This window comes from Cricetulus griseus, chromosome 6 (assembly GCF_003668045.3).
Source record: "Cricetulus griseus strain 17A/GY chromosome 6, alternate assembly CriGri-PICRH-1.0, whole genome shotgun sequence".
Taxonomy (NCBI): domain Eukaryota; kingdom Metazoa; phylum Chordata; class Mammalia; order Rodentia; family Cricetidae; genus Cricetulus; species Cricetulus griseus.
In genome coordinates this window covers 13639508-13783227 of record NC_048599.1, presented here as the reverse complement: position 1 = coordinate 13783227, position 143720 = coordinate 13639508, and the positions used below count along the sequence as shown (strand labels likewise).

At 49.3% G+C, this 143720-nt stretch overlaps 1 protein-coding gene and 1 non-coding gene across 4 annotated transcripts; one reads left to right on the top strand and one right to left on the bottom strand.

The window, feature by feature from the left end:
- Positions 1–38339: 38339 nt before the first annotated feature.
- Positions 38340–139317, top strand: Eya2 (EYA transcriptional coactivator and phosphatase 2). 3 transcript variants are annotated; one of them, XM_035446924.1, is made up of 15 exons: positions 38340–38448; positions 47224–47269; positions 50417–50559; positions 52416–52532; positions 80140–80207; positions 82513–82690; positions 94080–94222; positions 99792–99875; positions 124638–124727; positions 130528–130586; positions 132963–133123; positions 135154–135268; positions 136024–136145; positions 137393–137493; positions 139237–139317. In XM_035446924.1, the coding sequence occupies exons 1-15, from the start codon at positions 38340–38342 to the stop codon at positions 139315–139317; spliced, it is 1617 nt and encodes a 538-aa protein (XP_035302815.1). The 3 variants fall into 3 exon arrangements, with proteins under 3 accessions (XP_035302815.1, XP_035302816.1, XP_035302817.1); XM_035446925.1 differs by lacking the exons at positions 38340–38448; positions 47224–47269 and adding exons at positions 51826–51836; positions 78384–78398 and having other exon boundaries at positions 50457–50563; positions 52416–52538; XM_035446926.1 differs by lacking the exons at positions 38340–38448; positions 47224–47269 and adding an exon at positions 78384–78398 and having other exon boundaries at positions 50457–50559; positions 52416–52538.
- LOC113836504 lies at positions 40946–41071 on the bottom strand. Its single transcript, XR_003486809.1, has one exon. It is a non-coding gene; the product is annotated as a small nucleolar RNA SNORA40 (small nucleolar RNA).
- Positions 139318–143720: the final 4403 nt, after the last annotated feature.

Genomic DNA, 143720 nt, shown 5'->3' with positions numbered 1-143720 from the left:
AACCAGGCAAAGTCCAGTGAGCCCCGCCCTGGGTCAGGCTCTGTGCTGGATTCTGGCAATGTGGATGTCAGTATGGCCTGGTGCAGCCTGCTCTCAGGACCTCCTATTGCAGGCCAGAAGATGGTTGTAAACTGAGTCAGCAAAGCCAGACAATACTGCCTGGATGAGCAGGCAGCTTCAGTGGTGTCAGGGGCATAAGTAGGAGTTAAAGCACTTTGTATAGCAGGTAAGAACAACAACAACAACAAAATTCAAAGTAGTTGGAACAAATATAGAGACTTAATGAGCTCACAGAATTGAAAAGTCTGTCTCTTCAAACGACTCTCACTTCCCTTCATCCTCCCTTCCCTATACCTCTGGGATCTATTTTTCTCTGTCACCTTCCTTTAGAGCAGGCTTTCCCTTTCCTTCTGGTCTAGGTATCCACCATCCAGAGGGTGGGGCCACATTAGCAGAACGGGGATCCTCTGTCCCGATAGCTTCTCCAGAGGTCCCAGGATGGACACTTGCTGGTCCAGTTGGCTCATGCACCCACACAGAGCCAGAAAAATGGCCACAGACTACTCAAGGCTCGGACTGAGCTTGGGAAATGAGCTAGTCCCTTTCCGAAGCAGTACCATGGGCCTAGGGTGACCAGCTCCACTATGGGGACCTGAGATGTGCCCCAGGGGACAGAGGAGGCACTTCAGGTGCTCCCAGCAGTAGCCACAGGGCCAGCAAAGAAGGGCACTGAGCCTGAGGGGAGCTGAAAGGGAACTGAAAACTGGAGCCCTGGGAGAGAGCCTTGGGCCAAAGGGACTTCCTGAGCAGAGGCCTGGAGGCATGTGACAGGCTTAGGATAGAGACAGGTGGCATCAGTGGAGTCCCAGGGCTAAGAGGGGCATGGCAGGTGGCCGACACTGCAGTCCAGGGCTTGGTCAGACACACAACAAGAGCTGGGTGGGAAGTGGGTAGGAGGGAAAATGCTGCTAAGTGGGCTTAAACTTATGAATTCAATGACACGTTTACCCTGTAAATACACACCAGCAACTCACTCTTCAGGGAGTCCAGGAAACAGAATGGGGGCTCAGTCCAGGTGGGAGAGCAGGCTTCCTTGGGTGAGAGAACTCTTCCCTCTCGTGGCTGTGCTCAGCCTGCTGCCAGGCAAATCGAGTTCCAGAAATCAGTTCCGGGCCCTGTTGGGTGGTTTAGCAGGCAGCCTATAGGCAGCCATTTTGTCCCATCTGTCAGCAGAGGCTGTCACCAGCAGAGCAGCTCAGACTCGATTTGAGAGCGCACTGTCCTGGATGCCAGCTGTGTGACTGGCTTCACTTCTCTCTCCTCCGTATCCTCTGCTGGAAAGCTTTGTGGGGCTGGAGAGAGGGCTCAGTGGGTTAAGTGCTACTGCACAAGCGTGAGGACCTGAGTTTGGATCCCCGTGCACACGTAAAAGCTGAAGTGAGACGGTGCACACCTGTGATCACAGTGCTTGGGACAGGGACAGGAAGACTCTGGGGTTCACTAGCCAGCCAGCCCAGCTGAATTGATGAGCTCCAGGTCCAGGAAGAAATCCTGTCTCCAAAAATAAGATGAAGGAAGATACCAGCTGCTGACCTCTGGCCTCCACGTACACACACACACACACACACGCACGCACGCACGCACGCACGCACACATACGCATACACACTGGCTTTGTAATGACACATCCCTCCCTGAGCTGTGATGAGGATGAAACAGAACAGTGTTCAAGCAGATGATGTCATCACCGACTGTTGTTACAGTCATCATTGGTACAATGGTTGTCTTCAAGGTTTGTTCATTCAGTGTTCAGCATACTGTCTCAGGAAGTGGGGACCATGACAGCATACTCTTTCATGAGATAGGAAGCCTCTTGGTGGCGATGTGCTCTTGGGTTGATGCCATCACCTCTCCTCAGTGTTTACCCATCTTTGTGCGCAGGCGGCTGCTTATGGGCCTGTCCCATGAATCAGCATCTAGTCTTAAGTGCTTGGAAGAATTCCAACACGGCTTACCAGGCTTGCACAGCAAATGCCTTTACCTGCTGAGCCATCTTTCCAACCTCTCATTGTTCAGATTTTAATCCAGCGTTTTGGGACATGCTTCCTGTAGGCAATTTAGACATGAGCTAACAAAGGAGAATTTGGAAATCACCACCAGAAAATCAACTCATTTGTTCATTCGCTCTTCTGAAAATGTCTCTCATGATTTACTGTCAGGCAGGTCTTTGTGCCCCGTCTGAGGGGCCAGTCTAGACCCACCCACCCTCTTAACACACACACAGTCCCTTACCTTGGGAAGCTCAGGGTTCCCACTCTCAAGCCATCTAACTCAGGGACAGTGGTCCCATCCCCAACCATGAAAGGCATATGACTTAGGTCCCCTCAGTGAGCATATCAACACCCTGGTGATAGTGGTTGGATCAGGGATGGGCACGTGACTCGAGCCCAGCCAATCAGAACATTTCTTGGATTTTTAGCCTTTACTGTTAAGGAAACCATGCTGTCTTCCTACTAGGAGACCTGTTGAAGGTTCTGAGAGACAGTTTTTCCAACAGCTTGTTTGAGAGGCTCTCAGGAAATTAAAAACAGAGTAATGGGGGGCAGAGAAAGAGAGAGAGTAGGGGAGAGACAGGGTAGTGGGTTCGATGTTTTTGTTTGTTTTTTAAATCCCTTGACCAAGCTGTGCCTGAAGCCAACATCTTAGGGTTCCTAGCTCTGTGGATCAGTAAGTCCTCCTTTTAATTTGAACCACCTTGTGCTAACTTTCCTGTTATTTGCATGGGAAAGGGTCCCGACTAAGCCAGGCATCTTCCAGGCAAGGGGTGGGTGGGGATGATTTACTGGAACTCTTTACCACAGATGCAAATTGGTTCACAGTAGAATCTTGCTCTGAAAAGCTGGGGTCGCGTACTCAGACATCACAGCCAGGCTCAGATCATTGTGAGAGTTTTGGAGATGGTGCCAGGCAAGCTTCAGTCCCCTCTCCTTCTGCTACCCTGTGCCCTGGGCTGCCACACCCATCATGGAGCATTGGCAAGCCTCAGCTTCCCCTGCAATAAGCAAGGTCCATTATTAAGGCATAGACTTTAGAGGAATATAAATGTAAGACAGCATATGCTAAGCTGGGGTGGGGGTGGGGCTGGGCTATAGAAAGAACTTGACAAAGCAGACATTATCAGCACTGCCTGCTCCTGTTGCCTTGTGTTGTGTGACGCCTCTGGAGACGCAGGAGTCACACAGGCCCTCCTGGCTGTCTCAGGAAGCTTTGCAGAGGGGGAAGGACTGGGTTTAGCCCTCCAAACACTTCCCTGGACTTAAAACCATAATGAACAAAGGGGCTTCCTACACGGGATGTCCAGCCATGCCAGTCAATACCAGTAGTAGTCAGTGTTTATTGGGTACTTACTGTGTGTCGGGTTTGATGGGATGTACTGCTTATGTCAGCTTGTGCCATGGCCCTAGGAAAGAAGAGAGGAGGGGGATGGAGGGAGGGAGACATCGAAGAGGGAGGAAGGAAGAACAGATTATGTGGACAGCACTTGGTCCAAGTCTGTGTGCTTCCTACCCCACAGACTAAACTCTTTGTTCCGTGAGGGTGGGCAGGGCCAAGCAAAGGACTCAGGAAATGCTGTGGCTCTGGGATGGCTTCTCAAGGACAGTAGGAGAGCTGGGGGCAGCTGGTGGCATGGGGGCGGGGGCCAGCTGTCTCCTGCTGACCAAGCCTGAGCTCCCCTCTCCCAGGCCTCTCTAAGTGAGACCTCAACAGCTGCCACAGTAGAATGTGCCTGTTGGCTCTAGGCGCCCTGCCGAACGGGGCCAGTGACCCTGGGGTGAAAGGTTCACCTGTGGCCCGAGGCCTCCTGTCTCACCATCTGTCTCACCCCCTGCAGCTGCCACTTTGGCCTCTCCCCTTCAGCACCGATGGAGAAGCAGCTACATACATAATAAATGGTGAGAAATAGACAGAATGCCCTCTCCTCCAAAGGCCTGGGCAGGCTGGATGTCACTGCGGACTGGCTGAGAAAGCTGGGGTTACCCGAATAGTGACAGGCAGTGAGGTCCCATGGACCCCAGGGGCATCTTTGGTGAGTGGCCACGCTGTCATGTGTAAAGCAGGTTCCTGTCTCCTCCCCACAAGGAGCTAGAGACACTAATAAGATAACTGTCACCCTGTGACCCACCTGGAGTCAAGCCAGCTGATGGAAGAGTCACCCTCCCCCCAGGCCCTGGTAAGAGATGCAGCAGCATCCCTGAGGCCTGCTGGCCAGAGGCTAGCTAAATTGATGAGAGACCTTGTCCCCAAAAATGAGATGGAGAGAGACAGAGGAAAACACTAGGCATGGAACTCTAACCTCTACATGCATTTGTACACATGTCATACACATGACCATATACACACACATGTATACACACACACAAACAATACACATACACACATACACAAACACACATAGACACACACACATACACATACACACACATACACACACACAGACACACATGCACACACACACACATACACACACAGATACACAAGCACATACACACACACATACACACACACACACTCATACAGACACATACACACATACACACACATGCGCACACACACACATATACACACATACACACACACACACACACACACACACACACACACACACACGCAGGCTCCCTTGCCTTTCTGCCATGTGGCTGGGGCAAGTGGCTTCCCCTTACCGTACCTCAATTCTTTACCTGTCACATGGAGGTTCTCCAGCCCCTCCCCGTACAGTTTGTCCTGGGCATAAAAGCCTTGGGGTTTGGCAGGTGGTGACCCCATGATAAATATTTGCTCTCAGAGTGACCAAAATGTTATCCATTAGGAAAGGTCTGTCACCAGGTTTTTGGAGGGAGTGGCCTACTAATATTCGGGGACAATATTTGTGTAGTATTAGCACAACCCCCAAGGATAGCATCTCCAAAGGTCTCTAACAGCCAGCTCTGTGGCATTGGAGGTTCAACCTGCCCCTCCCAGGGAGCGGGGGTCAAGCAGGAGAGGGTCACACACCAGCTACGGTTTGAGACTTGCTGGCTTATCACCCAACCTGGCTCACTAGCCGTATGGCTTATGACAAAGCAAACCACGTGACTCCTCCAAGCCAGTTCCTCCCTTTACAGAGGCCCAGATAGACCCAACTCAGAGGGAATTCTGGGAGCCCATCTACAGAGATTGGCTAGTCTCAGCCCAGGACTCACTTTCCTGTCAGGGGAAACATTTGACGGCATAAATCTGGAAGGGAGTCCTGCTTCAAGCGTCCACACCAGTGCTTCTCAACCTTCCTAACTCTGTAACCCTTTATTACAGTTCCTCAAGCTGTGGTGACCTCCAACCATAAAATTATTTCATTGTTATTTCATAACTAGAATTTGCTACTGTTCCGAATCATAATATAAATATCTGATATGCAGCCCCCATGAAAGAGTGGTTTGACCCCCTCTCCCCCAACAGGCTTGTGCCTCACAGGTTGAGAAACACTGACACAAAGAGTGATTTCCCCAAGGGTCAGTAATTGTCATAAAAGTCATGAAGTAGAAGATGATTTCTGGTCAATGAACACTCATTTTTTTTTTTAATAATTAAACCAGCCTGCTCTCTCCCAGTGTCACCTTCTCCTGGCATGGAGAGAATGCCCACGCTTCATAGTGGTGTTGTCAGATTTAATGAGAAAATATGTCAAAGTGCCCACCGGTATTGCTTTTGGGAAGATGGTGGCCGTGAGGGCTCCAGGGAGGCTGCAGCTGGAGTTTGGGCAAGAGGTCTCATCTGGAAGATGGGTTCCTCAGACCTCAACACATATCACTTCCAGCTCAAACTCACGCTTCTGAAGGAAGCTGGCTGAGGCACCTGCCTGGGTAGAGCATTGGGGCAGCAACAAAGGAGTCTAGAGTGTACTTGATCCCCGTTTCCCTCCTCCTTCCTTCCCAAAGCAGGAAGAATTTTGAGGGAAATTTAACATGCTGGTGGCCATATTTGTGCCTGGTTCATCAGAGGGCTCCTGGGTAAAACACCCTCGGGGCTGGAAGCCCTTCATACACTTGCGTCCTTCTTCCTGGGGCTCCACGAGTATGGCCCCTGTGTGTATTCTTGCATGCAGAAACCAGTGATCAATGCGGGAGTCTATTTATTGTTGTCTAGTTTGGGTTGATTGGTTTGTTTGTTTTTCAGACAAGATCTCTCCCTGAATACAGAGCTCACCAACCAGCAAGACTAGCTGGCCAGGGAGTTCCAGTGATCCCCCTTGCCACCACACCCAGCTTCTTTGGGGGAAGGGGTCAAGACAGGGTTTTTCTAAGTAGCTTTGTAGACCAGGCTGGCCTCGAACTCACAGAGATCCACCTGCCTCTGCCCCCTGAGTGCTGGGATTAAAGGTGTGTGCCACCACCTGCTGGCCATGCCCAGCTCTTTATTTGGGTGTGTGGGATTAGAACTCAGGTCCTCACATGTGTACAGTAACACTTTACCCACTGGGCCATCTCCCCAGCAAACTCCTTCTGTGCTTTCTTGAGAAAAATCATTTTCCTTCCTGACACGGGGAGTTGGGTGCATTCAGCAACAGCTTCGTCCCTTCCCCTCCACTTTGCTCTGGTGTCAGGATGGCTGTGGCAGGGAAGCAGCTTTGTGTGAATTTCCCTCTGAGAGAGGGAGGACATTGCAGTCCCTGGATCCAAACAGGAAGACTCCTAGCCCAGTGCTCTTGTGAGTCAGTCTGTATGTGATGTGGACAGTCTCTCCAGACCCAAGGACAAGGGGTGGGGACAAGATGTCAGAGGTTCCAACTGGAAGTGGTCATCTGATGCTGTGGCCGTTGGTAAGGGCTGCACTGGTGCTGACACAGCTATAGCTTGGCCTCCTGCTCTGTGGTGCAGAGGGTAACCTGGGCTATGTGCACCTGGGGTCAGCAGGGGCCATGCTCTCAACCTGCCCAGCCTCGTGCTCTTCTCATTTAGCGCCTTCATCTCTAATCTTGAGGAAAGACAAGATCAGCTTCTTCAAACTCTCCAGAACACTCTGTAAGCTCTTTGCCATGTCTCTCCTCCCAGGAGGACCTTCAGTATTCTCAAACTGATTGCTGGGCTATGTCTCAAGTGTTGCTCAACCTCCAGCCTACTGAATCTTAAAAGGTCCAGCTAGAAGGAAGGGATGTGGAGGCAAAGATATTTCTTGGTCACCTTGCCCCACAGTAAATAGCAGGAAGGTCCCCTGTCCCTGGTGGTCTCACCTCTGGACCTCAGCCTACTCATCTGTCACATGGAGTCCTACTGTAACTACACCCCAGCAGTGGGGGGGGGGGTGCCTTCAGCTAGACACAGGGCTGTGAGCAGTCCTCGGTCACTCTTAAGAGCTCTTTGGTTGACCAAGTGTAGTCGGGTGGCTGGGTACTGGGGACAAGCTGATGGCATCGTGCAAGATTCCTGTTTTTAACCAACCCTAAGACATCTCAAGGAACCAAGCAGCCTCATGGAAAGGAACTGTTTGCCTAATGCCCCACTGCGAACCACAGGGCACCACCTAGTTTTGAGACTAAGGCCTTGCAGAGCACTGGCCCCTGAGAAACCAGACAGTCCTCTGTGTCTTCTGTGTTCTGAGAATACCCTAGAGACTGAGTCCTTTAGACTTTGTTGGTGATTTGAGATGTGGTCTGCCCTTCACCTCTGGGCATGCTGCAGTGAGAGGCTAGGTCTTTGCCCTATCTGTCTCAGCATGTGCTCTTGGCACGATCTGCCAGCCTTGAAGACCTTCCTCTGCTCTTCGCTGGAGAGGTGAGGGTCCCAAAACAATCTAGCTAGGCCATCAGCTATTGATGGTGGGATTGGGGTGGTCCTGAAATGTAGAAAACACTGAGCTGGATCACTGGAGCCTTCTGGAAGGCTTGGTCTGTGGGGTCCCATGGGCTTGGGACAAGCATACCCTCAGACTTCAGACAGATAAGCACCCTTGGAAGAGGGAGAGAGATAGGTGTATGTGCGCTCGCGGGCGTGCAGGTACATGTGCACATATGTGCCTGTGTGTGAGAAGACTAACAGTCAAGGGTCAACACTGAGTGCTGTCTTCATTTACTCCCCACGTTATTTTTAATATTTATCGTGTGTGTGTGTGTGTGTGTGCGCGCGCGCACGTGCGCACGCACACATGTGTGCACTCACATTTTTGTGCACACAGATTTGAGAAAGCATCAGATCCCTTGAAACTAGAATTATACCTGGACCTTGGTGGGCCAGCAAACCCCAGGGATCCTCTTATCTGACCCTCCTACCCAGCACTGGAGTTAAAGGTGCCACACACAGCTTTTACAAGGATGCTATGGATCGAACTTAGGCCCCCATGCTTTCAGGGCAACAGGCACTTTGCCAACTGGACCATCTCCCCTGCCCCATCATGGAGGGTGCTGAGTTAGCGGCAGCCTCACCTGGATCTCTTTACCATCTTGCAGCCGAGGCTGTTCTCACCAGTGCCTGCTAGTTCATATGTGAACTTCCTCCTCTTCTGGCCCCGCTCAGCCCCTGCAGGCCCGGCAGAACCACTGCCAAGCCTGATCTCCTGGCTCCGGAGGTCAAAACCCTGGGAGGTCCAGCCTGAGGAGCCTGCATGTAGAGCTTTGTGTTTTATTACTATTTATTGTTCTTGTTATTTTAACATTTATGGAGTGCGTCTTAGCTGTGAACTCGCTTCTCCGGCGTCACTGTGGTCAGGCTCTCCAGGGTGCGGGGCAGAGCATTAGTTTGCCTCTTGTCTTAGTGTCTCCCCTGTCCACTATATTAAAAACACTGTTCTGCTTGGGCTGCCTTTGTTCTCAGAGCTTTGTGCATGTGGCCCCAGGTCCACCCTAAGCCCCTTGACACCATTCTTTGAACACAGGGGTGTCTGTGGAGGCCATAGGCTAGCAAACTTGCTCTGTGAGTGGCCAGGGAGCAGCAAGTTCAGGCTCTGAAGGCCAGATAGTCTTCCAGTGGCTATTCATCTCCAGTCGTCTCGTGTCTGTGTCAAAGCAGGCACAGACAATACAGAAACAAATAAACCTTTATTTTTGAATATAGCATCCAGAACCAATCCGAGGGCCATGGTGTGCAGACCCTGAGTTGGATGGCAGGTTTTGTTCAAATTGGAGCCCCTCTTTAACCCTTCAGTGGATCTCACCTCATGCCCTTCTAACCTGCTTCTTCTTCAAGTGGATCCCCTAGAGCAAGGTTTTGAAAGCCTAAACCCAAAGGTCAAATTTCCTTGTCTGTAATATAAATAAAGTTTTATTGTCACAGGGCCATGGTCACTGGCTCCTGTAACTTTGCATTTTTCCCCTTTCTACAACAAAGAGACAGACTTCTCAGCCCCCAGAAGCCTAAAATATTTATTCTTCAGCTTTTAAAGTGTCTGCTGATCCTTTTCCCTGCCTTAGATGATGTTTAAGTAGTGGGCTTTTTGTTACATGCCTGAGACTAAAACTGGCCCATTTTAGAATTATCTTATCTAGCCATTCCAGTTCTGTGGGGAGCAGGTGTGCACTGCTATGTGTAGAGGTCAGAGGTCAACCTCCAACGTCATTCCTTGGGACCTGGCCACCTTGTTTGTAGTTTCACAAAGAAGGTCTCTCACTGGCCCGGGGCACCAGCTAAATACCTCCTGTTTCACCATAGAGGCTCTGGGGTTACAGATGCCACCACATCTGGCTTCACATGTTCTGGAGATCTGAGTTCAGGTCAGATTGTGAGGCAAGGGCTTTGCCTACTGAGTCATCTCCCAGGCCTGGAAGTCCAATGTTTAGAACTGTGATGGTGTGAGATTCGGTGGGACCAAGCGCATTCTCATGGTGAGACTCAGTTAGACAGAAAATCCAGCTCAAACCAGTTTAGCCAGAGGAGAGGAGATGTGAGTTGAAGGAACTGGGAGTCTGAGGCTGGAATAAAGTTCAGGCACAGCGGGGCCAGGGCTCAGGTGAGACAGTGAGGATCCTGGTTCTTTCTGGCTGTCGGCCCCATTTTGTTCTTATTGCTGTGTTGATTTGATCCTCAGCCTGTACACAAGCCAGATGGTGGGGATATCCCAGCCCCAAATGCTCTTAGGCACACAGTAGGTACTCAGTTGATTTGATCCTCAGCCTGTACACCAGCCAGATGGTGGGGGCATCCTAGCCCCACATACTTTTAGGTACACAGTAGGTGCTCAGTAACTGTTCATTGAATAAATAGACTGCAAAGCTTGGCTTAAAAGCTTGACAGTTTTCTAGGTGTTGGCCCCTATTCCGGAAGTTGGGACTGTTTACACATCGTGATATGTATGGAGAATGGAGGCTGTGGTGACCGTTCCTGGTCATGCCTCTGGCTTACTGTGGGGTTTGGGCAATTGATCTCAACCTTTATCTGCCTGAGCTGTGCACCTTTAGCCATCCTGTGATGAGCACAAAATATACAAGGATGGTGCAACAGGAAGCTGAGCAGTTGGAGCAAGGTGAATTGTGGGATTGTGGGGCCAGGGTGCATTCCAGGAGGTTGGCTCTGGAGTTTTGAAGGGCCACAGGACAATTGTTTAGAGATCTGTGTTACATGCAGTCTGTATCACAGCTACTCACTGCACACATGTGCCCATGAGCCCTGGGTCAGAACAGTCATTAGCCATGCCTAGCTGCAAAAGAGCCCGGGAAGTAGTGTGCACCCATGTCCAAAAGGAAGAAAGCTGGATCTTGTGAGCATGCTGGCCTCCTCAGAACCTCTGAAATTTGATGTATCAGTCAGGGCAAAGCAGTACCAACAGAGCCCTTAGTGCACCAAACACCCACTAATCGTGGCCTCTGCTACTACACACATGTTTCTTTCCTGTTCTGCAGTGTCAAAATCCTCATAGCACCTGTGTGCCCTTTGTCTCTGCAGATGTCTGCATCATTGCCAGTTTTCTTTAACCACTCCTAATCCCCTACCAACTGGCAGGCCTGTTGATTGTCCAAACTTTTTAGAATTACACATAAAAATTGATCAATACCAAGTGCACTAGGCTGAACTATGTCCCCCAAAATATCAGATTCTTAATACTGAAATTTATAAGTATTAATTGGGCATGGTGGTACACACCTATAATCCCAGCACTCAGGAAGTGGTGGCAGAAAGATCAGGAGTTTAAGGCCAGCTTGGGATACAAAGTGAGGGTGTCTCCAAAAATAAAAATGAATTGTTGAAAGGGTTAAACAATAGTTTGATGGCAGAGCGTTTGCCTAGCATGTCCAAGGCTCTGGGTTTGACCCCCCAGAATGGACCAAAAAATAAAAAATAAAAAAGATAAACATTATTTTAGGTGTCAATGATTTTGTAGATGGGGTTGCATTAAAGATCTGGAGAGGAGAAGATGGTCCTAGATTATCCAGGTTGTCCCCAAATGCAATAATTGGTGTTCCTTAAAAAGGTGGGCTTCATACATTCCCATACCACCTAAGAAAGCGGTGTGAAAACAGAAGGTTGAAGACATTAGCTTTGAAGACCATACGGATACAGCCACCAGCCACGTGGCACTGGGAGCCACCAGAAGCTGGAAGAAGTGAGAGACAAGAGTCTCCCCAGGGTCCTCAAGAAAACACAGCTCTGGAGACACTGGGACTTAAAGGAGCAAGTGGTTCTGGCTGTGAACTCCTGGCCTTCTGAAGTTTGAGAGAATAAATTTATGTTTATCTTCAGCAGCTAAGTATGTGGCACTTCAAGACAGAAGCTATAGGAAACTGTGATGCCTCCAGGATTCCTGGGGTTCTCTGAGTGACGAAATGTGTAAGAAACTTGAGTTGTAGATTGTCCCAAACTGAATTCCCTGCCATCCTGCCGCCTTCTTCCTGATGGGTGTATGCTTGTTTCCCTCCTCACCCATCACCTCTTATAAACCATTGATCACTAAGGCTTATCAGAATGCTCTGAAGTGGTCGCCCTGTACTCTTTTTATTTTAAGAACTATGTGTATTTAAAAAAAAAAAAAAAAAAAAAAAAAAAACCATACACACATGCTTCCCAAGTGAAAGTCAGGTGACAACCTCTGGTGCTGTAACTCACCTTGTTTGAAATAAAGTCTCTTTGTTGTTTGCTACTTTGAGTGAACTTTGAACTCAGGTCCCCTTAGAGCTTCCAAGGACCCTGGTGTCTCCACCTCCATCTCACCATGTGGTTTCTAGGATTGCAGATGCACATTGCTGCGCCCAATTTTATGTGAGTTCTAGGGATGCAAACTCGGGTCCTCATGCTTGCACAGCAAGTGGGTTACACACTGAGCCATCTCCTGAGTTCCAACTCTGTCGCTTTCTTCTCCCCAGCATTTCTTTAGTGGTAGTGCACACACTTTCTTTCTTCTTTTATTTCTTCCTTCCTTCCTTCTTTCCTTCCTTCCTTCCTTTCTTCCTTCCTTCCTTCCTTCCCTATGCTGCAGAATGATGGTCAGGTCTCAGCCTGTCACCCCAAGATAGAGCCAGTGTGACCCCTCCTCTTCCTTATAAGGGATTGAGTCCTCACATTGAAGTCACACCCTAAGACTCTGAAACTATTGGCAGAAATGAATTCCACTACATTTCTTTCTTTCAGTCTCTTAGTCTGCCTGCGCCTGTCTTCCTGTCTAGTAGTGGGTCACCATCTTAGCTGATGCTAGCAAGACACAGTCCCTCTTTAGAGCTTCAACCCAGGCATCCGAAACTTCTTCCTGTCTCTGCTACTTACACACACACACCTGTGTACATACAAACAAGGGTAAGCCTCTCCTTCCACCTGCTCCCACTCTGGCATGTGAAAGTGACACAGAGAAGGAAGCTTTGCTTACACACACACACACACACACATCCATCCATCCATCCATCCATCCATCTGTTCTTTGCAGCTCCCAATCCCTGAGTCCGATGCCAGCAGCAGGCACTCAGAGGAATGCCAGAGCCATCGGCCCTGGTATTCACCAGCTCAGTCTGAAATCTTGGGGTGGTGCCTGGAAAAGGCTACAGGAAAACGACTTTTATGCTGCTCGTGGGGTGGTGGAAGGTAAATGCTGGGGATTGAACTACCACCTGTGCAAGCGAGACAAGCACTTTCCCACTGAGCCCAGAAGATGACTTTGAAAAGGATCACGCTGGCCATGCAGAAGAGATTAGACCTGCTGGCCATATGTTATAATTCTGAGGCAAGGAACATGCCTTGGAAGAGGAGATACTGAGGCTGATTTCAGAGCTGAGACTTCTTGGCATGCTTGCCGAGCATCAGATGCCTTGCAGAGTGTTTCACCTATATGAATTGTATTCTTCCCAATGACCTCATTGAATGGACATTGTGTGGCTTCCATGGTGTATGAGGGAACCAAGGCACTAAGAAGTTGTGTGACTTGGTTGATATGGTTGGGCTCCCGGAGTCCCCCTGTATGGACAGTTTAGATTGCCTCTCCCTGGCCATAGCTGGCTCTGACAGGTGTTTCCAAACCAAACTCTGTGTCCTATGTCTCTGTCATTAGGTGATGAGAACCCACACTAACCTCCATTCTGTCTCCTCTGATCTGTGTCTCTGTGTCCCCAGGGCAGGGCTCAGGCCTGGTGCAGAGCAGTGCACACAGTGGTCAAGGGTTGAAAAGAAACAAGCTGAGTGGCTGTAGTGTGTGTGTGGGGGGGGGGTCCTACACTTGCCTTGACTGCAGCAAGGCAGGGCCTGACCTCATGAGCTGTGACTGGATACGGGGGCACAAGGGAAAACATAAATACAAAATGTGACTTTTGATTTTAGGGCTCCACAGAAAACAAACAGGGTAATTGCTGCACTTAGAGGCTTTCTATTTTCGTGGGATGTTTTAAAAGCTTTGTGTAGGGGTGCACATATGTGGAGGTCAGAGGACAACCTCAGGTGTCAGTCCTCATCTGCCACTTTGTTTGAGACAGGGTCTTGTGATCTTCTGAGAGGTAGCCTTTGGCTATGCCGGATAAACAGTGGGAACAGTGCTCTAGACTGAAGAGGCCCAGTGGCTACAGGGTATTGATGTCAGGGTAAGCAGCAAGGGGTGGGGAAATGGGGTTGTGAAGCCAAAGGTCTGACTTTCAGGCCTGGCTCTCAGAGTTCTGAAGTGAGAGTTTCAGCCTGTAAGCCACGGAATCAATTCGAAGATTCGATGGGCTACAGCCAGCATGCTCGAAGGGAGGGGCTTGCAGGGAGAATAGAACAGAGAGCCCAGAGTGTACTGCTTGAGGTCAGTGTGGTTTCTCCAGCCTTTCTTCCCAGTTTGGTAAAGAGCTCCACTGTGTTGTGTTGTAAAATGGGTTTCTTACTGTGCACTGGGGGGGTCAAAGAAATTGAAAGCCATGGCTTTAGGTCCCTGTGAAGTTTGGAATTTAGCCCAAGGGCAGTGGGGAGCCATTAAAGAGGTTTTAGTGGGGGCATGACAAGGCCAGAATGGTGTTTTAAAGCCTCGCTAAGGGAGCTGGCAGAGGGAGTCTGGGGGAGGCAGGCCAGGAGGCTGTTGGAGTCAGTCGCCAGGGAGTGACAGCCAGCCAGCCCTGAGCAGTAGCTGGCATATGGCGAGGGCAGGGCTTGCAGATGACTGTAAATGGCTGCATGTCCTGCCAGGGGCAAAGAGCTAGAATAGTGGAAGGTTTGTCTCCCTCCCCGGGGACCCCTAGACTCCTCCCCATTCACCTCCTTTCTGGGGAGAACTCTCATAAACACAGCAGACAAAAGATGCATTTTATTTCCTTTTTGTGAATGGTGTGTGTGCACATACGTGTGTGCATATATGTGTGGGCATGGTGTGCCATTCCGAAATCAGAAGACAGCCTAGGGTGTCACTCTCCACCTTCCACTTGCCTGAGACCGGGCCTCCTTGCTATCACTGTGCTTCACGAGACAGCCTAGCTGGCCCACAGGCTTCCACGGCTTCTCCTGCCTCTGCCTCCCACCTTGCCAGAGGAAAGTTAGGATTACAGACATGTGGTGCCTGGCTTCCAGATTCTCCACATTCAAACTCAAGTCTTCGTGCTTACATTGCAATCTGCTGGGCCACCTGCCCATTAAAAGGCTCTTGACCTTGCCCCCTCAGCCTGGCAACCTGCAGAACACTCATTTGTAGTATCTGCTCATTTAACATAGCCCTATGGAGAGGTGCTATTGCTCTCCCCATTTCAAAGATGGGGAAACCAAGGCTTGGAAAAGGAGAGGTTATTTGTCTAGAGCCACAGCTGCCATCGAGTTGTGTGATGGCTCACGCCTATAATCTGAGAACTCAGAAGGTTGAGGTAGATTTGCTGTAAGTTCAGAGCCAGCCTAGTCTACACAGTTCTAGGCCAGCTTGGGCTATAGAATAAGACTGTCTTGAAAGGGGGTTGGAGGTGGGGTGGCAATGGCTCAGAGCATGAAATGTTTGCTCCACAAGCTAAGGATCTGAGTTTGGATGCCCAGCACCCAGTTAAAAAGCTGGCTGTGGTAATGTATGTCCTTACCCTCGGTGCTGGGAGCAGAGGGGAGGGCAGATGGTATACATAAACCCTGGAGGCTGACTGGCCAGGAGTGTGGCTGAAACATAAACTCCAGGGTCAGTAAGGTCAGACCTTTCCTCAAATAAATAAATAAATAAATAAAGTGGACAGGCAGTTGGGGAGGACCCCATGCTTACCTCTTGTGTCACATGTACCCGCCCCCCCCCCATCCACATACAACTAGATGCAGCATAGTGGGATCTCCAGCCAGGTAGTGAGTCCCAGGCCTGATCCTGCAGCACATGTGACAGCATGCTGGCTGGGATCAGGGTCATCTGGTGAGTGCTCAGCGAGCCTGGAGCATCAGAGGACAGCAGCAATAGTCCCCAGTCCCCAGCCTGCTCCAACAAGTGAGTGGCTATGCTGGATTCAAACCAACTTCTAGCAGAGCATTGTGAGGTTCAAGTCCATCCCTGCCCTCGTTCCCTGACATCCTCTCGACTCCTATTCTGAGGAACTGGGTGTCAGCACTCAGGCCCCAGTCTGCCTGCACTTACAGCCTCTCACCAAGAGTGAGCTGTTGGCCTCACTGTGCAAGACCCATGGTGAATAGGCACTCTAAGGCAGAATTCACACCCATAGCCCTTTGCCTCCCCATGACACAAAGTTTGGTATCTTTTTGTCCTCTAAGGTTTGTAGTCTTCTGTTTGTAATCTTTCTCTGTTTCTGGCAAGCAATTGTGGATCCATGTTAGAGCTCCTGGCCTGGGGAGCCCTCAGGTGCACGGTTTACTCTCAGCCTCTAAAAATGACAGGAAGCCCCAGGCCAAAGGTGCCACTCTGGGGCCCGAGCCTGTGCTTCCTAGCTCCTGAGTCCAACCGGTCCCATTGTAGAGGGCTGTTTTCCTTGGCTCAGGAGAGAGACAGGTGATCCCACCTGGCTGATTCAGGCCCAGGCCTGTCCGGTCGCCCAGACGCTCTGAGGCTTGGCCTTCTGACTCCCCTGGGCTTGGCACTGCTTGGCTTGCCTTGGCTCCCGTCTGCCAGCCTGAGCTCTGTAATGACGAGTGGCCCTTTTCAGAATGTTTGTCCAGTCAAGGTTGACAACATTCCCAAACCACCGTCTGTTGATTTTCATGGGAAGTCCTGGCTCTACTGCCTCGAGGATCGCTCTCTGGCTTTGTCTTCTTTGTGGGGTAGAGTCCGTGAGGAGGGTGGGGAAGCAGGCTGTGTTTACAGAACCCCAAGTCGGAAGGCTGGCAGTCATGCAGGCAGGAACAAGGTGAGCAACAGCACTGATTCCATGGGGTGGCCCTGGAGAGTCCTTGGAAAACATGTGTGGGAAGGGAGTGCTCTGAACTCCAGGGTGTATTTGTTTCTATGACACTAGGGATGGAACCCAGGACCTTTGTGTATGCTAGGCAAGCACTCTATCAGTGAGCCACACCCTCAGCCAACAGGCGGGATGGGAACAAGTACACACCTACAGCCTTTTAAACTTCATTCATTCATTCGTTCATTCATTCGTTCATTCATTTGTTCATCTAGTCATTCACGGGGCAAGAATTCATGCAATGCATGTTCTATGCCAGGCACTGATCCAAGCCCTGAGGACACAGCAGAAACCATCTAGTTTCACTCTCTACCCTCATGGAGTGTGTACTAAAGTCTCAAACAATGCCATCCAAAAAGGGTGTGGTGTGGGTTGCACATGCACACTCGAGCTCACTCGCACACACATGCAGTTTGAATGTCCCAGTAGCCAGTAGGAACAAACTGAGAAACCTGTCATTTAATACAATGTGTCAAAGTGTCATCCATTGGGATAGAGTCAACACTGTGAGGTCATCGCTCACTGTGTTGCTGGTTTGGGCTCTGGTTCTCGCTGAACTGGGGTGTTTGGGCACCTGTCAATCTGGACTAGCACACCGAGGCTCTGTGGCTCATGTTGACTGTACAGGATCTGGAAGGAGAGGTGAGTGCCACACAAGGGGACACTCAGCTGTCCACCACAGCAGTGATTTGTGGCCTGGGAGACATGGCAGGGTGCCATGCAAACCGCTCTAGTGAAACTGAATGGTGATGGCAGTGGGGGTGATGGGGAAGGGCTGCCTGGAAGCGGTGACAAGGGAACAGTGCCTAGCAGTCGGGGAGGGGGGGGGATGAGGTTCAAGGACAGAAGGGATGAACAGTTACACATGGATTCATGCAGCAGGAGCTCCTGCTTTCAGTGACACTGGGTAGAACCCTGATGCCAGCAGAAGGAATGTGGTGAGGCTGGCTCCTTTGAAGCCATAGCAAAGCTCTTGTGGCTCAGCCGGTAGCCACTGCCCTCCCCATTGCAAAACAACAGAGCTCCAGTCTGCTTGCTTGGCCACTTTCTCAGCCTAATAGAGGACTAAGCCCTTTGTCAATGATTAGCTAAGTAAGGCCATAGTTTTAGCCAATGAGACATGGGGATGTCTTCTGGAGGTAGGAAAGCCCCTCTTGGAGGAAGTGAAGACACCTAAAGGGAGACTTTTTCCATTTCCTTCCTGTCAAGTGGGGTGTATGCAGTCCTAAGACACCAGGAGGCTAAGAGATACACAAAGTTCTCAGCTAGGATCTTGACACTTGACCCTCCTGGGCCACTATACACATCTTCCCTGTGTGTGGTAAGCCCAAGGATAGCAAACATTTACCTGGTGTCTCCTTGGTGTGAGCTCTTCCTGACAGCTCTTCTCAGGGATGCAGGCCTCTCTTAGACACTTTGCTCAGCTGAGGCAGTGTTCATCACTAAGCTTCATGGCTGCCAGGGCCTTGGCCCCTGAAAGAAAGGATACCCCTCCTGAGGCCACTTGAGAATATTATCAGTCACCTCTGGGTCTTAGGGGCTACCTTCACTCTGGGTCTTGGTTAGCTTTCTCACTGCTCTCTTTCTGTCTCTGTATCTGTCTCGTGTGTTTGTTTGTGTGTGTATGTGTGTGTCTGTGTGTGCGTGTGTGTGCGTGTGTGAGCGTGTGTGAGTGTGTGTGTGTCTGTGTGTGTCTGTGTGTCTGTGTGTGTGTGTGTATGTGTGTCTGTGTGTGAGCGCACATACATATCCATGTTCATGTGGACACATGTGTGTTTGCATGTTCATATGGCAGGCAGATATGTGTTTGCATGTTCATATGGCAGGCAGATATGTGTTTGCATGTTCATGTGGCAGGCAGATATGTGTTTGCATGTTCATATGGCAGGCAGATATGTGTTTGCATGTTCATGTGGCAGGCAGATATGTGTTTGCATGTTCATGTGGCAGGCAGATATGTTGCTTGTCTTCCCAGCTGCTCTGCACTTTATTTTTTGAGCCGAGGTCTCTCACTGAACCTGGAGCTCACTGCCTTGGCTGTGCTAGTGGGGCGTGAGCCCCATGGTCCTCCTGTCTGCCTCTCTGGTGCTGGGTTTGCAGGTGCACACTGCTGGATTTTCCATGGGTTCTAGGAACCCAAACCCAGGACTTCAGGCTTGCACAGCAAGCCCTTTACAAGCTGAGTTTCCTCCCTGGTTCTCTGTCCTTTAATTTTTAAAATTTAAATGCTTAACTTTAAAATCTAACGTTCAAACCAATGTTTGAAGCTTTTATCCACCCCAATACTCAGCATTCTTCTGAAAGAGCATTTCTGCACCTTGGCACTTTTGCCACTCTGGGCAGGTGACTCTGTGCTTCAGGGCTGTCCCTCATCTCGTGGAGCATCTAGCAGCACCATTGACCTAACCTCCAGATACTGCCATGTGTCCCCCGAAGTACAATCCCTTCCCCAGTAAGTGCCACCAGCCACCTGCCGAGATGGTCATCCTGTTCAGGTGTTCTGTTCGGTGTGTGGCTCACCTCTCCTAACCCATGTTTTCTACACCATGGGTCAAGGCTTGGTGCGTAATGAACTCCTTTTCCACCCTAAAAGCTGGCTCCCTGACCTCTGCTTTGCATCTCCTTAGCCAGGAGAAGCTGTCAGACTGAGTATGGGGAGGACATTTGTAATCCTGGAACTCGGGAGGCTGAGGCAGGAGCATCACAAACTCAAAGCCAGCCTGGTCTACTCAGGAGCAACCAGTAAATCCCGTGGTCTGCAGTGGAGTCCATGGGGACCTTAGCTCTTGAGAACTGTGACTCCATCTGTCTTCCCTTCCTCTGGATTCTTGCGAATTAGGAGCTGTGAGCACACAGTGGGGCTCTGTGTTAGCTAGTGATGACTTAATGACTTGTTAGTATCTCCTTGTTAGTAAACTCTTTGTTTCTGCTTCTCTCCGGTCCTCCTGGTTTCTGGTTTTCGCTCTTTCACACTGCTTGTTTTGGAGTGTGTGTACATATTATGTGAGGGTGTGCACATGTGTGCATGCGTGAGCGTGAATGTGCTCATCCATGGAGGCTAGAGCTCATTGTCCTTCCTCAGGACTCTTGCCGTATTTTTTTTTTTTCGAGACAGGGTTTCTCTGTGGCTTTGGAGGCTGTCCTGGAACAAGCACTTGTAGACCAGGCTGGCCTTGAACTGTCTGCCTCTGCCTCCCAAGTGCTGGGATTAAAGGTGTGCGCCACCACCGCCTGGCTCTGTTGCCGTATTTTTGAAGCATGGCCTCTCACTGGAACCTGGGGCTTGCTGGTTAGTCGAGACTGGCCGGCCAGCCAGTGAGGCCCAGAAATCTGCCATCTCCCCAGAGCTGAGACTACAAGTACATACACCACCAAGCCTGGCTTCCGTGGTTCTGGGAATTTAACAGTGACCCACACACTTGCATGGAAGCACTTTCTGACTGAACCATCTCCCCACCCCATCCCCACCCAGAATTTCCCAAACCACAGGAATTCACCAGCCTAGATTTGTGCCTGAGCTAAAGTGACTTAGCAAAGTTGGGAGTCCATTTGCCTAAGCCCCTGGCCTGGTTCACACCATAGTTTATTTTCTGGGGCTTGACCTTTTTCTACCAGGTTTTGCCTGGATGCTAAACATGGCCCAGGGGACATCCCCAAGGCTGATTTCAGCTTCCATTAGCAGGAAGAAGCACTTCTCTATTAGAACACTAGAATGAAGTATGAACAAGTGTGGGGTGCAGGATACATAGGCCAGTCCAGCCCCCAAGACTCAGGCCCACACTTTAAGGTGGCTGACCCTGCAGTGGCCATGCCACCCATATCTCTGAGGCCACTTTGACAGGATGTGTCTCCTCTTAGCCCATCCTGTTCTACACTGAGGCCTGATCCTAGAGACATACCAACTTAACGGCTTTGACCCAGCTCTGCCTGTCAGCGCCTGCGGGACCTGAGGGAACTTTCTTCTGTGGCTGGGTCCTCAGTGCTGTCCCTCCAGAGGGTGGAAATGAGGCTGTGGCCCTGTGCCACACGCTATCCCCAGAACTTTGCCAACAGTCAACCATGACATCCTCACCAAAGCCCTCAGAAAAGGCTACCACTGGCTGTCTGTGTCACTTGACAGCTGAGAAAAACGAGGCATCCAGGACAAGCAGTGTAGATCTGGGGAGGAAAACAGACACCCAGGGAGCTTGCCACGGCTGGCTCTGCCTGGGCTGCTCAGGAGAGTGCATCAATGGGAGGTTCATGTCAGCCATCGATCACAAGTAAACATTAGGGGTTGGGAGTGACTCATTAAAATGCTCGCCATGCAAGCAAAGGAAGCGACTTCCATCCCCAGAAACCACATTAGAATCAAGCATGGTGACATGCTTGATCCCAGTGCTGGGGTGGTGACCCGAGAATCCCTGAGGCTCACTGGCCAAGGTTAATTTTATTAAGTCTCGGAGTTTCACAGTGCAATCAAATACCCCACAACATCTCTCCTCCCATTAAAATACATAGATTTAAATTTTCCTGAACCCTCAAGAAATAATTGATGCGGACCACAAACTTTCGGGAGTGAAGTCATTAGAGCCCCGGTTGGTGGCTGTGGGATGCTGCCATTAAATCTGCAGATCCCTGCTGGTGTCACCAGACAAGCTCTCCTGAAGAGAGACAGTGGAAGGGCCGACACCACTTTGGAAGCATCTCTCTCCCCTCCATTCATCTAAGCCTGCTCACAGTTCAAAGCTAGCTCACAGGAAATATGGTGGAAAGAAAAAACAAAAGAGGCTAGCAGCAGACAGATCCTGAACATGGGAATACTGCCCGGCGCAGGTGGTCTGGTGTCTTTCATGTGTCAGCTGTTCATACAAGAAAAGACGGTGTGGCCAGTCTCCCCTGTGAGGGTAAGGACAGCACAAGGACTGCACGGGCTTTGTGCAGGCAGGCCATGCCTCTCCCGAGTCAGCACTTGGAGAAGGTTGAATATGGACTGTGTTCAACACGGTATGAGAGGGTCAGCGGGAATAGCTTAGAGCAGTGGTTCTCAACATGTGGGCTGCGACCCCTTTGGGGGGGGTGGAGCAACCTTTTAACAGGTCACTTATTAGGTATCCTGCATATCAGATATTTACATTATGGTTCATAACAGTAGAAAATTACAATGGGGGTGAGATTCACCACAGCATGACGAACTATGTTAAAGGGTCGCAGTATTAGGAAGGTTGAGAACCACTGGCTTAGGGGGTAAGGGCACACGCTGCCAAGCCTGGCTACATGAGTTCAATTCCCAGGGCCTACATGGTGGAAGGAGAGATCCGAGTCCTGCAGGTTGCCCTCTGATGTCCATACACTCACCATGTCAGACAAGCACCTCTCTCACACACATGCGCACAAAACACATCAATAAAATGTCATTTTAAAAGCTACAAGAAACAATTGTAGATTTGGGTGTGGTCATAAAAACGGTCTGTATTTGTAATGACAACCAGAAGTTTCAGGTGTGATCTTTAGAAAACACTTCAGCGGAGAGGGAATGAACCAGAAAGCTCCTAAAAGATCCATGGCCTGAATCATGTGGAACAATTGAGGAGGATCCCCTGTGTTGACTGCCCCCCACACACACACAGGTACACACATTGTGTGGGGACCCACAGCTCCTCTCTGTTTGAAAAGTTCAGGAATGAATCTCCCAGCCCTCATCCTGAAACCACACTTTCAGAGCAAGGAAGGGGGTGAAGAAAGACAAATACAAACACACAAACATGAAACATCACCACGAATGCCCATAAAAGGGACCAGTCTCCGAACAAGCATAAAAATATCTCAAGACCAGAAATCACAGCATGATCCCTTCCGATTTAAGCTGAGGGTGTGATTAGAGCGCTCAGTCATAGAGAAGGTGACTCTGGAGGCATGAGGGGAGCAGACCTAAGCCTGGTGATGACTACTCCAGGCCCTCAGACAAAACCCCACAGGCTCTGGTGATCGAGCACAGCCTGCCTGAGCCTTGGAACCCAGGCTGAGTGTCACAGCCGTGTGAGGCTCCCAGGACCGTATTGTGCTTCCCTGAAAGATACTACAGACCGGTGTAAAAAGGCGCTTTCATCATCCTTCAGGGACAGGGACCTGGCTTGGAGGTAGCTGGAATACTAACTACATGGCAATAAAAAGAACCAGTTAGCTCTTTGTGTTGTGACCTAGAACGAGTACTGAGGTATTTCTAAGTTTTTTGTTTGTTTGTTTTATTTGGGTTTGGTTTGGTTTTCGAGACAGGGTTTCTCTGTGTAGTCCTGGCTGTCCTGTAACTCACTCTGTAGACCATGCAGGCCTCGAACTCAAGAGATTCACCAGCCTCTGCCTCCTGAGTGCTGGGAGTAATGGTGTGCGCCACCACCTTTCAACTGACAGCAAAGTATTTAATAAACAAGATGAAAACGCAGTCTCGGGAAAATGTAAGCTTAAATAACATGGATAAAATTCATTCCTATCAGGTGCATATCTGTAATCCCAGCACTTAGACAGCTGAGGCAGGAGGATCACCAGTGTGAGGCTAGCCTGGCTTTTTGTCTAAGAAAACCTAAATAACAACATCTTTATGGGCCACATGGGTGCTTTGTGTGTTTGTGAAAGAGAAAATGCTTGCTGGGGTTAATCATGTCAACTGTGGGACCATATGAAAATGGGAAAAAAAATTTAAAGTTTTCTGAGATATTATTGAGTTAATCCAAATTTTATCTTAGGAAAAAAAAAAAAAGAGGCATAAGGGCTGGGGATGTGACTCGGCTGGTAGAATGCTTGCCTAGCATGCATAAAGCCCTGTGTTCCATCCCCAGCACTGAGTAAACCAGGCAGGGTGGTGCAAACCTCTTCTCCTAGCACTCGAGAGGTGAAGGTGAGCTGGGAAGGCATGGGGTGGGAAAACAATTCCTGACTAATCCGGTAGAGGCCCGGGGCTCTGTGTCTGCACCTATTGTGTGTCCACACTCCAGATGTGTAGAGTCACCACTGCAAGATCCCGGCAGAGCTGGGATAGCAGACTCCACCCTGGATTGTCACTGCAAGATTAGGGGCCTTGTAGGTGGGATCTGCCACCACATCCCCTGTGCCTGGAGCAGTCCCTGGCTCCCTCTCCCTGCCGCAGCTCTGGGCATGCCTGCTTCGTCCCCTTTCCCTTGCTCAGAACCACGCCAGGAAGACCAGGCAGAGGTCTTAATGGAAGTGGCATCTCAAGTCATTCAGACCACCGAGGCCTCTTGGGGTGGTGGGGACTACTGTGTACTATTCCTCTATACTGTGTGCTTCTGCACATGTCCTACAGATAGATGCCAGCCGGGGTTCTCAAATGAGATGCCCAGAGGGGCTGGGCAGGTGATGTTAATCAAGGCAGTGTCTGGAGAGGTGATAAAAGCTGTGACCAGCGCAGTTTGGCACGTGTAACAAGCACACAATAAATACTGGTTGGATGAGTGCCTTTATTCACAGAGTTCATTCATTTATCACGCCACAAATATTTATGAAAACCACTACTAAAATCCCCACAGGAGATTTGAGGACTAGCAGGGGGACCTTTTAAAAAGACAAAAATCCCTGCTATTAGAAGGCTTAAAGTGTAGTGGGGGAGGCGGATGGAAACAAAATGCACACACACACACACACACACACACACACACACACACACAGTGAGTGGTGTTTAAAAGGTGGGGAATGGAGACCCACTCAGGACTGGAGCAAACATACGAGAGCTGAGGCCTCTGAACGTGAACTACAGGGAATGGTGCTGCACACAGAGGGAACAGCACATGCGAAAGCCTTCTTAGGAGAGAGAGAGCAGGACAAGGCCTGTCAAGGAGAGGCCCCATAAGGCTGTTTCGAAGGTTCACTCCAAGGCAAGAACAGGAAGCAACCTGAGGTCACGCAAGGACAGCAAGGGGGGCTTAGATCTGAGCTGTCACAGAGAAGGCACTGGAGGGACGCCAGAGTAGCCCCAGGGAGATGGGTGTGGAGGCCACAGCAGCATTCCGGGGCAGAGGAGGTGGTGGCCAGGAACTAAGTGGTGGCCATGGAAGTGAACTTTGCAGGACCTGGTGAAGGATCAGACTTGAGAGCTTGGGGACAGGAGAGAAGACAGCTTCCTATGTGAGCACCTGTCCCCATCACAGGGAGATGGGGCCCAGGCTGTTAGAGATCAGCAGGCACTTTTGCACTTGAAATCAAATGGGCTTGAGGCAGCCAGAGAGGCTGAGTTGGGACCACAGCTGTCTACCCAGGAGCCGGAGACTGCTGTCAACAGGCTTGGATTTCAAGCCCTCCATGGATGGGGAGTGTTGGCCCTCTCCAAAACCTGCCTGGAGTCTGTCCTCTCTCCTTCTCCCAGGGAGTGCCCCTGCGCTGGGAAAGGTGGGTGGACCCACCGCCTGGGACCCTCCATCTGCTTCTGATCTTTGGCAGCCTTTGAAGTCTCCCTGCCCCCAGCCTCCAGCTGTCAGCTCTGCTCCTGGGCAGCCCTGGCTCCCCCAAAGCGCCTCAGCCTCTGGGGACCTGGGTGGTGACAAGGGTAATAAATGGAGCACCGGCAGACAGCAGCAGCCCCTCCCTCAGGAGGCCGAGAGGCAGGGCCATTGAAGGCCTTTTTCCTGCTGATGCCAGAGTTAGTTCTGAAGGTGGGGGCAGCAGAGTTCCCAATCTTGCACACAGGGGAATGATTTTTGTTTGGGGGTGGAATTTTGCGAATGCCTTCTGCTGGTGTGCTCCCTTTCAAACCTGTCTGTGTACGGGTTGTCCTCCCACCCCTGCAAAGAGAGAAGCTGCTGCCCTGGGGCAGGCCTTTGGGGGAGCAGCCTGGAAGGGAAGACACCCCCCCATGCCCAATTTCGGGGGCTCAGCTCTGTCCCTGGAACTGTAGAAGAACCAGTGGTTTCTGGCAATGACTGTCTGGAGCCCCATTGCCGCCACCTCAGTGAACCCCATGGTGTGTTTAAGGCCTTGACCATGGGACATAGACTGTCCCGAGCTACCCTTAGGAGCTCACTCTCTGGCACGTGCTTTCTCTGACTAAATCCTCAGGGTAATCTGACAGCCTAGAAGATTCTATTAGTTCTCCATCCACATAGCTGAAGCCCGAGAGGTTTTGATTGCTTGTCCCAGATCATACAGCCAATAAGAGGGGGTAGCTGAGGGGTCAGCCCCTGTAGCAGGTGACAAGTCTGGGACTCTGGGTTAGGGAATAGATTTTGTAATAAGCTGGGACCTGGGTTCTTGTTCTCTCTCTCTCTCTCTCTCTCTCTCTCTCTCTCTCTCTCTCTCCCCCCGTGTGGGGTGTGTGTGTGTGTGTGTGTGTGTGTGTGTGTGTGTGTGTGTGTATACATGAATGGGTGTCCGTGTGTTATATGTGCACATGTGTGCAGGTGTGTGCACCTGTGTCATGCACACACAGAGGTCAGAGAAACATGCTAGGTGGCCTGCTCTATCACTCCCCCTCTACCCTTTTCCTTTGAAACAGGGTCTCTCCTTGAGAGAAGTAGGCTGAAAGCCAGTTCCAGCAGCCATGGCCTCTCACAGCACTAGGGTTACAAGCTCACAGGACCACACCTGGCTTTTGACATGGGAGTTGGGATTTGAACTGAGGCCCCCATGCTTGCACTGCAAGCTCTGTTACTCTCTGAGGCATCCTCCAAGCCCCAAAGCTCACCCGTTCGCCTTGCACACTGTGATTCATAGTTCACACCCTGAACCCAGACTGAGAGTGAACCTGGATCTCTCGCTAGGAGGCTAGGTCACTGTGAACCTTGGTCTCCTCATCTCTGCTTGCTTCATAGGATGGCACAAGGTGACACTAGCCAAGATTCCTTAGCCCCGGAGTGAATACTCTTTGTTTTTTGTTTGTTTGTTTGTTTTTCTTTTGTTGTTGTTGTTGCTGATTTTTCAAGACACGGTTTCTTGTGTAGCTTTGGAGCCTATCCTGGCACTCGTTCTGTAGACCAGACTGGTCTCGAACTCACAGAGATCCACCTGTCTCTGCCTCCCGAGTGCTGGGATTAAAGGTGTGCGCCACCACCGCCCTGTGTGAACACTCTTTAAATGGAAGATTTAATAATTTCTATTATCTCTAAAATGAGAACATAGGCAGGCTAAGCTCTTCGAATGCCTCAAGACACCAAAGAGGTCCGCCTTCCTTCTCCTCTGCCCCGGTATGTCACTAACAAAACCACAGCTCACAAAACACAGACTCGCAGTACCGAACCATCACAGAACAGGAAATGCTTAGCCAGCAGGAATGACTCACGAGTTGCCAGTGCCCAGGCTTGGCTCAGACCTGAACCTGGGTTTATCACTTATTAGGAAACATGGGGCAGGTACTTTCATCCCCCCGGGGTCACTGGGAGCACAGGAGGAAAGAGATCCAGGCAATTGCCTGGTATGTGATGGTGCTCGCCGTGTAAGAACTGCAGACTCCCAGTTCGAGTGGAAGGTCAACCTGCCTGTCTGCATGGGAGCCTGGACCTGGAGGGGGCAGCTGGAAAGGTCAGTTGTCAATCAGTAGACTCCAGTCTCATCACCACGCGAAGGCCAACATCCCTACTGCTGAGGCCGGTTATGCTTGCTTGTCTGTCTCCAAACCGCGACATGTAATTGAAACAATTCAAGCTCAGAGTTGCTGGAGTTTGGGGGCCTTGCATTGCCTGGCAGGGAATCAGGCTCAGTCAGCTGTGCTTGTTCATTTTTAAATTTTTCTCTTCTCTTTCTCTTTTAAAGTGTGTGTGTGTGTGTGTGTGTGTGTGTGTGTGTGTGTGTGTGTGTGTGTGTGTGTGTGTGTGTGTTCTGTCGAGGAGCTTGGGTAGAAGTCAGGACAACCTTGGGAGTTGGTCCTTAACCTCCCACTTTGTTTGAAACAGGCCTTGTGTTCACTGGTTCATATCCCAGGCCAGCTGACTGGGAAGCCTCTCCTGTCTCTACCCCATGTCACGATGTAGGAGCCCTGGGATTAGCGATGTGTCCACCTTTACATGGGCCCTGGGGGTCTGAACTCAGGTCCTCATGCTTCTGTAGCAGGTACTTTCACCACTGCGCCATGTCAGCAGCCCCTGTCTTTATTGCTTTTCATCCTGTGTTTGAAGTTCAGGTCGTGAGTTGTCTAGCAGAGAGTCAGCCAGCTGTCTTTATCCCTATTTTGAGCCAGGTCTCAGGAAATGAACCTGGAAAGGACACATTTTAAATTATTACACCTTGATTGATAGATTCTTTTGCAGACTATATATGTTCCCCTAAGTCCGTTGCTGTGGTTTTTATTTTAAAGTCTGTCTGGAATTACTCCAGCTTTCCTAGTGTTTATATCATGTGGATTTTCCCAATTTTCTTTTTTTTTTTTTTTTGCTTGGGATTTGCTATTCCAATGGCTTCTTTTGCAGTGTCTTCAAGTTACCTAGCTTTATCTTTAAAAGTAGTCTCATACAAAGCATGTCAGCTTTAAAAGTCTGATTTGATAAGCTTTGTTGTTACTGTTATTTTAATTGGGAGCATATGCCAAAGGACACGTGTGGAGGACAGAGGACAACTTTGTAAGGTTCTTGCCACCCCTTTACATGCATCCAGAGGATTGAACTCAGGTCATCAGGCTTGTACTGTCAAGCAGCAAGCACCTTTACCCACTGAGCCATCCCACCTGCCCAAACTTTGTCCTGTTCCTGGAAGGTTTATCCCACTTATATTTATACTATTATAAAAGGATGTAAATGGACAGTGAATGGTTGCATTCCTTTAAATTCTTTAAGTGACTACTGTAAAGATCATAATATGGACCCCTGGTGGTTCTTGATGTCAATAATTAGCACATGTACTTTTTCTAGACAAGCCAGACTGAGTGTGTTGGTCCCTCATTAGTTAATCATTTGCCCTTTTGTGTTGCTGGGTATCCTTGCTGAACTGTCACGCTTCCACAACATGACATTTTGTACTGTAGGTCTGCTAATGGCAAAAAAAAAAAAAAGCACAACTCTTGCTCCGTTTTTATTTGGTTTTCATTTGTGTGTGAGCTATGTGAGTATGTCTACGTATGGATGCATCCCCTGGTCTGTGCACATGGAAGACAGACGGTCAACCTTGGTTGTCTTCGTCCATAGTGCTCCCCTTTAATCTTTAAGACAAGATCGCTTCTTGAACCTGGAGCTTTCTGTTTGGACTATTCGGGCTGCCCATCAAGCCCCGGGGATCTGCCTTGTCCCTGCACCCCTCACACTATAGTTACGGACAGTCTTCTTACTCCTGGTTCTTACACGGTGCTGGAGACTGAGCTCGGTCCCTTGTAACATGAATAAATAAAAGACCTGAGACTGATATTGGGGTTCAAGCTCCAAGCTGAATATCAGAAAAGCAAAGCAGCTGGCCACTAGCTTCTTACCTCTACCTCAGGCTCAATGGGCTGGTCCTGTCTCCACAAGCTCTCACCAATCCTCAGACTGTAACCTCTCCTCAGCGTGGCTGGAGAATGAATGCCTCTCTGAGACTTGCTTTTGTCTTATACACTTCCCTAATGTTGGGGTTAAAGGTGTGAGCTATAATTCTCTTTTAAATTGATTCAATCTTGTGTAGATCTGGGTACCCTTGGACTCACAGAGATCGGTCTATCTGAGTCCTAGGACTAAAGGTGTGAACCTTCCACCTCCTGGCTTCAGGCTGCTGGGATTAAAGGTGTGTGCCTGGCTTCTGGGGCTTGTGGCCAACTTTGCTTTCTGAATCCTCAGGCAAGCTTTAATAAATCATAAATAATATATCAATATAGTCCCTCATTCTTGCACAGTGCTGGAGACTGACCTCACTCCCTCATGCTTGCACAGTGCTGGAGACTGACCTCACTCCCTCATGCTTGCACAGTGCTGGAGACTGACCTCACTCCCTCATGCTTGCACAGTGCTGGAGACTGGCCTCACTCCCTCATGCTTACACAGTGCTGGAGACTGACCTCACTCCCTCACGCATGCACAGTGAACACTCTACCCACTGAGAAAGCTCCCCAGACCCTTAACTTCATTTTTAAAGAGTTTTCTTTTTCTTCACTGGCATGGAATTCTATATTGAGATGTAAATTCAGTCATCAGTCTTTATTCTATTTAGAGAATCTGTTTCAATTATTATTATCATTCTTTCTTTAAATATAATCTATCTTTTATCCCTCCTGTTCTAAGTCAGGGATGAGCAGCTCAAATGTTCCAAGACCAGGGATTACCTGCTCTGTGGAGACCTTGCATGTTTTTACAGAACTTCTTAATGCTGTCACCCATGCCCTCAATGCATCTGTGACAGCCTTATGTCAGTTTGCCTTAAAACATTGTGTTTTATTTCTTCCTTCTTCCAACGCTCCTGTGCCCCCCTTTACATGTATGCTCTTTTACCATGAGTAGTTTTTGTTCTGTGCTTTTTCAAAACCTGTGTCCCAATTTTCTTGAGCCACACCTACGGATTGGCCCTCCAGTTCACTAATCTTTTCTTTCACCGTGGTTTACTCTGTGATTTCTCTGAGGTTTGCACTGTATTCTCAATTTTGCTTGTTTCATTTTGCAGGTCTGCAGTTTCCACTTGATTTTTTTTTTTTTACATTCTTGTGCTTTAGTGCATTTTCTACCTTTGATCTACTCTCTATACCTTTTTTCACAGTTACTGGGAAGCCCATTCTGTAACCCTGATCTCTGATTCTCGGGTGATTTGTATGGCCTTCAGTCTTGGACTCTGATCTTTTGGTGATGGCTCCTTACATGTCTGGTAGTTTGGGGGTTTGTTTTGTTTTTGTTGTTGTTTTGCTTTTATTGTGTTTGAAAGCAATGTGGAAACTCCAGGACATTACATCTTTCTTAGAGGAAACTGTTGCTTTTCTTTCGTCAGGCCCAGATGGCAGAGGAATCCTTCCTCCAATGTGAGATTAAGATGTAACACGGGGCAATATCTATTTGTCTTGCCCTTACTCCAAGTCATGGATCAGTGAAACCCTGGAATATGCTTTATTTGTGCATGGTGGGAGCGGTGTGTGTCTATGTTGGCACACACATCCATGTGTACATGTTGAGTCCACAGAAGGACTAATGCCCTGCTCTATCACTGTCCACTGGCTCCCCTTGTAACAGGTCTCTCACTAAACCTGGAGCTAGGTTGGCATCCAGCAAACCCTAGCAGTCCTGCTTCTGCCCCCCCCCAACTCCCCCAGCGCTGGGGTCACAGGTGCACAGGTGGCCACATCCAGGTTTTCACATGGGTGCTGAAGATTTGAACTGTCTTCATGGCTTATTTGGCAAACGCTCTTATCTACTAAGCTACTTTCCCAACCCCACAAGCCTAAGGTACTAATTAAGACCCCCCATCTTTGAGGGACAACCCTCTCTTCTGCTTCTTACTGAAGAACCCCTTTCCGCTTGGGTTCTCTGCTGTGCCCCCGCCCCCAGCTTTCAGCAGTTTCCACAAAAGCAACACCTTCCACAATGTCAAGCCGCACTGAGCCCTCACATTTCTACAATGTCCCCTTGTGTCTGAGCTGCCCTAGTGACTTTGTCTCAACAGCCCAGTGAGATGGGAAAACACTGTGATGTTGCTCTTGCTCATGACTTGGTAGATGTCTTGAGAGCAAAGAAGGTAGAAGCTAGACTTAACTCTGACCATCCTCAATCTTGGAGACCCTGGGCCCTCAAGTATTGCCTTCTTTGTCTTTGAGTGCCTTAAAACACTCTTCCTACCTAGGCTATGGTGATACACACCTTTAATCCCAGCACTCAGGAGGCAGAGACAGGAAGATCTTTGTGAGTTGTCAGCTAGCCTGGTCTACAGCATGAGTTCCAGGACAGCCTCCAAAGCCACAGAGAAACCCTGTCTCAAAAAAAAAAATTCTTCCTAGTGTCTGGTTTTTTATTGTGATTTAGAAAGTGACCTAAATTTCAAGCTACGCTATCACCAACACCCACCCAGTTGACCGCATGAATGTCTGTGTGTGCCTGGTTAGAAGAGGGTGTTGCATTGTCCTCTGGAACTGGAGATACAGATGCAGGTAAAATATCCATACACAGAGAATAAAATTTTAAATATACCTTTTCCTTTCCAGAAATGAAGGAAATACACAAATGGAAAGAAATTCCAAGCATGTGGAACCAGGGATGCAGCCACGATGGGCACTTGCCTAGCATGCACAAGGCCCTAGGTTCCCATCATGGGGGTGGGGGAAGAAGCTGATGTTTTGAGCTAGGAGTGGCACCCCATTCCCATAATCCAAGCCCTCTGAGGGCAGAGGCAGGAAGATCAGGTGTCAGCTTCCGCTATGCAGGGTTTTCCAAGCCAGCCTGGGCTATATGAGACCCTGCCCCCAAAGAAAGGGGTCGGAGAGAAAAGAGAAAGGAATTTACAACATCTGAATAGACTAATATAAGTTTCCCAGACATATTAACAAGAAAAAACCCTAAGCAACAGCAACAAAGAAAAGCTATAATGATAAAGATGGACAAGAATAAAGGAAATGAATACGCATTTCTCCCCAACATGCCATCAGCGCGAGAGATGGGAATGAAAACGAATGTGAAATACTGTTTCCTACCTTTCAGTATGCGGCTTAGGGCTCTGGGTACTTCCGAGTGTGCAAATCAGTCCCTTGCTGCTTAGAGTCAATGCCTCATTTCAGAGGTTTCAGGCCACACTGCCTGGCCCCATGGCTGTGAGGGTGAGGTGAGACAGACCACTGGGAGTGCATCACAGATCAGGTGCCTTATCTCGGTGACTGGATCCCCCAGCTGGGGACCAAGCCTTCCACACACCAGCCTTTGTGGAGAACCCTTGTATGGAAACCACAACACAAATGTAACATGGAGCTGTGAAACTGGAAGCCTGTGCGTGACTGGTGGGAGTCTTCAAAAGCAGGGGAATTACCAGGGACCGCTGTTAATGTTTGATCAACTTTAACTTTAAAAGTCACATGGAAATCTTGCTCCATGTGGGATGTGTGCATGCATTTTGAGGATACGTGGATACAGGGCTGAGAGATGACTCAGTCATTAAGCTCTTGCCTCACAAACTTGAGGACCTGAATCCAAGCCCCAGAACCCACCCTGGCATTGCACAGTTGTGATCCCAGCACTAGGAATGCGGGGCTCACTGGCCAGTCAGCCTAGGCTATAAGTCATAGTCCCAGGCTCATAAGATCCTGTCTCAAATCAAAGGTGGAAGGTGCCTAAGGAATGACATTCAAGATTTCTACTGATGTTCTCTCTCTCTCTCTCTCTCTCTCTCTCTCTCTCTCTCTCTCTCTCTCTCTCTCTCTCTCTCTCTCTCTCTCACACACACACACACACACACACACACAGGACATGTATATGTAAATTACAGATAGATGATAGACGATAGATAGATAGATAGATAGATAGATAGATAGATAGATAGATAGATGTTGCTTACATGGATAGTCAGATGTTCATTGCAGCATTGTTTGGAATGGGTGAGAGATGGTAGTCATCTGAATGCCCCCACCAGGGCAATGCACTTACAGCTACAAGCTTGGCTTCTACCCAGCAATGCATGTGTTTAAAAGTTACAGTGCAGATTGAAGATAAAAGCCTAACAATTGGGCCTGGAGAGATGGCTCAGTTTTTAAGAGAACCTAACTGCTCCTCCAAAAGTCCTGAGTTCAATTCCCAGTAACCACATAGTGGCTCACAACCATCTGTAATGAAATCAGATTCCTTGTGGTGTGCATGAAGACAAAGCACTCATAAACATAAAATATGTGAATAATTGAGTCTTTCATAAAAATACTAACAAGCCTGTAAATTAGAGCAGGTGCCACCCTAAGATGGCACAGTGATGTCTACAATGACGACCATATTTACATATCTCATACATTAGAGATTAGAGTCATTGTCCAGAGTCTGGTGGGGAATGAAGGGAAGAAGGAAAGGGTTTGGTCCAATCGAAAGATGCTGGTTACTAAGTATGGATTTCTTCCTTTTATTTTTTAAATTGACACAGGATTTTGTCTATCCCAGGCTAGCCTTGAACTGACTATTTGTGTGTGCGTGTTGCTTCTAGGGCACTAGCCTTAGTTTTTGAGACAGTCTTTCTCACTGGGACCTGAGGCTCACTGATCAGCCTGAAGTGTTTGGCCAGAGATCCTCCTGGTTTTTTCTTCCCAACCTGAGATTACAGGCATGTGCCACCATGCTCATGTTTTTACGTGGTGCTGGGATTTGAACTCAGGTCCTCATGCAGGAGGCACTTTACCTTCCCAGCTTTTTTTGTCACTCTCCCTCACTCTTCCTTCTTCCCTCCAGCAGGTGTTAACGGGGTAACAGAATGACAAGATACTGTGTTGGGTCCTATGGGGAAAACAAAATTGATTTCCAAGCCTTTGACAGCTTAGTTGGGAAAGCACATAAAATCCACCAGATTTCAATGACTTTCCTTCTGTCCCATAGCAGAGGCTCCAGGACACACACCCAACAGAGTGTCGTAGTAAGGACATTCAGATATGAGGAGGCTCTTAGGAGTGCCAGCAGAACTGTGTAAAATCCCTAAGTCATGTGACAGAGGTTGGGGGTGTCTCTCTGCTCTGTTCTGAAAATACATATGCCTGGGCTCTCCAGAGCAAATGACTGTGGGGACCCGAGAGAAGAGTAAATACGAAAAAGAGGGGACAAGAGTCAAACATGGTACAATCTTTGGCAAATGCCAGCCCTGTGCCTTGACTGGTCTGGGCCTTGGCTGTTTGGCTCCAGCTGTAGTTGCCAAGCAAAATCATGGTGTTATCCTCTCATTTCCAAGAGAAGGCATGAGCCTAGGTTGTCATGCAGTGTTGTCTTGTTAAACTCTTCCAGCTACTTCTAAGTACCAGGGAGAACGTTATTCATGCTGCTTATAAACTGGGTTTGACAGTTTCACTAGCAGCCTCAGCCTCTGAATGCCACACTGAGACAAGCAGGTGACATTTGGGGACCAAGGTCTTTGCATCTTCTTTCTTTTAAAGTTGTTATCTCCTGACACCCTGGAAAAAGAAAGAAGTGATGGAGGTTTAGTGTAAATTTCTTTCACCTACAATCAGGTGACAGATTTGAAGTCTGCTGCTGCAGAGGGCACAATCCACCCTTCAGGGCTAAAGGAAGGAGACATTCAAACCTCCACCCTGCAGTGCCTGTGGCAATTTGGGAACAAGGAGATGGACACTTAAGATGCCTGTGTGGGGGGGAACAAGAGGACCAATAATTTTCTGTTCATGTAAAGTCCCAAGAGCCCATTTAATTTGTGTGGGAGTCTCTCACCAGTTTAAAAACTTTATATAAAGCACTTTCAGGCTGAGGGGTGTGGTTCTGCAGGTAGAGTGTCTGCTCTAAGGGCATGAGGACCTGAGTTCGAATCCCTAGCACCCACATCAAAAGCTGCATATCATGGCCCACAGCTGTAACCCCAGTGTCTGGGAGAGGAGACCGGGGTACCTGGGGGCTTGTCATCCAGACAGACTAACCAAACAGCCATCTGTAGCCTCGGTGAGAGATGCTGTCTGGAAAAATTAAGGTAGACAAGTGGCTGAGGGAAGACATCCAGCATCAGTCTATGTTCCCAGCTGCACCTGTTCAGGTGAATGTGCCCTCACACACATGCATGCATACACCACACACTGTGAAAACTCGCCTCAGGCATACAGGAGTATAGGAAACCATAGAACAATGGTGTAGCCACAACCTTGCTTGAAGACTACTTCACAGTTGATAAGCTTTCGCCATGGAATATTTCTTTAACTGGGCAAAGACGTGTTATATTTGTTTCTACTGTGGAATATTGCTTTAACTGCGTAAAGGTGGGCTACATTTGTTTATCGATGTAAGGATGTGTGGGTTTAATTCTGTAAAGGCGTGTTGCATTTGTTTCACCTTGCCTGCCTAAGGCACCTGATTGGTCTAATAAAGAGCTGAACAGCCAATAGCTAGGTAGGAGAAAGGATAGGTGGGGCTGGTGGGCAGGGAGAATAAATGGGAAGAGGAAAAGGGAGAAGGAAAAAGAGAATGAGGGAGAAAGAGGAAGGTACACTCAGGGCAAGAAGCCTGGCACCAGCCAGCAGACGTGAGAAGCAGTGAAAGTAAGGTATACAGAAGGAAAGAAAAGTTAGAAGCCCCGAGGCAAAATGTAGACAAAGAGAAACAGCTTAATTGAAGTTAAAAGAGCTCACCAGAAACAAGCCTAAGCTAGGCTGAGCATTCATAACTAATAATAAGTCTCTGTGTCATGATTTAGGAGCAGGTTGTTGCCCCCCCCCAAAAAAAAGCCTGCTACAAGCTTTTTTCTCCCAGATATTAAATAGCTTCAGCTTTAGGGATCCACCCACAGCCTCTCTTAGAGGACTATACCCCGAGGCTGTAGTGGAACAGTAACCGTGGATATGACGGTAGGTTGAAGCCTGTTGGAATTTTACTCATGGCCACTGACAGTTGGGTTTTACGTTGTACTCACTTGTTGGGGAGTGGTGTCCTTCTTTGGATTTTTCCCAACCCTTTGAAAATATGACAGCCTGGGCTGGGGGCATGACTCAGTGGTAGAACACTTGTTGAACATTGCAAGGCCCTGGGTCCAATCTCTAACACTACAAAGAAAGAAATGTGAAAAATTGGGAGCTATTCTTAGCTCACAGGTTGGAGGAGGAGACAGGCTGGAGTTGACCTGGGGCCGGGGGCATTGCTCCAGCTGAAACCTAGATCTGGCTGAACTTCCAGGGTCCCCTTCCCGGCTTCTAGCCTCTCTCCTTCCCAGCTTGCCTCAAGAGATCACATTTTATCATTCCCATCCACAATTCTGGTTTTCGTGTATCTGTCTGTTTTGTTGTGTTTTAGTTATTAAAAACAATTATGTGCATTTGTATGGACCAGTGTCAAAAGAAGCCAGAGAGTCGGATCCCTAGAACTGACTGTTGGCCACAGCCTCCTGATGTGGGTGTAAGCACCAGGCCTGGGGCCTCAACAAGGGCAGTACATGCTCCCAACCCCTGAGCCTCCTCTCCCGCCCTTGCTACTGGGTGCTAAGCACCAGGCCTGGGGCCTCAACAAGGGAAATACATGCTCCCAACTCCTGAGCCTCCTCTGCAGCCCATGCTGCTCTCCTTTGACCTCATACATCTTAAGTGTACAATCCTGACTTGTGGGTCTAGGGCTTCATAGACTCTTTGTCCTCCCATGGCACCCTTCTGCCTCTTTGCTGGACTCTGGCCATCTGTCGCTATGCTGCATGGGCTTCCACCCAGTCCTTGTTATGGCTGCCTAAGAGACATTATCTGAGCATGCTGTCTGCCAAAGCCCAGTCTTGTGGGACGCATGGGCACTTGGGCGGCTGCCTCAAGCTCGTCCGTTCTATACCTTGCCTCTTAACCTGCACCATGGTCTTAACACAGATGCATTTTAATGGTCTCCATCTCTTTGATTCAAGTCTGCAAGTATCAGAACTAGAGAGAGTTGAATCCATGATGTTTCTGTGTTGGACCTGGTCCTGCCATGGTGTGTCCCATCAGTGTCGTGGTAACTGGCCATGCCCTGATGGCCTCAGCTTAAGAAATGTTCAGTAGGTGTTGCCTGTTACTGTTTGACGTGGCACTCAGTAATGAGTATTGTGAGTTAAGTCTAGGCCATTGAGCACGGCTACCCCGCATGCTGTGAACATTAGCTGGCAGCCCTGTTTCCCAGTCATAACATACAGGCACTTAGGAGCAACTACAGTTACAGCGCCAGCATGAGATGTGTCAATGAAAAATGAAACCCCATGACACCTTGTGTTCCCCCACGCACACACTCCCACCCCCAACCCTGTGACATGTCAAAATCTGGAGCAGTTCCAGCCTCAGAGCTTGCTTTCTTGGAAGGGGCAGCTGCTCTGGGCTGTGGGGCATACCACCTAGAGACACTCGGGTCCCAGGGATGGAACCCAAGGCCTCACATGTGTAAGGCAAGCACCTGCTCTCTAGACCTCTCTTTACTTTTCATTTTGCAGCACGGTCTCACAAAGTAGCCCAGGCTGGCCTTGAATGTGCTCTGTAGCCCAGGCTGGTATTGAACTTAGGATTCTTTTACTTCAGCATCTCGAGTAGCTAGGATTACAGAGGTATGGCACCAGGCCCCATCCTAGAGGCACTTGTGAAATTCTGTGACTGTCTTCTATGCCATTTTCCACCTGTACAAACAGCATACTGCCCACTTTGCTACCACAGCCAACTCTAAGTGCCCTTGCCCAGCTCCTCTAGTCTATGGGAGTTGAAATACCAATCCTTCCCCCTACCCTGTCACCCCTTCCTCTCCTGGGATGTCTCCCCAGTTCAAAGGCAATCCAGAAGAGAGACCAAAACACAATACCTCTAATGGGAAATTCCAAGCACAGGAGGGGTGTTTAGATGGAGTGGGCGTGCTCTCTAGGGGCAAGGACTTCATTTCCATTTTGACTAAAAGTTTGTGAATTTGTATTATATGGAATCTATTAGAAGGTTAGGAATAGGTAATCAGCTTTTAATATTTACATTCTTAGGGGGAAAAGATGATTCATTAGCAAACATGAATAATAATGAATAAATTAATTTCCCTTTGTCTCCACTCAGGTACAAGGCGATGTTAGAAGTGGTGATCTCACCCAGCCTCGCAGCAAGCAGTGACTGCAAGGAATCCCTGACGTGGAGTGAAGACAACGCCGCTGTGGGGGCTCTGAGTGACAGAGAAGGTAGGCCTCTGCAAAAACTTGACTGGACGAGTTAAGAGGGCCTTGTTCATTTGTGACAGGTAGAGGTTCCCATGGTACCATTCCCAGAACCTGACATTCCCACTGATGGTTCTAGAACAGAAGTTGGGTGCACATGGATCACAGTCTTGTCCATCATTCAAGGGACAGGTGTACTCGGTCTTGCCCTAGCTGCCCTTCTTGGTCTCTGGTTCCGAGAAACCCTGACATTTGCTATGAAGGACAGTCGCCCTGGGTGCATTCCTAACCCTACCAAAGGTATGACCTGTTGGGTCTTCATCTCTGTCCCTCAGCTCCCTCCTGCCATCACCTCTTCCCAGCAGGAGTCAGGTTCACAGGCTTCTGTGCCCAAGACGAGGCCTTGTCTGCTGTTGCTTTCAGGTTGGGTTGAAGTCAAGGAAGCAGAAGACAGTTAAAGCTGTTAGGAAATTATTGGCAAATGATGCTGCCAGACTAGTTTTCTCTAGAACAATCCAAGCTATTGTTTGCTCTGCTGGGATTGTCAGCCTTCCTGGTAGAGCCTGAGGTGAGCTGAAGGCATTAAGCTATCACACTGAAGCATTAGGCTTAACCCTTTCCCCAGCAGTGTGCCCAGGGATTCGCTGCCAGTGGTGTCTTCGGGTCCCCCTTGTTCTCTTTCATGGTCCCTGTGTGATGCCAGATCATCGGACAGGAATGTGACAGGACTGTCACAAGTAACCAAAAGGTCATGTGTCCAATGCAAAGCAACATCACAAGGAACTTTTTGAGAGAAAATCCAGGTTTCCCTGAGTAATTATTCTGTCACCAAGACGATGAATGGCATTGCCCTTGCATGCTGGTTATGACATTAGGCAACCCTGTTCAAAATCTTCACTGCAAGGGTGTGGGCTCTGAGACCAGGACTGGATGGTGGGAGGGAGGCACACCTGGCATCTACAAGCATCTGTGAAAATGACCCTCTGAAGGGTCAAAGACCTTCATAGTTTTCTCTCTGGGTAGATGCCCAGGCCAATTTCCTACTGTGTTTCCAAGTCAGCATGGCAAGGGTCTGGGCTGTGGGTGTGGGGCATCCAGGTCTGACTCCCAGCCCAGCCACTCCCCAGCCATGCAATCTTTCTAAGTCTTAGTTTCCAGCCCTGTTGAATGGGCTGTGCTAATGGACCACTCTGTAGAGTGCCGTACAAGGGATTAAATGAGGTTATGGTGTGTGGCAGGCCTGTCCCACCCCGGGGGCATGGTAAATGATTAAGTAGACCATTGTCACCCTCTGAGTCAAATAACCACAGGGATCAGAGGCAGGGTGGGAGTCTGGCCCTGGGCCAGTCCTTTGTTTGGCCTTAATGGTAAGTTGTACATAGTTGATGGCTTTGTGAAACATAGGGAGAGTGTACATCAAATCTACTTTCCCCTGACTCCTTCAGCTGCAAGAGGAACCTGGCAGCAGCAGAGAGGCAGTTGTCCCTTAGATAAGTCCCTGTCCCTCCCCTTCATCTTCAGTGTTCCTTAGAACTGACTCTGTGGCAGGCCCTTCCTCATCTCTGGTTCCAAGAAATGCTGACATTACCACAGAACAGGGTCATTTTGGGGTGCATTCCCAGCCAGGTCCTGTGAATCTGGCTTCCTCCTCTCCTCCTTCTCTTTCACTACCACAGCAAACATTTGGTGGTAATTTTGAACTGCGGGCTGAGGGTGTGGCTCAGTGGTAGAGCACCTACCTCAAGGTAAAGGGCTGGGAACATAGCTTGGCAGTATAGCATTTGCCTAGAGTCTACCAGTGACAACTCTGCATTCCTATATATGCATTTAAATCCCCTTCCTATTTAGTATACAGCTCAGTGCCTGGCTTATAGAAGACCTTAAAAAATACGGATGGATGAATAGGTGAGCAGGTGGGTGGGTGAGTATATGGGTGGACAGAGAGGCGGATAGAGAGATAGGTGGGTGGTGGGTAGATGAGTTCTTGGGTGGTTGGGTTGATATATGGGTGAGTGGTTGCATAGATGGGTAGGTGGTTGTGTGTTTTGAAGCATGGATGCAGATCTTGAGGGATGAGCTAATTTCAAGTCAATATTAGCTTTGAACCACAAATACAATTTTCTTAGCTTCCCCTGCCCAGGTTTGTTGCCTCCCTAAGGCTCAGGTCATGGCAACCTCCTCTTGGATTCTATTCTAGTTTCATCTCTGTTGCTCTGGTAAAAACACTCTGACCAAAGCGACTGAGGGGAGGAAAGAGCTTAATTGGCTTATACTTCTGGGTCTCAGTCCGCCATTGAGGAAAGTCAGGGCAATATCTCAGAGCAGAAACCACAGACGAATGCTGCTGTCTGGCTTCCTCCTAGACTCACGCTCAGCTAGCTTTACTATATTATATTCATTTATCACGTGAAAATTACATGGTGATTCGTATGTCTTGGTTTTCTCATTGCCTATTCTTTAAACTTATAAACCAACCAATCTCACCATCAACACCATGCTCCCTTCGAGCTATCTTGTGTGTTGTAGTCCTTCTTGTGTGTATCAAAACTCATTCTGAACTATGAGCTCTGGTTGTAAACGAAGACAGGCCCTTGCAGGCCTCGTCTCTGCTTTTGTGCACTAGTTGAACAAACCACACATGCATGCTACCAGCTAGCCTTCTTATACATTCCAGGACCACCTGCCTTGGGATGGTGACACCCACAGTGTGTTGGGCCCTCCTGTTATGATAAATCTTTCCACCAAAAGCCGCCGAGCCCCACTGCCACATGCGCGCTTTATGCCAGCCGCCCGCCCGAGTTAGGCCCAAATGAATACACAGAAACTTGTATTAGGTACAATGCTGCTTGGCCAATGACTAGGATTCTCATCTGTTAGCTCAGTCTTAACTATCATAAACCTATATATTTTATAAGACTTATCTTATCGGATGCCTTATTGGTGTCCCTCCTTGCCAGTGGCTCATATCCTGCCGCTGGTGGAGGAAGGGAAAAGGGGGACCCTTCCTGTTTCTCTTTTGCTTAAATATGAGTCTCCTTGCTATGTCATTTCCTGCCTGGATCACCACTTCTCTACTACATTTCCCAGAATCCTCTTTGACTCCCAGTCCCGTCTAACTTGCTGTCTCATTGGCCAAACGGTATTTTATTTAACAATCAATAAGATAAACATACACAGTACATTCCCCATCACCCTCCTGTATCAATTAATAATCAAGACAATCTCCCATAGACATTCCCATAGGCCCATCTAGGCAATTCCTTGGTATCAGTTGAGGTTTTCTCTCAGTTGACTCTAGGCTATGTCAAATTGAAATTTAAAGCTAACTAGGACACTCTTGACACTTGTCAATTTGACCCACAAACATATCACTTTTAAACTATAACCTTTCAATACCTTGTCCCCAAGACCTTATGTTAATGTTATATTGTAAAAGATCATACAACTTTTTTTCTTTAGTGGTATTTTATTATTCACCTTTAAGTTATTCTGAAGGTTGGTAGTAAACTTATTGTTAACAATATAAATATTTTTTGTAAGTGTTGAAATTCTCTTAAAATCCTGGGAAGACAGCAGTCATTCCAGATCGGACTTAGAGAAATCAATCCGCCAAATATCTCCATCTTCCTTATTTTCACTTCATCTTCCTTACTCAGACCTCCTGACTTGTCTGCTTATTTGCTGTCATAAACAGACAAGGTCACACAGCTTTAAAAGCACCAGTCTTTAAATTTTTCAACACTTTAAAAGTCCAAAGCCCCTTTTAAAATCCAAAGTCTCTTACAAGACTTTGCATACTTTCTTATTCCAAAAGGGAAGAGCTGGGGCCTATGGACAATCAGATCCAAGCAGAACTAAATCCAGCAATGTGAATCCAAATTCTGTAGCGCTGTGTCTGACATTTGGAGCTCAACTCTGAAGAGCTTGGGCAGCCCCGCTTCTCAGGCTCGGTCATTTGCAGCACACATGGCTTGTCTCGCAGTCTGAGGTCAGCTCCACACCAAGCTTGTCTGTCTCAAGTGCTCATGTAGGCAATGAGCACTCCCAGCATCTCCAGTGTGGAGGCTCCAGTGGAGCTGAGGCTGCACGCTCACCTATGGCCTCTCTTCAGAAACTGCAGTCCTACCACACAGTGCCAGGCCTCAGCTGCACTCCGTGACTCCTTTAGTCATGTAGCATTCATGCCTTTAAAACCAGTGCCACATGGGGACTCTTATACATTTTCAAGTTCAGGGGCCACTGGAACATTAGCTTCTAGGTGACACCATGAGGAAATACTTTCCATTGTCCCAGTGAAACACAGAGAGAACTTTATTTACCTCAGTGAGCTGGTCTCTCATTAATCGTGGATGGTTCTTCAACCTCAACTGAGCAGCAACCATGGGTTGTTAATTCAAAATATCACACAAATGGCACAGATGAAGACCTTACTTCCCTCTGAACCCTCAGAGTCTGCTCTCCACCATTCATACTTCTCATTGCATTCTTAGCATCCAGACTCCCACAGAACATTCCATTAACCTCCGAACACGGAACCATTTTCCCCAGCTTAAATCCCAAAGTCCTCCACAGACTTCCAAAAGAATACTCCAAAGGCATAAAATCCCACAGCAACATCTTGGTATTGTTTTCTGTCTCTGCTGCTTTTCTGTTACTGTGATAAAAGCCCTCTAACCCAAAGCAACTTGTCGGGGGAGGGAGGTAGGCAGAGAGTTTGTTTGGCTTATACTTACTTCCTGGTGACAGTCCATCATAGAGGGAAATCGGGGCAAGAACTTGAAGCAGAAGGCATGGCGAAACATTGCTTGGTGACTCACGCTCTGGCTCGCTCCTAGGCTCATGCTTGGCTGACCTTGTTAATACAGCCAGGGATCATTTGCTTAGGGATGGTGTCACTCACGGCGGGCTCCTTCCTTCATTCCTACTCAAGGGATGGTTGGATCTGAGTTATATCCTGCTTTCTGGGAGGAGGAGGTAAAAGTTACCGATACCAAGAAGCCAAGGGGAAGATTCCCTTTTTAAAGCACAGGTGCTTCCTGAAAAGTTTCAGCCATAACCCAGTTTCAGAGGAGGTGAGCCCACCCGGGAGCAGGTGCCCGGCTCTCTGACTTCCTGCCTACTCCTATCTCTGACTGAGTTTTCCAGTGTTACTCTGGCCAGCTCCAACCTGAAGCTAGAGGGCTGGGTGCTGACCCAAGGAACACAACCTTCTTTCTGCTCCTTTTCTGGGCATCCTGGCTGCTTCCCGGAGGCCGCTGTGGGTACCGAGGATGCTCCATAACCCACTCTAGGAACAAGGACGCCAACTGCTGGGGATTCCACCATAGTTCACACACTCCCTCTGCAGCCCGTGTCTGCCCTGTGTTCTGGCTGCCTCTTGCTATGCCGACTGCTACTAATTTTCCTTTAGGGAAAAAAAGAGAAAAAGAAAAACATCAACCTGCTTTCTTTTTTTTTTTCAAGACAGGGTTTCTCTGTGACTCTGGAGGTGAAAATAAATTCCCTGTAAGAGAACAACTCAAACCAGCTTTAGAAAAGTTTGACTTCTATCGCTTCGTTATACTCTTAACATGCATTAAGATTAACTTGTGATGGTTTCACAGAGAAGCACGTATTTATGACCCCCTAAATCATACTCTGAGACGTGTTTCTCAACCACCTCTGCTCTCTCAGAACACTACTTCCAGGGGCAAAAGAGGTATCTGTTTGTCAATGTGCCCCATGCACTCACAGACCAAGAAACACAAATAAGACAAATTTTTTTTCTTTTAAAAAAGAAAAAAAATGGCAGAAGTGATGGAACAGGCACCCCAGTTGGGAAGGGCACCCAAAGCTTCGCTGAGGCCACACCATCTCTTGTTAGAGTGTCACAGCATTGCCTGCGTCTACGGCTGCCACTCTGGGGTTAGTCTCACCCACAGTGACCCTTTTTATCAAACCACTTCCTGAACATTGGCTACAACAAAATGCAGAGTGACCATTGATCTGAATTCCTTCCAAAGACTAGCAGTCACAGAGCAGGAGGAGCACAGTTTGGGGGGACTGGGAGCTCTGTTCTGTCCCTGGGGAGGACCTGGCTTCCTTCCTGCTACATCCAGAGTTTCTGGCCTACATGGAGTCCCACCCCAGTCCCACCATCCCTAGACACAGGCTGACTATCAAGGAAGAATATCCCGTTCTATCCAGGAGAAACAAGGGAAGGGGTAGGGGAACCTGCCCCACCTTCTCCATCCCTGGTGTGTCCCATGATGGCAAACTTTAAATGTGGTACAGGAGGCAAGAGGTTAAAAACTATTTTTCAAAAGAATAGTCTGCAAGAGAAAAAGCACTCGGCACTCCCAAGTGCCCCCCCCCATCTATTCCCCTGGCTGGGTGGTGACTGCAGATGTGAGGAGCCCTGGAGGAGGGAGGCCTGGCTGTGCGGAAAGGGGAAAGACAGGTGTCTAAAGGGTTCGGGGAGCTGATGAGGAAGCCATAATACTGAGCAAAGCCACCATGCCAATCACTCCTTGGCAACCAGAAGGAAAGACGCTCACTTCGAATGCCTGAAACAGCAAGTGAACTGGAGTCCATAGGGATGTTGTTTCCGTGGGTTCCATTTTCGTGAGTACTTGCATATTTATTAATGAAAGCATTAAAAGTGTTTAACTCAATGGTTTCTGAATTTGCTCTGCACACTTGAGCTTTTACCAACAGTGAGACTGGCTGCTTCAGACACAAGTGGTACTTGGTCCCAGGAACCAAAGACCAAGAAAGGGGGCCATGTGGGGCCTGCCTGGAGCAAAGACCTCAGGAACAAGGGAAGTATCAGGAGGCACCAAGGAGGTGCCAGAACTTTCCTTGACATTGAGTTTGGTTTTTAAGTGTGGTGTGTAAAGAATATACTTTGTGCTATCACACCATGCATGTGCGTGAACACACACACACACACACACACACACACACACGCTGATCCCTGGTCCTTTTTACCATGATCAATAATGCTGACACTGTGTGTGTAGTCAAGCAGACAGTTCTGTGTCTAAGCTCAGCTGTGACTCTAAGCAGTAAAAGGAGACACAGCAGTTTGTCTAGGGACTTGACTAGAGAGATCAGGCTCATGTGACCCTTGGGTTCACATTCAGTTCAGACACATTCAGTTTTACGGAGCTTCTGGACAGAGGATGGGAGGAGGGTGGCCTTGTCTGTGTTGTGGTCCTATTACCCCATGGTAAGGATTAAATGAGATCCTATGTCTAAGTCAGTGGGTCTGGCTCACAGTTGCTCCTGAGGGAGTGTTTGCTGCAATTATGCTGATGGCTGTCTCTTGGCTAAGACAGACTTGGTTGAGACAGACTGTAGGGCTGGGCCACCAGGGTTCGAATCATAGGCCCTGAGTGAGTTATTCAGACCCTCCAGGCCCCGGCTCTTCACCTGGGCATTAAAATCATTAATGCAGAGAAAGTTATTCGAGGGAAGCTTGGCACATGGGGAATGCTGGGTAACAGATGGGTGTTATCAGCATATGGGATGTGTGTGGGAGAAGTTTCTGAGGCTGGAGGTAGAGGAGGCTGCCAAGTCTCAGAGTGAGGTGAGGGAGTTGGAGAGAGGCTCAGAGTCAGGGGACTTGAAGGGTAACTTGGTGAATGGGAGCATCCTGTCTCCATCCGGAATTCACCCGGGCTGCTTGAAGACATGGAGTGGTTTTATTTGAAATGACGAGGCACAAAAATACTCCCCAGGGAACCACCCAGATCAATTACACCCTAGAAAACAGCTCCCAGCTAAGTCTGTGACCTTAGCAGGTGTCTAGGAATGCAATATGAAACATTTATGTCAGGGCCTCAGGGGAGAGCTAAGAAGTGCCTTCCTTGGATGTTCTGGAGCTAGCCTGACCTGAACCCCACCAACTAGAGTTAGAGAGGGACAGGAAGGTGAAGCCATCAGGTGATGTCCAGGCTGGGGAGAAGGCTCCGTCTAAGAAGCAATTGCCACAGAAGGATAAAGACCTGAATTTCACCCCCAGAACCTATGTAACAATCCTGGGCACGGTGGTCTGCATGTGTAATCCTAGCACTGGAGAGGTGGAATCAGGAGGGTCCCTTGGGACCTGCTCGTGAGGCAGCCTACTGAAGTGGGCTTGTCCCTTGGCCAATGGGAGACCCTGACTCAAAACCCAAAGTGAAGCGTTCCAGAGGAATGACACCTGAGGTTGTCCTCTGGTCTCTGCAGGTGTCCAGACTTGCACCTGCCCCAGAAGAGGAAGGAGAGGAGCAAGTAGGGGAAGAATGGAGTGGGGAGGGAAGGAAAGGGAGGAGGAAGAGGAGGAGGAGGAAGAGAAGGGAGAAGAGGAGGGGAGGGGAGGAAGGGGAAGGAGATGGAGGAGGAGGGAAGGGAGAAGGGGAGAATGAAGATGGGGACAAGTCATATGGTTAGAACCAGTCTGTGTCTTCATCCTGCAGCTCTTGGTTGCCTCCTGTGGCCATGTGACCTCTCGGGCACAAACCTTCCATCTCTGGCCTGTTTCCCCTTCTGGGCTGCATGTGGGGCGTGGGTTCTGCGTGGTGTTCCTAGATGTGTCCCATGTGTGTTCTCTGTGCCTGCTCTCCTGCTGTCCCTGAAAAGCAGGTGCACCAGAGAGGGGCTGTGAGCCCACTGCCAGGAGAGTGCCCTGCCTCCCAGAAACTTCTGCGGTAGAGAGAAAGTCCCCAGCAGCAGCAACTTTCGAAGTTGCTCCCTATACAAGTCCCTCTGAAGCCACAGTTTGCGCTGAACATGCCTCAGTAGTAGCTAAACCTTCATGTGTTTCTTTATCTGCAGGCGTCACTAAATCGGCCTCTCTGAGTGTGCCTCAGCTCTTTGTGAAGTGAGTACTCTGGCCACGCCCCCTTTATCTTACTCCCTTTTCTCTTCTTCAGAGGTTGGTGGCTGGGGTGGGGGTGGGGGTGCTCTGGAGCTGTTTCCCTATTTCCCCAAATAGGGATGCCAGCATGGACACAGCTAGATGGCCTTGCACAGATAATCTGACTGCCTGAATCTTGGTTTCCCATCTAGGAAAGTGGACAGCCAGTGGCCTGCCCCACAAAGTAGATGAATGGAGTGCTTAGAGTGGTTCTGGGTGTCACCTGCTGTTTCCTTCTTTCTGGAGTTTACTCTTTTCCCATTCTTTCCTTTCCCTGTTTAAACTCCTCCCCCTCCCTCCTTTCTCCTCCCCTGCCTCTCTCTGTCTCCCTCCCTCCCTCCTTTCTCTTCTCTCTCTCTGCCCCTCCCCCTCCCTCCTTTCTCCTCCCCTGCCTCTCTCTGCCCCCCTCCCCTACCTCCTTTCTCCTCCCCTGCCTCTCTGCCTCCCCCTCCTCCTTTCTCCTCCCCTGCCTCCTCTCCCCCCCCTCCTTTCTCCTCTCCCTGCCTCTCTCCCCTCCCCTCCCTCCTTTCTCCTCCCCTCCCTCCTGTCTCCCTCCCCTCCCTCCTTTCTCCTCCCCTGCCTCTCTCTGCCCCCCTCCCCCTCCCTCCTTTCTCCTCCCCTGCCTCTCTCTGTCTCCCTCCCCTCCCTCCTTTCTCCTCCCCTGCCTCTGTCCCCCTCCCCTCCCTCTTCCTGCTGCCCCCATCTCCCTGCCTCCTTGTTCCTTTCTTCTGCTCTGACATTCACCCAGGACTCCTCATTCCCAAAGCCATATGAGCCCTAGGATGAGAGAGGAGGGGACACAGCCCTGCCTCAGAAGCCCAGGCTAGTGAGGAGACAGAGCCTGGGCTCCTCTCCTGGTGGCATGAGTGTCCCACCATAAGATCAGCCAGGGTCCAGAAGCCCAGAAGCATTGGGTACCAGAACCTTCCCTAGGCAAGCTCCAGTCCAGCCCTGGGAGCTGAGCACAGAGACCAGGTTAGACCTGGCCATAAACCCCCCTCTGCGTGCCACAGAGCTCTGATGAGGGCACTGGCTCAGGCTGCTTCTCCATCAGAAGAGGTGTGGCACTGGCAGCCACTGAGCCCAGTAAAACCTCCTGGACTGTTTCCTCAGGTTGGAGAGTGCCACTGTCCTTTCTGGGGCGGGGGGGGGGGTTAGATAACAGTGTGTGTGTGTTCATGTGAGTGGGGTGTGTATCTGTGTGTTCTTGTGAATGGGGGGGGGTACGTGTGCAATATGTGAGGTGTGTGTGATGTGGGAGGGCGGGGCGGGGTGTGTATATGTGTATGTTACACTGTGTTATGTGTGTATTATGTGTTATGTGTGTGTATGTTCAGTGGGTATACATGTGTGAGTGCAGGTGCATTCATGCAGAGGCCAGACGTCCACAGTGGGTGTTTCCCTCAGTCCCTCTCCACTTTAGTTTTTGAGTCAGAGTCTCTCACTGAGCCTGGAGCACATAGATTCAGCTGGGGCAGTGAGCTCCTACCCCTGCCTCCCCCGTGGTAGGATCACAACTGTGTTTCATGCTCTGCCTCCCCCATGGTAGAATTGCAGATGTGTTTCTCGGAGCCTGGCTTTGTCCATGGTCCTGGGGATCAGGACTCAGAGCCCCATTGTTTACCCCTGAACCATTGCCCCAGCCCCCATTTCTCTGGGTTTTTTACTTGAGCCCCGGTTCAATCCAAGTCTCTTCAGCGGGCTGTGGCGGGACACTGGAGTGGACAGGCTTGGCTTCCCACCTTGAACTTCTATAGAGAAGGCAAGATGTGACCCAAGAACACTGTCAAATAGGGGCCTCAGTTCAGCAGGAAGTCCCGCCTTACAGACCCACTGACTATACCACAGGCTTCCACAGTGGCTGGTGAAGCCCTTTCTAGATCCCAGCCTGGTGTCCCCAGGCGTAAGTCCCCCAAAGGATTCCCTTATGGGAAGTAGAGCCTTCTGCAAAGCAAGGTCACATCTGTTTGTGACCCTGCACCCTTTTATAGTCAACTCACACCTGCCCTGAGGCTTCAGACCCAGAGAACCCAGAGGGTTTCGTGTCTGCCTAAAAGATACATTCAAAGTGGACAGATTTTAACTGAAGTGATACGAGGAGTCCCAGCCATGTTCCTAGAGGCCCAAGCTGAGAGAGTAAACACGTGGGGTCACGTTCAGCCAGACGTGGATCTAGAGAATTAAGTAGAGTGAAGGCATTCTGTGTGTGGCCTCTGGGTCCATGCCAGTCCATGAGCTTTGCGGGTTAATGAGTGTCCCAGAGCCAGTCTCCTCAAGGTGAAAACTAAGAACCTCCAGTGTCGTCAGAACTGGAGGCTTCGCTGGACCGCTTGAAAATGACCTGGACTGGTGTCTGGGCATGCAATGGGAAGGGAAATGCCAGCTGTTTGTCACCAACTGAAATGGCATGGTAGACAAAGGGTCATTCTCTGGTGATGGTCATACAAAGTCCAGGTGACAGTGGGACCCTGGCCTGGTCTCTTATGTCAGTAACTCCAGTGTTGGGGAGATGGCGTCAGGAAGATCCCTGGAGCTCATTGGCCAGCCAGGCCACCAAACCAGTGAGCTCTGAGGTTAGGAGGGACACTGCCTCAAACACTAAGGTGAGGAATGACAATGGGAGATCCCAGGTGTCAGCCTGCAGCCTTCATGTGTACGCAGACATATGTGCACACCTGCACACACGCAAAAGAGATGGGTGGTTAAGCTGACCATAGTAATGAATCACCCTGGAGGTCCTACAACAAGGCTTCCTGTTTCCCACACAAAGTCTGATGTGGATCTTGTAGAACTCTCTAAAAGGCTCGACTATGCTGGCTAACCGTGGAACCCAGCATCTCTGGGTTGCAGCTTTGCTACCACAAATGACTTCTCCATTGCTATACAAAGAGAGGAGAAGGATGGAGCCCTGACCCATGGTGGAATCTGACTGAACAGAAGATAGGAAACACGCCTTGGTTCCCAGGGAAAGAAAACTTGAGATGTGATGTGCACAAATGTTTCCTTTGCTTGAGAAAGCATAACGCCCAAGGAAAAAATAATGGTGGTCCCAGGATCCTGGGGAAGATGCTGGGCTGGACTGGGAGACTTAACCATCTCTCCTTCCACCAGGCCTCACCCGTGTGTCTCTCCTGGTCAGTGCTCCGCAGCCATGGCAGCCTATGGCCAAACACAGTACAGCGCAGGCATCCAGCAGGCGCCACCCTATACAGCGTACCCACCTCCAGCACAAGCTTATGGGATCCCCCCTTACAGTGAGTACCAAGCACGCCCTTGCACCCCCTGGAAGCTCCAACAATGTGGTCCCTTCATGCCTCAGTGCAGGATCATAAATGTAGCTGGACTCGTTTGGGCTTGGAGGTAAAGGGGGGGAGAGCATGGCTGAAGCATGGCTTGGATTGCTTCCAGACTATGTCAGCAAGCCTCTTTCAGTTGCAAGAATCATAACCCTAACCCATTCTGGTTTGGGGAAAATTAGAAGTTAGTTGATTCATGTACTATCACATCTGGGAATGCAGTTGTCGTCATGTATGTCTGGAGCCAGCCACGTGCTCCAGTGACATCGTGAGGGTCTGATGAGATGTCTCAGGCTTGATACACATGTCTGACAACCTGAGTTTTATCCCTGGAAGCCACTTAAGGATAGATGGGGGAAACTCCCAACTCTACAAGCCATAGGTGGGGGAAACCCCAACTCTACAAGCCATAGATGGGGAGCCCCAACTCTACAAGCCATAGATGGGGAGCCCCAACTCTACAAGCCATAGGTGGGGGAAACCCCAACTCTACAAGCCATAGATGGGGAACCCCAACTCTACAAGCCATAGGTGGGAGAAACCCCAACTCTACAAGCCATAGGTGGGAGAAACCCCAACTCTACAAGCTGTCATCTGACCTCCACACGTGCACACATTCACACATCATCTACAGTGAGCTCATGGGAAGTTTGATCCATCTTTGGATGCTTTCTTCTGAGTGGTCTTCATGCCCACAGAGGGTGTCTCCATGTGGAGACACAGACAGTGCCTGCCAACTTTGATCTTTGGATGTCAATATTCCTGGCAGAAAGAGATTGCTCTTCTCAGCACTCTCCAAAGGAGTTCATGTTGGTCCTCATTGGCCAAACTGGGTCATGTTACAATGTTTCACACCAGGGAAAGAGACCATGGTCACAGGTTAAGTATAGAGAGGGACAGTTCTCTTGAAGTCAGGTAAGGTGGGAGAAACTGAAAAGGGTGCTTTGGCGGCTTTGACCATCAACACCTCTGAACGGAGAAGTGTTATGTCACTGGCTTCAGGCAGGGACCTGAGTGTTCAAATGAGATCAGGAATCAGCTGGTTCCTTGTGTGTGGGCTTCAGTGTCTACAGATTCTTCCACCACAGTGGCAGGTGTGCACTAAGCACTTCTAAGCTGCAAGTACCCCAAGAGAGCCTTTCCTGCCTAGGATACCTCCCTGAAGTCCCAGGGTTCCCTCTGACTAGGCTCCACCCTATCCCTGACCCAGACTCCAGAGCAGAGGGGATGGAGTGGTCTAGATGGCTACTGTGAGCCACATGTCCCTGCATAACTGGGGCCAGGCCCATCCCCAGAAACTAATCCAATGTAAAGAAGGGGAAATGCTCAGAGAAGGGGCAGATGGCTTCAGAGCCCCCACTTCCATGCACACAAATGTGTGTGAGAGCTGGGCATGGCAATACACACTGGTAATCCCAGCAGTCAGGGGTGGGACTGGAGCTCAGCGGTATAGGGCTCCCCCAGCATACATAGCATCCTAGGTTCCACCCCAGCACTGAATATACAGAGTGTGGCATTTGGGAAGGGAAGGCAGGAGGGTCAGAAGTTCAAAATCATTCCTGCTGTGTAGTGAATTTAAGGCAAGCCCAGGGTGCATGAGACCTAGTCTCAAAAATACACACATGCTTGCATTTGCATGTACACACACACACACACACACACACACACACACACACCAAGCTTGTACTGACTTTAGCACTAAAGTGAATTCTGATTTAGAAACTGATGAGAACACTGTCTTAACTTGGTGGCTCTTCTGTGGATGACGGGGAAGGGTTCTAGCCATGTGTTCGATGCTTCTGTCTCCTTCCAAGGTATCAAGACAGAAGACAGTTTGAACCATTCCCCCAGCCAGGGTGGCTTCCTGAGCTACGGACCAAGCTTCAGCACCGCGCCTGCTGGACAGAGCCCATACGCCTACCCAGTGCACAGTGAGTGTGGTGTCTGGCCCTTCCTGCCACTGTCTGGGGGCACCCCAGGGTGGTTGTCCATCCATCCATTCACCCACTCAGCAGACTTCCAAAGTGCCTACTGTGTGCCAGGCTCCATCTTAAGTGAAGGGCAAAATGTGAATTCTGCCCTGGGGGCAATCCCATGGCCCAGGGCAGAGATGGGATACACAGGCCAGCAGATAATTGGGTAGTCCTGCCAAAACAGCTGAGCAAAATGAAGCATCATGGTATTGACATAGAGTTGACAAGCATCTGAGAGACCAGTGGATAGAGGGAACCAACTGTGACACTGGACAAAGACAAGGGTGAGGTGGCTCTAGCTAGACACACACCAGAAAGAACATCTCCAACAGAGAGAATGGGCAAAATATGTAGATGTGTTTAAGGAACAGAACATAATGGTGACACTGGGACAGACTGAGAAGGTCCCTGAGAAGGGAGCCTCAGGGAGGGAGTAGGAACCTGCGGTCCATGCAACCGTGTTGACTTGTATTCTAAGTGTGATGGATCAAATAAGTCCATTGCTAAGACACAGAGAAAGGCGATCCAGGGAATAAAAGGCATGCAGAAAAGTAGGCTCTAGTTCCAGGTGCCCAGTAGGTGTTCCTGCAGCCCCCACATGACTGAAGGAGTGGATCTGCTGGGCTCACTTCCCCCACTCTGGCCCTTGGCTCCTTCTCTGCTTGGTGTCCCAGGCGGCTCTTGGTCCTGATGCACAGAGCAGGAGTATAGTTGCAATGACTCCAGGAACATTCATCCTGGTGCTTTTCCCCCTATAAACCATAGGGTCTGAAAAATAGCACCAGGAAAAACAGGATGGTGACTGGGCAGGCACAAGGGTGAGTGTGCTTTTATTTAAAACAGCTACTGGGAAGTGTGGCCACTCTATTGTCTGTGTTTTGCTTGTTTCATTAAGGGCTGTACAAATGTCTTTAGGATATGTGTACAAAATGGGTGCAGTCACAGCCGGGCAAATGATCCTACTTTGTCCCTTGTTCCTCCTTGTCCCAGCACCCAGTTGGTGTCATGTGGGGGTGGCATACAGCCATCACCACTCTCTGAAGTACTGCAGTAGTAAGTGTGCCCATTTCGCAGAAGAAGCTGAGGGGTCAAGGGAATGGCCAGTTTGACTAGTGTCAGGGCAAGAACTTCAGATATTATCTCAAATTCAGTGGGAAAAAATTTGTCTCCTTGGTGGGGTGGGGTGTCCCCTATCATCCTGCCAGTGACCTCTGAGTTCCCCTGGAGGGTGGCAGCTGTTGTGCCCATCCCTGAAAGCCAATGAGGAGGGGACCATTGTTGGTAATAAAGGTTCACCAAGGACATGAACTTGAGCTTGCATTTGGACCAATCCTTAGCTCTGCAGATAGAAACCACACTTGCTGACTGGGGCCTCTGCACTGAAGAGGCTGAACAGGGGACACCGTGCATTCTCAGTCCAGCTGTCTCTCCATTCATTCACACATTTATGTTCCCTTACTGAATCCGTCACTGAATGCTAGCTTTGTGCCTGGCACGGGGTGAGGAGGCAGCAATGGACAAGGATGGTTCTCTTAGGAGAGAGCTGGACAGCAACCTGTTCACAGGAAACCAGTTACAGGTTGTGGTCAAGAGTGTGAAGAAGCTCAGGGGGTCATGACGGACATGACCAGAAGAATAAGAATCCATATGCCTATCCTCTGGGTGGACATAGTTGCCCAATGACAAAGGCATTATTGTCCTTCCTAGGCGGAGAACCCAGGGCACTGTAAGACAAACAAGTAAGGTCATGTGACCCAGACAATGACCTGGAAACTCAGCCTTCTCCAGCCCAGGCACACAGCTGGCAGCATCCTGCCCCTCTGCACTTATGGCTTCATTTAGGAAGTGACTTTCAGCAGGAGAAAACAGACTCAGCCTTGGACCCCACCCCACCTCAATGCCGAGGAGCCCTTCACACATCAAACACACCCCCTGCTCATTTCCTGCCTACCTTGGGAGTGGCCTGTGCTATTTTCTCATGGTTTTCATGGCCGACATGTGTGGAGACTGTGACTGGACCTCCTGCTAGCTCTGAGTCTGACACTGATGGTTGTCAGGAGAGCCAGACCTCCCCTTTTCAAACACAAACTTGGTGCGCTCACATCGCAGGCCTGTGTGCCGACTGTCAACATTTCTGCCCTGAGTTGTTCCAGAGAAGGCATAAATTCTTAAATGGTTTGTATAGTTCAGAAGCTTATGGGAGTTAATTCTGTGGAGAAAGAGAAAGAGAAAGTGGGGGAGACTAGAACTGCTGAGTGGAGCCTGAGGATATCAGTGGACTGACTGGCTAGCAGCATTCTGTGATGAGAAGCCAGAGTTCCTTTCAAAAATATGCAGAGGACAGAAATAGGACCATCCCAGCACTCTCCAGATTAGCAAACTGAGGCATTACAGGAGTGTGGTATCCAGAGTCTCCCCTCTTACACACTGGCTTCTGTAGCTCTGGTTTACACTCTGAGCAGTGAAAGAAGGTTCTTCCCCCACATCCTGGCCTGCATTTGCTGTGCTTTTCCTGATGGCCACCGTTCTCACAGGGCTGAAACCAAATGTAGCATTGTTCATTACAGATGTGTTTGTTCATTTTAACTCATGTATTTCTTGCTGAAACATAATCCACACACCATAAACTTTTTGCTCTTTGGGAATGTTTAGGTCAGTACATTTACATAACTGTGCAACCTCTGCCAATGATCCCCCAGGATTTACAGCAACCTAAAAAGACACCCTGTGCCTCTGGGGCTCAGTGTTAGAGCCCTTGACTGTCACACAGAGATCCCAGGTTCAGTTCTTGGTATTGGAGGGATAAAAGGGAAGACACCGCTCCTCTTAGTGATAAGGAATGAAAGCTGCATTAGAAGTCACTCCTCTTCACATTGATTTTGAGAGCAGGTTAAAGTTCAAACATCTATAAACATTTTCTTCCACCCGGGCCCTGCACCCACTAGTGTCCAAACCTCAGACCTCTTGCTGAGTGCCTGAGAACCCACACAGAACTTCTTATACAGACATAAGCTCCATCTACACTCTGTTGGCTCCTGTTACCATGACAACAGTCATAAGGACAAGCATACTCCAGGTGACCAAGTTCCTTTACCCTGGAGTCTCTCTCTATTGCAGGCTTCTTTTGTGTTCATGTGCCATCTCAAGGCTCCCTTCTTGACTCTGGTGCCCTGTGTTCACTGAGCTTCCTTGGCCTATAGGTTCCTAGTTTTGTTTCTGCTAGAGCTCCTTCAAAGAATTCCTTCTGGGCTGGGCTCAGCTGATACAGTGATTGCCTCACGAACTTGAGGAACTGAGTTTGATCCCCCCCAGAAAACGCATTAAATACAGCACTGAGGAGGCAGAGACAAGCGGATAGCTCTGGGGCTCCCTGGCCATCCAGTCTAGCTGACCTGGTGCTCCAGGTCTCTTTCCAGGAGAGACCCTGACTCAAAGGAGGTATGAGGTATGACTGTGACTGTGGAGTGCTTGCCTAGGATGCACAAAGCCCTGGGCTCCATCCTCAGCTCAGCATAAACTGGGCATGGTGGCTGTCATGGTGGCCTGATGCTCAGTGCCTGAAAAACTGGCCATTTCAAATTCTGTCAGCCAGAAGGACAAATGCTCCCTGTGCATCAGCCATGGAGTGGAAGTCCCACGGGGAAGTGCCACTTGGAATTTTTTCCATCATGAATGCTGCCAGCCTTGCAGGTGTGGATGCTGTTGTATGGACTCTTCTTCTTCCTCATCTGGCCACTCTCAGTGTTCTGAGGAACCTTATTCTTGCCAGGCGTTGAGCTTCTTGCTGTTGTCATGACGCATACTTGACACTGTCCCACCAACCAAGATGTTTTCGCCTCTGTGTTTGTGTGTGTGTGTGTGCGTGTGTGTGTGTACTTGTGTGTGTGTACTTGTGTGTGTGTGTACTTGTGTGAGTACTTGTGTGTGTACTTGTATTGTGTACTTGTGTGTGTGCTTGTGTGTGTGCTTGTGTGTGTGTGTACTTGTGTGTGTGTGTATTGTGTGTGTGTGTACTTGTGTGTGTACTTGTGTGTGTACTTGTGTGTGTACTTGTGTGTGTGCTTGTGTGTGTGTACTTGTGTAAGTATGTGCACTTGTGGAGGTGGGGGCGTGTGCACATGTGGACACCAGAGGTCAACCTTGAGTCTCTTCCTCTCTTGCTCTCCACCTTATTTTTTGAGACAGAGTCTCTCACTGTATGTGTATCTTGCCACTTTGCATAGTCTGGCTGGCCAGTGAGTCCTAGGCAGGCCCCTGCCTCCACCTCCAGTGCTGCAGCTACAGGCATACTCCCAGCTTTTTGGGGGGATCCAACTCAGGCCTTTGTACTTGTACAGAAACTTGTTTGACTGACTGGGCCCTGTCTCCAGCCCGGCAGCCATGTCTGAGTGCAGGCTGCCTTTGTTTTGTTCAGGATTGGCAGTGGGCTTTAGTGCTGTCTTGGGAAGTAGACAGGTGGGCATCAGGGTGGTCTCCTTGTCCCATTACGTAATCTGGGTCCAAAGAATTTTCTTGAGAACCACAAGACCTTGGAGCAGAAACAGAAGCAGCAAATCACTAGCTGGGGGTACCTGGGATGCTGGCAGATGGAAAAGTCCATCCTGGTGAACCTTAATGGCAGGTGGCCATGGCAAGGGCTGGGGTCCAATGCCCCCCATCCTGGCCAAGGGAATGAGGCTCTGTTTCACCTTGGTGGTGGCAGCGGTACCTGCCCTGGCCCAGCCAGTTCTGAGCAGGCAAAGTCAGCCGGATCTCCCTTGGTCAAGCAGTCAGAAGCCAGGCTTGGCAGCCCAGCCCTGCTGGCCCGAGGTTGGGTTTCCGGGTGTGAGTCAGCAACTCTGCTGACCACAAAGCTCTGAGGTCCCAACACATGCCACTCTGGCCTCAGCCCCACCTCCCCCTAGTGGCCACCTTCACAGGTTAGCCAGCCCTCCATTGTCCGGTGTCTGGCTAGATCAAGGGTCTGGGGCCTCTCTGATATGTACAGAATGAGATTGGCCACAAACCCCAAAGCCACCAGGAATGATGGGGGGGGTGAAAGGTTTGCCTGGGGAACAGGAACAGGCTCAGTTAACAACCCATGATACAGTACTGTCCCACTACAGTGCTTACTACCCACCAGGCGCCTGAGCATTTGGAATGTGGCCAGGGTGATGGAAAAAGTGGCTTTCACTCCTGTTGAACTTTGATTAATCATGGTTTCAGCATGGTTACTCAATTGGGCAGACCCAGCTCTGAGAGAGGTGGGTTTCTGTCTATGGTACCAAGAGTTGAACCCAGGGCCTCGAGCATCTAACACGGGCTCTGCCACTGGGTTCTACCTGCAACCCTTTATTTAAAACAAAATTTTATTTAGAGACAAGATCTCATTTAAGGGCCTTAAATTCATGATTCTCCTGCCTCAGTCTCCAAACAACTAGAATTACAATTCTGTGGCTCCAGCCCCAGCTGCTCCCTCCTCCTCCTCCTCCTCCTTCTCCTCCTCCTTTTCTTCTGTGTGCTTGTCTTTGTGTGTATGATCCGTGCATGTGTTCATGTGTGTGAGAATGAGTACACGCATGTCATAACATGCATGTGGAAGTCCACAAACAGCCTCTAACTTCAGCCCTAGCTGTCACCTTGCTGGATACATGATGTCTTGTTGATCAGTGTACACTGGGTCTAGCCTGTGAGTTTATCAAGATTGTCTGACCTCTGCCTCCTATTCCCATGGTTCCCAGACCTGAGCTCAGGTCCTTGTGCGTTGAGCTCTTTCCCCACTCAGCCTACCCCAGCACAAGCTCACCCACGTTCTAAGGGAGTATAAAAGCCAGCTGCCAACCCAGCTAATGCCTGAGGTGGGGTGGTGAGCAGGTCATGGTACTTACTATGAACTGAGCTATGTCCTTCTACACGTGTGTCATAGGGCTTACCCTATGGGGAGGTATCTGGAAACAGGCTTTGTGGGGAGGGGCACTACAGTAGGAGGAGATCACTGAGTTGGAGCTTTAGGGAAGGGGACAGGCATCCTTTTGAGAAGAGATCTGTTCTCTCACCTACCGCAATGTTCTCCATGGGATATCTGGGTGACCATGTATGGGGATGGGGACTGTCTGTAGACAGCAAAGCATCCTCACCAGGTCCCTGGGTCCCTCATCTTGACCCTCCCAACCTCCAGTCTACAGAGAGAAGCCACTCCACCTATGGTTTCTCATTGTGACAGCCTGACTCACAAAGGTGGCGAGTTTCTAAGCCAGGCCACAGCAAGAAGAAGACCAGAGTGCCAGGGACAGTTTCTGTTGCTCTGTGGGGGACACCATATCTCTCTTCTGCCTTCTTTTAGAGGGGTTCTTGAGACAAAGTGGCAGGACTGAGGCCTGAGGTGCCACTGCAGATATGCTTGTGATGTAGAGAGCAGGTGGACACAGAGGCCCATTGTCCCCATATCACCACGTCCCCATGGGTAGTGATGGAATCGCTCCCAGTGCTGGTCACAGAAAAGCACAGGTCACAGGTACCAGTGGAGAGCCACCTGGAATCCTGAACTAGACATTGGTGGCCCTTATCCCCGTCATATCCAATGCTCCCTTTTTGTAACAAACATTTTAGAAATCCTTTGTAATCTTGAAACAAAATTCACATGCCATTTTACCATTTTACCTCTGGTGTCCTTCCATCCTGTGAAGGCAGAGGTCCTCCTCTGGTGTACTTCCATGGTAGTTGTCCACCTTGGATTTTGTTTTGTTTTGTTTTTGTTGTTGTTTGTTTGTTTTGTTTGTTTTGAGACAGGGTCTCTTATTGGCCTGAGGTTTTCTGATTTAGGTAGACTAGCTGGCCAGCAAGCCCAAGTGCACCATCCATTCTCACTCCCCAGGGCTGGAATTACTAGAGTGTGCCCCCTCCCCCCACACACATCTAGCTTTTTGTGGGTTCTGTGGATTGAACTCAAGTCCTCTTGCTTGTGTGGAAAGCACTTTACCAACTAAGTCATCTGTTCAGCCCCTGCTTATGCATATTTTTTTTGTTTCTTTGGTTTTTCGAGAAGACAGGGTTTCTCTGTGTAGCTTTGGAGCCTATCCTGGCACTCCCTCTGTAGACCAGGCTGGCCTCGAACTCACAGAGATCCACCTGCCTCTACCTCCCGAGTGCTGGGATTAAAGGCATGCGCCACCAACTCCCGGTGCTTATGCATATTTTAAGTCAATTTTTTTTATTTGAAATCCAATGTATTACAAGTCTACCCTTAACCATGGCCCTTCCTCCTTTAAGACGATTTAAAAAGCCACCATGCAGATGTCACTGCAGTGAAATACCAGCTTTCTGCTAAAACACCAGTTAGAAGCAGGGAGGCAGTGGTACCAGGGATCACGGCATCAATGTTAGTGCTTACCACAATCAAGCCTACAGAAGAGGGGAGGGAACCTTCCTCAGCCACTGGACTGTGCTACACCCAGAAGTCACAGCCAGGCCTTCCAAGAGTGGTGAGCCTCCTGATATGGTGGGCTTCCTTTCCTTCCTTTAAATAAGGAAAGCTGAGGGGCTCACATTTTTCAAATTCAAAATCGATAGAAAAGAAAGTTAAACCCTGTCTTGTACTTTTATCAAAATCTGTCATAAAATGGAAAGCAGACTACAGATTTTTGCCTAAATACAACACAAGGCTAGACTGGCTACGAAGGGCAGAGCTGGCCCTCCCCAGCTGCTCCTGTTGCTGACACCAACTACTGTCCACTGAGGAGATTCGGAAGGAGCACTAGGTCTGCAGATGGGACAAGCGCCCACAGGAAAGCAGAGTGGCACCTGTGCAGAGAGAGGGCTCCAACCCAGATCCCTCTGCCCTCTGGCCTCTCTGAGGAGGTGAATAAACGAATACTTATCATAGAAACTGTATTGTACATGTGCCAAAGCAAGATGTTTAGTCAAAATTTTTAAGTCAAATAAAATGCTCTTAGTATAATGTTTTTTAAATGAAGCAATTTGGAAGATGTACTTTTTTTGAACCTGTGGATAGCACCTTAGATACTATGAAACAGTCCCATGCACCATGCAGAGACAAAAGCAGAACAACAGCCCAAGCTCCCAGGCAACACAGCTGTCACCAACAGTGTGACTTTCATGGGGCTGTGATCAACCTGACAGAAACAATTAGGGAAGGGGAAATGTGTTTTTGACTCAGGGTTTCAGTTCATCAGGTGGGGGAACCTGGGTTCGTGGTAAGGGGTGTGTGCGGTGGAGGCTGTTCACATCATGGAAGACCATGGAGCAGAAAGCCAGGCCAGAACCAGGCTCTGGGGATGACCTGTCTCTTCCTCCAGCTAGACCCCACTCCTAAAGGTTGTGAAGCTTCCCAAAATAGCATTGCCAATCAAAGTGCCTTTTAAGCACTCCCACAGGGTCCTATACTGCCCCCGTGTCACTCATTTCCACAGTGGCAACAGCAGACATGAGGAGAGATGGGTGTGTTGCAGGGAAAACCATCCATCAATCATTCAACAAACGTCCCCAAGGGCAGGCTCCATTCCAGGCAGCAGATGGGGTGCATGCCATGGAGCTCTGAGATGGTAGCCAAGGCTGAATGGATTGCATGTACCAGGAAGTGGACATTGACTGTTCACCAGTCACTCCGTGCCACAGAACCTTGCTTGCTCATGGTTAGAAGTCTGGAAGTCTCAGGTGCCACATATTTAATGGTTTCAAAGGCTCTGCCAGGTTTTGGTCAACCACCTCTGCACCAGGCAGTTACATGGGCTTTCCTCTGTATAAGCTTGGAGAAAGCGCTCTTTCAGTCACAGATTATGGACTGATAACACTTGTGACTTCAGCTGACTCCAATCCCTCCCTAGAGGACCCCTTGCCAAATACAGTCACCCTAGAGGTCAGAGCCTTAACATACAAATGGGGGGGGGGGTACAGGGTTCAGAGTGCAACAGTAGGGAAGCCAGCAACTGGCTGGAGCCTTTCCAGTTGTGATGTATACTCCCTGGAGCACAACACAGAGAGGAAGAGGGCTGTCCAAGAGGGGACAGTTGTGCTGGGTCCAACAAATCACAGAGGAGTCCAGAGGCTGAGAGACCAGGGGACAGGACCCAGGGAGCCAGAGGATAGGTGAGGACAGGCCTGGCAGAACCTGGTGGGTAGCTGATTTGGGATTCAGGAAGCCATCAGAGTTGTAAGACAGAGGAGGTGACCTAGTTTGCATTTCAGAGACCAGGTGACCACTATGGGGTGAGGGGACAGTACGTTTTGCACGTGTGCACGTGTGTGTGTGTGTGTGTGTGTGTGTGTGTGTGTGTGTGTGTGTGTGTGTGTGTGTGTGTGTGTGTGTGTGTGATAACTGCAATACTAAAAGAGGCCAGAAGAGGGCATTGGATTCCCTGGAGCTGGAGTTACAGGTAGTTGTGAATTGCCTGGTATGGATGCTGGCAATCCAACTCCCTGGAAAAGTAGGCAGTGCTCTCAGTTACTGAGCCATCTCCCCAGCCTATTTGTTAGCATTTTTATTTCAGATGTTTCAAAAAAAATAAGTCTCTTAGCTGCACTAAGGTCTGTACACAGAGTCTGTTGAAAGGTGACGGGAGAGTCCCTTTCCTGACCACAGTAATTCTGGGAGTGAGGGATGGGAAGGACCCATGGGAGCCACAGGTTCTACTATGATGAGTCAATCCAGAAGAAGCAGAGAGCTCAGGGCCTGGCAGATAGTCTTCTGCTCAGGAACCCAGCAGGATCCCGAGACACACAGGCAGTCAGACAGCATGGTATGAACTTCCACTCCCCTCAGAACCTGTCCCTGGTCAGGACTGAGGCCAGGCCACAGAATGCACAATGATCCCTTAGAACAAATCCATTTTAACTGTTGCTAAGAGCTCAGACTGTGAAGGGGAACTAGAGCCAGCTGCCCCCAGGCAGAGCTTCTCACTCTAAGCTGAGAGCCCCACAGGGAGTCCCCAGCTCTCAAAGCACCATGCCCCGTGCAGGTGGCCTGATTCTGCCCACCCAGAGCACCCTGCTCTTCATACTTGTAGAGTTACTCAGATATTTAAGTCGTGTGTTATCAGTATGAACCTTTCTAGAACTGTCTCTGTGCATTCGTGTGTGTGTGTGTGTGTGTGTGTGTGTGTGTGTGTAAAATTCCACTTGTATTTATTTATTTATTTATTTATTTATTTATTTATTGGTTTTTTTCGAGACAGGGTTTCTCTGTGGCTTTGGAGGCTGTCCTGGAACTAGCTCTTGTAGACCAGGCTGGTCTGGAACTCACAGAGATCCACCTGCCTCAGCCTCCCGAGTGCTGGGATTAAAAAGGCGTGCACCACCAACGCCCGGCTCCACTTGTTTTTAAACATGCTATCTTGCCAGTTGTCTCCTTTCTATCTCTGCCCTTGGATATCATGTGCTGGAGATCACCTGCGACCTGTTCCCAAGCGCCATCTTGGTCTCTGGCCTGGTTTCTGGGTACTAAGCAAAGAAAGCTAGACCTCATATGGCACCCCAGTCCTGTTGCTCACTGGCACACACCTCCAGGCCGATCCCACCTCCCAGGGTGGATGGTCTCCTCTGGGGAACTGGTCCACTGCAGCCTCTGCTGTGGACTGGGTGCAGGTTGTGCTGGATGGGGCTGAGGTCAGTCCTGGGATGAAGGCAGCGCTGAAGCTGCTGTTGCCACTGTTGGCATACGCCTATTTCCCCTGCCTCCCCTTCACCCACGGATTCCCACTGATGTGACAATTTCTACCATATCAACTATTTTTTTAACCTCTTCTGAAGCCCACAACCTGTTTTTATCTGCTCCAGAAATTTCTACTCTGTTGAAATTTGGGTTGGTGTAGCATCCTTCTGTCCCTGTTGCTAGTCCAGTAACCTCCAGGCATGTGTCTGGGTGCATTCATGTGTATGTAAGCGTGTGTGTGTGTGTGTGTGTGTGTGTGTGTGTGTGTGTGTGTGTGTGTGTGTCCCTTTGTGACAGCCAGAATTCCCTCTCAGCCACATCTCTGCTGCTACCATGAGCTGCTGGGTCTCACTGTTTAAGAAGGCTGCAAAGCTCTGACAGCCACAGCTAGAGCCACCACTGGTGATCCTGCCCATCTGAGTCCACACAGCTTCTTGGTATTTAACATTTCCAGGCTGCTCTCCTGGCCTCATGACACACCAGGGACAAGGATGAGGAAACCCCAGAGGGGAGCCCCACCTCGGCGCCAGGGGAGGGGCCTGTCCTCCAGCCTCAGGTGCTTGGAATTTGCTTCACTGGGGTTCCAGCTGCTCACTCTCAGTGTCAGGTGACCTGCCAGGGTTGCTAAGTCCTCAGACACAGTGCTGCATGTTGGAACAGATGGGCAAGGGGTCTAGGCAGGTTCTAAACGAGGATCCAGATTCTGGTACCTGCCCAGCATAGAACAGATCAAGAGAACACACCTTCCTCCTGGAAAGTGCTGGAATGCCAGTGTGTAAAATGTGTGTGTGTGTGTGTGTGTGTGTGTGTGTGTGTGTGTGTGTGTGTGTGTGCGCGCGCGCGCACACGAGCGCATGTGCGCACGTGCTGTAATCTTCCCGGGCCTCTACTCCTCCGGCAAGGACAGTAGTCCCTACCTCGTTGAACTGTTACAAACAGGGAAGAAGTTTGAAGCTATGAAATTCCGGCAGTGTTGCATGCACCCAGTGTCTCTCCATGAGCACCAGCCAGGGGTTTGAGGAGTTCTGTGGCTCCATTTTCTTTGTATGAGCTTCTATGGGGGTGACTGAGGACTCGGGTGCTGGGAGTTAGTATGATGCTCTGGGTCAGGGAACAGAAGATCAAGAAACAGGTGCCGAGGCTTCCTGAACATGCTAGGGCCCGAGTACTATACTTCTGGAATTGCTGAGTCTCCCAGAGCAGAGCAAACCCTTTCTATAAAAGTCCCACCAGGAAACATCTCAGGCTCTGAAAGTCACTGGGGCAGCTCAGTTCTACCTGGACCACACAGAAACAAGGCCTGGCTGTGTGCCAAATAAACTTTATCTATACAAACAAGTACCAGACCCAAGTGTGCCAGCTCCCAGTGCCTACACTACATCAGCCAAGACTGGAAAGCAGCCGTGGCTGCCACTAATGCTACCCCCGGCACCGAGTCATAGCAAATGACCCAGAGGCAGGAGTGCATTCCTGGCCTCTCACTTGTGTAGTGTATAGGGACAAGAGGTTGACCAGTCTGGCAGTGAAGTTAGGGTGACAGTAACCAGCAGGCCAGAGCATTCAAGGGCTAGAATGGGACCCTTTCTCCCCTCTGACAGTGTTCAAAGCAGGGGACATTCTCTTGGTAGATGTCTGCTAGTTATACAAAAGAACAGAGCCCTCTGCCAATCCCCAATGGACATAAGTCCACGTATGTTGTGTATGAGCCACTGAGACTCAAAGGATGTTTGTTACTGTAGCTCACCATCCCCTGTCCTAACTGATTCCTGGGGGTGTTTGTTACCACAGCTCACTATCACCTGTTCTAAGGAGATGCTTGGCACTGCAGTTCACTATCATTGCCTGACTGAATCATTTGCATGGAATGTGAAAGTGACAAGAGAGCATCACTAGTTCCTATGGTGAGGAAGCCAGGTCCTGTCCTGTCTTTCCTGATCTTTCTGGCTCAGTCAGAAAGTGAGACTGCAAAGCCCTGCTGGAAGCTAGTATGTCTTCAACATAGCTGAAGTAGTTGCAGTAGTTAAACTCCTGAAAATATTTATTTTTCACAAAACAGAGAGAAACCAGAGGTATGGGATTTTTAGCAGGCAGCAGTATTTAGCTAGGGCTGAAAACATTTGTTTTCCTTGTATTTCTTCTTTTTCTGTGTTTATTATTGAAGACAAATGGTACTAATTCTGCAGGGATGAGGTTAATTTTCTCCTTTGTCTGTGAGTAAACACCATGATGATGTCATAGCTTTATAATAAGCTTTATACAAGTGTGAGTCCATTTGAAAGTGACACAAAGAAATGTGAGGTAAGATGAAATGGTATAGGTTTGCAAACATGGTGACACTGTGAGGGTCCTAGGAACATGTGAAGTTGGGACTCGGGAATCTAAGTTAGTGTCTTAGATTCTAACTTAGACACATGCATGAAGGTAGGGGCTAGGAGAGAGCCATCCTCAATAGAGGGTAACCCAGCTCTCCAGGGACCAAGTTTTGCAGTTCAGAACCTGGGTCATCGGTGTACCCATGGCCCTGTCCCCATGAGAATTGGGTGAAACAATGAGGAATGGTGTCCATCCATAGGCCACTGTATTACTGTAGGGAAGGGGTATGTCTGTGGCTAAAAGAACTTGAATTCACCACCTCTTTTCTCCTGGCATCTACAGGGGAGGTGTCTGCGTCCGTCCCTGTCTGTCCCTGCTCTCTGGTAGCTTCCAGTGTCTTTGATCTGGAAGACATTACATGCCAGTCATCTCTGCCTTTGTCACCCCAAGCACCCTTCCTGAGGGTCCCCACCCAAGTTTTCCTGTTCTTCCAGCACACCTAATCCCCATGGCCTCATTTAACTTCACAACATCTGTGAAGGCCACTTCCAAAAGAGATCGCATTCGTGGGTACCCGGATTAGGTTGTGAAACTGTCTCACAGGACACAGTCAACCCCCAACATCCTCCTCTGGTGTGTTCTTGCTGAGTGGCGACAGGCTAAGAGCCCTGGGCTGTGCCCCTGAGACACCCAGTCTTTGCAGAAATTGAAACCACCCAGGCGAGAGGGGCTTCAGAGGCTGCCGAGGCCAGCAGCAGCTGGCTGCCATTCGTCTCGGTCTCAGGCGGCAGTAGCCCTGCTGTCCAGACCTGGCAAGTTCAGGCTGAGAGGCCATGGTAGCCAGCGAAGGTCAGGGCGCCCTCCTTACAGGATAAATAGCATGGGTCCCAGCCAACCCCTCCCAAGGCCACACAGTATCTCTTTCAAAGATCTCAAAACATCCAAGCAGACCATAGCGAATTGACTTTATTGTTTTAAAACCAGCCCCTTCTAGCCGCCACCACTCCTGCCACCACTCCTCCCCTGGGGAAAAATTCATAATAAACTTCCCTGCAGTGTGCACCTCTGTCCTGCTCTCTAATCTCAGCCCCAAGGCCACTGTAACTCATGGTATGCCCTGATGCTAGGCATTTACTTAACATTTATCTGTCACCGCTTTGATCACACCACCACCCATCGGTGGCCAGTTTAGTGGCAGGTACTGAACAAACACAGCCAACCCTGACTGGGGACACAGATTAGTCAGAAGACAATCTCATCCCAAGAAATGTTATGTACCTCCTTTGAGACAGGGATTCTAACTGGCCTGGCACTCACAGATTAGTCTAGGTCGGTTGTTCAGTGAGTCGCAGAGATCTGTCTGGTTTATAATCCCTCCCTAAACATTGGGATTGTAAGCAGGAGCCGCCATATCTGGTCTTCTTTTTCTTTCCTCCCCCCCCTCTTGCTCTCTCTCTCCCTGCCTCCCTGCCTCCCTGCCTCCCTCTTTCTTTCTATGTAGGTCTGGGATATTGAACTCAGGTCCTATTACATAGCATTCACTTACTAACTGAGCCATCTCCTCAGGCCAAGAGGTGCTTTTTGTTTGTTTGTTTTTTGTTTTTCGAGACAGGGTTTCTCTGTGTAGCTTTGGAGCCTATCCTGGCACTCGCTCTGGAGACCAGGCTGGCCTCGAATCACAGAGATCCACCTGCCTCCGCCTCGAGAGTGCTGGGATTAAAGGCGTGCACCACCAACGCCCGGTTGTTTTGGTTTTTGAGACAGGTTTTCTCTGTGTAGCTCTAGCTGTCGTGGGACTCACTCCATAGACCAGGCTGGCCTTAAGCTCAGAGATCTGCCTGTCTCTGCCTCCCGAGTGCTCGGATTAAAGTTGTGCACCACCACTGCTAGCCCGAGAGATGCTGGGATAACTTTCCCAGTAGGATCACACTATAGGAAGGTTATTTGGTTAACACAGACAGGAGCGTGATTTTGCCTGTGGTCCTCTCTGTAGCACAACTTGGCTCAAACCTGAATCAACAGTTATGTAGTGATTCCCTTCTAGTGGATTCTACAGTTTTGCATCCAGGATCTCATGACACCCAGGCAAGCAACTTTGGGGTTCAATACGGAGCCTCTGAGCCCACCTAGCTTCCCTTGTGCTCTGCTCTTGGAGAAGCAGACTCCATTTTCAGGGCCTGTTTCCACACTGTGAGATGGAGGTGACAGGTGGCCTACCTTGCCAGCACCACACTGAGGATCCAAAGAGACAGGGCTCAAACCCAGACCAAGCTCAGCTCAAAGCAGTGCCATTTCCCTGTGTGCTTCACCTCAGGTGAGCACTGGCTGTGGGCTACAGGACTCTGAGCCTAGTCTTGGGTCCCCTCTCTGTACATAACAGGTCAGCAGGGCAAGTCTGGCTTGCATAGACTTACTGTGTTCTCCTGCTGGCAGTGTGTCTGGCACCTTTGCCTTTTTAAAGGCCCTTTGTAACCCCAAGGAACCCACCCAGATAATCCAGGAGAACCACCCAATTGAAGGTCAACTGATAACAACCCCCATGCCATCTTGAACCTCAGTTCCCCAAATGACCCATGCAGTCCCAGACTCCAGCAACAAGGACTGGTTGCAGGGGAGTGGAGGTGGGGGCTACTCTCTGATGGCCACAGTTGTCACCCAGCAAGTACTGAGCCACAGCAGCCACTACAGCTAGTGACAACACAGATCAGCACTGCCCTGCCCTCTGGTGCTCACTCATGTCTAACCGGCAGAGACCCACGGTGACCTTCTTTTGATTTGCTTGGTACATGTACATGTACATGTTCATATGGGCGAGAACACATGTGGGCATGCATGTGTGCATGGGCATGAACATGTGTGGGCATGCATGTGTGCACACCAAAGAGCAATGGCAGGTGTCTTCTTCAGTCACTCTCTCCATCAGTTTGGCTAGGCTGGCTGGCCGATGAGCTCCACAGAGCCTCTGGTCTCTGCCTCAAATATGCTGTGATGACAGGCATGTAACCTCTTGCTTGGCTTTCCCTCTGGTTCTGGGAATTTAAACTCGGGTCCTCATGTGTAAGCACGTCTTCATTCACTGAGTCCTCTCTGCAGTCTACTTTTAAAAAATATATTTATTTATTTATTTAGTAAAAATAGTGTTTCAGATGCCAGTAGTCACAGAAAAGCAGAGATGGGGCAGGGCTGAGGGGCTAGTGGGATCAGAGACGGCCTTGCTGGGAAGGTAATTTGAGCAAAGGGCAAAGGGCAGCAGGTGAGTCTTATGGGAAGGTGCAGGGAAAGGCATTCCAGACAGGGAAGTGCTCCCGCTAAGGTGACATGCACTTGAGGGCTGAGGAATAGCAGAGCCAGCATGACCAGGACTGAGGAGGACGAGATGAGCAGTGCGGCTGGGGCATGGACCAGGAGGACCCTATCTGTGTCCCCAAGAAGGCAGCAGGGCAGAGGACAGTACTTTTGCATGTCACTGCAGCAAGTGTTGTCATGTAACCAGGCTTGAGACAACCCCAGATGATTTCTGTGCGGTTCTGGAGGCTGGAAGTTTGCAGCAAGTAATAGGCGGGTCCCACCTGGAAAACCAGATGGCTGCTCCCTACCCCACTCCCACTCTCCCACCCCACCCCACCCTGCTGCTGTGTTGGGTTCCCATCAGGGCCCCTGTGTCTTTCTCTGCCTCTCTGGGGAACACTAGCCTGGGTTTACAGGCCCATACTTGCCTGACAGCATCTCCCTCTTCTTATCCCAGTCACACTGCTAAGACCCTTTTCATGCAAGGGCATATTTTTCAGGCCCTGTGTTCAGGAGGACACACTTCAGTGCTACACAGGTTCCAGCAGGACTCTAGGAGATAAGCCTGGGCCTGGGAGAGCAAGTGGGGGTTGTAAGGTGTTTCTACAGGCCATGAAGGAGAACCACTCCAGCCCCAGAAGAGCAGGAGTGAGTTCTGAAGCAACCCAGCCCTGAACCAGGCCAGAGGACGTTTGTCCTGCAGCCTAAGGCAGAAGAGTCATCAAGGATTAAGAGGGGCCTTCTGTGTTCCCCGCTATGTGGGAACCACAACTTACAGGTGGATAAATGGGCTTTTCTGCCTGTAGCAAGGCTCCTGGAACAAAGGCAGAAAAGACAAGGGGAGTGTGCGTGTCTGTGTATGTGTGAGTACCCGTGCCTACACGCATGTGTACTGTACTCTCTGTGGCAAAACAGCATAGAGTTGAGTGCCCCCGCCATTTGGAAGCACAGGGTCCCATGGTGTGACCTGAACCCACATCAGTGAGTGGACTCTGGGGCACCCTCATCTCACTGCCCATTGAATTTCTCTTCCCTCCCCGCCTTTCACTAAGCTTGGGGCTATTCTCCACCCCCTGAAGGTGTAACCTAGGCAGCACTGTCTCCTACCAGCCTCTTAAAAGTGAGAATGGAGCCTTCTAGAAATGAGACACACAGCAAAGCAGTAACGGAGGCTGGGGGTGTGCGTCACTGGCAGAAGGTGGATGAGGCCTTGGTGCCTAGCAAAGGAGGAAGGAAGGGAGAGAAAGAGGGGAAGAGAGTACTGTGTTCTCGGGGCCCAAGTTTATTATTTCTTAACGCTGTTTCAGCGTTTTATGTGAGGGGTGTTTGGCCTGCGTGTATGGTCTGTGCACTGCAAGCATACCTAGTGCCCTTGGAGGTCAGAAGAAGGCATTTGATCCCCTGGAGCTGGACTTCATGATAATTCTGGCCCACCATGTAGGACCTGGGAAACGAACCCAGGTCCTCTGGAAGAACAGTCAGTGCTCTTAACCATTGAGCCATCTCTCCGGCCCTCAAGTTTAAAGAACTATGTAGCACCCATACACTACATCTCAATCCAGATAGAGCCAAGAGGACCAAGGAGAAGTCAGGGCACATGTGATTTGTTGTTGCTTTGGGGTTTGGGGACAAGGTCTCATGTCTAGGCTGCCCTCAAAGTCACTGTGCAGCTGAGAATGACCTTGAACTTTGGATCCCCTATCTTCACACCCCGGGTGTACCACCACTCCCAGTTGGTGTGGCGGTGGGGACTGAACCCAGGACATTGATTGTGACTGCTAGGTAAGCACTCTGTCAACTGAGCCACCTTCCCTGACCACACTGACCTGCTTGCCTGGTCCTCCCCCATGGAAACTGTGTCAGCTCGTGCATGGAAATCACACTGCTGAGGTGGCATTATAACAGTGTAACCCTAACATGTCTCAAGATTTGCTAATAGGCACCTCGAGCAACCCCTCCACCCTTGGCTTAATGTTCACACCCTGTGTAGATACTAAACACAGAATATATGCAGGCTATATGGGTGGGCATTGTCTGGAAAGGACCTCAAAGCTATGAAGTAAGCATGGACTCTGCTCCAAGGTCACAAAGGCTTAAAAACACCCCACCCCTCCCTGTGACAGCAGGAGGGGAGGAGCATCGCCCCATTTAGAGACTTAGCGATCATCTCACCTATGAGGACAGGAGATGGTGACAAGAGAAGCAGAAATAAATCCCGCTGAGATGAAAGTCAAGGCCTGCAGCTGCTCCTGCCATCATCCTCTCATGGCAATGCAAGGTTTTAGGGCGACCTTACAGCTTGGAGGACCCCAGGGCTTGAGGCTTTGATCTGAAAGCAAGGACAGAATGGTAGGCTGTTGTCCTCACCTAAGTGATCTCCACCTCTTCCTGGGGGACACTGGGGAGCCCTCAGAATGTGTGGGTCATTGGGATGTCTCTGCTCCTGCCTAGAAACTCAGAGCAGGCAGCTTTGTGGGGGCTGAGTGGGCATGTGTAGGGGACCCAGCTGCATACAGTGTTTTATGAGACTCTGATGGCAACAGGCACAGCCTGTGTGATCTCAGAGGCGTCCCCAGGTCACCTGTGAGGTCATCCTGCCAAGCCTTGACCTTCTTTGAAAAGAACCAAGTTGGAGAAGTTTGTCTTTACTGCCAGGAGGTGTTAGCCCAGAGACTGTAACATGACTTAAGAGACAGCCACCTTTTCACAAACCAGATGTTGGCCTCTGTTTGCCCTGTGGTATCACCCTGGCTCCTGTCAGACTGCCCCCTGTTGATTGAGCAAAGGCAGCCAGAGGGTTATGAAAGTACATTCTGCAGACCTGAACTGTCATGTCATCCTCCGGCTCAGAGCTAGTGTCCCCAAACACCCAAAAACTAACACAGGCAGTCCCCTGCTGTGGATGAATCTCCTGAAGTCTACTGTGGTGTCGTGAAGGAGGAGAATATCAGACAGGAATTCCCTCTGCAGCCCAGGCTGGCCTGGACCTAGTGGACGTACATTGACCAGAAATTAAGTCAAAATCAATCATGCAGCGATCCGAGGTGTTCCTGTCAGCATTTGCTCACGTTTCATGGTGTGACTTCACTGTAGCCTGGATCCAAATATAAACTGTGCACATCATCCCGCCACAAAACACCAGCAAGCACTACCTGACACACTGTGATCCACAGACTGTCCGATATTATAGAATTGTGGCCGTTTCCTGCTGGTGTGGGTCAGAGTGCTAACAAGAGACAATATCCTTTCTTGTTCCAACCAGCATCCCTCAGCATCAGACAAACACCTCATCTCATGAATTCGCAAACTCACTTTGCTCATGGTTCACAGTAAACTTGCCAGGATAGTGGAGATGGGCTTTAAAATAAGCTTTATCATTTGCTCGTACACTGATCTGAAGGACTATTTTCTGTAAACTTGTGGTTTTATGTAAATCTCTTGGTTGAAAAGGGCTCTCCGTCCAGTGGAGGGCTAAAGTGTGCTCTCAGTAACTCTCGGCTGAAGCCCATCACCCAGGCCCTGTCCAGGGGTCGGGGGCAGCCTTGCCACTCTGCCACCTGCACCTTCCCAGCTGGCACTGTCTTTGTGTCATTTCTTACCAGGACATGTGGCAGGACACAGGGTGGCCTTCTACTCAGCAGCCTCCCGGCTCCTGGGCCCTCCCTTCCTTCCCACGTTATGCCAGCCTGAATGACAGCCCCAGTGGCAGGTCACCTCTGAGGATTGTTTCTCAGCCAGTTAAATATGCCTCACATGACCAGTGAATGAGGCCATTGAGACATTTAGCAATGGATCTGATGGAAACCAATTCCTACCTCCCTCGGTATCTTAGTTGCTGTGAAGAGACACCGTGACCACAGCAACTCTTATAAAGGAAAGCACTTAATTGGGGCTGGCTTACAGTTCTGAGGTTTAGTCCATTCTCGTTGTGGCAGAAAGCATAGTGGTACCCAGACAGACATGGTGCTAGAGAAGGAGCTGGGAGTTCTACATCTGGATCCGCAGGCAGTGAGAAGAGAGAGACACTGGCCTGGCTTGGGCTTCTGAAACTCAAAGCCCACCCCCAGTGACACACTTCCTCCAACAAGGCCACACCTCCTAATCCCTCTCAAATAGAGCCCCTCCCTGATGATCAAACATTCAAATATGTGAGCCTATGGGGGCCATTCTTGTTCAGCTACCACACTCAGCCCCTGCACTGCATGAGGGCTGGAATGCTCATGTCTCCCTTCCCACACATCCCTGTTGGTCTCAGAGTCCAGAACTCAGCCTGGGTCATCCCAAGCTCTGTACTCACTTGTACTCTGCTGTTTGACCCAGTCACTATGTAGCTCAGGCTAGCCTCCAACTCACCATGATCCTTTTTCCCCTTAGCCTGCCAAGTGCATAAAATAATGAAAGTCCTAAGATCACTAAGATCACTTAGTTTGCTGATGGCTTATTCTAGATGGCTCTGTCCTTGAATCCCGGTTTCCTAGAATCCTTGTCAGACACCAAACAAATGACATACACTTAGCTTTATTTTTACAGAAGAGAAACGGGGGCTTAGAAAGAACACCCACTTGTCTACAGACATCAGGGAAAATCACAATTACATGTGGGGTCTCTCCTGTCTTCTACCCTCTTCCAAAAGTGTGTGTGTTTGGGGCCAGGGAGAATGAAGGAAGCCCAGATGAAGGCTTGGGGTGGGAGTGGGACCAGGCCGCCAGACCTTGGCTTTCAAAGCTTTGCCTTCTGGGAATAGACAAGAAGTAGATTTAAAAGGGATTTTTTTTAATCTGAAAAACTAGATGTAAGCCCCAGTTTTTGTGCCATCCAGTCACCTAGATCCTTAAGTTTAACTATGGCACCTAGTCTACACAGTCAGAACTAACGGTCTTTTCCTAGTCAACTTAGGATTTACAGCAGGATTATTTATTTGGTTTCTTTGCTTCCTGCTGTATCCCAGGCTTCAAGCGAAGTTGAACAGAGCAGTTTACAATGTGCTAGGGAGAAGCACACTTCCAAGGCTGTGCTTAGGAGACTGGGTACTTACATTTGGAATACACTGGCTATTGAGAACAAAATTTCAGGCTCAGAAAAGACATGATAGAGGCCATTATGATATGGGAGAATCAACATCTTAAACACTGTAGACATACACACGCACTCCTGCCTGCTGTTTGTAAAAGCTCTCTGTCAAGGTCTTTTGCAAAGACCCACTGTTTTTTAAATGTAGTATAATTCCCCTCCCCAATAGAAGTGTCCTGAGACAGATATGCGAACCTCCTAAAGATGTCTGTGCATGTGGAAAATGCACAAGCATCTTCAGCAAACTTAAAAGTGTAAACTTGTGAGCACACACACACAAAAGTGGAAAATAGCCTAGGAAAGTCGATGGCTTTCAGGACTGTAGTTGGTGTCTGGAACCCGGGTGGGTGGGGTTTCTGGGGCTCCTCCTACTACCAACTTTACACCATTCCTACATTCCCTCCCACCCAGATAGCTGTCACTCGGGCTAGAAGGGTTCCAGTCTTTGCAGTTTTAAATATTCTTTTTAAATGTATTCAATCATTTATTTGTGCACATGGACCGCCACACGTGTGGAGGTCAGAGGACAGTTTGTAGGAGTCAATTTTCTCTTTCCACCATGTGGGTCTGGGGGTCAAACTCAGGCTCTCGAACTTGACAGCAATCACCTTTACACACCAAGCCATCTTGTTGGCCATCAGCTTTTATGTTTTAATCCTCCCCCTGCCCCAGTGAGACCTAGGTTCCTGAGTATCCCATGGACCTGGCCAGCCAACCCCTCTGCTTTGGAAAAAGGGATTAAGCAGCATGGATGAGGGGTTCTACCCAGAGTTATTCCACAAGGCCATCTTCACAAAACCCAACACAGATGTCCCATCTGTAGGTGACAGCTAGATCACTTTAGATTCTCCAGAGAACTACAGCAAGAGGTGGCCTGTGCTGCATGGCTAAGTAGCTGGCAGATGGCTCAGACTGACCTGGGGTGAGCCCTGACTAGCCTCTTCCCAACCTGCCCTGCAGAGCTGTGGCAGGGCCATACAGGTCACCTGTGTGTGATGGCCAGCCCAGAGAGGCCATCTGTGTCCTCCACGAAGGCCCCAGTGTTGTTCATCGTTATTTATCTCACACTACTAATGTCACCCATTGAAGGACCCTGAAGGACTGGGCTTAAGAGGAAGCTGGGCTCAGGCCTGGAAAGAGAGAGTTTCCATAGCAACCATCACCATCTCATTTTAAAAAAGAAATCCAGAGAGCAACAGGCCCTGGAAGGGACACTCAGAGTCACCAGAAGCCAGAGAAACATGAATAATGACACTCTTATCAGAATAGCCCAAAATAGGCAGCAGTTCTGTGCTGAATGCTGGGAGTGGGGGCAGGTGCAAGCACCCTTACACCAGGCATCTTTACGCCAGGCACCCTTACACCAGGCAGCCTTACACCAAGCACCCTTACACCAGGCATCTTTACAACAGACACCCTTACACCAGGCATCTTTACAACAGGCACCCTTACACCAGGCATATTTACACCAGCAGCCTTACACCAGGCAGCCCTCCCTGATCTCCCCCAAGGCATCCAGGGACCATAGAAGATGAGTGTGAGGAGGGCACACAGCAGCCTTGTTAGGGGCGTCACACCCATGCCCTCCTGGGCAGTTAGCACCAGTGTGAGGGGGCACACAGCAGAGGACCAGACCACTGCCAGGGCATAGGTCATGCTCTCAGCATTGAAGAGGTCAGAACCACTTGATGGCATGTGAAACATGGGAGATGAACAACACACACCAGACCTTATAGACCTGACACCTGTTACCCAAGTACCTGTGTGTGCCCTGTGCAAACAGGAGCATGTGCCCCCCCCCATGGCCCAGTTAATCCCTAAAGGATTCCAATGTTGCTCCTCAGGGTGCTGGTGTTGGGAGGTCATTAGGTCATGGGAACTCAACCCTCAGAAGGTGGTTCTCATGGGATCCTTGGATTAACTAGCTATAAGAGAGTCATACAAGAGCAATCATGGGCCACCCAATTCTCTGCCAGATTATGTAATCTTTCATTTACACACACACATACACACACACACACTCAGCCATGATGGCATTCATCAAAAGGGCCTTCCTCATTCATCTGTCAGCCTGGTCTTGCATTTTGCCTCCAGTGTTTCCTTATAGTACTAGAAAAACATCACAGTTATTGCCTAGGAGAGATGGAAACTGAGAGGAAGTAAATAAATGAAAAGAAGGGTGGAATAAGAAAAAAAGACCACAGAATGAATTATCTCGTTAGCACCTCTGTGCAAGGTGGCAAAGAGGTGCGGGCCATGCAGACATGAGGACCTGTGTTGGGGTCGGTTGTCGCTAGCTCCTCTATAAAAAACCATGCATGGCTGTGAAAGACCCCTGGAGGCTCAGGCCCCCAGGATCTTGGCTCAGGACTGTGGCCACCCCAATCACCAGGCAGAGTTGAAAGCTTGATGCAAACAGCAGGAGGCTTTTAACATGGGGTTAATGAGCTAACCTCATGTTAGCTCAGGCCTTTCATCCATCCACCATGGCAGATGGCTAGCAAAGACGTCGAGAAGCCACCGCATAGAGACCTTATAGGGCAGTGTAAGGGGAGTGTCTAGGGGTACGCACAGGCTCAGGATTGGTGTGCCTCCAGCCTTGGAGGACTTGCCCTGTGTTGATTGGTCAACTGGTTGTTATGGCCCATAGCCCCTCCCAGGGTGGTTGCTATGCTCTGTGCGTCATTGCTGTGCACTTGTCCATAAAGCACACCCAGAGCCATAAAGCATAGCACCACCAGCTAACTTCTGATTGGTTCCTTGCCACAAGGCAGGCATCTGACCTCCCTAGTGACCAAGGCAAGGTCAGGCAAACACGTACTAAGCTGTTATGGCTGCCGAAATGGGGAGCTGGTCCCTTCAGGTGCACATGTCTGTAATCCAGCACTGGAGGAGACGAGACAGTATGGTACCTGGGCTTGATGGCTAGTCAGTTTAGAGCCCCCAGGTTCAATGCAAAACCTGCCTCTAAGACTAAGGTGGAGAATGACTAAGGAAGACACTTGAGACAACTTCTGGCCCTCATGCACACACACAGAGTGCAAAGTGTGGCAATCCCTCTGTCAAGTATGACAAGGCCTCAACTCCCAGTTTGTTCAGCCCAGTTTTCCAAGATGTCTGCACTCCAAAAGAAGAGTGGCCCTACCTACCCTGTAAAAATACAACCAGGAAGTTGAACTTGCCCCTCCTATCTCTCCCCTTGTCTACACCTTGTCATGTCTCCACATCTAGCCACAAAGGAGGCTAGGCACTGAAGAACTTATTCTAATTAGCACATGTCCAACCTAGAGCATTCTATCTCTGAGACAGTGGAGAGGGCGCCAGCCGGACCTGCCACTGCCGGCCTTCCTGCCTCTCACCCTACATTACCTCAGCCAGCAATGTCTGTGCCTAACATTCGGCCACCAAGGTGAGTCTGTAAAACCTCTCCAGGCCCCGGGTACTGTGGTTCAAGACTTCATACCCTATCTCTCTGGGCCCTCTCTGGGCCAGGAAGGATTCCCTGCTGGGTCTGTTGATGTCTCTTCTCACTGTGTTTTGTTCAGCTGTCAATTCTTCATATGACCCTGAATCACAAAATGAAAATAAACAAAAAGGGCCAGGGACTGGCTATGGCCACCCTTTCTCAAGTCATCCTTCCGTAGTTTCACACAAAAGGGGCGGGGGTCAGGTAGGGCCAGGGGTCAGGTAGGCTCGCCATGGTAACCAGGACCATAGAGATGACCTTGAGTGTAATGGGTTAGCCTAGACCTGCCACCCAGACCTCCTTCCGATTCATGTGTGTAGGCCAGCCTTAGGGACAGAGTGGGATCCCAGTGGGTCAGAGTGGACCTAGTGGATCACACTGGGATGGACGGTCTGTGTTCTTTAAGATTAAGGACCCACTATGTAATGGAAGTCAGGAGAGAGGCCCAGTGAGGTCCTGTTCCTGCCTCTGGTTTTCTTTGTCCAGATACTTCCTCCTCCTCCTTTGGACCTCAGTTCAGAAGAAGCCTTCTCCGACCCCACCCTTTCCCCAGTCACCATTCAGGATTTCTCTGAGTCTCCAAGGTCCTGTGTACTGTGTTAGAGATGAGAGACGCCTCTTCCTACCTCGCTTGGATCAGAGTTCACACTGGGCATGGGTATAGAGCAGGTAGGCACAGTTATTTCTACAGGTGAGAAAATAGAATCAGAAAGTTAGCTCACCCTCCAGCAGGGTAGACAGAGCCTGTGGCAGAGGCCAGGGCTGCCTCCAGTGTCTGGCCTTGGGTTTGCCACTATGCCCCTGGAATAGGATGAAGCTTTATTAGAACTGTACTTATCCACAATTCAGTCTATTACCATGTTGTGTTAGATGCAACTCCACATAAAGTGTACTCTGGGAAAAGGCAGCAATGCCTTGTGTGTGACTCTCAGAGGGTGTCCCAAGGGGCCTATTTGGGAGCCAGGCAGTCCTGAGGGTCCTGGCCTGGTTATCTGTCCCAGAATCTAGCTCTCATTTACCTCCTCAGCGTTCCAAACTTCAAGTTTTTGTTTTTCTGAAACAGGGTTTCATTGTGTTGGCTAGCTGTGGCTGTCCTGGAACTCGGTTTGTTGACCAGGCTGGCCTCGAACTCACAGAGATTTTTGTGTTTCTCACTTCAAGTTTAAACCCTTGTTTAAACTTTTGTTACCCATACCAGAAGTTCCTCTTTCCTAGTGTTGATCTGAGATGGGCAAAGGGCTGTTTGACAGGCTTAACTTGGAGGTGTACATGTCACACAAGTAGGAAATCCATTTCTAAAGTAGTTGCTAACAGCTGGTGACAGATGGACAAATGACCCACTGTGCTGTCTGGTGGCTATCAGAACCTGGGGGCAGGGACATTGGAAATTGCTTCACCAAGCATATTTTTATTCCCTTCCTTCTTTTTGTCACTAATTGTTCCTTTCCCTTGGCCCTTCTACCCCCATTCTGGCTCTTGGGGTAGAACTTCCAGAACAGATCTGGGGTTCCCCACTGCTTATGGATGCCTGTTTCCCCTGCAGGCCTGAAGTCGGGGTCTCTGGACATAGATATCTGAGCTGGCAGGTTTCTGTGAAACAGCTTGGAAAATGTTGTGCCACTCTGGCTTCTGCTGGCCCCAGTGAGACATCTGTAACACTTCAGATTGTCCCCTGCACCACAGGATCTGTTTGCTTGAACTTGTGAATGTCTAAAAACTCTCCCAGGTGCACAGCCTATCAGCCCTGAGACCCTACACAGCCACAGTCCTCGGCCTACACTTCTCCACAGAGGAAATGAGAATGATGATTGTGCCTTCTCAAGACTGACCTGAGGAGGAAGTGAGAGGCCATCACAGAAAGACAAATACTAGATAATTCTACTTACATGAGATTCCTGAACTCACTGAATCCACATAGGCAAAGAGAATGGCAGTTGGGCGGGGGGCGTGGAATGAATGGTTTCTCTAATGTATACAGGGTTCCAGTTTTGCAAGATGCTATAGAAAAGTCTTAGCGACGGATGTTATGATGGTGGCACTCACTATAAATGCATTTAATGCCCCTTACTGTACACTTTAAACTGGATCAAGTGATATTATGTTCCATAATTTTTACCACAGCTTAGAAAAATAAATGGTTTTGAACTGAGCAAAATTCCAGCACTTAGGAGGCAGAAGCAGGAGGATCTCTGTGAGTCTGAGGCCAGCCTGGTCTATGAATTAAGTTCCAGGACAGACAGGGCCACACAGAGAAAACCTGTCTCAAAAAAGTCAGCAAGATGGCTCAGTAGGTAAAAACACTTACCACCTAGCCTGACACTGTGCACAAGAGCAAAACAATGTTTCAGAAATCTCAGTAGGCAGGGCTGACCACTGTGTGCAGGGTCCCCTTTACTGCTCTCCATAGCCCCTCAGAACGCATTCCTTTTTCTTTCTTTCTTCTTTCTTTCTTTCTTTCTTTTTTTTTTTTTTTTTTTTTTAGGTTTTTTTGAGACAGGGTTTCTCTGTGTAGCCTTGGCTGTCCTGGAACTCACTTTGTAGACCAGGCTGGCCTCAAACTCACAGATCCACCTGCCTCTGTGTCCCAAGTATGGGGATTAAAGGGGTGCACCACCCAGCTCAGAATGCATTCTTTTCCTATTTACTAAAGAAACCAAGGCCAGGGAGAGTGGGCTCCAGGTCACAGGTCCTGCCCCCCACCCCAGGCCTGAGAACCACATCCTCTGCTACTCCCCCCTCAAGCCCTCCCTGATGGGGTTCTAACCTGTCCTGTCCTCCTGCAGGCACCGCAGGGCTCTACCAAGGCACCAACGGATTGACCAACACAGCCGGATTTGGGAGCGTGCACCAGGTAGTCATGGCGCCTGCCAATTCTCTTCTCAATTCTTTCTTTCAGTGTTCCCCTTAGCTCAAGGTGCACAACAGAGCCACCTCACACACACAGTCCCCACCAAAAACATGGCCTCTTAGCCCTGCCTGGGTATGGGGATTCCAGGGACCAGAGTGTACAAAAGGCCACTAGAAATAAAATTACAAGATCCCCAAGCTGTCAGGTCCGATCTTACCTGAGGTGAAAGCATCTAGGAGCTCTTGAATGTGGGCTGTGAATGGTGTGTGTGTTTTCCCAGGACCATGAGCCTCTCAAGGGGAAAACACATCTGCTCCCTCTGCACCCATTGGGGGCTTCAGCATTGCCTCATGGGATGCTAGCCACTGTAGACTTCACTCTGTTTCCCTGCAGTCTGCTAAGAATCAGTCTAGGAAAGAACTGGGTGTGGTGGTGCACACTGTAATCCAGCCATCAGGAGGATGAGGCATGAGGACCAGGCGTTCAAGGTCATCCTTAGCAATATAGTGTGCTCAAGGCCAGCCTGAGCTACATGAGACCTTGTCTCAGACAGCCTAAAGAAACAATTGTCTGGGGGCTGGTAGGTTGGCTTGGTGATTCAGAATAGCAGAAGACTGGAGTTTGGTTCTCAGGGCCACCTCAGGTGGCTTACAGCTGCCTGGAGCTACAGCTCTAGGGGACCTGGCACCTTCTTCTGGTCTCTGTGGGCACCTGCATGCACGTGGTATACAACTGTATGGACACATACACAAAAAGGGCTTGGAGAGAGAGTTCAGTGGTTAATAGCCCTGGCTGCTCTTTCAAAGGACCCCGGTTCAATTCCCAGCACCCACACGGCAGTTCCAGGGGATCCAATGCCCTCACAGGCATACATGCAGATAAAACACCAATGCACACAAAATAAGAATAAATAGATCATTTTTTTAAAAAAGGAAAGAATTGGCCTAGTGGGGGTAGAGTGTATAGCTCTACCAGCATGCTTGAGGCCCTGGGTCTCATCTTCAGGACTTGGGGGGTGGGGGCAGGGGGACTTGCTAAAGGACCCTCTTATATATACTTCCTGTAAATCTAAAATTCTCTCAAAACCAAAGGTCCATGTGTTTGTAACACAGAGAAGTGCAAGGAGAAATTCTTAAGTCTAGGTATCTGTTTCACTCTAATGCCTTTCATAAATTCAGACTCCCCAGAAATTCTGACTTAGCAGATACGAGCTGGGGCCCAGGGCATAGAGCTTTCTATGAGATCCTTGTGGGTAAATCCCTGGCTGGTGGTGCTCGCTGATGGTAACGATGGTGGTAGCTACAGTGATGGTCATGGTGGTGATCATGGTGGTGGTGGTAGCTACTGTGGTCTTGGTAGCGTTGACAGAGATGGTCGTGGTGGTCGGGAGATGGTAGCCATGGGGATGGGATGGTGGTAGTGATGGCGGCGGTGATACAGAAAGGGTGATGGTGATGCAGATGGTGATGGTGGTGGTCATGATGGGGTGGTAGTTGTTACTGTGGATTTGGTGGCCATGGTGATGCAGATGGTGATGGTGGTGGAGGTGATGAGGATGATGACTGTGACTATGAGCCGAGTGTTTGAAACAATGATGGCTGGCGCTGGAGGAGAACCACCCTGTTGAACTTAGTGTAGGCTGACTGGCATTTCCTGATGAGGTATATTCTGAACCCTCAATATTGTAGGAGCTGCTGCGTTTGTAACTTGTTCCCTGAAATGTTGCCCACCCCCGAGTCTGCGCCTCCTTCATTGTCCGCACATCTTTGAAGTTATTGTGAGTGCTAGGTCCAGATCTCATGGAGACACAGCACTGACCAGGAGACTGCCAAGGCCACACCCTGTTCTCCAGGGTCATCAACCAACCTCCATTGTCAAGCGCTAAGTGTGTAGGGCAGGCAAGAAGTGCCAGGGAGTTCCCCTCCATCCCGCATCCCCACCCCCAGCCTGGAGAGCTACTCTAAAGATGGCTAGACTCAGTGTGTCCACATCACAGTTCCTACCCCCTGGGAGAAGCAGGTGTGAGTGGGGATTCCCACCACCTCCGCCTTCCCTGGGGCTCCCCCTGCCCACTCCTGTGATGGCCAACACAGGGCCACCGTTTCCACGCTGGGGCCTCACCCCTCCTTCCCCGTGTCTCCTCCACTTTCAGCCTGCACCACCTGCACTTGGCTCTTGGGTCAGATTCCATTTATGGGAAAACCAAATGGCAATGGTCTGGATGGTCGGTGTTTACTCTGAAGAGAAAGCCGGGCCTGCCGGGCCTAGCGCCTCCTCACTCAACCCCTGTCTGTTTTTCTCTTGCCAGGATTACCCCTCCTACCCCGGCTTCCCACAGAACCAGTACCCCCAGTATTTCAGCCCATCCTACAGCCCTCCCTACGTCCCTGCCAGCAGCCTCTGCTCCTCGTCCCTCTCCACGTCCACATATGTCCTCCAGGAGGCTCCTCACAACGTCCCCAACCAGAGTTCTGAGTCACTACCCGGTAAGTCCCCTTGCCTTTGCTCTCATTCGTGCCTGTGGTCTGAGCTCCCATGTGAAGATTTGTGAGCTGTGGTCCACTTGCACAGTCTTCTGTCATCACCTCTCTGCCCTTGGTAATGCGCATTTATTAAGCTCCTGCTGTTTTCCAGGCATTCCTTATTTTGAACAACTATAAAGGGCTCTGGAGATTTTTTTTAAACATTGATTTATCTTTATTTTTTACATGGCATGAGACTGGAGTTACAAATGGTTGCAATGCACCATGTGTGGGCTGGGAACTGACCCCAGCATCTCTGTGAGAACAGCAAATGCATTTAGCCATTGAGCCATCTCTACAGCCCTGGGGGCACTGTCCATTTGATCTTTGTAGACTGGAATCACACAGTCACTGGATACAGTTAGAAGTTGTAGTAAATCGCCGCAATCCCCAACCCCAACCCCTTCCACACAGAGCAGTACAAATCCAAGGAACAAGTCCTTGACTAGTAACCATGGTGCTGAGACTTGAACCCAGGCCCACGGGGCTTCATCTTCTGTGCCCAGCTACTCATTGGCCATGCACAATGCTGAAGCACACAGCTGGCAGGGCTGGCGGGGGATGGAGGACCTAGAGCGACAGCTCAGCGGTGAAGAATGCTTGTTCTTTCAGAGGGCTGAGTTTGTTCTCAGTGCCCACCGGGCATGGCTCACCATTGCCTGTAATCCCTGCCCCAGGAGATCTGACACCATCTTCTGGACTCTGCAGGCACTGGACAAACACACACACACACACACACACACACACACACACAACACACACACACACACACACACACTAACATACACACACACACACACACACACACACACACACACACACACACACACACACACACACACACACACACACACACACACAACATACACACACACAACATACACACACACACACACACACACATACACACACACACATACACACACACACACATACACACACACACACACACACACACACACACAACACACACACACACTAACATACACACACACACACACACACACACACACACACACACACACACACACACACACACACACACACACACGAAAAGTATGCCTAGGAGCAAGCCAGAGGCCCTCTGTTGTCTGTTCTCTCAGAACAACTGCCAGCACTCACAGGCCTCAGCTCTGTAGAACCCTTACACAGCCCTAGGGCACATTCATCTCTGAGGCACCACAGTTTTAGGGAACCCCTGTAGGACTTAGACTCCAGAAGACAAAAAAAAACAAATAAAACACTTGTTAGGTAGGTGGAACCACAGTGTTGGGGGTCAGCATAAGTTCAGAGGTTCTGACAAATTGCTGAGCCTTGGCCTCTGATCTCAGGACTTCATCCTGCCTGCTACACCACCACAAAGAGACGCCTCCTCCTTCTGGACACTTCTGCCAGAGCCCTAGAGTGCTCTCATTGGCCAGCTTAGTCACATGGCCATCCTGCAGCCAGGCTCTGTGGCTTAGGTACAGTGTTGGACAGAAGATATGGATCTGGGTCATAGCCCACAGCTGGAGCTAGAATTGGGTCAGCCCTACCAGAACCAATAGACTAAGAGGAAGCGGGAGTGGCAAGGAAACCCAGAACCCCAAAGCCAGAAGGCAGAGGAGACACCCTTACCCCTCACCTGGGTCCCACCTCAGCTATGAGCTATACAGCCCATAGGCTGGTTTCAAACTAGCAATCCTCCTGCGGCAGCCTCCCAACTGTTACCAGAGTTGCTGTCTAGACCAGGTGTTTCCAGATTCTTGGTATCTTCTTCATAGAATCCATGAAGTACACAGAATGGGACTTTTATTCAGGGGCAAAGCAAAAGCCCAAAGTGGAAAGGTGCAGGGAACTGGTGGACTCCAGCAAGGTTGCTCAAGATTCCCCCCCACCCCTCACCCCCAGTTACTTCTGGAGTTTCGTTTTGTGGGTCTGGAAGGAGGAGTTGGTTGCTGGAGGCAGACTGTGGATGATTTTCTGTTTTGACTGACAGGCCCGGATTATATAAACCTTGGTTTGCTGCAGTACCCTTTCCCATGATGCATCTGGCTTAAATCATACGCATGCCCAATCATGCATAGGCATAAGATGGTAAATGGAAGATTTTCACCGAAAAGTCACGCAGAGGACAATTTTCCTTATTGTGCGAGTACCCAAAACCAGTCCAAATTGGAGCAGCCCGCTGCCCCTAGTTCCAGGATGTGTCTGACCACAAAAGGGAGTTACTGAGGGCTTGTGAGGTGGAGTGACAGGTTGCTTTGTGTGGTAAGGAGCATGTGTATAGCTCAGGGCAGGAGTGGTCTTGGGTTGCTAAGCTATTCAAACCAGGTGTCTCACAGGTGCTGGGGTCACAGGTGTACCCAGCATTGAGTCTTGTTCTTTGGTTGTTTTGTCTTAATTGAGACAGGATCAGGTGTAGCCCAGGCTGTCCTTGAACTCAGTATGTAGCCAAGGATGACCTTGAATTCTCCATGTTCCTGCCTCCACACCCAGCCTTAAATTCATCCCTCTGCCTCTTTTCTGAATCTACCGGTGTTCTCAGTGTTGTTGGAAACGCAGCAGCCTGATAATGAGTGGACATTCATTACTACCTATTGCTTGCTAGTTAAGGGGTGGGAAGGAAGCAGTGGGGAACCCTGTCCCCTCTCTTCCTGGGCTCTTGGTGTGGCTGTGGGTCTAGATCCACACATTTTTTTCCCTGAGAAGTCATCCCTGTCCCAAAGACAAACAGAGACACCTGGTCAAGCATTTCAAAGTCACAGAGCCCAGTAAACGTCTCTCCCTGATCTTGGGCCATCTTTGGCATCCTGCTTCTCTGAATGAAGCCTCTGAACACTGGTCTCAACAAGGGAGGGAAGCAAAGGGCTGATGGGAAATTGGGATGGAGAGGAGCTACCAGCAGGAAGATGGTTCAGTGGATCCAAGGGCACTCACATGGTGCCCTTCCTGAGGATTTGGGTTATAATCTCTGGGCCCCATCAGGGGCAAACAGGAGATTTGTACGTCCCTTCATTGTCTCCCATCCCTCATATATCCCTTGGCTTCAGGCATAATAAATTATCATAAATAATAAATAAAAGGCCTCAGGTAAAAATAATAAATAAATAATAAGTGGTTGGGGTGGCTTTTACTGTGTCTCACAAGCTCATATAAGATTTAATGACATCACAGGAATGGAGAGATGGCTGCTCTTCCAGAGGATCCAGGTTCAGTCCCCATCACCCAAATTGTGGCTCACAATCATGACTAACTTTAGTCCCAGGGGATCTGATGCCCTCTTATGACCTCCAAGGGCACCAGACGTACATGTGATGCACAGATATACATACAGGTTAACACGCACAAAAAAATCTTTAAAGGTTTTTAGTCTAGTGGCAGCAGTGACTGTCACCTCTAATTGAGGTGTCTACTGTCTTTCCCCAGTGTCTGTTGCTCGGGAAGAGCGTTTAGCCTATGTGCACACACTCAGACATTTAGTGTGTTCCACAAAACTCCACTTTTATAACAGTCTAGGGTGCCTAGTGTTTCCCAGCTACTCCAGTGGTTTGATTGACAGATCCCCCTGGCTCTCAGCCTTGCCGGAAATGGTCTCTAACACTTTTCCTCCCAGCACCCACCTCACGACAGCAACACTGAAAGACACGCTGCTCTGACAGGCATGAACATCTGTTCAGAGGACACTGGGCAGCCTGCTGAGCAGGGAGGGCCCAGTCTGAACACCTGTCCAGACCCAAGAGAACAACCACCACTGGTCACTGCTTAAGAACTCCTTTCCGTTGTTTAATTGATACAAATTACCTAAAAGAAGTTGTAAGGTTGTTTTCAACTTCTTAAACTACTTTCCTTAGCTGGTGAGAGAATGTCAAGCTCTCAAGAAGAGGTCTAAGGTTTTTCTGTGCAATCAAATAACACCTAACAAACATAGAAATGCATGCACCCTTTAACCCAACTGTTCTACACCTAAGAATTTATTCTAAAGACAACTTTCACATGAATACAAACACTTAAGAAAAAGAATCCTTATTGCAGTTAATGTCAGAGCAAAAGTCTAGACACACCCTGGTAGTGCTTAACAGGACCCAAGTTAGGAAACGCACTCCCCCCACCCCTGGCATACTGTGCAGCTCTGAAAAAGATGCCATGATGTCCATCTAAGTGGCCCTCTTTGAACTGCTATTATAGGCAGAGAGGCGTAAAAGAACCACATGTGAAAATCCAGGCATAGTGTCTCACTCACACCTGAGATCTCAGCACCCAGGAGGCTGAGACAGGAGGATTGTCATGAGTTCAAGTCTGGCCTAAGTTACATACTGAGTTCCAGGCCAGGCTGAACCACACAGTGAGATTGTGTCTTACCTCACCCATGTGGGAAAAAAACAAAACAAAACAAAACTATTCATGAAATGTGTCCCCGGAGTTTTCTTAAATGGAAGTGTAGCTTGAAGTCCATGTTTGCATAGGAAGTTTCTGGAAAAACGCAAAGCATCTGCCTGTGGTCATTTTCTCTGGAGAAGAAAGCTGGGAACATGGACTGGAAGGGAAGGATTGTGATAACAGAGGTCTGTCCGGCTTGTCTCAACACAGTGTGTCCCCTCCAGCTGCATCCAGGGCGTTCACCGAGATAAACTCACATTCTGGACCAGAAAGCAAGTTCCAGTTAAGTTAGCATTCAAGACAGAAAGCCTGTCCTCTGGCGGCATAGGATTAAATCAGTAATAAATAACAAGTCCTTCTGGAAATTTCTCAAACCTTTGGAAGCTCAGTAACTCACTTCTGTGTAACTTGGAGGTCAAAGAAGAAATCAAAAGGAAATTTAAAAGTACTTTGATTTAACAAAAATAAAAACACTACATATCCAAATTTATAGAATGTCATTTAAACAGCAAAGGGAAGTTTTTTTAATCAGTAAATGGCTGTTATAAAAGAAGGAAACGATCATCAAAGATGGAGGCATTGCCAGCGCCCACCGGGCTGTGGGTTCTCCCAGGAGCCTGAGAGACCATGGAGGCAGGCCTAGAGGAGAGACGACGAGAAGATGGAAGATGAGCCTGCAGAGCACACGGTATCTCCAGAACAACCTTTAAGAAACAGATCTTATGGGAAGATGCTTTTAAGGAATGGTTTTGTTGAACTGGGGGGGAAAGATAGAGGAATGGAGCAACATGCTCGAGGACGGAGGTAGAACTGGAGATTTGGTGGCAGCAGCGGTTAGGCAGCGTGGCAGACGAAGGGCTATGTCACTGTCAGCGGGAGGCTCAGGCCACCACCGCCCTGCTTTGCCCCATCAACAAAGCAAGGTATCTGAGATGAAGAATGATTCATTCTCTGGATTAAGTCTCATGGAAAGACTTCTGCGGTCTGTGCTGCCACCACTGGCTGTATTGATGTCCCTGGTCCTTGTTGCTGCCAGAGGTCATGCTGACATTCATGGTCTGTGCTGTGTCTGGAGGCCATGCTGATGTCCGTGTTCTGTGCTGTGTCTGGAGGCCATGCTGATGTCCGTGGCCTGTGCTGTGGCTGGAGGCCATGTTGATGTCCGTGGCCTGTGCTGTGGCTGGAGGCCATGCTGATGTCCGTGTTCTGTGCTGTGTCTGGAGGCCATGCTGATGTCCCGTCTGTGCTGTGTCTGGAGGCCATGCTGATGTCCGTGGCCTGTGCTGTGGCTGGAGGCCATGCTGATGTCCGTGTTCTGTGCTGTGTCTGGAGGCCATGCTGATGTCCGTGGCCTGTGCTGTGTCTGGAGGCCGTGCTGATGTCTGTGTTCTGTGCTGTGGCTGGAGGCTGTGCTGATGTCCGTGGCCTGTGCTGTGGCTGGAGGCCATGCTGATGTCCGTGTTCTGTGCTGTGTCTGGAGGCCATGCTGATGTCTGTGTTCTGTGCTGTGGCTGGAGGCCATGCTGATGTCCGTGGCCTGTGCTGTGTCTGGAGGCCATGCTGATGTCCGTGGCCTGTGCTGTGGCTGGAGGCCATGCTGATGTCCGTGTTCTGTGCTGTGTCTGGAGGCCGTGCTGATGTCCGTGTTCTGTGCTGTGGTGGAGGCCTGGAGGCCATGCTGATGTGATGTGTCTTGCTGTGTCTGGAGGCCATGCTGATGTCCGTGGCCTGTGCTGTGTCTGGAGGCCATGCTGATGTCCGTGGCCTGTGCTGTGTCTGGAGGCCGTGCTGATGTCTGTGTTCTGTGCTGTGGCTGGAGGCTGTGCTGATGTCCGTGGCCTGTGCTGTGGCTGGAGGCCATGCTGATGTCCGTGTTCTGTGCTGTGTCTGGAGGCCATGCTGATGTCTGTGTTCTGTGCTGTGGCTGGAGGCCATGCTGATGTCCGTGGCCTGTGCTGTGTCTGGAGGCCATGCTGATGTCTGTGGCCTGTGCTGTGGCTGGAGGCCATGCTGATGTCCGTGTTCTGTGCTGTGTCTGGAGGCCGTGCTGATGTCCGTGGCCTGTGCTGTGGCTGGAGGCCATGCTGATGTCCGTGTTCTGTGCTGTGTCTGGCCATGCTGATCCGTGCTGATGTCTGTGTTCTGTGCTGTGGCTGGAGGCTGTGCTGATGTCCGTGGCCTGTGCTGTGGCTGGAGGCCATGCTGATGTCCGTGTTCTGTGCTGTGTCTGGAGGCCATGCTGATGTCCGTGTTCTGTGCTGTGGCTGGAGGCCATGCTGATGTCCGTGGCCTGTGCTGTGTCTGGAGGCCATGCTGATGTCTGTGGCCTGTGCTGTGGCTGGAGGCCATGCTGATGTCCGTGTTCTGTGCTGTGTCTGGAGGCCGTGCTGATGTCCGTGGCCTGTGCTGTGGCTGGAGGCCATGCTGATGTCCGTGTTCTGTGCTGTGGCTGGAGGCCGTGCTGATGTCCGTGGCCTGTGCTGTGGCTGGAGGCCGTGCTGATGTCCGTGGCCTGTGCTGTGGCTGGAGGCCATGCTGATGTCCGTGTTCTGTGCTGTGTCTGGAGGCCATGTGAGGTGCCACAGCTGGAAACCATGTAGAAATCCACCATCTGTGCTGCCGCCTGCTGCTATGGTCAAGGAAGCTTCTTTTGCAGTTGTATTGTATTGACTTCAGACTCATAGCTGAGCATGAGAGACCCTGAAGGCTTCTGTGACTACCTCCCCCCCAACCTTCAAAAAAGAAACAGTCTAGACAGGAAGCTATTGAAGAAGTCCTTTTAAAACTGTGATAAAGGTTCTGAAGTGTAGTTCTTCATGGTTGGTGGCTCTGGTGAAGGGTGGGAGTGGGGAAGACATTAAAGGGAGTTGCAACACAAATTGGACTTGGTATTTGTTTGACCTTTTTTTGGGGGTGGCACAAGGATAGAAGGGTGGACCTGAAAGGAAGGGGAAGTAAGTGTGATCAGGGCGCAATGTATGAAATTCCCAAATAATTAATAAAAACATTTTGTTGGGGGAAAAGCAAAGAAGAAAGGGCATTACAAACATTATCTCATTTTTTTAATTTTTTTAAAAAAAATATGTATTCATTTTTATTTTGTGCATACAAGTGTTTGTCTGCCTTTAGATGTATGTATACCACATATGTGCAGTACCCATGGAAGCCAGAGGGCGCATGAGATACCCTATACCAGGAATTACAGATGTTTGTGAGCACTGTGTGGGTGCTGGGAATTGAACCCCAGTCCTCTGGAAGAGCAGCCAGTGCTCTCAATCACTGAGCCATCTTAGCAGCTCCAAGCCCTCACCTATCTTAAGAGACAAATTAAGCCCAAAGTAAGCAGGGGCACGGGAATAAGAGACCAGAGGGGAAATCAATGAAGGCAGAAAACAGAATAAAGAAGGTGGGCATAAAATACCATAAAGGAGAGAGGGGACATCATTACCATGACTGTGCCTGAGCTGACAACTTAGATCAAATGTGGATTCTGTGTAAGCTAGAAACTACCCGGCTAACACAAGAAGAAAGAGATTCCCTACACAGGCGTGTACCCAGTAAACAAACTAATTTTTTATTATTGTTGTTGTTGCTGAAGATCAAAAAGCAGAGCTGGGGGTGTGATTCTGTTGGTAAAGTGCATGCCTGGAGTACATGAAGTGCTGGGTTCCATACCAGGACCAGGCATGGTGGTACACACCTGTAATCTCAGTGCTGGCGAGCAGGAGGCTGGAAAATCAGGAGTTCAAAGTCATCCTCGGCTACATAGAGAAGTCTGTTCCAGCTTGGGCTATGGGAGACCCTGTCTCAAAGGAAAACAGAAACCACAAAGAAAACACCAGCCCCGGATGACTTTGCTAGTCAATCCTACTGAAAGTTTTAATAAGAACTACGGATTCTATACAAATTTCTAAGAAAAATTAAAACCACACTTCCTAAGGCACCCTCTGAGGGCATCGCTAGATCAATGCCAAAGCTGGACAAGGACACAATAAGCAAACCCCAGGCCACACACTTCATAAACAGAGATTTTTCTAAAGAAAACATAGTAAGCCAAGCCTAAGCTTTTATCCACTGAGGTTTTAGCCTAAGGATGCAAAGATTGGCTTAAAATTTGAATTCAATTGATACAATTTACAGTATTTGAAAGTCAAAGGGTGCAGAAGTACTTCACACTTCCGAAACCTGCAAACCAGGAGGGCGAGAGAGAGAGAGAGAGAGAGAGAGAGAGAGAGAGAGAGAGAGAGAGAGAGAGAGCTTCATTCACCTCAGCTACTTCTGCCACCTGGATGTTTATTCCTGACAGAAGTCGCCTGTCAGCTCCCTCGTTTTCAGTGAGCAGTGCTTGGAGATGGGGCTTTAGCGGGTGATTGAGTCATGAGGATGAGCCCTTAGGAATGGGGTTGATGTCTCTGTAAGAACAGGTAAGAGAGCAGATCTCTCTCTCCCATGGAAGATACGGCAAAAATCTACCCAGTGACAAGCCCAGTGACTTCACCAGGAACCAGACCAGCTAGCATCTTCACCTTGACCTTCCCAGCCTCTAGAACCCTGTGGAGCTGCAGAGATGCATGACTCCGCAGTCAAGTGGGCACAAGTTCAGTTCCCAGCACCCATTTTGGGTGACTCACAACAAAGTGAAACTCAAGCTTCAGGGATCCAGCGCCACCTTCTGGTCTCAAAGGGAACCTGCACTCATGTGCATATACATAGCTGCACACACACACACACACACACACACACACACACACACACAAATATATTTTTTTTAAAGAATATACTTGTATTTTTAAAATCCCCACATCAGTGCTGGTTTTGTTTTAACAGACCACACTAAAACCACACAGCTTCAAAAGATCTGCAGACACCCGCAAGACAACATTACAACAAAGATAGTATAGACACCCACAAGACAGTATTACAGGGAAGGTGTCTACTAATCTTCAGGAGTGAGGAGGGGAAGGGAAAGCTTGGGACTTGGGCGTGCTAGGCCAGTGCTCTACCACTGAGTTATGGCCCCAGCCCTCTTTTCCGCTTTTTGTTTTAAGACAAAATCTCACTGCGTTGCTGACCTTGAACCCACTCCGTAGCTTGGGACAGTCTTGAACTTTTGAGCCTCCTACCTCAGCTTCTCAAGTAGCTGAAATTGCATCTGTACCATGAGGACCAGCTAAAATGTCACTTGTACTACTTCAATCAAGTATCTGAGCCGAGAAAGAATTCTTCCTCCTGAAGAAAGTTGTTTCTGACTCGGTGCTGGGAGTGCCCAGTGCTGTGCCACAAAAATGCTGGCTGGTGGGAAAGTGTCCACTGTCCTGACATCTCATGTCACTGCTTTTCCATTGTGTCCCTTAGTCTGCCAAGGAGCTGTATAAATATTAACAAAGTTGAATCCCTTGGGTTTTGAAGGAAAATGGTCTTTCCAGGATAGGAGAAAGAACTCAGCTCATTCTCAAATACATTTAGAAAAAGCCGGCCCTCCCTCTCAAGGTGACCTGAGAGCTGTTGAAGAGCTGCCATTTGCAGGACACATTTAGAAGCTAAAACCAGCTATCAAGGTGTGAGGAAATGGAATGGGGTGTCCTCTGAGGGCCTAAGAGGGTTCGCAGTTCTGATGCTATACTCACGAGAATAGGCCCAAATCTTGCCATTAATTTGTAGGGACCCCAGGCAGGTTCAGCCCCCTCATGAAGCCACACATACCCATGTGTCTCTGGGTCCTGACTTAAAACTACATTGTCATGATGCAAGCCCAGCAACTGGCAAACTTTATAAAAGAGAGGTTTATCTAGCTCACAGCTCTGGGGGGACCCAGAACCTTTCAGAGTGTGTCCCCAGTTAATCTGAGCACCTCCCACAAGGCTCCACCTTCGAAAAGTCCCACCATTGCCACTCCGGAGTTCAAGCCACCAAAGCATGAACCTGGGGTAGAAGTGCTGGAAGACATCTCTGTGTGGGCATTCATTTTCATCCTTCTGTCTGCTTAGCAGACAGAAGCCATCGGCATGGGCTGTTCACTGTAGTCATAGCAGCCCTCCTTTGCTTCTTCCAGGCCTTCGAGCAGATACCCCTCACTCAGGAAGCCTTCCCTACAGACCTCTCATGTAACACCCCTGCCACCACCCAACACTCCTCATGAATCTGTGTGTAGAAACCAGATGACAGTCTCAGGTGTCACCCTCCAAATGTCACCCTCTACCTCCTTTGTGACAAAGTCTCTCATTGGCCTAGAGCTCACTAAGCTAGAGTAGCTGGCCAGCCATGTCTAAGGCTCTACCAATCTCTGTCTCCCTAGCACTGGAATCACCCTCTAGAATCAAACCTGGGTCCTCATGCCTACAAGGCAGGTGTCTTACCAGCTGAGTTGTACCCCCAGCCTTTGCTGCAGTTTTTGAATGCTTAAGCCTCTAGACGGGGCCCAGAACCTGAAAAAGAGCCTGTCTCATAGATATCTATTGGTTGGCAGAAGGTCACAAATAGTACAGATGGCTATAGTCAGTCTTGGCAGCCAGCTCCCAAATAACCACATGGAGACTTCTTATTCATTATAAAGCTTGGCCATAGCTTAGGCTTATTACTAACTAGCTCTTTCAACTTAAATTAGCCCATTTCTATTAATCTACATATTGCCGCATGACTTGTGGCTTTACCTGTTCTCCAGCATGTCTTGCTCCCTCTGCATCTCCTGGAGACCCCACCTTTCTTCTTCCCTGTGCTCTCTTTTTGTCTACAAGTCCCGCCTAACCTCTACCTGACCAGCTATTGGCCATTCAGCCCTTTATTGGACCAATGAGAGCAACAAATATTCACAGTGTACAAGATTGTTCCACAGCAGATAGCAGTGACCAGCTGTTTAATCTTATGATCTTGGCCTCTGGGGCTTTCTCCAGGGTGTCCTATCTGGTTGCATGGTGATGAGGTTGGTGCAACATTTTCCAGGAAGAGACACCTGAATAAGTTTCTGACCTGTGTATCATCCCCTGTTGTTTCCCAGGTGACTACAACACACACAACGGGCCTTCCACACCAGCAAAAGAGGGCGACACAGAGAGGCCCCATCGGGCCTCAGATGGGAAGCTACGAGGCCGGTCAAAGAGGAGTAGTGACCCCTCCCCAGCAGGGGACAATGAGATTGAGGTAATCAGGGGGTGTCTAATGGAGGTAGAAGCTGATTTCTTTGTGTAGCCTGAGTCACTGCTAAGGGCTAAGGCTCTCCTAGCTTTTGGTCATTTGCTTTTTATAAACACAACTCAGTGACACCTCCACTTCCCAGGGGGATAAACCCAGAAGAATTAGGTTGACTGTACAGAGTCCTGCTGTGTAACTAATCTGGGGAAGGACAACCTGAGAGCCATCATGAACCATGCCTCTCACACCTGATGGCATCGGAGTCCCCTGGAGAACCATGGAGTCCTCTCAGAGGCTCCAATTCCATAGGTCCTGGTCAAGACAGAGAAGTTGTGTGTAACAAGCCCCTTAGCCTGCTGAACCCTAGAGAGGTCTTACCCAGAGAGCCTCTGGTAAGGAAGATGGTGGCCAGGGTCTTCAATTGGAGTACAGTGTTGGGAACACTTTGAAAAGACAGGTGCCAGGTCCTGTGCCGGACCAAGTGACCATACGTGTGGGCAGTTTAGGAAGTCCAATTTGTCCCAACCTGGGGCAGAGTGAGAGGAGGCTGCAACAAGCAGGTAGAGCCTGGAGGGATGTCTCAGCCAATAAAAAGCTGGTTACTCAACGACCTGAGTTTGAATCCCCCCATGTAATAAACCAGGCTGGAGTGGGGCAGGCTCTGGGTGGGGAACAGAAGATCCCTGGAGTTTGGTGACAAGATAGCCAAGCCAATCAGTGATCTCCAGACTCAATGAGAGGTTCTATCTCAAAAAAACAAAGTAGAGAAACAATCGAGGAAGACATTGGACTTTGATAGCTGGCCTCCACATGCATGAACACATCTGCATGAATACACACACACACACACTCACACACACACACTCACACACACACACACTCACACACACACACACACACTCACACACACACACTCACACACACACCCACACACACACAGAGAGAGAGAGAGAGAGAGAGAGAGAGAGAGAGAGAGAGAGAGAACCAAGGATTAAAGAAATGCAAACCCAGGGGACTTTCAGGTATTGTCTCACCAAGGAGCAGTCAGTTTGAGAGCCCAGCACCATTTGACCCAAGGTCAGACTCAAGGCCCATCTTAAGTGTTACAAGTGTCTCTTGATTGATACCCTATGGGGTGGGGGACAAGGATGCCCTTGTCAGAAGACCTGAGGGGACCCAGGCCAGGAACAACCGTTACTGAGGCACCTGTCCCACTGATGCAACTTGAACGGTGGCTGTGGCTTTGCTGTTCCATCCTGGAAAGCATTGTCTCGTAGACTCCACTCTTATCCCTTCTCTTAGTCATTAACAAACTTAATACACTCTAGGACTCTGCCAGGGAGAGTCCCCTGCTGAAAGGAATGCCCTCAGCCTGGGCCATTCTGCCCCCCCTCAGGCCCTTCCCCCTTCATTTTGAGATGGGCTCTAGCTATGTTGCCCAAGATGGTCTCAAAGTCTTGAGTTCAAGCGCTCCTCCTTCCTCAGTCTCCCAAATAGCTTCAAGTCCAAAGGAATGCTGCGTATATCCAGCTGTATAACCCAGGCTGCCCGGGATCCTCCTGCCTCAGCTTCCCAGTGCGTGTACAATAAATGTTCTTTCTTTGAACGGGGTGGGGCTTGAGACAGGGCCCTGTACATAGTTCCGGCTAACATCAAGCTTCAAATCCACCTCAGCCTTCCTGGTTCAGGGATTACAGCTGGGATTACACTGTGCCTGGTTTCCTCTCTGTCTTAAAGCTGCCCTTCTCAGTGAACTGGCATCCTTACATTTCCTTCAGTGGGTTTGGGTCTTTTCAAAAAGGGCCCTGTTGTCTATGGCCTGCCTCCCTCCCACATTCCTGTGTGTCTCCACCACCATGAAAATGCCTAGAGTAACAAGGTCTTAATGCTCCTTCTGGAGAACTCCGCAGTCACCTGACATAGCTTCTGCCCTTGATGGGAACAATGGGAATGGAGAGACATTCTTCCATGACACTGAAGAGGGGGTGGGAGGCGACAGGCATGGAAGTGGGGCCTCACAGGGCAATATTATTCTGGGAACACCTTCTTCTCCATCCTAAAGTACCAGTGCGTGAGAATGGGCACCAAGGTGTGAGCAGCACTTTCCTTCTGAGTTTAATGTCAGCAGGCACACTCACACCTCTTAAGTCTTTGGCAGTTTCATAAATGACAGAAGCCCAGGAGAGAAGCCTGTGTTTAAATGGCAGTTCTGAGGTGTGTTAGCTGAAACCCTTGGGCTACAGGAGCCAGGAATCAGCCTGAGCTGGCTGATGTGTAAAAGCAGAATTTCTTTGAAGGATGCAGAGCCCTCTTAGAACTCAAAGACAGTGGACAGGACAATGGGGCATCAGAGAGGCCGTGAGATCAGCCTGGGAAATGGACAAGTCGGTTGGGCCTCTCTCCTCAAGTATATAGGAGCTAAAAGCCCCGCACTGGGCTTTTTCATTGGCTCTGTCCCATACAGTGCTCTTCAGACCACTCCAGCCAGCCTCTCCCTGCTCTCACTGAAGCCAAATCCTAGGGCCCATCTCCATCTGCAAATGGGGTTCCTCTTCCCCTCAGGCTGCCTGACTACTAACAGTCCCCAAACATGTGACTACAGCTTTCTTTGAGACCCCAAATTTAAATCTCAGGTCTACCTGAGGTAGTTAGGGATCCACTTAGGGGCAGTTGTAGTAGCCATGGATAGGGAGCTGCAAAATGTCCCAGGAGTTCATCCACGAGGACTCCAGGCTGGGGGTCTTGAGGTAAGGAGAGGGGGTGTGGGGCTGCTTGATAGAGGGCTCAGTGACTACGTTAAAAAAGCATGCATGAATCTGAAGACAAATTGCTTTTTAATTCTACAGTTAACACTTGTAAGTTAAATTGATTTAAGGCATTGAGCTCAAATGAACCAGGATTGGCATCTTTGGGCTTCAGAAGCGATAGCTGCCTGATTTTTTTCACATGACCTATATGGGCCATAATAAAAATACACTCAGGATTGAGAAAATGGCTCAGTGGATGTTGTACTTTGCTTTCCTGATGACTGCTAGGCAGTGGTGGCACACACTTTGGGAGGCAGAGGCAGGTGGATCTGAGTTCGAGGCCAACCTGGTCAACAAATCAAGTTCTAGAACAGCCAGGACTACACAGACTGTCTCCAAAAAAAAACATAATAATAACAATAATAATAATAATATAAGCATGATGATCAAGAGCAACTTAGGGGAGGAAAGAGTTTGTTTGGCTTAGACTTCATGCCCGAGTCCATCACTGAAGGAAGCCAGGACAGGAACTCAAAGCAGGAACCAGGGGTAGAAACTATGGAGGAACACAGCTTCCTGGCTTATTTATTGGCCCATGCTCAGCTAGCTTTCTTATATAAGAAAGCCTCCTGCCTAGTGATGGTGCCCTCCTACATCATGGTGGGCTGGACCCTCCTCCATCAATCCTCAATCAAGACAATATCTCATGGAAACGTCCACGAGCCAATCTCATAAAAGCAGTTCTTCAGCTGAGGTGCCCTCTTCCCAGGTGATGGGCTCTAGGTTGGATCTATCTAAGGATAAAAACTAACCAGGATAGAAGGCACAGCGCTCACTGTGCAAGCATGAGGACCTGAGTTTGGATCTCCAGCACCCATTAAAAACCTGAGCATGGCAGGCACTTTTGTAACCCTAGTGCTGGAAGACCCCAGGGGTTTGATGCAGTCAGCCTGGCCAATCAGTAAGCTCCAGGTTCAGTGAGAGATCCTGTCTCAAAAAACAAGGAAGCCAGGACAGGAACTCAAAGCAGGAACCAGGGGTAGAAACTATGGAGGAACACAGGGAGTGATAAAGGAAGATGCCTGGTGTTGACCTCCTGCCTCTGCATGTGTGTGCACCCGCATATACACACACAAAAGTGGGTGGGGAAAGTCAAATCTTCAAGGACCAAGCCAGGAAAGCATCAGCCTGTTATGTATGACTCAGCACCAGAGTGTAGTGAAGGGATCATGTCAAAGAGCTGGGGAACAATGTTTTCTACGGAGGATTCTGTACCCAGAGAAAATATAAATAATAAGTTTTCTAGAATTTGGGAAGGTTACTCTCTACACATCCCTTCAGAAAACACGACTTAAGGATGCACTCAGGTAAAACAAGGCAGAAAATCAAGAAAGGGGCAGACTTAGAGTCCAGGGAACAGTGACTCCAACTCAGAAACGCATGGGATGGAATTCTGAGGATCACACTCTCAGGGAACCCAAGGGTGATCCAGTCCACACTGCCCCTTCTCATCCCTGAGGACACTGCTCTCAGGACAAGGGATGTGACTAAATTTGACATTATAGTGAAGGCACATTACAACAATAAAGAGAAAATCAAAGCAATGAATAAGCTCCAGCAGGGACAGCGAGTTCTACGAGCAGGTGTGACTCATCTGGGAACACACTGAGATTATGTGAATCAGGGTGCCTGCAGGAGAATGCAAGATGGACAGGGAGACACATGACCTTGATGGTAGGCGTGTTCTCCTCAGAGTGGATCGGGAGCTATGAGGTTGGATAGACATGTTACTTGTCTCAACAGTGAACATAATCAAACAATGTAAATAGCTCCCAGTTACCGACATTTAAAATCAATGATTAGGGCCCAGAGGATAGCTCAGTGAGAAAAGGCACTTGCCAACAAGACAAATGCCATGAGTCAGATCCTAGAACCATATAAAGATAGGACACAATTGACTCTACAAAGTTGTCCTCTACCCTACACACACACACACACACACACACACACACACACACACGCACGCACGCACGCACGCACGCACGCACGCACGCACGCACGCACACACACACACACGCACGCACGCACACACGCACACACGCACGCACGCACACACGCACGCACGCACGCACGCACACACGCACACACGCACACACGCACGCTCGAGCGCACATCATTCATATACAATAAGTCTTTCTAAAAATCCATGTATAGAAGACACTTATGGTTATAAAATTAAATGACAGACTGATTTGCTCACACTGACCATGGAAAAGCAAAGCCAATGGCAATTGAGAACAGAGACAGAGACGAGGTGAGGACATCAACACGCTCCTCTTGCCCACTTGGTCCTCTGTCTTAGACCAGGGAAGAAATGCAGCGGCTCCATTTGTAAAAATGGAAGACTCTGATGGAGTTAAAAGAAACTGTCAAATGTTTGGCAAGTCTGTGAGGACAGCTCCCCAGTGTTATTTAGAATGCAGAGTCAAACTTGCTGCAAACAGAAATAGCTTCTGTGAACAGTCGCTTGGTAGTGTCTCACATTGTCGAGCGGGTCCTAAGGTTTCTTTGAGCATTGGTTTGGCCCAAATGCCTCCCTTTTTGATTTTTTATGTGAAGAGCCCTAGGTTCCAGCATGGGTGGGGCTGGTAGGAGTCCAGAAATTGGCCATGACAAAGCACTTGACACAGATGGGGCTCAGTGGCGGCTCCATACACAATGTGGGTCACCTGTTCTATAACTTAATGTGTCTCAAGACTTCTCCAAGGTTAGAATCTGCAGAGGGCAAGTCAGACATAGGTGACTCTGTCCCCTCTTCTTCTCTGTCACAGCGGGTGTTCGTCTGGGACCTGGACGAGACAATCATCATTTTCCACTCCCTGCTCACGGGGACTTTTGCATCCAGATATGGGAAGGTAAGGATTCATTTTGTCTTTCTCTTTTTTCTTAAAAAAAAAAGTCACATTGATTTATTTGCTTATTCTGTATGTACCTGTGGGCCTGGGTCTGGGTGTGAACATATGTGGCACTATAAGGGTGTGAAGGTCTGAGAAAAGCTTGGGGAAGTCAGTTCTCAGCTTCCACCATGTGAGTCCTGGAGATCGAACCCACCCACATCATAAGGCTTGGCAGCAAGCGCCTTTACCCACCCTGCCAACCTGCTGGCTGGACCTTAGCTCTTTTCAGATGTGACTGTGTGCCCAGGCTGCTTGTCCTGGGAATCATGGGGGCTGCTCACAAGAAACATATCAACCCCAAACTGGCCCTCTGTGTCAGCCTGGGATTGACACTAGGATATGTTCTTCAGTGTGTGAGAACCTCACCAGTTTCCTATCTGCCATCTCACACATTTGCTTCCAGAGCATGAAGTCTTCAGTATCTGTAATTACTGAAGTCCTTGGGGGGTCTACTTCCTTAAAGCACAGGGGTACACCACAGCCAGACACATAGTAAGCTAGAAAATGGGTCGGAGTGCTTTCCTACTCCCCGGTTATCAGGGACTTGACACAGGTGTGTGGAGGCCAGAGGTTGACAGTGGTTGCCTTCCTGTTTCTCCCCACATTTTCTGAGGTGGAGTCTCTGGATGAAAGTGGAACTCACTGATTTGGTAAGGTTGGCTGGCCAGCAAGCCCCAGGCTCATGTCTCTGCTTCCCCGGGTCTGGGGTTTCAGGTGCGCACCACTGTGCCTGGCTCTTTACACAGATGCCTGGGATCTGGGCTCAGGTCCTTGTGCTTCTACGGAGGCATTCCACTGACTGAGCCCTCTCCGTAGCCTGCTGTGGACTTGCAGATCACAGATGAATCATCTCTTCAGGGCAATTTGTAGGGGTTGAATGTGGTACCTAAGAGGAAAACGTAGTGGCCATCTGCTCAGAGGTGACAGCCCAGGGGCAGCCACTTCCAGCATGGGTGGAGAAAGAGACTCACCAGGCCTGGAAACCCTTTTGTTTCTGCTTGTGCGCTGGACTTGACATCACCTCATGGCTTTCCCAGCTGCTTGCGGTTTTTATGGAGGCTATAACAAGCTGGAGGTGTGATTAACAGGGTAGATTTATTGTCTGCCACAATGCTGTGCCGGATATAAAAATGGTGTCGGGGGCGCAGAAATCTCTCGCCCATAGACACGCCATTAATATGTGTGGCAGGGACAGCGGCATACATTCTCAGACTCTGTGAAGCTCACTTAGTTGAGTGCCAGCAACAAGAGTGGCTGCAGACATTAGGGGCTCAGCAGTCACAGCAAACACACACTGTTCCCTAGGGTCACAGCTAGAGGTACACTCTCCCCCAGGGCACTGTGTGTCACCCACTCTTTTGTGGCATCCATCCAATTCTCTCCGTCTCTCTGCCTCTCTGTGTGTCTCTCTGTATCTCTCTCTGTGTCTCTGTCTCTGTCTCTGTCTCTGTCTCTCTCTCTCTTGCTCGCTCTCTCCACACACACACACACACACACACAGGTTCACACTGGAATACACTGGGTGAGACTCTATGAGCCCAGGAGAAGCGAGATGTGTGTCCCTTGGCATCTTAAGCTGCACTGGGAGGCCCCTCAAGAAAAGGACCCACCTACGACTCCATTCTGGGTCCCACAGCCTTGGCCCATGTCATTCCTCAATGCCAGCCCCAGTGTCACTCCTCAGCCAAGTCACTACCTTCAGCTGGGCCTCCTAGCTGATCCCCAAACCTCTGCTTTCCCGTCCACTTCTCTCAGCCTCCCAAACCGCTGTGATGGCAGATGTGTGCCTAGTTAATGTCACTTTCTTTACCGACGTTCCTAGCCACTCCCGTCTATGCATCTCTCCCTAGAAAAGTGTTTTGCATTTCTACCATAATTGTGCTCTTCATCCATACCTCCTTTGTGGACACCGGACTCTGGGGACAAGGGGCCGTGAACATTTCTCCACTTCCCAACCCGGATGGTTCAGGGGAGGATTTGTTGCTCAGTGAGCATTGATTGGCTGGGCAAGTCAGGGTGATGTCCTGGGATGCCTGCCCTCTGGGGACCAGGACTTCCATTCTGTCTTGTCCATTGCTTCATACTCAGGCACAGAACATAGCCTCCCACTTAGCAGGCATCAAGTAATTGTTTGCAGGAAGAAGGGAGGGAGGAAGGGAAGGAGAGAGGAAGGGAGGAGAAAAAGAAGGAAGATAGTGTCAAAACAGACATTCCTAACTGGTGGCCACTAGCCAAATTCAGCCTGCAGATATTTTTGTTTGGCCTCTAGAGTATTTTTTTTAAATGTGAATTTATCGCCAACATTTAAAAATCAGGCAATTGCACAGACCAGAACAATCCAGATTTCCAGCTCTTCTTGAAAAATGAGGGAATCTGGCAAGCCAGCACTCCCCTGTGGCAGCAATCATCAGGAACCAAACATCATGTCCCCTAAGGGACATGTGTTCGCCAGGCCCATGGCCCCACCTGCCCTACTTCTCCCAGCAATGGTACTCTCTAGCCCCTTGGGTATCTGAGTTTCGGTGCCCTAGAACTACCAGGCTGTAGGAGGTCAGAGCTGGAAGGACCCCAAAACCACTATATGCAATCAGTCTCCATAATTTGAAGGCGAAACTGAAGCTCAGAGGAAGTAAGGTCACCCGAGGGAGAGATGAGACCCAGGCTCAGGTTCATCTGCCTTCTTGTGTAATCTCTGAATGTACTCATCCCTCTTCTAGAACCTTCCATTCCTTCCCCCAGCCCCCATATGGTAAAAAATTAAGGATTTTCATTTGCTAATTTTGGCAGACCTGAATTTAAGAGCCTTGAAATAACAAGGTGACTATTAATTTCTCGTGCACAAACATACACACACATATACACATGTATACATACATGTGCACACACGCCCTTCACAGTCCAGGCAAAAGCAGCTCAAGCTGGCCCAGCCCCAGGGATGGAAGCTGCTCCGGGCTTGCTCTCTGCCATCCCAGGAACATTGCTACCACTGCCAAAATTATTCACAGCTCACCTCATGTCTTCATTCCGGCCAAGAAGAAGAGGGAACAGGAAGAGGGAAACCATTCTTTCCTTTCCTTTCTTTTCTTTTTCCCCCTTCCCTTTCTTTTCTTTTATTGTTGCTATCATTGTTAAATTTCATGTGAATAGATGTTTTGCTTGAATGTGTGTCTGTGCACCACTCATACCCGGTGCCCATGGAGGCCAGAAGAGGGTGTTGATATCGTGGAGTTAGACATAGTTGTGAACTACTGTGTGCAGGCTGGAAATTGCTGCGCCATCTCTCCAGCCTCTTTTCCTTTGTCCGTCTCTTTTAAGGGCCAGACCCAGAGGTAAGCATGTCACTTCTGTTCACATCCCATTGGCTGAAACTTTGTCACATGACCACACCTAGCTGCAAGGGAGTCAGGACAAAATGGTCTTTCTCTGGGGCAATCACATGCAGTTAAGATGCAGGGGTTCTGTTGCTCTGAAGAGGAGAAAGGATGAAGAGAACCTGGCAGTTTCTAGCCCAAAGTACTGCCCAGAATACAGTTATTTCCATGTATGGAACGACTGAATTTGTGAGTCTGAGCTTTAGAGAGAAGTCCAAGCTACAACTCTAAGCCAGGAAGGTGGAGAAGTGGGAACAGCCAACATGAGCATAGCCTTGAGCCCATTTTGCAGACAGAGTAACCAAGGTCCAGGAGCCAGTGCAGTTGGGATATTCATAACAAGTAGAACCCAAGGCCTCCACTTCTAGCCTGCCATTCTTTCTCTGTACTCCGCCAGCTGTAGTCATGGTACCTATTCCTACCAGCTGAGAGCAAGCAGAACTCTGGGTTTGAAGCATACATAAGTGTGATGCACAAGGGACTGATCAAATCACAATACCTGAACCATCCAGGGATTGCTGAGATTCAAGTCTGGCTGGATCTGGAGCAGCTTCCTCAGCCCACCCTCAGCCAACTTCTCCACAGAGAATTGGTCCCTCTTGGCAATCCCAACTGAAAAAGAAGTTTCTGCTTCCTAAGCCCCAGCATGACTCTTGCTCCACACTGGCTCCCATGCCCATCCCAACCTCTGCACTTCTGCTTGCCCAGGCTAGACCCAGAGCCCATTCCTGGTATGGACGAAATGGAGAACAAACTATCTTATACCCCAATAAAATGGACCCAGTGGAAGAGGGCTGAACACCCCACCCCCAAAGGAACCTGAAGCACCCTTTCTGGAAGGGTGGAAACCCTCAGATACTCATGAGTCTGGCTCTGGAGACCAAAACCCTCAGGGCATCCAGGCCAAGCACTCATGGCTCTGTTCACTCAACGGTCACCCTGTTGAGTGGTATACAGAAGCAGGGCTCATGTCTGTCAGCCCCAGCCAGAGGAGGGATCCCTGTTTACTTAGGGAACAGAGACCAGAGCTAACCGATTAAGGAATGATCCGAAACAGGGTGTTTGCATTTTAAAACAGAAACTGGGCCGCCTTCCTGATCCTAATCAGGGGGCTGCTGAGAGCAGCTGTCACCTCTCACTTGGTTGCCAATGCCTCCTCCCCGGGGCTCAGCCCCTCCCACCCCCATCCCCCACTCCTGGAGCCCGGCAGTAGCTGTCTCCCACATCTTGTGGGCCAATCAGATGTGCCCCAGCGGTGACGCTCCCTCCTTAGCCTCTTGCCCACTCTTCTCTGAACCCTGCTTTCCCTGCAGGGATTAGGAGAACCCAGGTGGGAGGTGACTGTGCCTTTGCCTGGAACCAGGATGACATTTGAGGAGAGGTGTGTTAGCCGTCTTTCCCCCCAAGCTCCCTCCATGCCTTACCTTCCAGGAGCTCCATACAGGGGTGGAGCTTACCTCTGGGACAGTGACTCCAGCTTGCGCTGTGACTGATGACTGCCTTGTCTAGATTCAGTGTGTTTGGTATAAATGGCCATCTCGGTATACACCGCTGTTTATCCCCAGAGTTGGAAGAGCAGAGCCATGGTCTGTCTCATTTTTAAAGTTTTGTTACATTTATTTAGTATGTGTGTGCGCATGTGCGTGCCATGGTGTTCATGTGTAGGGTCAGAGGACAACTTGCAGGGGTCGGTTTTGTCTTCCACTGTGTGGGTCCTGAGGATCAAACTCAGGTGTGGGGGGAGGGGGGTGACAACCACTGATATACAGGTTTATTTGGGCCTGTCCGTTCTACTCCACTGCTCTGTGAGTCTGTCTCTATGCAGTACCACACCGATGTGTACATCACCTTTACAGTCAGTTTTGACATGGGAAGTTGAAGCTCCATCAGGTACACGCGGTTACACGGAACCTCCATCAGGTACACGCGGTTACACGGAACCTCCATCAGGTACACGCGGTTACACGGAACCTCCATCAGGTGCACGCGGTTACACGGGAACCTCCATCAGGTACACTGCGGTTACACGGGAACCTCCATCAGGTACACTGCGGTTACATGGGAACCTCCATCAGGTACACGCGGTTACACGGGAACCTCCATCAGGTACACGCGGTTACACGGGAACCTCCATCAGGTACACTGTGGTTACACGGGAACCTCCATCAGGTACACGCGGTTACACGGGAACCTCTGTCAGGTACACGCGGTTACACAGGACTTTACACATGCTGTCTCATCTGCCTGGAATCTCATTTCCCTAATTCTCCGCGAGGTTCTTCCTGTCCTTTATTCAGGAGCCTGCCCAAATGTTCCCTCGGCAAACAAGCCTTGCTGCCTCCCGTCATCGTTAGTGCTTATTATTAATTTTCTGTTTCATTCCCACCCGACAGCCTGAGCACGTGAATGTAAACTCTGTGGCAGCAGTCCATGACACGGTTATGTTACTGGGGGTCACCCGCCCTTCCAGGCGGTTCCAGGTTCTTGGTGCCTTAGTCAAAGACCTAAAAGGGTACTGATTACATGTGGCAGGGGACTTTTCAAGAGCACATCGGGGCAGATCAGATGTGTTCAAGCAGGCTCTTGAGCCAGAGTACTCAACAGCCAGGTTTTGCCATGCTTTCCTTTGCGGGGGCTGGGGGGGGGTCTAGGAGGAGGAGCTGGTTGCTAAGGATGTAGAGCCACAGGTTTTCTGCTTTGATTGACTTTGATTGGATTATGTCTTTGCTCATACGCCCCTTCCCATCATGCATCTGATTTTAACTATGTTGTTCACCGGTGCAGTATAGCCATAAGACGGTAAGTATGTGTTTGCCTAAAACTTCCCTCGAAGGATAGGGTGTGCCGTATTGTTCATGCACCCAGAGCTCATTCAGGCCACATCAGGCTCCTGCCTCCCATATGCACACATGTTCTGGAATGCATGTCCAGGGGATACACAAAAGGGGAGTTACCAAACCCACAAGATGGCTCAGCAGGGGAAAGTGCTTGAGGATCTGAGTTCAAGCCCTGGAACCCACACTGGAAAGTTTACTCCCAAAGTTAACCTCTGACCTTCATAGAGACGCTATGGCAGCATATGTGTGACATATACTTACAGACCTAATAGTAACAAATAAAATAAATTATTTACGAAGGGGAGTTACCAAGTGCTCCTAAGGAAGGGCTAGCTAATTCTATTGTTTGGAGATGAATGTGTATACAGCCCAAGCCAAGTGGAGTCCTAGCTCACTGAGCTATTCCCTATGCTTGCCTGCCTCAGTTAGATGCCTCAGACATAAAACCAAACTGTGTGCCAAAACCTGAGACATGAATATCAGCCAAATTTTAATACAGTATTTGAAAAATTCATATCAATACCAAAACTCAATAATGAAAGAAAATCAGCATTTGAATCAGGGTAACTAATTGTAATTCAGGTCCCAACCAGTGTCATTGTACAGAGAAAACAGCTTCCATTCAGTTCTGACTCCTTGGCCTGATCTCCAGTGGCCATTAAGTCTCTACAGATTTACCAGAGTGACAACAGCAGGAACAGGCTTTATAGAGAGTCCTGGTGGGTTGTCGTGTGTGTGTGTGTGTGTGTGTGTGTGTGTGTGTGTGTGTGTGTGTGTGTGTGTGTACACGTGTGTGTTCATGTTGGGGAGTGCATGTCAAGGCCAGAGGAGGATGTCAGATGTCCTCCATCACTCTGCCTTGTTCCCTTGAGACAGGGAGGTAGGCTAGCAGCAAGAAAGTCACAGTGGTCCTTCTGCCTCTGCCCCCCACAAGTGTATGCGTGGCCACACCCAGTGTTTTGCGTGGATGCTGAGGATCCGAACGCAGGTCCTCTGGGGGTGTGTGGTAAGCCCTCTTTCCCCAGCCTCCACAGCCCCTGACACAGATGTGTTTTTACTGTGCAGATTTCATTAACTTTTTCCACTTGATCCAAAGTACAGAAAAATGTTTAGTAAGAATTGGGGGGGGTCAGTTTTCTTCTGCCTTGGGCTGGGCAGGAGCACTGTCCCAGCTGCAGCCTGGGACTAAAACAGAGCCTGGCAGGCAATGGGAGCTGCAAGTGTCCGCTGGGACCATGAGTGTTGACGAGGAGACATTTAAAGTGTCTGGAGCAGGAAGAGTTCTCTGCCCTCGCTTCAGTAAGTGGAGTTTTCTTTTACCTTAATACAATTTAACATCCGAGTGTTTTCCTCCATCTTCACCAGCCTTCCCCAGACTGGATCAGGTGCCCCGAGCCTCAGCCCCAAGGACCTCCGTGAGGGCTTGCTTGTTGCAGTCCTCAGCCACTCGGGGTACCACTGGGGTGTTTCCTGTTCCTGCCCCTGGAACTTTGATGGTGAGGCTAGCTATGGTCATAGCCAACTCACACCAGTCAGACTGTCCCTCCGGTGGGCTTAGCTCCTACATGCGCCAACGGGTGAGGGCCTCACAGGGACTTCAGTGCTAGTGGAGTAGAGAGGGAGGTCAGGGGTCCTCATCTCCCTCCTCCTCGGTGGGTTTGAGCTTTGGGAAACCAGGCCAGGAACCAGTGCTGGTGAATGGTCCTTTATCCCCAAACTTCCAATCTGCTCATTTGTGTGGGGACAGCTGGAAGAAAGGAGCAGAGGGGGCTCACAGGGTCACTCACATTCTGTCATGTCATTGAGGGAGGGAGCAGCAGGGCCTGTGGGTCAAACAGAGAGGCAGCTGACATTGTTGCAGTATACCTAAGACTGCCCCATGATGCCCCAAGTGTGCCGCCCAGGAGTGTGCCGCCCAGGAGCCCAGCCAACATCTACAGCTCAGCTCTGCAAGGGCCCAGCCTCTCCTGGGCCAGAGCCATGTCCCAAGCACTGGGGATACAGCAAGGAGCCAAGGCCAGGAAAAACATATGTCCTTGAGGAGGAGAAAGAAGACAATAAATGAGATTAAACCAGAAATACAGAGAAAAGCCATGGTAGTGCTCATCTGTGGTCCCAGTGTTAGGAGGCTGAGGCAGGAGGATCACCAATTTGAAGCCAGCCTGGGCTACATAGACAGAGCCTATATCAGAAAGAAGAGTATGGGGGAGAGAGGGGGGGAGGGAGGGAGAGAGAGAGAGAGAGAGAGAGAGAGAGAGAGAGAGAGCATAAAGAGGTAGTGGAGAGCAGGAATTACCACAGGTTCAGGGGCTCAAATCCTATTTTGGGAAAGGCAGCCTTACAGGGAAGCTGTATTTGAGCATAAACCTAAAAGCAGGTGGAGAAATGGATGCCCGGTAGAAAGACAGGGGCCTGACATGTGCCAAGGTCCTGTGGCAGGAAGTCTCCTGGGTAATTGTGAAAAACAGCAGAGGCCAGTGAGGCTGTGGCAGGGCAGGAGTTAGGGCCAGTAGCCATGGGACCAGCTTCTGCTGTGACAGGGGAAAAGCTGGCCACATTCTCTTTCTGAGGCCCTGGCTGCTCCCCAGGGAGGCATAGTTGGAACTGGGGAGAGCCTCCAGAAGTGGGTGCTGCAGTCCAGCTGAAAGAGACTGTTCATGAGCCTGGCGGTGGTGGCACATAGCTTTAATCCCAGCAGGGGCAGAGGCAGGAGGATCGCTTAGTTTGGGGCCAGCCTGGTGTACAAAGGGAGTCCCAGGACAGCCAGAGCTGTTACGCAGAGAAACCCAGTCATAAAAAGGGAGGGAGGGAGGGAATGCTGTTCACTTTAGGAGGTAGAGGGAGAGGAGAAGCGTAGTGAGGGCTGTGGAGACAGCTGTCAATACAAAGTGTGCTTTGCAAGCATGAGGTATCAAGTTCAATCCCCAAAACCCACAATGACACACTTGTAATCCCAGCACTGGGGAGGTGGACACACACACACACACACACAGAAATATACATACTCCACATGCATATATGAATATATCCATATGAGCACACACACATATACCATACACACATATACTTGTACACACATACATACATACACACACATATACACACCATGCCTCGTGCACGAGTGCGCACACACACACACATATGTAAATATACACACATACACCACGCACACACTAGAAATTTTAAAAATAAAAATGATCCTGTTACTACTTGGACATTGCTAAAGTTCAGTGAGAAGGGACCGGCAGACAATTCGTTCCTCCCAAGGCCCTTGGATTGAATCCCTAACCCCTCCCCCCCCAGACACAGCTCTCTGTTCACAGCTGCCTCTCAGGCATCTAGATCTTTCCATTCTCTAACAAACACCAGCCAAAGTGCTTAAGGACCGCTGTTTATTTTATTTCTTTAATGAGAAAACCTTCGCGTTCCTCTGGAGTTCAGCTGTGTTTATTTACATTGTGCTGGGCTCTGGGCCGGCGACAGCCTGAGGCCTGACAGGCTGAGGGAGCCCCGGCCGGCAACACACAGTCCTTAGAACTCTATAAAGTGGATTCTCAAAATAAATACTGCCTAATTCGCTCGGCAGAGGTGGATTAAGTCAAGATGAATACAATTTAGAAAGGATTTGCTGAGGAAGTGGGGGATTTTGTTCCCCCACTGGGGTTGAGCTCCCATCGGAGTCTTTTCTCCACCTCCAGACTCTGGCAGTTAGAGCTGTTTGGTTCTTGGGACCAAACAACTTGGATAGGTACTTCCAGCCCACGATTATTTTGTTTGTGGTACGAGGTAGTTTCCCTGGTCACTTCACCCATCCTGTAAGGCAAGAAACACAGGCATCTGCTGTTTTGCTGGGGGTGGACCAGGAGGGAGCCAGTTTGAAAGATGTCACGCAGGTGAATGACAGTCACTGGGCCTCCGGCAGGGGGCGGTGCCCTTTGTCATCTTAATCCCTTCTAATAGCTAACCCCCAAGCAGGAGCCTAAATGCCGAGGGCCTGTGCTTATGCCTCTTCTTGGCATTAAAGGGTCCCATTCAACAGAAAGTAGAGGTTTTGGTGACGGCTAGGGGTTATCTGGAGAGCGTTCATTACAGTCTTTCTTTGAAGACACCAGGGCTTAGAGAAGCTGTCTCCTTGTGGAATCCCCCAGCTTGGGTTGAGGGGCTTGGGAACCAGTTAAAGACTTAGTAAAGGCTGCCTGCTCCCTTTGCCAGCCCTGTCCCCCGCTCCCTGCCCATCTGCTGGAGGGGACCTGAGAGGAGGAGAAAGTTTCACTCACCTCTGAAAACCTAAGAGAACTCATTTGGGTTGGGGCAAGAGAACTTTTTTTGTTCTCTAAATACAGGGGCTGTGCTCTCAATGGCAGAGGAGAGAAAGGCTCAGGTGCCCTGGAAACCGAAACAATGCAGGGCTTTTCCTTTTCAACTTGAGAGGGTGCTCCTGACACCCCCACCCCGCCAGCGCCCACCTGTGCGTCATGGCATTTAGTCTCCAACAATAGGGATTTTGAGCGTGTCCAAAGGTTGCTGGGATTCCTGGAGCCTCTGGTGCTGAAGTGTGGTTGGATGAATGGCAGGTGGGCATCAGCATTGTTGTTGTTGGGGTTGATTGACACTGCAATGGGACCTGTCCCTCCCCGTGCCAGCCTCCCATATTCCCTCTGAGCTGACGGACCTTGGGGCCCCTTTAATGGCAGGAGGCAGAGTTCAGGGGGAAAACTCCCCCTAGGACCTTATTCTAAGTAAGAACATATAGCTAAAGGATCCCTCTGGGGACACTAGCAGGTTCCCAAACAGGACAGCCAAGTGGTGGAATATCATTTGGTCATAAAGAGGGATGAAGCAGTGTTACATGAGACAACGTGAAAGAAAGCTAAAAAAAAAAAAAAAGTGGAAGAAGAGAGCTAGAGGTGGAGTAGAGCTTACAGTTCCAGATGGGCGTGTCCAAGGAGCTAGGAGGTGAACTGGTGGTAACCTGGGTACAGGGCACTAGATAACCAATGTTCTGTGGGGATGCAGGGGTCGGTTTTTCCCTTGAAGAAAACACTTGGGAAGTAGATGAAGATGGTAGCTGCCCTTGAATTACATGCTAAAAAAAAAAAAAGTCTGGGGACTGGAGAGTTGACTCATTGGGTAAGAGCACTGATTGCTCTTGCAGAGAACCTGGTTCAATTCCCAGCACCCACATGGTAGTTCATGGAACTCCATTTTCAGGATATCTGACACCCTCATCTGATTTCCTTGGATATTAGGCAAACATGTGGTACATAGACTTACATGCAGGCAAAGCACTCGTATTCTTAAAATAAATCAATTAATTTTTCAAAATTATGCCAGACACAGCAGAGCACACTTGCAATGCCTGCACTTGGTGAAGAGGTGGGGACTGGAAGCAGAAGGATCAAGAAGAAGGGCAGCCTGGCTACATGATACTCCATCTCAAAAGCGTTTCTTTGGGATTTTGCTAAGGATGGAATCCAGGGTCTGTGTATGCTCAACAAAAGTTCTACAGCTGAGCTACATACACATACATACACACACAAACACACACATATACACACATGTACACATACATACACACACATTCACACACATATACACACATGTATGCATACATACACACATACATACACACGCATACAAACACATATACACAATACATACACACACAGCCCCAGGTTGTATGCTTTAAAATGAGGAAGGGAACTCTCTACTCTCTTCTGTGCTCTTCTCTTCTCCCACCCTCTCTCTCTCTCTCTCTCTCTCTCTCTCTCTCTCTCTGGCGACCGGCCATGGCGGTCAGCCATTAACCCTGTTTCTCTTCTCTCTTAGTCTCTCTTCTCTGCCGGGCCTATAATAAACTGGTAAAATGTCTCAAAAAAAAATGAGGAGGGGAGAGAAGAAAAGAACAGAGAAATGGTGGACATGAGAAACGAAGGAGACACAGTGGAACACACCTGTAATCCCAACACCCGGGTGGTAGAGTCAGAAAGATCAGGAATTCAAGGCAGGGCCATGGAGAGATGGCAGCCAGTGAAGGCTCTTGCCACCAAGCCTAATGACTTGAGTTTGACCTCAGGGATCCACAAGGTGGAGAGCTGACTACAGAAAGTTGTCTTCTGACCTCCACATGCAAATTGTGCCACATGTATTCACACACACACACACACACACACACACACACACACACACTCACACACACACTTACACACACCTACACACACACATACACACACACTTACACACACACTCACACTTACACACACTCACACTTACACACACACACTTATACACACTTACACACACATACACACACACACACACACACACACACACACACACTTAATAAATGTTTAAAACCAAACAGATGTTCAAGGTCATCCTCAGCTACATAGAGATGGCTCAAGACAGGAGACTCTGAAGAGCCTCTGTGGAGAAGCGCTGGGTACTTGAGGGTGTGTGTGCTCAGTGGATCTGTGGGAACTCCGTAGTCCGCCATAGCCATTCATCTGCATAATCCGCACACGCATTCCACCAACGAGAACAGTGTCAGGTCTGAGAAAACTCCAGATTCCGGGGCTACCGTGCAAAGCAAAGGCATTTCATGAGTGCAGGGTTTCTCCAGCTCACCACAGCTCCCAGCCCTGACTCCAAGGTCAGGCGCTTATGCTGCCGGCCTTTTCCACTCTGTGTCCCGAGTGTGGCCCACTCACTGTCTTTGTAAGTGACGCTCTGTTGGTGCACAGCGCTCTCTCGCACTTACACATTATCCGTGGTTGCTCTCGTGCTGCAGCAGGAAGGTTGAGGAATTATGGTTGAGACCACACAGAACATGGCGCCTAGGCTACCTGCTTTGTATAGAAAAAGTTCACCCTCTTGTGGTCTAGAGTGAAGGCTCTGGAACCAGATGGCTCAAGTTCAAAGCCAGCCTCATTCCCTTGTATCTCACAAGTTGCTTGGCTTCTCTGTGCCTCAGTTTCCACCTGTGGAATACAGTGGTGATATTGGCAGCACTTACCTCCTGGGGTCAAGGTTGGAATGTGTACATTAACATGTCAGGGGTATTTACAAGGGGTCAACTCTGTGGTAGGCAGATCTTACAAAATAAATGAATGCAGTGTCTTAACAGACTTGAGTCTTAAACCACGTGTGGTAGTGAACACCTGTAGTCCCAGCACTCAGGAGGCTAAAGCAGGGGCGGTTAGGGTTCAAGGCCAGCCAGACCTTGTATCCAAAAAAAGAAAAAAAGAAAAAAAAAAAAAAAAAAAAAAAAAACGAATCTTAAGAATCAAATAGGCTGTAAAAGTGCTCAGCGTGTTGGCTGTAATGGGACAATAGCCATAGACGGCACACAAACTGTGAATGAGGTTGTGTTTCAATAAAACTTTATTGGTGGTCAGAAAAGGAAGTGAATCTTTAGAAGCAGGCTGCTGGAACCGGGAGTACTGGTTCTGCCTGTAGTCCTAATACCAGGGATACTGGGGCAGGAGGTTTCCCTCCAGGTTGGAGGTCAGTCTGGGATACATAGCAAACTCTTGTCTCACAAAAATAAAAAGCACAAGCTTTTAATCCCAGCACTCAGGAGGCAGAGACAGGCGGATCTCTGAGTTCCAGGACAGCCAGAGCTATTACACAGAGAAACCCTTTCTCAAGACAACCAAAATTAATTAAGTAATTAATGGATTAATTAATAAAAAGCATGCTCCTGGCTGTGTCCAGTGCTGTGTTCATGGGCGGGATGCTGAGGGATGGCTACCTGTAATGAGCAAAGAGAGAACCCACGTGTGCTGTTAGGGACACAAGTAGAGCATCAAGCAGCTACTAGGTACCGTCTGGCACCCCCTTGTTCAAAGCAGCTTTGTAGGCACCGGGCTCCAGTGCCATCCCTGCCTCTCCATGCTGGACCACCCTGCTCCAGCTCACATCAGGGAGATCGCTTCCCCCAGGCATTCAGAGTTTTCCTCTTGCAATACAAGCAGCCGCTGGGTCCAGGGCAAACAAGATGGAGGCTGCTGCCTCCACTGTGTTTCTGGTTTTGTATTTCTGGCCTCAGATAAGAGTGAAAAATGCTGCAGCTAAACAGCATTGCATTCTTTAAAGGAAAATGATTTTTAAAAAAATAATAAAAAGAACCCGTGTGCTGTGGGGCTACATGACACCCTGAGAGCTGAGACGGCTGAGACGTCTTTGTTCTCTTTCCTTGACCCTGATTCCATCGTGAGTCCTCAGTTGGCTCTTGCTATCGCCATGACAGAATTTATCCCAAGGTCTTGGGTGAAGCTCTTGTTCATACAGATAGATCCATTTGTTGAACTTTTCAGATTTTTCTCACTGTCCTGTTCTCTGGAACTGCCAAGGAAGCAAGTTTGATGATTATTTTTTATTTGGATTTGTTTTTCTTTACTGTTCAAACACAAGAATTAACCTGTTGGGTTTTTTTTTGGTTTTTGGTTTTTGGTTTTTTTTTTCATGACCATCATTTTCTTGTCTTTCTCAAAAAAAAAAAAAAAGTTTTTTCTTTTTTCTTTTTCTTTCTCTAACAAGCTGATCTGTTTTCCAGGAGTTTCCAAGTAATTAAACCCAATTAAAACCATTAAATTCCTGCTTTTAATGACAACTTTATTATTAAAGGCTAACCGCAAGGAGGAGGTTTAACTGGCAGAGCCTTCCACTGTGTGCTAATCCGCCCCTAACCTCTGGCTGACACTCAGAGAGATAAACCCCACAGAATAGGCGAGCCACTTTAATGAATAGCTTTAATTAGTACTTTTCTTCCTCATGGCAGAGTAATTATTTGTTCGGCTTATAAACAGCTACTTGGCAGGGATATTTAAAGGCCCGGTTGGTTTGGATAGTGTGATGGCTTCAATCGGTTTTGTGTGTGCAGGTGGGATTTTTTTTTTAAGAGAGGGGTCTTCATACCAGAAATATATCATCTTGAAGTTGGGGTGTCAGGGTAATTGACACACAAGAAGCATCGAGGTGACGGCAGGTAGCAGGCTGTGAGCCAGCTTCAGAGTTGACGCAACACCCACCCTGTGTAGGGAACACGGGCAAGCCCAGACAGCACCACTCAGGGACACAAGCCTGGCTCCAGGGCAGTCTGGGTCCTGACAGGAAAGGAAAGGACCTGGGGTGGCACAGTGCCAAGCCAGCACCCTTCCTCTGCCCCGAATCCTTTGCCCAGGTGGCATCTCAAGAAGGAAGAATCAAGTTCACACTATAGGTGTGGCCAGAGAGACCCAGAGATGAGAGCCTGGCCACCCCCTAAAGCAGAGTGCTTTCCTTGTGACCAGACTGTTGTTGACCCTCTGGGAAGTGGGTCTGTAGCTACTCAAGTCAGGATTCGGGTCACAAAGTTAAGGGAGCTGCCCCAAGTTAGCTGTGGAAAATACAGAGTGCCAATGTGCACCCAGGGTTCTTAGTGAGGTGCTTCTGGCTGCTGTGTGACATGTCCTCCTTGAGACATAAAAGAGGCTCCTCCTGCCTCGGTGATTGGGAGATTTCCATATTGGGGGGGTGGGGGAGGGACTTATGTATTCCAGGCTGGCTTGGAACTCACTAAATAGTCAACGATGAGCTTTAACTGAGCACCCCACCTCCCGAGTGCTGGGATTGCAGGCATGTACCACACTGTAGTTTTATTTGGTGCTGGGGATCGAACTCCAGGCTTTGGGCAAGCTAAGCAAGCGCTCCTCCAGCTGAGTCCCAGCCCCAGAGCTGGGTTAGTTTGTGGTTTTAAATGTAATCCAGTTTGAGCCTGAGTTAGAGAGCTGGTTTCGTTTCAGTGTTTTCCACTCTATAATTGCAAACTTGGTTGCTGATGCTGTGAGCCGAGAACCACACTTTTTCTCGTCCTTTAGAGTGGGGCTGCTCAGCCGGAGTGACTTGGCTCCTGGGGCCTGTTGGGCCAAGTCTGAAGAAGGCTGTGGCTGTCATCACTGGGGGGAAGGGGGGAAGCTGCTATTGGCATTAGGGAGTGGAGATTAGAGCCATGGATACCCAGGAAGGCCCCCTCTGGAAATACTATTAACACTGAGCTGGAGGCTGGAGAGATGGCTCAGTGAGGAGTGTGCACACTATGCGAGCATGAGGACCTTGGCACCCATGTAAAGCCAAGCGTGGCAGCACACATCTGTAACCCTATGGCTGGGCCAGGGGGCAGGCAATAGAGACAGGTGGATCCCCAAGGCTCACTGTCCGCCACCTTAACTGAAGCAGTGAGCTCCATGTTCAGTGAGAGACTATGTTTCAAAAATAAGATGGAAAGTAATAGAGGAAGATGCCCCGAGTCAACTTCTGCCCCCCATACCTGCACACCTGAGCACACAGGCACGTGTGCATACAACGCACATACCACACACACATGCATATATCACACATATACACTCACAAACACACATATAAACACACCATATATACCATACATTCACACACACACACCACACATGCATATCACACACACACACACACACACACACACACACACACACACAGAGAGAGAGAGAGAGAGAGAGAGAGAGAGAGAGAGAGAGAGAGAGAGAGAGAAACTAAGGGGGAAAACCCTGGTTGTATTACTAGAATACTCAGACTGTACTCTCTGGGCACCTTGCAAACAATCAACATCGGTGTTGATATGGCCGCTTGTGGCCTGGGAAGGCTCAGTGGTAGAGCACTTGCCTGGTGCATGCAGAGGCCTTGTATCCAGAAGCACAAGAAGAAAAATTAACCGGCCCATTGAAGTTGCTAACCCTTCATCTGCAATCTTTCTGAAACACATCTAAAGAGCCGAATGCGCTCTCTCTCTCTCTCTCTCTCTCTCTCTCTCTCTCTCTCTCTCTCTCTCGTCGTGTGTGTGTGTGTGTGTGTGTGTGTGTGTGTGTGTGTGTGTGTGTGTAGTCAGAGAACAACTCTATAGAGTTGGTTCTCTCCTATTAGCCTTGCTTGGGTCCCAAGAATCAAATTCAGGTAGCCAGGCTAACACAGCAAGGGCCTTTACCTATGAAGCCATTTGGTTGGCCCCCACTTAAATCTTAAAAAGTAGACAACCGCTGTTTTAAAATAGACATTTATCAGACAAAACATGACCGTTGTCTTCATTGCAGTAAAAGTAAAGTGTTTTGTTTTATGTCATTGTCTCTGCAAAGACACATTCAGGGAGTGAAGTGGTTACAATTTTAGTTTTCTTTTGTATTTGGATGGTCCTGGGTTCAAATACCTGCTCTTTCCACTTGTTATGTGTGTGACCTTAGAGTCTCATTTGTCTAGAGGAAATAAGCTGTGAACACAGGGCCACACATGGTCATATCTCAGAAAAGCTTGCTGGAGCAACTGCTGATCCACGCATGAGGGATTAGACACCAGCTCTGGTGACGTTCGCTTCCTAAGGGTGTGTGGGGGTGGTGAGATCCTACAGGTGTGTGTGGGGGGTAATACTTAAAATACTTAAGGTCATTTCAAATCATGATAAATGCTATTAAAAGTTAGGAGGGGCTGGAGAGATGGCTCAGATTCAGAAACTGGGGCCCACAGAGGGGGACTGTCACTTCTGATGTCCTTGGAAAATGGTAGGCCAGAACCTGAGCCCAAGTCCTTCTTGGGCTCCTTGGCTCCAGAGTTGGTGTGCCCATCATTTGACTCCCAGAGATCATTGTCTATGGTCACTGCCAAGGACACCTTTGTCAGTGATGGAGATAGTCTATTGTTTGAAAGAGGCCACATGCCCAACAGGTGATTTTTGTTTGGTTAGTTTTAGTTTTGATTTTCAAGACAGGGTTTCTCTGTGTAACAGCCTTGGCTGTCCTAGAACTCACTCTGTAGTCCAGGCTGGCCTTGAACTCATAGATACCCACCTGCCTCCGCCTGGGGATTAAAGGTGTGTGCCACCATGCCTAGCTAACAGGTGATGTTGTATCAAAGAAAGACTGTTAACTCCACAATCATTGCATAATCTAGACCTTTGATGCATGACCAAAGCCACCTCCAGCTGAGTGCAATGAGGGTCATCACTGGAAAACAAACCAGGTAAAGTTTGATCCTCAGATGTGTAGAAGCTTGTGGGCTTGCCCAGAGGGCACAGTGGGCTCGAAATACCCATCTTCACAAAACATGGGATCAGATGGCAGAGCCAGAATCTTTTTAGGAATGGAGACATGGCTCAGCCAGTAGTCAAACACTTACCTAGCATGAGTCCATTACCAGAAATAAAGGGGGGTGAGATGGCTCAGCAGGTAAAAGAGCTTGTTGCCAAGCCCAGTGACCTGAGTTCTATCCCTGGAACCTACATAATGAAAGGAGAGAGCTGATTCCCAAAAGCTACCCTCTGACGGCCATGTGCACACTTGACACATGTGCAATCACACACACATACACAAATAAACACCTTTTCATTACCATTCATTTCAAGTGACCACAGTTCAACAAACAGCATTATAAGCTGGAAAAGAAATTTTACTTGCTTTTGTTACCAGAGATACTGTATATAGGATATATAAAGAACTCTTAGATACCAACAATAAAAAGATAATTAATCCAATTAAAACTGAGCTAAAACTGGGCATGGTGGTACATTTCTTTAATCCTAGCACTCAGAAGGCAGAGGCAGGTGGATCTAGTGAGTTCTGGTGCCTGAGATGCGTCACAGTGGTCCCCACATACCGTAACGAGCCTGCTATGGGTGACCAGGCAGATGGCTGCCATTCTGTGCTACGTTCTGCCAGATCAGCCTCCCCCAGGTGTGTGGTGTATGTCTGGTGTATGTGTGTATGCCACACACATGCAGGAGCCCTTGGAGGACAGAAGAAAGCATCAAATCTCCTGAAGCCACAGCTACTGGTGATTGTGAGCCACCTGGCATGGGTGCTGGGAACCAAATCTCTGGAAAGGCATAAGGTACTCTTGCCCCGGGAACCAACTGCCTCAGCTCACACTGAGTAACTCAGCATTCACAGTCCAAAGCTGCCCCGGGAACCAACTGCCTCAGCTCACACTGAGGAACTCAGCATTCACAGTCCAAAGCCTCTCCAAGCGACTCTTCTTTCTTAGCTGGTTTCATATCATCCTGATTTTGTTTTAAGAAAGACTTTCCTTTTTTACAGTTTTACTCTCTCTCTCTTCCACCCAAGAAATACAACTAGGCATCACAAGATAGCCTAACAACCACCAGGCTAGTGGCTGGAACACCGTCCTCTAACTAAAAGGATTTCATCAGGAAGGCAGTCCCCATGCTTTGTGGGGATCGGAGTACTGTCTCAGTCTCACGGGTGCTCCCACCACTGCTCTCCAGCCCCCTAACCCAAGGCATGCCCAGACCACCACAATGACATCAAAGTCAATTCCAGAAACCCACAGAATGTTAGGGCTCACTGGAAAAATCTGCCGAAGTCTGGACCAGGTTTATGCCTTCTCAGGGTAACAGCCACCCGCAAACACACTAGGCCAACAAGAATGGCATTCCATCCTCCCCACCCTGCCCCAGCACAGCCTTCCAGGGGCCTGCTCCACACTGAACTCCTCCATTCTCCCATTCTGGTTTTAATTGCTCTTTGTTTTTCAAGGCATCCGTGTCTGATGTTGCTTGTTTAGCAAGTTAACCACTGGACTTCTGCTTTAATCCAAAGAGTATGTGATGGTTTGGGAAGTGCCTCTCATGTGCCTGGCGTCTCGGGCTGCACTATGGGCCATCAGGTGCTCTTTCCGAGAGTTTTGACGAGGGGTGTGAGGAAGTAGACAGGAGCCCGTGGGATAAGAGCTGCACTGAGACACTGGGTAAGGTGTTCACACTCCTTACCTGGACTGTTTAACGCTCGGTCACCATCAGCTGATAGAAGGCTCGGTGTGGATCCGAAAGTATGGTGAGAAAGCCACCAAGCACTTGACTGAGTCACACTGCTGTTTGTGGGATCGAAGCCAGCAGAGCAGGCTAGTGTGTCATGGAGGGTGTTTAGGAATCACCCAGCAGGCGGCAGAAGGTGCATGAGAAGCTCTAGCAACTGAATTCTGGCTTTGTCTTACCTTATCCATCTTTAAAAAAATGTTAAGTGTGTGCAGGTATGTCTGTGTGGGGGGGTATGTACATATATATGGTTCTATATATAATACATACACGTTATTATGTGTGAATACACATGTATGCTGTTGGCCACTGAGCTCCAGAAAGCCACCTCCAGCACTGGGGTTACAGATGAGCCACCATGCCTAGCCCTTACATGGATGCTAGGGATCCAAACTCAGGTCCTCATGCTTGTATGACCGGGACTTACTGACTGAGCCGTCTTCTGAACCCTCGACATATTTTAAGTATTCGTATTAACACAGGCAGCCTGGCAGACTTCTTTCTGCTGAGGTTTGGTTTTGCATCTTGCTCTTTTTGTCTTCTTCAGCTGGAGGCTGTTAGCTCCAGTCGTTTGCAACTCACCATCAGTTCTGTACAGAACATCTCTCGGGCGATCCCCTTGTTCATGAGTGTATTGGTGGCCTTTGTCCTGCCTGTGACCAAATGCCTGATAGAAAAGCATCTTAAGGAAGGGAGGGGGCTCTTTGGCTCACAGTTTAAGGGGAACACAGCCCGTCGTGGCCGGGAAGCTGTGGAAGCAGGAGCCTGAGGTGGATGGGTGGCCATATGGCATCCTCAATCAGGAGGCAAATAGCAGACAGGAAGTGAGGCCTGTCTATCAAACCTTAGGACCCACCCACCCCAGTGACCCAATTGTGTTCTACAACCTTCTAAAACAGTACCACCAACTGGGTACCAAATGTCCAAACACTAGAGCCTGTGGTGGCTTCTCACATTCAAACACAGCAGTGAGTAAGAATTTTTCTCCTGGGTTAAAAAGGCAAAGTGGGCCAGGTAGCGGTGGTGCACACCTTTAATCCCAGCACTCGGAAGGCAGAGGCAGGCAGATCTCTGAGTTTGAGACCAGCCTGGTCTATAATTCTATAATAGCTAGTTGCAGGACAGGCTCCAAAGCTACATAGGGAAGCCCTGTTTTAGAAAACTGAGAGAGGAGAGAGAGAGAGAGAGAGAGAGAGAGAGAGAGAGAGAGAGAGAGAGAGAGAGAATTGGCTCTCAGGCTAGGGCCATAGCCCATACCTGGCATGTACAAAGGCCCTGGGTTCCCAAAAGAATAAATACATTACAAAAGGCCAACCAAGGCAGCACATGCCTGTAATCCTAGCACATGGGAGGTGGAAGAGGAGGACCAACCTTGGCTACATAGTAAGCTTGAGCCAGCCTGGGCTATCTGAGGCCCTGTCAAAAACAGAAAGAAGGTTCCATCTCTCACCTTTGTGAGCTTATCAGCCAGTCATGATTTCAGGGTCATTCTTCCATTTGCCTTCTGATAACTATATACATGCCTCCCCCCAAAAGTAATTGTTTTGTCTGATAAGTTCTTTGGGGCCTACATAGCATCTCTCCTCTCCCCTCTTTCGTGAGAGGGCCACCCTCACAGTCAGGTGCACAGCAGTCATGCCTTTCACAGGAGACAGGCAGGGGCACAGAGCTAACCACAACCTTCCCTGGGTCACACTGACTTCCTCCATGCTCCAAGAGGTTTCTTCTTAGGTGCCCTCTCCAGTTACAGAGTCCCTGTCTGCCACCTCCTGGCCAAGACCCTGAATGGGAGCTCCGAAGAACTGGTGAGGTGTTTGGCCAAAGGCCACCATCCTGGCCTGGTTCCTCGTGTGTGTGTGTGTGTGTGTGTGTGTGTGTGTGTGTGTGTGTGTGTGTATGTGTGTGTGTGTGTGTGTATGTGTGTGTATGTGTGTGTATGTGTGTGTATGTGTATGCATGTGTGTATGTATGTATGTGTGTATGTATGTGTGTGTATCTATGTATGTGTACATGTGTATGTATGTGCGTGCCTGTGTATGTGTGTGTGTATGTATGTGTATGTGTGTGTATGTGTGTGTATGTGTGTGTGTGTGTGTGTGTATGTGTGTGTATGTGTGTGTATGTGTGTATGTGTATGCATGTGTGTGTATGTATGTGTGTATGTATGTATGTGTGTATATGTATGTGTATCTATGTATGTGTGTGTACGTGTGTGTGTGTGTGTGTGTATGTGTATGCATGTGTGTATATATGTATGTATGTGTATCTATGTATGTGTGTGTACATGTGTGTGTGTGTGTGTGTGTGTGTGTGAAGCCAAGAAAAGCAGCTGCACTTCCGTCATTTGTTCTTTCCTTTTTTTGTTATTTTGTTTCATTATTTTTTATTTTGTTTTCTTTATGTCAAAAGGGGTTTGTTTTGGGAATAATTTATTTTATAACAGGAATTCTTCATGGATGCATTGTGTACATGTATATGTGTGTGCTGGTACTCATGAACATAGGTATATGTGTACATGGAGCCCTCAGCACAACCCATGCTACTATTACTCACGCACTATTCACCTTGGTTTGAGGCAGGGTCTCTCACTGGCCTAGAGCTCAGCGATTAGGGTGGCTGGCCACAGACACCCACCTGCCTCTGTCTCCCAACACTAGGATTAGAGGTCTGCACACCACACTGGGCTTTTTATCTCCATTCCGAGGCTCAAACTCAGGTCCTCATGGTTGTGTGGCAAGTCCTTCACTTCTGAGCCACATCCCCAGCCCCCCCGGTCCACTTGTCATTTACGGTTTGTTCTAATCTGGTTTCTGTTGCTGTGATAAATTCCATGACAAACACAGTTTGGCTTATGCTTCCAGATTACAGTCACTCTCTGAAGGAAATCAGGGCCGGAACCTGGAGGCAGGAATGGTGACAGAATACTGCTCACTGGATCACTGGCTCATGCCTAGCTAGCTTCTCACACAGCCAGCTGGGACCCACTTGCCTAAGGATGGTGCCTCCCACAGTGGGCGGGGCCTCCACGTGCCAGTCATCAATCAAAACAGTCTCTCCCAGATATGGCCAAAAGCCAATCCAACTGAGACAATTCCTCAACTGAGGTTCCCTCTCTCCAGGTGACTCTAGGTTGTGCCTAGTTGACAATAAAAACTAACTAGCCAGAACACACTTGAAATCCATCGTCACCTGCAAGTGTGACCTATGTTATCTTTATCTTGGAACCCAGACATCAGTTTGTCTGGGGCCTGACAAGAGCTGTGAACAGAGAGAGCAAGTGTAGGAGACTGCAGGGGTTCTTAAAACTCCAGACTGAACTTCTGCTACGTGAAACACCCAAGTCCTTGGGGCCTGGCAGATGCATTTTCTAAAGGCCCAGACGGGGCTTTTGGGACACACAGTTGCTATACAGGGGCAAGTCTCCTCTGTCTTCATGGACTGAAAACACTGTTAGCTTTTATGTAGCTCTGCCCCAAGCACCTCATAAGACAACTTCAAAAAGAAAAGATTTACTTTGTTCACACGTTACAGAGAGTTCGGCCCATGGTTGCTTGGTCCCACACCATTGGACATAACGTCATGGAAGCAGTGGTTTGAGGGGAAAGCTGTTCACATCATGAGGGGGAGAGACGGAGGGAGGACAAAGGGAGGGAAGCGTTCACCAGATGAACCTGTGGGGACAGTTCAGAATCAAGTCAAACATCATTGCTTAAAACAAAATGTAAAAAACATACTTACATCATAAGCCAGATAAAACTGTCCTGGCCGTGCTCAGTGTCCACCGGAATGTCCACCCCTCATCTGGGAGCGGTGACTCGGGGCAGAGCCTTATGTTAGTTACTTTCCTCTTTCATGCCACAAAATCACTGACGAAAAGCCAGGCAGTGGTGGCGCACGCCTTTAATCCCAGTCCTCGAGAAGCAGAGACAGACGGATCTCTGTGAGTTCCAGGACAGCCAGGGCTACACGGAGAAACCTTGTCTTGGAGGGGAAAAATAATCCCTGACAAAAGCAACCTAAGGAAGGAAGGGTTTAGGGTCTATTTGTTCCATGGTCTCTTAGGAGAGGAAGAGCAGAAGGTGCCTGAGCCAGTTGGTCACACTGGGGGACGCCCCTCCCCCTTGACACCCACCCCACCCCCATCACGAAGCAGAGATTTCTCTTTTTTCCTTTTTCTTTGGTCTGGCACCCCAGTCTGAGCAATGGTGCTGTGCACACCCAACTTCGTCTTTCCAACTTGCAATCCTTTCTAGACACATTGTCTTAGGCGCACCCAGAGGTGTATTTCCATGATGATTCTATGTCCAGTCAAATTGACAGTGGAGAGGAAGCATTACTACAGCCAGCCCTGTTACACATAGTGGGGTGGGGGGATGAGCGCACTGGCTGTGGTTTGCAACTTATGCTCGGACAAACTTGCCTCTGTCCTCCCTGCCGTTACTGCTGGTAGCCGGCACTTCGGAGTGGTGTCATTTCTCATATCCGACTCTTCTCTCCCTCCTGGTGTAGACAAGCCATTCTCACCCCAGGCCATGTTCTCAGCCACACAAGCGTTGTGAGCCATTCGGAAGAACATGGACTCCAGCTGCCTTCCAGAGCAAGCAGGGCGGAATGGGGATGTGGGCATGGGCCGAGACCCGAGGCCAAGCTTGAGTTAAACTGTCCCTTCCCTTTCCCACAGGACACTACGACGTCAGTGCGAATCGGCCTGATGATGGAGGAGATGATCTTTAACCTTGCTGACACACACCTGTTCTTCAATGACCTGGAGGTCAGCACACAATGCTCACTTTCACAGTTACTGGGGCAGGGGGTGGCTATCTCTGTTAGAATTTTTTCCCTTTTTTTTTTTTTTTGTTTTGTGTTTTGTTTTTTGTTTCTGTTTTTGTTTTTTTAAGACAGGGTTTCTCTGTGTAGTCCTGGCTGTCCTGGAACTAGCTCTGTAGATCAGGTTGGCCTCAAACTCAGAGATCTGATAGCCTCTGCCTCCTGAGTTCTGGGATTAAAGGCGTGCGCCCCCAGCACTACCTGGCTCCTTTTCTTTTAAAGACTTTATTTATATTTTGTTTATGTATGTTTGTGTGTGCACGAGTGTAGATGCCCTCAGAGGCTAGAAGAGGGCCTGAGACCCTTTAAAGCTGGAGTACAGGCAGTGTCGAGCTGCTCTGATGTGGGTTCTGGGAGCAGACTGTGGGGTTCCCTGAGTGCTCTCCCGTTTCTTTTAGAGACTCAAATCACTAAGGACTTCTGGGAAAATACGGAACTATAGTCGGTGTCCTTTTGAGGGACTACTCTTGTCAGGGTGAGCTTTGTGGCCCTCATCTTTCCCTGCTCCAGTCACGTGGGATGGTGGTTCTGCTAATCCAGTAAAACGATGGCCTCTTCTTCCTTCTGAAATATCTTTATTTAATATGTGCATTAAGGCAGACTAGTGCAGATCCTCTTGAGGCAACAATAATTAGTAGTGGGCCAGGCTGGAAGATTTTCAAAAAAGAATTTACATTCCTTGAACACATGGTTTACAGAGAGAGAGAGAGAGAGAGAGAGAGAGAGAGAGAGAGAGAATACACTTAGTGGGTTTGCTCCTGAGCCCTTAAACCCCTGATCAAGATGTCTAAGGACTAGGCGGGGACAAGGAAGGTGCTGACCTCAGCCACATTCAGTACATGGGGATGTAAGCCACTGCCTGAGCACCCAGTGTTTGTTTTATAACACCTGCCAGCAGGTGTGTTCCTTAGCTGTATTTTAGAATTTAAAAGGCCACTCTTCCCTCTGAGGATAGAAATGCTGACACCCCAGCAGCAATGCTCCACCAGTACCCAGAACCGGGCCTCTCTCCCCAGTTCTCTAGCATGAGGGGCCTTGAAGGTGGCCCTGGAGGTGGGAGGCAGTAGACAGTTAACCAGGAGCATCTCCTAAGGTCAGAAAGTAAGAGCCAGACCTGCTGGGGCACACCTGTAATTTCAGCTCTCAGGAGGCGGGAGCAGGAGGAGTAGGAGTAGGAGGAGAGCAGCCTGGGCTACATAGTGAGGCCAACCTGGGCTGTATAGTGAGTTCAAGGCCATCAGCTGGTACAGAGTGATACTGTCTCAAAAAACAAATGGGGTGTGGGGGGGGGGAGGAAGGTAGAGGAGGCCTTACTCTCTCCAAAGAGCAGATGGAGGTGGGGTGAGGGGGAGCGGGAGGAGAGGAGAGAGAGGGAACTAGGATTGGAATGTAAAAAATAAATTTAAAAAAAAGAAGGAAGGGCATGTAAGGGAAGGAGAGATAGAAAAGAGGGAAAGTGGCGACCACCAATGGGATATGCTTAAGAGGTGGGGACAGGAGGGTCACCAGAACCTGAGGGAGCTCTCAACCCCCAATGAGCCTATGTCAAAGGGACAGGATGAAACTGAAAGGGTCCCCAGCAGCCAAAACTGGGGTAATTTAGTGATAAATAATGAACTATTGAATTCCAACTCAAAGTGGAGAGTAAGCACCCACAGGTCAGTGCTGAAGGAGATAACAACCGTGAATAAGGAGGCGAGGAGGTGGGCACATCTCCCAGGCAGAAAACTCCAAATTCTGTGTGCATGCCTTACAACCTCTACAGGAGCCAGTCTGCTCTGGCCAAGCCAGGGTTGTGAGGGACACAGGCTCCAGCTCCCGGTGGTCTCTGGCCTGCCTGGGCATGCATGTGTGTGGCCCCAGCTCTGTAGCGCTCTTCCTCTGTCCGTGTTGCTCTCTGTCAGAGCGGCATTTTTCTCCCATCCAAGTGCTAATCTGCCTGGCCCTGCTTAGCGTCCCAAACCAGACCAAATCAGGAGCATGCAGGGTGATACAGGCAAAGAAAAAATCGCCCCTGGGTCCAAACTCATCAGAGTCATTTGGTGCGATGATTTCCGAATAAAGACACGTTCACGGACATTGGAGGTTAAGGTTCCAGCTCTGCTTTTTATGTGAATGGGACAGTTCCACCCATAACAGGCCCCAGTGCTCTCTGCTTCATTTTCTCCCATGTAACGTAGGACAATGAGAGATTTTTTCAATCATTAATTCAAAAGCGATGCCCATGCCAATAATCTCTGCCCCTCCTCATGTGTGTGTGTGTATATGTGTACATACGTACATGCATGCCCTTATTTTTTTTTTTTTTCTGTTCTGAGGAACAAAACTAGAGCCTCATAATGCAAACACTCTGTCACTGAGCCACTCCCCAGCCTTTGCTTTGTTGTGGTGGCACTGGGGACTGAACTCAGATCTTAGCGCATGCTGCACAAGAACATCCGGCTGGGCCACACCCCCAGCTCTCGTATTTATTATTACCTTTATCATTAATTTGTTGACCCCAATTAAGTAAGGCTAATCCCTCCACAGCCCTCCACGCCAACCTCAGCTTCTTCCCTGTGGACCTGCTGTTTTCTCCCAGATGTATAAACTTCTACAGTGTTCTTTTCCCGCTTAAGTATTCTATATATTTGTCCTTTTAACATGTAGAGTGTTTTAGTAGGTTACTGTCACCACATGCAGGATTCCACAGTGAATGGGTCCTTCTTAGCCACTTTCCCACAATCCCAGATGCCTTGGAGCCCTTCTGTGAGTAAACTGGAGGACCCGCCCTGGTCTTCTGGGCTATGAGGTTGGAGTCCCCCAAATGGGCATGCCACCGTTCATTGCACTCTGTTCCAGTAGCTGGAGGGGAGGGGTACCCCTCACTGCACCGAGAAGCTGCCATTGTTTGGCTGTTCTCGGCACAGGTTCCCTAACCTGCATCATCTCACCTGTGTCAAGGCCACAGGAACCCTTTGCCTGACTTTACCAGTTGGGCCCACTGAAACAAACCCCTTCCACAGAGTAGTCCCTGCCTCTTTGACCTGATAGACCAGAATTTTCCCACAGGCCCTGGTACTGTGCCTCCCATCCAGCTATGAGTGCTGTTCCACACACCCCGGGTGGGGTGGGGTACACAGCAGAATTAGGGACACCAGTCTTCCTCCACAAAAGCTCAGACAGGTCCCCTGTCCTCTGCACTGTCCAGTGTCCCTGGTGCCACTGGCTTGGAGGGTAACTTGATCCAGGTCAGCTGGTGGAGTATGAGGTAGCGTCTAGCGTGTGTCACGGCATTTTATGAAGTCCGAAATGTGATCGCTACTGTTGTCACACTTCAGGGCCCCCGACGATCTCCTCACAAATGAGGAAAGCAGAGCCTCCTCCTCACATGCCTTTCCCCTGATGTCAGGGAAACCCTGGGAACCTGCCAGGGGAGGAGGGGGCAGGGGGCACTGTCTGACCCCCACAGGACTCCCAGGCCTCAGAGAGGGACATCCTAGGCCAGGTTTGCAGTGCATTGCTTTCTTGTGCCTGGGTCTGTAAAGTCAGCCTTGCATCTTAAATGCAGATCACTAGGTGGCTGGGGATGCTGCTTGGTTGGCAGTGCTCTTGCCTGGAATGCACGAAGCTTGGTTCCTTCCCTGGAACCACATAAACAAACTGTGGTGGCACACGCCTGTACTGTGTTCCCAGACCTCTGGTGGTGGAGGCAGGAGGATTGATAAATAGTTCATCATCCTTGGCTGCATAGTGAGCTAGAGGTCAACTTAGGCTACATAAGACTCTATCTCAGAAGAAAAAAGCAATTCATCAGCATGTCAGGACCCTTCCTGGGACCCTTTCTTATACAGGAGAGCTACGAGGGGAAGACCTCAAACTCAGGTGTCTACAAGAGCCAAATAAACACAGTACGGTCAAGTGAGGCTAAGCCAGATGGAACCACAGGAGAAACTTCAGGCCCTAGGGCACAGCCAAAGTTCAGTTCCAAAAAACATGGTCCTGGAACTCAAAAAGATGTCCCCTTACCGTTGGCAATCATTTCAAAAACTCCCTTGGGAGAGTCTGGACCTATGGCTCAGTTGTCAAGAGCACTGCTTGTTCTTGCCACGGGACTCAGATTCAGTTCCCAGCACCCACACAGAAAACCACACGATCTGTAACTCCAGTTCCAGGGAATCCAGCACCCTCGCAGAGACATACATGCAGGCAAAACACAGATGCACACAAAAACAAAATTAATTAATTAAAGAAAGTAGCAATTCTTTAAAAGAAGAAGAAGAATAGAAGAAGAAGAAGAAGAAGAAGAAGAAGAAGAAGAAGAAGAAGAAGAAGAAGAAGAAGAAGAAGAAGAAGAAGAAGAAGAAGAAGAAAAGAGCCATCCCAACATCAGCCATCAGCCCTTGGCCTTTACATGCATCTGCATGGGTGAGTGCACAAGTGTGCTCGCACATGTGAGTGAGCATGTGCACACAGGCGCGAATGAGTGCACATGTGTGCACTCACACATATGCGCACACATATGCACACGCGTGTGCACACACACACACACACACACACACACACACACACACACACTTTGCAACACAGAGCGGGCTCTACAGCTAGGCCAGCTTACAAGCTCTTCCTGGAAATGCTCACTAAGCCAGTCCACGAGTCGGATGTTGACTTTATTCCTTTCTCCTAGAGCAGTGCTGTTCATAGAACTTTCTGGGTTGGTAGAAATCTGTGCATCTTGCTTTATGGTGTCCTCAGGTCCATGTGGCTATTAATCCAGGATTAAGGACAGAAGGGAAACTAAGGCACATGGTTTATGGAGCAGAGGGTGACTACAGAGGCTAACACCTGGATGCAGCAGATCTCACTGTGGTGAAAGTTAATTAGCACCCACCTGATGACCAGGTACTGAGACCTGGGGAGCTTTGGGGTCCCCCCAATGCCACATTAGTCATCCCCTTTCATTTGCAAAGCTCACTCAGTTGAGCTGGTCATTTACTTGGTATTTCTCCTCAGGGCCATGTGCTTATTCATGTGGGAACCAGAGAGAAAGCTAAGGCCCTAACCTTTCATGACAAAACCTAGACCGGCCCCCAAGAGTGCCAGCTCCAGTGCTGGCCCACCCTCAGCTTAGGAAACGCACTCTTAAAACCAACGCTAGCCAGACAGCGGTGATGCACGCTTTTAATCCCAGCACTCAGGAAGCAGAGGAAGGCAGAGCTTGAGGCCAACCTGGTCTACAGAGCAAGTTCCAGGAGCCAGGGATAAACAGAGAAACCCTGTCTTAAGCAAACAAACAAACAAGCCGGGCGGTGGTGGCACACACCTTTAATCCTAGCACTCGGGAGGCAGAGGCAGGCGGATCTCTGTGAGTTCGAGACCAGCCTGGTCTACAAGAGCTAGTTCCAGGACAGGACAGCCTCCAAAGTCACAGAGAAACCCTGTCTCGAAAAACCTAAATAAATAAATAAATAAATAAATAAATAAATAAATAAATAAATAAAACCACTAGGCTGGGATGTAGCCAAGTTGGGAGTGTTTGATTAGGAGGCATAAAGCCCTATTGGGAGCATTGCAAAAAGCGGGTGTGGTGGTGCACAGCTATAATCTGGTACTCAGGAACTCAGAAGCTCAAAGTCGTCCTCTGCTAGGTAGCAAGTTCAAGGTCAGCCTAGGCTGCATTAGACCCTGTCTCAAAAAGCAAACCAAAATATCAGCTCCACTTCCGACTAACTGGCACATATTTGTCCTTATCACATTTCCACAAGGACTGCGACCAAATCCACGTGGACGATGTCTCATCTGATGACAATGGCCAGGATTTAAGGTAAGGATTTGGGGAGTCTAGCTAGTCATGGTTGTTCATGCCTTAATTCTAGCACTTGGGAGGCAGAGGCAGGAGGATCTCTGTGAGTCTGAAGCCAGCCTGGTCTACATAATAAGTTCCAGGATAGCTAGGACTATGTCAAGAGATCTTGTCTGAAAAAGAAACAAGGAATTTGGTGAGTCAAAACTCCTTCTCAAGTGCTGGGACATAGCTCAGTGGTACAGTGTTTGCCTACTCTTGAAAAGCTAAGGCAGAAGGCTGGCAAGAACAAAGCCTGCCTGGGCTGCAGAGTAAGTTCAAAGCCAGCCTGGGCAACCTAGCAGACCCTCTCACAGTAAGTTAAAAAGAATAAAGACTAGGGCTATAACTTAGTAGGATGCTTGCTTAGCCCTGGCTTAACCCCACATGTGCTCACAGTAGCCTAGGAGAGAAATGCTCTCATTGTCTGCCCCCCACCACCACTCCTGCTCCAGGCTGAGGAGTTCCCTTCCCACGTAGGGACTACCACAGAAGTCAAACTGAACCTTGGCTTTACCATAGAAAGGACAAGCCAACATGGAATTTTTAAAATTCATTTTAGCGTGTGTGGGTATGTTCATCTGAGCATGCGTGTGTAGAGCTGGATGTCACGTGTCTTTCCTCTTCACTCTCCACCTTGTTTTATTTTTGATATGAGATCTCTCAGTAAATCTTGAGCTTGCTATTTCAGCTAAACTGACTGGCAACCCCCCCCCTCCGCCGCCCCCAGGAGTCTCTGCCTTTGAAGCACCCCTGCCCCCAACACTGAGGTCACAAGCCTCCATGCGATTCATTGTCCATGGATGCTGATGATCCAAACTCAGGTCCTCATGCTTGCCCAGCAGGTGCTCTACCCACTGAGCCATCTTCCCAGCCCCAGATTTTAAGTAGAGTTTGATAGGCAGATGTTTAGAGAAAGAATAAAATTCAAAGGAAAGGTCACTTTAATTGCCCTTATCACGAGATGGGTAGGTAAGTAGATAGATGGTATGTATCGATAATAAGCAATTGATAGCTGATAGATGATAAATGATAGGTAGATACAGAGAGAGATAGTTGAAAGCTGATTGATTTTATAATAATAGAAAGACAACCGGAAGTTGGTGGCGCACGCCTTTAATCCCCAGCACTCAGGAGGCAGAGGCAGGTGGATCTCTGTGAATTCGAGGCCAGCCTGGTCTCCAGAGTGGATTCCAGGACGGCCAAGGCTACACAGAGAAACCCAGTCTCTGGGGCTAGAGAGATGGCTCAGGGGTTAAGAGCACTGGCTGTTCTTCCAGAGGTCTTGAGTTCAATTCCCAGTAACACATGGTGGCTCACAACCATCCATAATGAGATCTGGTGCCCTCTTCTGGTCTGTAGGGATACATGCAGACAGAATACTGTATACATAAAAAAAAGAAACCCAGTCTCAAAAAAACAAAAAAGACAGATTAACAGATTAATTGAGGATTGATAGGTACGCCAATAGATAGTTGATAGCTGAAAAATAGACGGATAGATAGCTGGTAGATAGATGACAGATGGATATATCTAATAGATTAGTTGATTTCTAGATATTAGATGATAGAAAACAAATAGTGACTGAATAATATAAAGATTGATGATTGATGGATTACTGACAGATGATTGATATGTAAGTAGATGGGTAGATGATAGATAATAGATGAAGATAGGTAGATGATCAAGAGATAGATGGCTGACAGATAAGATGATTGATGCATGACAATTGATTGATTCATTCATTCTTTCATTCATTCATTTATTCATTTGATTGCAAAAAGAAGGCCGACAACATCTGTAAGATCCTGTGGCTGACTGAGTTCGTTCAGGAGTATAATTTACAAGGCTTAAAGCTCAAAATTTAAGCAAAGTTTAAAAATTACGTGAAAAAAACATGAGCCAGTTTACTTACTCCTCTTAGCATCAGGAATTCCTTTTGTAAATGAATACACTTGAGGCCTATTGTTTAGATTTAGGGATAAGAGAGGAGTGGCAATATGGTCAAACTCACGCTTGCACACACTCTGGCCCTCAGTAAACACCGCTAACTGGCACTTGGAATTCTATGGGGCAAAGATGGAGCCTTTCTCAAGCTTGGCCACTGAATTCAGGGGCGGAGATAATTCCCCAAAAGAGCTCAGGGGTACAGTCTGATGCCCAAAGACAGAACCCAGGGCTCTGCTCGGCCCCAGCAAGGATGCAGCCTTCTTCAAAATCTAATGAGAAATCCCCCCTCCATATACACACCCAGGCACCCCGAGTGTGTTCAGGGACTCATGGGTGCCCCAAGGCCGACCATGGGCCCAGGGATTTGCGTCTCCCCACACTAATGCCGTCACACTTCTGTCTCTCCAGCACATACAACTTTTCCACTGACGGTTTCCACAGCACGGCACCAGGAGCCAGCTTGTGCCTGGGTACAGGCGTGCACGGTGGCGTGGACTGGATGAGGAAACTAGCTTTCCGCTACCGCCGAGTGAAGGAGATGTACAACACCTACCGCAACAACGTGGGTGGTGAGTGAGCAGCAAGATGGAAGAGATAGGAGAACATGGAAGACTGAACTGGGTGCTCCTGGACCCTGCTGTGGGCCAGGCACTGCTTTGGAAGGTTCTGGAAGGTTTATGACTACAAGAATACCAGTAGGCTGTTTTCTTTGTCTGTGTGTGTGTGTGTGTGTGTGTGTGTGTGTGTGTGTGTGTGTGCGTGCGTGCGCGTGTCGCACACACTGCTTGTGTTCGTGCGTGTGTATACACGTACATGCAGGTACACGCGTACATTTGGGTGTGGAGGCTGATGTCAATGTCTCCCTCAATCACTCTCCACCTAACGTTTTGAGACAGGGTCTCTCACCAAGCCTGGGCTTGCTGTTAGGCTGGGCTAGTTGGTCAGCAAGCCCCAGGGGCCCTCTTGTCTCAGCCTCTCCAAGAACTGGGATTACAGGCTAGTGCTTTTTACATGGTGCTGGGGATCTGAACTCAGGTCTGCATGCTTGCACGGTGAGCACACTAGCTATTGAACCATCTCCCTTGTCCTTGTTGGCTTTTGAGGCACAGCCTCTCTATGCAGCCAGGCTGGCCTTGAACTCACAACAGTCCTTCTTCCTTGGCCTCCCTAATGCTGTGGTTATAAATGACTGCCTTGATGTCACATCTCGTCCCTAAACACGCAGTTTCCGTGGAATCCTCTTAACACTACCAAAGCGGACTACATCTTCTCCTAAAAGAATACAGATTCCTGGCCCCACTCCCACCACCCTCCAAGGCTGCTGCTCAGGGTAGGCCATGGTCCCTCCAAGTGAGGTGGTGTGTGCAGTCTGAGGACCAAGTGTTGTCTCTGGAGCAGCCACCTGAAGCTAATTACAAATGCATGACCAGGGCTGCCTCAGGGGACAGGCTGGCATCTTGTTCCAATGAAGTCACCCTCCCACAACACAGGCTGCCTCAACACCAACCATGCGCCACCCTGTCACCCAGGATGGCCCTATGGTATTCCACAAGTCCCAGCCCAGAGACTAAGGAGGCATCAAACACATGATCGTGGCGTTTTAAATCTTAGTGTGAAGCCCTGGGAAGAGGTCCAGGGGTTGAGAGAGAATATGCTGGTAGGACTTGACTGGAGATGTTGGGTAGAGGGCTTGACTGGGTAAAAGATAAGGAAGATAAGAGAACAGGGACTGGGATCTGTGAGGAGTGTGCAAAGGTTCTGAGACAGGCACACACTTTGTACTTCAGTGAATGAGGACAAACCCCGGGGCTGGAATAGAAAGACACCAGAGCCCCGGCAGGGAGGTGAGGCTGGCATCTGTGACAGGATCATCCAGAGACTCTGGACTTTGTTTTAAGGAGGCTGAAAGCTGGCTGAGAAAGACAATTCAGAAACATCCAGGGAGGGCTCCAGAGTCAGCCGCCAGTCCTGTCTCCATTATTTCTTCCCTGTGCTAAGCAAGTGGTCAGCTTTTGCAGGGTCTCTTTTTTTATCTAAAGGACAGAATACAGTTAGCGCCCACCTCTAGGGCTTCAGTGAGGATGAGGAGAAGGAGGTCACATTAAAAGTACTTGTTCGGTGTATAGCAAGTCCCAGCAAAGTTAGTCATTAGCATCTTCTGCTCTGTCTGTGTCCATCTTAGTAGTTCCAGCCTTCAGCTCTGCATATTCAGTGCCTGTCACAATACCAAGCACATAGGAGACAATCTTGAAATAGTGGATAGATGGGTGGGTAGGTAGGTGGATGGGTGGGTGGGTGGAAGGGTGGATGGGTGGATTGGTGGATGGGTGGATTGGTGGGTGGGTGGATTGGTGGGTTAGATGGGTGGATGGATGAGTGAATGGATAGGTTAGTTGGGTGGATGGGTGGATGGATGGGTGGGTTAGATAGGTGGATGGGTGGTTGGGTGGGTAGGTGTTGAATGGATAAATCAGTCAGTGGATGTTCTGAAGATGAAGAAGAATGGCAAAATTGAGTTGACCTTGAGTGATTTGAGCTCCTTTAATTTCCCTCGGTTCTTTCTAACATAAGGACATCCTCTTTATTCCCTTTACTGCAGGCTTGATAGGCGCTCCCAAACGAGAGACGTGGCTGCAGCTGCGTGCCGAGCTGGAGGCCCTGACTGACCTCTGGCTCACCCACTCCCTGAAGGCCCTCAACCTCATCAACTCTCGGCAAGTAGCCACCCCTCATCCATGCATAGTGGTGACATCTCCATTCCCTCACTTGGCAGGACACATGGAGAGGGACTTCCCAACTCTGAGTTGCATGTTTTCCCAGTGTGGGCTAGAGCTTAACTCTTCAAGGCCCAGTGGACACCTGCTGTGAGTAGCTAAGACCTCTTGCCCCTACTGGGCAAGTAGCCTTCCAGTTTCAGAACTTTCAAAAGATTGGAATGGACCCCTGTGTTGTCATGTGGAGCCCAGTCCTCGCCTGTCCACACAGTCCCATACTTGTTCTGTGTCACATGACCTGAAGCCTTGTAGTTAATGAGCTTGCAGTTCTTGCAATAATCCTTGCTTCTAAGGAGGGAAGGAAGCTGGGGCACACCTTTAATCCCAGCACTCAGGAAGCAGAGGCAGGCAGGTGTCTGTGAGTTCCAGGTCAGTCTGGTCTACAAAGCCAGTTCTAGACCAGAGCTACACAGTGAGATCCTGCCTCAAAAACACATAAAGGAATGAATAAGGAAGGAGCCTCCCCACTGCATGCCAAGGCTCGGCAGCCTCAGGCCAGAAGCAGCTACGTTGTCCCCGGTCATCACCCCGCCTGAAGGCCGCCCAGCCAGATCATACAGAACCCTAGATCTCACAGACACCTCCCCCCAAGATCCTGCAGACACCACCCCCAGATTCTGCTCTAACTCACCCATGACACCAGGAATGGCCTGGTTGTGCCTTTGGGTCTGACACAAAGTTGCCTTTGTCCCCAGACCCAACTGTGTCAATGTGTTGGTCACCACCACGCAACTGATCCCTGCACTGGCCAAGGTCCTGCTGTATGGCCTGGGCTCCGTGTTCCCCATTGAGAACATCTACAGTGCCACCAAAACAGGTAGGAGGGGCTGGGATTGGGACATGGAAGGAACCCTCACCCAGAGCCCATAGGACTCTGACCTCAAACAACACTTACAGGCGGCATGGACCTCTGGCCTCCACAGCACCCAAATGGGCAAGTGCACCAATGCATGCCCTCCTGAACATACATGCATACACCACACACACGTACACAAAATCTAGTTAGCTGAGATGGTTCATTTTTATTTATTTTTAAATTGCATTCTTTTATCTCGTGTGATGTATGTGTGTGTTGTATGTACACATGTATGTGTGCTTGGACATGCACATGCCTGTATATGCAGAGGATAGAGAACATCGGGGAGCCTTTCTATCACTTTTCCTCTTAACTCCATTTTAAGACAGATTGTCTCCCCGAACCTGGGCCTGGGCTTATTTGTTTATTTATTTAGGCTGTGCTGGCAGCCAGCAGCCCTGGCTATCCTGTAAGCACACACATATGTGTGCATGCGTGTGTGCGTGCATATGTGTGTGTGTGTGTGTGTGTGTGCCCTCACTCACACTCAAGTGCATGCATGTGTGTATTGGACCATGCCTGGTTTGTTACATAGGTGCTGGGATCTGAACTCAGGTCCTTATACTTACACAGCAAGTATTCTTACCAGCGAAGTCATTTCCCTTCTTTTTAATTTTTCATTGTGGCCACACAATAGTATAATTATTTTCTGTGGTTCTTGGAATTGAACCCAGGGCCTTGCTCACTCTAGGCAAAAGTTCTACCACTGAGCTACATCCCCAGTCCTAGTTTTACCTTTGTATTTTGAGATAGGGGCTCACTAAGTTGACTGCTCTGGCCTTGAACCCACTATTACCCAGGGCCGACTTTAAATTTGGGTTTCTTCTGCCGCAGCCTTTCAAGTAGCTGGAATGGCAAGCCTGTACCACCACACTTGGAGACAGTGTTTTTACCACTGTGCAGTTTGGGTTCGGGTTTGCAATACTAGGAACTGAACTCGGGACAGCAAGTCCTTTGTTAGTGTACATTGCCAAGGTCCAAATGGCAGAACCATAGACAGGGGCCTGCCTTCCACCCTGCGCTGGCTCTTCCTGAGACAAGCTGCTGGAGTTGGCCACCTTCCTGTGAGGCTAATGGCAGTGCTGAGCTTGCTGTGGGATGGATGACAGGGTGGCGGTGGCTGCCCTGGATAGAGGCCACCTACACTGTTCCACCCCTTGTGGGAACTCTGAGCTCAGATCTCCTTCCTTCCTCTCCACTCCTCGCAGGCAAAGAGAGCTGCTTCGAGAGAATCATGCAGAGATTTGGCCGCAAAGCTGTCTACATTGTGATAGGTGACGGAGTGGAAGAAGAACAAGGAGCCAAGAAGGTACCTGAGCTCCTGGGCGGCATGCCTACAGCACCACCACCACCCTTCCCCCCGCTCCACCCCGCCCCACCCCCACTCCCTTGTCCCAGGCTCTGCTCGCCAGGGCTGCTCACATTTGCAGATCCAGGAGCATCCTGAGTAATTTCCTTCCACAAATCCCCCTTATGGTGCTGGCCACTGCCCCTGGCATCCTGGCCCAGTTCTGAGCCCCAGGGACACCGTGGACCAACAGGGCTAGTGCACGTGCGGGCATTTTATTTCACACTCAGGGGCGGCAGGTTCCAAGAATGCATCCCGGCTAATAAAGGCGGCATTAGGCTAATGAAAAAGACAATCCCACATCTGTGATCTCAGCCTCCAGCAGAGCACAGGGGCCTTTTGGAAAAGAAACAGCTGCCCGGACCCTGGATCTGGCCCTGTCAACAGCACCCCAGAGAGCTGCCACCCCCACCCCAAGGCCAGGCAAACTCCGAGTTAATGTCATAAAGCTAATTCAGGGACCTGCCCCCCCCACACACACACACTCCCATTTAACATATCCCAAGGAAATGTAAATGTGTTTAGGGGTCCCTAGGGAGAAAAAGAAGAACCAAGACCCCAGGAGGCCACCTGCTCTTCCCTCCGTGACAGAATGACATCAGTCCTTATACCCTCCCACCTCAGCAAGGTTCCCTAGCCTAGGGCCTACAGCTGCCAAATTATTCTTCCAATTATCCTCGTCCCCTCATGTCATAGAACAGTGGCCTATGATGCTCCAGCCAGTGTGAGGGCTGTGTTAGCCGAGCAAGCGAGTGTCTACTGTATGCTACCCAGCACTCAGCCAGCACACAGACTGGGGACCAGGAAAAGCAGCAATTCATGGCAGGGGTGGCAGAGCTTAGGAGGAAATGAAATAGAGGATGAAAACGGGGGTTAGTGAGGTGAGGGGGAAATTACAGGCCGGCTCAAGTAGCAGTCAAGGCAGGCCTCACTGAGACGTGAACAAAGACAGGACAGCGAGTGGCAGGGAGAAAGGAAGTGAGCTGAAGCTCTGCAGCCTGGAGTTAGCGAGCGGACCAGGGTGCTGCCACAGGGGGTCAAGACAGAGAGGCTGCAGGGAGATCAGGGAGCGGCCCAGATGCCAGAAGGGCTGCAGGCATTATGGGGGGAAAACGGTCTTTTCAAAGTGTATCTGTGTAACTTTAAATTCACCACACAGGTCTGGGGAGTCAGCCTGGCTGATAAAGGGGTGGTCCCTGCTGCGTGAATTTGAGGACCTGAGTTCAGGTCCACTGTACCTGGGGGGAAAGGAGGATCCCAGGCTAGCTGAGCTCTGGATTCAGTGAGAGACCCTGTCTCAAAATAGATAGATAGATAGATAGATAGATAGATAGATAGATAGATAGATAGATAGATCAGGTTGGAAAGCAATAGAGAAAGACAGTTGACATCCTTCACTGGCCCAAGGATACCCTTCCTGGACCGCCAGCAGAGCAGGAAACTTTCACTCATCCTCCAAGACCTGATACAAACCTACACCATGCTCTGGGCCACCCCAGCCCTCTTACTGCCACCCAGAAGCTTCCTCCCTCTGCTTCATGCAAGATGTTTTGCTAACACCTGCCTGAGAACTCTGCTGTGCCCTGAGAGGTTGGGCCTCACTGGGGATGCTGGGCACATAGGGGCTCACTAATGTGCTCTGGGACCCTCCAGGCTGGCTGGGCAACTTGTCTGAACCTGTGTAACGGATGCTTTCTGTCTTAGCACAACATGCCTTTCTGGAGGATATCGTGCCATGCTGACCTGGAGGCCCTGAGGCACGCCCTGGAACTGGAGTATCTATAGCAGTGAGGGTTGCAGCCACCACCTGCCACCCAACACCCAGGCCCCGTCGACTCACTCCATGAGAGCCCTAGACACCAGAACCTGGGTAGGGGTCCTACACCCAGGGGACACATCCCACAGCCACCTCAGAAGTGTCCTCTTCCCTTGGGGACAGTCAGGCTGTTTTGTGAAACCCAGAGACCCAAATGAGGGAGTGTCGGCTCGGGAGGGCACGGGGGCAGCTCATCTTGTTTTCTTTTTTTAATTTATGGACTGATCTCATTATCACATTACATGCTTGTCCCTGGGCTGTGGTTTCTTGGCTGTTAGTCTGGTTTAGGGTTCTATACTGTCTGTGGGGTGGTTCCCAGTTCTGTGCTTCAGGGACAATCTTTCTCTGGACGTTGGTGAGGGAGGCAATGTGGGCTGTGGGGATGCCTCTTGCTGAGTTTTCATTTTCCAAGCCCCTCCCTAATGCCATGTGGACAGTGTGCGTGCCTTATGCCGCCATCTTATTTTGTAGGAAAAGGGGGACCCTGGGAAGGAAGAGGTACTTTGTGATGATGGATAAAGGCATTAAATAAAACCACGTTTACATTTGAAGTTGGAAGATTGTGGTGACTTTTACCCATTGTTTAGAATTCCACATGTTGGCATTTTCAAGTTGCAAATAATAAAACCCAGTTTGAACTTGAACTGGTTCCCGTGAAGTGGGGGAGGGGGCCTCAGCCACAGCACACAGTGCCTGCATCTCGTTGACCAAATCTGAGCCATGTAATGTCCATGAAGCTGGACTTAGGGATGTTGACATTAAAACAAAACACACAGCTCTCAGCTCAAAGAGCATAAGAGACAGTTTGCTCTGCAGCCAAATAAGAGTGGCCACGGCCCAGGGGAACATAGAAGGTTACTCCAAATTCCATTTCCCAACACGGTGACAGTTTCATGCAGTCTCATAACAACAGAACAAAGAAAGTCATAAATTCAGACATCTTAAAAATTACACTGGTGGGAGCATCAGGTGGACAGTTGTGGAAGAGCTAGGTACAGCAGAGCTGGGAATAGCGACCTCTGCTGCCGGCCTCGGGTGCTGTCTGATGATATGCTTAGCTTTCCGGTTGGTAGAAGCCAGGGATCTGTTAATACATCCCATAAGGTTTCAACTGTTGGTCTCAAGGATGTTAGGTCAGACACAGTTGGGTGAGCAAGAAATGGCTGTTTGGGAGGTAAGGAGATCCCAAGGCAAATCGTTACTACGCTCTGGGCCTGCAATACTCCAACCTCTCCACTGTTCAAGGAAGTTCTAAACTTCCTTTAATGAACGCTCCCAATCAGATATTACTTCTTTCCAGGAACTAGAGTTCTCCTGGCTGGATTTGCTCATGAACAGATAGCTGAGGGGTTTGTCCCCCAAAGGAAAGCAAACAGAAATGGTGAGCTATTACCAAGCAAACTGGGGGGAAAGCGACGAGCCGCCAAATGCGCTCCAATAATGCCAATGTCCATCTATTCAGTCATGGGACTTAGCTTTGAAGAGGACAGGAAATGGGTTAATGAGCCAGTGTAAGGGACAGGAAGAGCATCAGAGAGGCGCTGAGGACACTGTGAGCATGTCACTGTGCAGGCCCAAGTCCATCTGACTGACACTAGGCAAAGACACACGGCCTCCTCCAAGAAGGAAAATCCAGGGTCCCTGGAGCCATACTGAAGGAGATGATTGTGTCATGGGAGCCTCAGAGCTAGAAGATCGGCCACCAGAAGGCTTCAGCGAGTGTGAGAGATACTTCCTGGTTAGTCTCTACATTGCGTTAAAGAATATTTCAGTAGACAAAGGAAGGCACGTACAACAGTGGTCCTGTAGAATCACATGCCAAGTATCATAGCATCAGCTGTCAACTTGACACAAATCTGAAGTCACCTGGGAAGGAAGAACCTCAGGGGAAGAATTGTCCAGATCAGAATGGCCTGTGAGCATGTCTGCAAGGCATTTTCTTAATTGCTAATTGATGTAGAAGGGCCCAACCCATGGTGTTAGGTACCAATCCCTAGGCAGGTGGGCCTGGACTATATAAGGCAGGTAGCTGAGCAAGCCAAGGAGAGTAAGCCAGTAAGCTGAGTTCCTCCACAGACTCCACTTCAATTCCTGCCTCTAGGCTTCTGCCTTGACGTCTCTCAATGATGGACTGTGACCTGGAAGTATAAGCCAAATAAACCCTTTCTTTCCTTAAGTTGCTCTCAGTGTTTTACACAGCAGCAGAAAGCAAACTAGGACATCATCATAGCCATGTGATGGTAATCACCTAACAGTAGACGTCCCAGAGTGTCCTGGAGATGGGTGGGTGGGTGATCAGAGAGGGTCATGGTCGTTGGACAAGCGTATGAATGGATGGCTAAGTAGCTGGGTCAGGAGTGGGTACATGTTCAAGTGAATGGATACTTGAGCAATTGGAAGACGGAAGATGGATGGATGGATGGGTACCTATGTTCAGTAATGAGGGGGGTGGCTGGAGAGATCCTGGGTGCATAGATGAACAGAAGGCTGGGTGGAGAGTGGATGAGTGGTTTTTTGGTGAAATGAATGAACAATTGTTTGGGTTAATGGCTAAAAATAATGAGTAGATAATGGGGTGGGGAATGAATGATTAAAAAGTATCTTTGGAAGGTATGTTGGTTACTTTTCTCATTACCATGACAAAACGCATGACAAAAACAACCTAAGGAAAGGAAGGTGTTTTTTTTGTTCACAGGTGGAAGGTACAGTCCATTGTAGAGGGGAAGGCTTGGCAGTAGGAGATGAGAGTGGCTGGTCACACTGCAGTCACAGTCAGGAAGCAGAGAGAGATGAAAGCTGGTGCTCAGCTCACTTTCTCCTTTTCATGGAGTTTAGACCCCCATCCTGTCGCATAGTACCGTCCATATTTATGGTGATTCTTCTGTCTCAGTGAGGGTTTCTATTGCTGTAATAAAACTCCATGACCTTTTAAGGTCACTTGGGGAGGAAAGGATTTATTCCAGCTTACAACTCTCAGGTCTCCATCACTGAGGGAAATCAGAGAAGGAAGTCAAGGCAGGAGCCCAGAAGCAGGAAATCAAGGCAGGAGCCCAGAAGCAGGAAGTCAAGGCAGGAGCCCAGAAGCAGGAAGTCAAGGCAGGAGCCCAGAAGCAGGAACTGAAGCAGAAGTCATGGAGCAACTCTGCTTACTGGCTTCCTTCTAGTGGTTTACTCAGCCTGCCTTCTTATAGCACCCTAGCACCTGGAACCACCAGTTTAGGGTGCTAAAATGGTGTGGCACCACCCACAGTGAGCTTGAGCCTCCCACATCAATCAAGAAAACATACCACAGGCTTGCCCACAGGCCAGTCTGTGGGGGGATTTTCTCAATTGAAGCTCCCTCTTCTCGAACAACTCTAGCTTGTGTCAGGATGACAAAACAAAACAAAACAAAAAAACAAAACAAAACAATAACAACAACAAAAAAAAACCCTAACCAGGACAAACCTAATCTATGACTAATGGCTGATGGGTTGCTGAGAGCAACGCCATGATCGCTGGGTATATACGGATGTAAGATGGCTCATGGGTCATACATCACACAGACAGGAAGCTAAATGGCAGCAGAGTGTAAGAAGGTGCACAGGCAGCAATGTGGAGTGGAGTGTGTGACGTTCAGACAGACACAAGGACAGTGCAGATAGAATCCCTAACATCTTACTGTCTTGTCCATTTCTCAACACTCTGCCAGCCTGGGTTTCCCCAGGATGAGTGGAAGGGTCTGATTGGCTGAACTGGCTTCCAATAGGGGTGGATAAAGACAAGAGCCAAACCACCCTGGGACTCCCAACCACTCTGGGACTCCACATCACGCACACTCAGGGACACCCCCCCCCCGTACCAACGACCTCACACCCTTCTTGCACTTGAACCACATGCAATTGTGACCTAGTGTCCTTTCTGCTGCCACCACACCTACGCTGAGGGAACTTCTGCTTAGAGTTGAGCATGGAGCACACTCGCATGTATTTTTCTTTTGTCTTTCATTAGAAAAACTCTGAGGGGACCGGAGAGATAGCATGGCAGTTACGAGTGAGTGCTTACTGCTCTTCCAGAGAACCTAAGTTTGGTTCCCAACACCCATACTGGGCAGCCCACAGCTGCCTATAACTCCAGCTCCATGGGATCCGACACCCTTCACGGCCACCTGCACATGCATGGCAGGCACTCTGTACAGACGATCACATCCACATACATAAATATAAAGAAATATTTTAAATTTTAAAAAGAAGCATAGCCAGGTGGTGATGCATACCTTTAATCCCAGCACTCAGGAGACAGAGGCAGGCAGATTTCTGAATTCGAGATCAACCTGGTTTACAGAGCGAATTCCAGGACACTCAGGGCAATACAGAGAAACCCTGTCTCAAAA

What these genes read in the sequence shown, in the direction of transcription:
- Eya2 (XM_035446924.1), top strand. Translation starts at nt 38,340, where the DNA reads ATGTTAGAAGTGGTGATCTCACCCAGCCTCGCAGCAAGCAGTGACTGC. An exon ending in GGCTCTGAGTGACAGAGAAG is followed by an intron (nt 38,449 to 47,223) that starts GTAGGCCTCTGC and finishes CTTTATCTGCAG; the next exon opens with GCGTCACTAAATCGGCCTCT. An exon ending in GAGTTCTGAGTCACTACCCG is followed by an intron (nt 82,691 to 94,079) that starts GTAAGTCCCCTT and finishes GTTGTTTCCCAG; the next exon opens with GTGACTACAACACACACAAC.